A 139,185-nucleotide genomic window follows, 5' to 3' on the forward strand; every position below is an offset into this window, starting at 1 on the left:
CTAACAGTAACTACTATTGGTATTTGAAGATTACCAGAATCTTATATTATTTGAAAACCAAACATAATAATAAAGTAATATAAGATGACATAACTCAAGTAATTCCAGATAACCCCCAACCAAACGCCCCGTTAGAGTAATAATAGTATGTATTTGACATTAGTTTTCGGTATGAAATAAATGATTTAATCCCTTTTAATACTTAAAAATAAAATTTCATTTTACTTCTTACTATTCGTTAAAGATTACACTTTAACCCTAAAATCAATTTTCTGGTTTCGCCTATAGACCACGCCGCATTTTGATCGAACAAAAACAAAACACGTCGGTCACATATGAACGCTTTCTCGCAAAGTAACTTGCCTTTCTATTTTCTAACCCGTTTGCTGTGTTATTTTCTGATCCTGTACGCACTGACGTCAAGAATGATCGGAAGACGCGTTGATTTTGATTCAAAGTCTTCATAGTTTGAACCGTTTTTAGTCCCGTAATCAATGAACTTTACACTGTACACGCCATGGATCCCATGGCAGTTCAGCTAATTTATAAAGTTCCTCTTTAACAAAATTGTAAAGCTAAACCCAGAACAGTTCTTCTTCCATGGAATTCATCTCTACCAAATTCTACATCCTGTTTCTTCTCTATCTTTTTTTGTTTCAATCCTTTTCATTAATCCAAGCTCAACAGCCATACGTAAACAACTATCAACTCGACTGCTACGATGAGTCCACTGTTAACCTTACAAGAGNCATCCTACCTCAAGACAAACCCTTGGTCTTGCTGGTTTTCTTTGCTCTTCAGGTTGTGTTTGGTTCAAGGAGCGCTAGATTATTGAGAATGTTGGATTATTAGAATTTTATATTATCTTGAAGATTATTGAAAATCTTTAGGAAAATATGTTTGGTTAGTTGGAATAAATGGATAGGTATGTTATATTAGTATGTTTGGTTATGAGAAATAAATTGGTGGATATGTTATTTAAATTACTAAATTGCTCTTTTTTTAATATTAATACAATATTATTTTTATTATTAATTTTTAAATAATTTCTTTTAGAGAAATATTAGATGTACAAAAGATCTTTGTAAGAGTTTTTGTACAAAGTCATGTGACAGCTGCCACACCACCAATTTCACGTCAATCTTCTCTTTCTTTTCATAATCTGTTGGTGTGGCAGTTGCCACATCACTTTTTAGTCTTTTATACATCTAGCATTTCTCTTTCTTTTAACCTCCAATATTTCAAATGTAGCTAAAATACCCCCACTTATATAAAACTTTAATTTATAACAAAATCACCCTTACCACCCAGCTGTTGCCTGTCACCACCGAAAATCGTCGCTGTAAGTCGTCTAGAGTCGTTGTGAGCAACCCACCGTGATTGGGAGACCCTGATATGGCCGTGTCTGTCCATATTGATGGCCGAAAATGGCCATAATAGATCTAGCCATTAACGGCCATATCTCATTCAGATATGGCCGCTAAAGGCCAACAGTCAGACCCATCAATCTGATCGGAAATGACCATAATAGATCTGACCAGATCTGCTCCCGATATGGCTTTTTCGGCCATCAATATGTTAGAAACAACCATATCGAAGCCTCTTGATGATGGTGGGCTACTCCTGACAACTCCAAGTGACTCTCGGCGACTTCCCGTGGCCAGTAGTGGTTTGGCTGGTGGCAGGCGATGATAGGTGGGTGGGGGTGGTGGCTTGGGTAAGCTGAAATTTGTTTTGATTTCAAAGGTAATTTTGTCCAAAAAATTAATTAATTGAGGTGAAATTGTAAAAACAAGATTCATGTAGATAAATTAAAAAATAAGGGCATTATTGTCCTAAAATTTTATTAATAAGAGATAGAATTGTAACAGAAAAAATTACCTTATTAATCTTACAATACCTAAGAAAATGGAGGTAATTAGATTACATCCAATATTACCAACAATAACTACTATTGGTATTCAAAGATTATTGGATCTTATATTACTTGATAACTAAACGTGATAATTAAGTGATATAAGATGACATAACATCAGTAATCTCACATAACCCCTAACCAAACGTCCCCTCAAAGTAATAATAGTATGTATTTGACATAATTTTGGGTATGAAACAAATGACTTAGCCCCTTTTAAACTTAAAATAAAATTTCATTTTACTCCTTACTGTTCGCTAAAGATTACACTTTAACCCTAAAATCAATTTTCTGGTTTCGCCCATAGGCCACGCCGCATTGTGATCAAACAAAGACAAAAACGTCGGTCACATATGAACGCTTTCTCGCGCAGTAACTTGCCTTTCTATTTTCTAACCCGTTTGCTGTGTTATTTTCTGATCCTGTACGCACTGACGTCAAGAATGATCCGAAGATGCGTTGATTTTGATTCAAAGTCTTCATAGTTTGAACCGTTTTTAGTCCCGCAATCAATGAACTTTACACCGTACATGCCATGGATCCCATGGCAGTTCAGCTAATTTATAAAGTTCCTCTTTGACAAAATTGTAAAGCTAAACCCAGAACATTTCTTCTTCCATGGATTTCATCTCTACCAAATTCTACATCCTGTTTCTTCTCTATCTTTTTTTGTTTCAATCCTTTTCATTAATCCAAGCTCAACAGCCATACGTAAACAACTATCAACTCGACTGCTACGATGAGTCCACTGTTAACCTTACAAGAGGTTTCGTCTGCAATGGAGTTGAATCCTCATGCCAATCTTATCTCACCTTCAGATCAAATCCTCCCTACAACTCACCTCTCTTCATAGCTTATTTGTTAGCTTCCAAGCCCGCCCTCATCACCGCCCTCAACGGGCTCCCCTCCGACATCGCCACCGTGCCCACCAACACCATGGTGGTGGTGCCGGTGAACTGCTCTTGTTCTTCTTTACAACTCTACCAGCACAACGCCGCTTACACGATTCTTGACGACGCCGAGAACTACTACACCATTGCTAATGAAACTTACCAGGGGCTCACCACTTGCCGAGGCATGATGGAAGCGAATTCTATAGATTCCAGGAACCTGAGCGTGCGTGACAACTTGACGGTTCCACTTAGATGTGCTTGTCCGACGAGGAAACAGGTGGCGTCTGGTGTGAAGTTTTTGTTGAACTACTTGGTAACTTGGGGTGATTCCATTTCTCAAATTGCTGAGCTTTTTAATGCGACTAATCGAAGTGTTCTTGATGCTAATATGTTGAAGGAAGAAGACCTTATATATCCCTTCTCCCCAATTTTAGTTCCGCTCATAACCGAGCCCACCAAGATTGATCAAGCTGTGCCATCTCCTCCTCCGGTGAGATCTCCACAGACACCCGTCAACCCTGTTGTTCATTCCACCTCTTCTTCTAAGAAATGGGTGTTTGTGGGCGTTGGAACTGGAGCCGGTCTGTTGTTGTTATTGACCCTTTTGACATCTCTATTTTGTTTCTATAAGAAATCTAAGTCTAAGTCGAAGCTTGTTTCGATTTCAGAACCTATTAAGTCAGATGATTCCTTGGTAGAATCACAAAGGTTTCGAAATGCGGTTGAGTCTTTGAACATCTACAAGTTTGAAGATCTGCAATTTGCTACCAGCAATTTCTCGGAAGAAAATAATATCAAAGGCTCTGTTTACAAGGGATCTTTCAAGGGTGATGATGCTGCCATTAAGGTAATGAAAGGAGATGTCTCAAGCGAGATAAACATATTGAAGAAGATCAATCACAGCAACATAATTCGTCTCTCAGGTTTCTGTGTACACGAGGGCAACACTTACCTTGTCTACGAGTATGCACAAAATGGTTCTCTCAGAGATTGGCTCCATTCCACCAAGCACCAAACTTCCATTACTCTGGAATGGAAGCAACGAGTTCAGATTGCTTATGACATGGCTAATGCCTTCAATTATCTGCACAAATACACCAATCCACCTTACATCCACAAGAACTTGAACACCAGTAACATTCTTTTGGATTCAAACTTCAGAGCCAAGATTGCGAATTTCGGATTAGCACGAAGTATTCACAGCCATGACCAGGGAGGACTACTACAATTAACTAGACACGTGGTTGGAACTCATGGTTATATGGCTCCGGAGTACATAGAAAATGGAGTGATCACCACAAAACTAGATGTTTTCGCCTTCGGGGTCGTGATGTTGGAGCTTTTATCAGGAAGGGAAGCTTTAACTGAAGACAAAAACAAGGAAGAAGAACTGCTATATGCATCCATAAGTAGAGTGCTTGAAGGAGAAAATGTGAGGGAGAAACTCAGAGGATTCATTGATCCTTGTTTGAGAAATGAATACCCTTTAGAATTGGCCTTCTCCATGGCTCAACTGGCTAACCAGTGTGTAGCTCAGGATCTAAATTCTCGCCCATCCATGGCTGAAGTTTTCATGATTCTCTCCAAAGTACTATCATCTTTGTCAGATTGGGATCCATCTGATGAAATTGATCGCTCCAAGTCACTAAGCCGTAGCAGCCAAATGGGGTAACATGAATTCATTATCAAAGTATACTTTAGAATAAATAGTACATGCTAGTCTTTGATATTATTTTTGAAACCCAAATAAATGAGATAGTTATGTATAAATTGCTTCAAAAATCCATATTTTTGGACTAGAATAAAATGTATTTAGAAACAAAGTTTTGCAGGGCCATTTCTGCAGAAGATCAAACGTGTTATGCTTTGGTTCACAAGCCATTGTATAGTGCCATATACCTGTGAGCCAGCTCTAAACGGGGCATGTTACACACACTCACGCTGACATGACACCCACCATTAATGGAGGGTTGTCCTTGGTAGGGTAAATTTCTGGAAAAAAGTCTAGTGATGAAAAGACTTGTAGCAATAGAATGACTAAGCATTGAAAATGAAGAATAATATTTTAGAGAAATGTTGATGGAATGATACCAAAGTCTTGCGTAGGGTATGTTATGTTGCGCGTGAAATCCGGAGAGCATAGTTTCTTATTAGGAGAAAAGATATTTAGATTAGTTTAATTTGGTCGAAATATATTCAGATTGACTTAAATTCCAATTAAGGTAGTTAAAGATCATATAACTTTTTAGTCCTGTATATTTGAATCTTACTTTAACTCTATCATGTGAATGGATGCTATATAAACCCATCGCAACTTATTTTCATGGGCTGGGAAATTGTAAAATCTTTTTAAGAATTATACTGTTCTTTGTAAGCTTTCAAAAGCAATAAGATAACAGTAGACGTAAGCTCAAGTTCTAACTTGTAGAACCACTTTAAAAATTGTCTTGTGTTCTTATTTATGACTGTTTTTTTTTTTTTATTCATTGTTGATTTTCTTTAAATCAAACGCACATCCATTTCGGTTCCAACAAGGTCAATTGAAATTTTCTGGTTGATACAGATTTATGTATCAACAGGTTAGAAGACGAGTATCTTGGTCGTTTACATAGCACAAGAACACCTTCACCACTTAAATGAGTCTTTTCAAGATAAAATTGTACGGGTCTTAATATCTCTGGAAACCCACCTAGTATGTGTCTGGATCTAGTTTGTAGTGAATATGTTAAGAAATTAACAAGACTCCTACTCTTAAATCCTATATAATATATAAGTTGTTATTATATGTTCTTATGTGATTGATTAATTTGAAATACATCCATTTATATATACCTCTACAAAAAAGATTTTTTTAATACTTTAGGGATTTTCAATAATTTGATGGGTATAAAATACTTGTGATAATCGTATATGGGCATATCATAATAACATGACATAATAAGGTGTTAGTAAAAAAAAAAAAAAAAAAATTAATACAAATTACTCGGATTCATTAATTATTGGGCCTGACTAGGCCCATCCAATTCATGTTATTCTGGGCTTGAAGCCCATATGAGCCCGATGAATCAGATGGACATATATTCTAACCCACAGAAACTCATCTACAATTGGAGCTTAATAATGACGCCAACGCATAAAAGCGACGTCACTCTATGACATTGTTTTTCTCTGACACTGAACTTTCTTACAAGTTACAAGTCACTGTCGAGTTTCATAAGCTAGAGCTAGAATAGCTCAAATCGTCCACCGTCTCGCTTCACGGCGAACGTTCTCTTTCGCTTCCACAACCGCCGAAAACCGGTGAGGAGTTCGGGCCTTGAGGTGAAAGAATGGAAGGTGTGGGGTCAAGATTGGGCCGGGCCTCGGCCCGGTACGGCCCGACGCAAGCGGTGTTCAACGGGCCGGTGAGGAGGTGGAAGAAGAAGTGGGTACACGTGTCATCATCACCATCGTCGTCGTCGTCAGTGAGTCAGTCCAACGGCCACAGTAAGAACAGCACCAACAACGGTTCTCCTCTCCTGCTCTGTAAGTGGACGCCACTCTCCTCGAACCCCTCGGATAAGGGCGGAGCTCCGCCGGAAGAACCGCCGAAGCGACGGTTTCGGTACACTCCTGTAAGTGCATGCTTGTTTGTATTTGTTATGTATATGTACATATATAGTGTTTCTACAGCCATTTTAATCTGTTTTTTTTATGGGCTTTACAGGTTTAAGTAGGGTTTTGATTATTTTTGGGTTCTTCAAGTAAAGTTAATATTTTTTATTATTATTTTACTAATTTTAGGGCAAAATTTATTCCCCGTGTAAACTGATGAATATCACTTAATTTTTATGGTGTGATAATGGCATTTTTTAAGACTGTAAGTTGAAAGTATTCGTACAAGTTCTTTCTGGATTTGTGATATGCATTTCTGTTTAAAATATTTATTAATGAGTAGAATAATTTGATTAACTTGACTTTGAAGTTCCTTGCAAAAGTTAGAAGTTTTGGAGATTGTGATGATATCATAACTTCAGGATTTGTCATCTGGGAGGTTCTAAGTTTACTATTGTAGTGAGCGGTCCGGTTTGGTTAGGTTCAGGGAGAATTAATATCTGAAAGAATTAATAAGTTAAGTTGTTATGTATTGATGGTTGAAATTCTCTTCTTGAGTATTGTCTTTGTGCAGATTGCCGTTCTGGAGGAACGGAAGAAGGTGGTTGAAGAAAAGGATGAGGATGAAATGAAAGAAAGTGAGACAAATGTATTTACTCACTGGTCATCTTCGAAGAGCAATGAACTAACTGTTGATGAAGCTTTGAAGAAAGAAACTCAGGTAACTACCTCAAACTCCCCTTTAAGTGAACGGTCTTTTCTATGTTCATATGATTCAGTTTGTCAGTGATAAATTGTTGGTTCTGCGGCGTGAATCGCTATCTACCTCATTGTATCACTTGTTTGTGGATTTACCTCTTGATTAGCTTGGATGAAAATTTTGACGCTATGATGTTGTGGAATGTGCATAGCTTCAATTTTTTAAACATTTTTCTCTCTGAGGTTAAAACACTAATCCCCTTCTTGTGCAGGATTCCAACACAAGTCATTTGGATCTGGATTTGTGCTTGAAAGGTCATGGCGACGACCATGATTCTGCCAGCCAGGGCAAAGAAGTTCTGTTAATGAAACAAGCTTTTAGCGACCTATTTTAGTGCCAACAATATAACAGTGATGAAGTGATGCTTCATTTGTAATTAAGTAGCTTTTATCTGTCGTGATACATAATCTAGGTTAGCTAGTAGCAGTCTTAAATAAATGAAAACCATTTGATCTCGCTCCTATTTTACTGCCTGTATATATTATTACTTCACCTATGTAGCTTATATGACACCCCTGTTGTGCATGCTGATAGGATTCTTGATCTCCTTTTCTCTACTATCTGTTGTTGATTATGTTTTCAGAGTCCACTTTAGCAACTGTTGCAGTTAAATTTTACAAGTGAGGACTCATAATTTGATATTGCAGCCAAGAAAGCAGGGCATTCTTGGTTCACCAGATTACCTAAGGGTGAGTAGGTCTGGGTACGCGGCACAAATCCTGGGAATTGGAATCGGACCAACACAGTACCAGTTATTGGGATTTAGTAATCGGAGCCAGTACTCTGCAGTTCCTTAATCATAGGAACCGGAATTGGAATCGTCGGTTTCATTTTTGGTTTAGTTTACTTTGTATTTTTCACAAAATTACGAAAAGAAGGGGGGGAAAAAAAAACCCCAAAGGAAAAAAAAAAAAATAGCAACTCCAAATCGCTTGATCAACTTTCAAAACCCAAAAATCAAACCAAGTGGGCGAGATTCGAAGAAGAGAAAGAAAGTGAGAAAGTTTGAGGGTTGAGATCATATGATGCATGACACGGTAGCCATCAGAGCCAGAGGAAGCAACAGTAGTTGTAGTAAGTAGTAACAGTAGGTGATGAATCGATGAGTATTGCAAAAACAGAAGCAGAACTTGTGCCGTCTCAACCGAGCAAGGAGCAATGCAGTTGTATTGGAGAAGTGGTAGGTGATAGGGAGATGGTCGAGATGAAATAGACGTAGGAGGAGGAGGCGATGGAGTGAATGGAATGGCAACCGAAAGTTTGCCCCAATTCTTAAAACCTAATTTCTTATATGAAACGTAAAACTACAAAAAAGCCCCAATTTTTGCTAAAATTCTATCAAGTCCCAATTCTTAAAATGGTTCCCACCCGAGTACTCGACTCTAGTTCCTTGAACTAGTAGAACTAGTGCAGAAACTGCATAATGTTGGTTCCACATGGTTGGAAACCGAAACGGACCCTATGAGGGTCGATTTCAGTTAGGAACCGAAACCAAAACTCTAGGTACCCGTCGATTTCAGTTCTACCTAAAAATTTGGTACACCCTTAAGATTACCCATATCCTGATGGATTCATCAAGGGTAAATTGCCATACAAACTCAAAACTATATTGTAAGCTTAAAAGAATAGTTAATAATGCACAAAATGCAATCTTGCATCATTAAAATTTGTCAGCAACAAAAAATTTGTTCTTCAGCTTTCTCATAAGGGCAAAGGCAAAAATTTTTAGCTGATATGTTGTGTTACTACTCCAAGCCATATCTTCTTCAAGCGGTGAAGCCTTTGTCTTCAAGCCTATTTTAATTTTTAGCTAATCCTTCTCTGATAACAATTCAATTCCTTCTTGGAGGATCTCCTGCTGTAACCGTCCTTGTATTGTAATTTGAGATAAAAAGACTTTTTTACTGAAGGCACCTACTATTGCATTAGCTTTCCCTGAATGGTATCTAATATCGCAGTCTTAGTTTGTCACCAATTATAACAATCTCCTTTGTCTCATATTCAACTCTTTCTAGATGAAGACATACTTTAAACTCTTATGGTCAATGTATATGTTGCATTTCATTCCATACAGGTAGTGTCACCATATTTTCAGAGCAAAAACCACTGCTACCAATTCCAAGTCATAGGAAACCCAATTAGTACCATTCCACCCAATTGGAAACCGAAGCCGACCCTCTGAGGGTCGATTCCGGGTAGGAACCGAAACCAAAACCCTAGTACCTGTCGGTTCTGATTCTACCCAAAAATCTTACACACCCCTAAGATTACCCATATCCTGATGGATTCATCAAGGTTAAATTCCCATACAAGCTCAAAACTATATTATAAGCTTAAAAGTAGTTAATAATGCACAAAATGCAATCTTGCATCATTAAAATTTATGTATCAGCAACAAAAAATTGAAAAGGGAGCACAAAAATTTTGTTCTTCAGCTTTCTCATAAGGACAAAGGCAAAATTTTAGATGATATGTTGTGTGACTACTCCAAGCAATATCTTCTTCAAGCGGCGGAGCCTTCGTCTTCAAGCCTCTTTCTTCTCAGCAGCATTATCTTCCACAGCTTGAGTAACACCAACTTCAGCTGGCCTAATAACTCGTTCGTAGAGAGTGTATCCTAACTGCAATGTGGGAAAAGAACATCATTTTAGGCTTTCATTCGATCATATAGATTGATCCAAACTTGCATTCAACCAAATAAAACTTATTCAAGTTTCTTCAATCAAATAAGTTAATATATTTTAGTTGATTTAAAAGATCTTTTTTTTTTCTCCTCAAATGACAAACAAGAAGCCCATAATGCATTGAACATTTACATTGTTGATTGAAGAACAATTGATCAATTTGAATAAATACCTTTAGAACGTGAGCAACTGTCCCGGGTGGCTTAGAATTATCTGGTACTTGGAACACCGCATTATGCCGGTGTGGATCAAATGGCTCGTTCGTAGGATCAAATTTCTCCAATCCAAACTTTTTTAATACCTGAAGAGATGTCTGAAAACCTCAGTAAAAAGAAAATTGACTTCTAACTAGCTCTTTCTATTATATATATATATATATATATATAAATTATAGGAACAAGAAAATCTTACCTCTCCCAACTGTTTCTCAGTCATTTCAACACCTTCAAGAAGCGATTTTAGAAGTTGTGCTGACCCAGTAGCATCATTACGGGCATCAATCTTTGAGAAACTTTCTTTGGCAACTGAAGAAGCTCTTCCCAAATTGTCTGCAACATCCAGTAGACTCTTTGCAAAATTCTGCAGCATATTTTCAAATAAAAATCAATTAAGACCTCCAAATACAGAAAGAAAAATCGTATACAGTCTAGCATTAAAGCAGGCAATATTACAACGAAAAAACCTGAATGGCAAATTTTTTCGAATTCTCTGCTTCACGTCTTGTTCTCTCCTTGATATTCTCCATTTCAGCATAAGTACGAAGAACTTTATCTTTCATATCCTCCGTCTCTTTGTGCTTTGCCTTCAGAAGTTCCTCTCTCTCCTTCAAAAGTTCGACCAGATCCTCCCTCGATAGATCACTCTTACTCTCACTCTCCGAATCTGAATCAGAAAATGCAGTTCGTTTAGTACCTCTTCTCCTTCTTTTGATAGATTGAGACATGGTAGATAGGGGTTCAGAATCAAAACCTGATTCTTTTGTTTGATCATTAACTTCTGTTCTTCCTGTATCCTCCACATTATCAGAAGCTTTAGCATCTCCGCACTCGACACCATTATTTTCTGCAGCACTCCCTTGTTCCTTTTCTTTATGTTCAGGCGATGCAGATGAGAACCCAAAACGATGAAACGGGGATGAACTGAGTGCTGAGTGATGAAAAAGAGACACCTGACTTGCAACAAACTGGAAAAAAAAAAAATGCATGAATGACAAGCCAAATTTCAACTTAAAGTTAATCCAATAAATCTACGAACGGGAATAATCAAGCCTTAACAAAGCAATAAAAAATGAAAATGATTAACATGTAAGGAAGAGAAGGGGCACTTTTTTAACCAAAACAAAACTGAAAACACAAGTCTGAAAATCGGTCAAGTTTTGTGAAAGGGAAGTCAGTTCAATGAATGATCTAATCTAATAGTTCATTATATTGATTGTACCAACGGCCAACTGCTTAATAGCACGAAACACCAACAAAGACTCAAACTTCGTAGAATTCAGGCACTTTTTAAGCTTTCAAATCCATACTGAAACACCCAAAGAGGAGACAGAATGTCTTCTCTAAAACTACCGAAGCCCTGAAACCTGATTCAAATCAACCCAAAAATTGTGTTGTGGGGGGACCCAATCACAATAGTAAAAATAGAGAATTAACAAATATAAAACAATATTGTTTAAAGCTATTTCAATACATCAATAAAGACATGCCACTGAAACATTCCAAACCAAAACAACAGCAATACCAACAAAAAAAAAAAAAAAAAAAAAAAAAAATTCCAAACAAATTGATAGATTTCAAGTGTTCGTAATTTTTTAAAATCTAAACTTTAATCTCCAGCACACATAATAAAATCAATTTTTCAAAAACACACGAGGAAATATGATTCATGAGCAAATAATCACAAATTCATTAAAAAAATAAGGCAAATTTACAGAAAATTCTTAAACCCTAATTAAAACCCTTGTGAGAATTGAACACAAAAATTAAAATTTCACTTCATTACCTCGTTAGGAGTCTCATGAACAAGAGAGTTTAACTGATTGGAGATCATTGGTAACTGTTGCTCCTTCGCAGAAGACACAAGAAGCAAGGACCGTCGGCCCACACTCCTAGAGACGCGTGACAAAACCCTAGATGCCAACATCGCAGAAGATGAAGAAGAAGAGAATGCCTTGAAGGGGCAAAATAGGAATATAAATATAGTTAGGGTTTTAGAGAGAAAGATTGGATATTTGAGGAGTCCAGCGAACGAGAGGAAATAAGAGAGGGAAATAGAAGGCTTGGGGTTTTAGGGGTATTATTGATAGACAAAACTAGCCTTGGAGAATTGGTGTTAAGGCCTTCATTCTGGCGGTGATTAGGTGGAGAATTTGGTGATTTATGAAGGGCGTTAAGGTCAATGAGTTTGTTGAAGTTCGATTTTGTTTGGAAGAATCTAGAGGCTTTTTTTGGGTTTTAGAAGAAGACTTGGATTGCAAGTTGCATCTTCGGGGCACTTGGACGACACGTCTATTCCCTTGAGAAACGCAAGCTGTTGGAGCAAACATTAAGGGTGGGTTTGGTTTTTTATTTTGGATAAGATTTTAGAGATAATGTTAAATAATTGAATAGCAGAGTATTATAAGGTAATATTTAAAATTTTATAAAAAACCCTTACGGCCATATGTGGCCGTCGACGGTCGAAAAATGCCAAAGAAGTCCATCTTTGGCCGTCAACGACGGCTAAAGATATGACCGTCGTTTTTTGTCAACGATGGCTATTTCTTTGGCTGTCGCTGATGACTAGATCGGTGAACTACAGGTCAGTTCTGGTCGTGGTGTAGGCTGTTGTACAAATTCCGGTTACCACCGACTGTAGTTGCCGAAATCTGACAAGTATGAGTTGATACTTGATAGGGGTGTTTTTATTAATTTTTAAACCTTTTTTGGGGTATTTAATGAAATTAATAAACTTAAGGAGTCTAAAAATAATTAAAAAATATAGTAATATTTTTGGAATAATGTGCCAAACAATATTTGGAGAATAGGATTGAGAATATGGGTAGAAATAGAAAGCTAAACGTACCCTAAATGTCGTCGTTCAGGCCCTATTTGGGGATAGAGCGATTCCGGGTATCTTGTATTTTGTTAAATAATCAAAATCAGTATCAACCATTTCTTAAGATTCGGAACCGAAACCAAAATCAATCGATTTGGCTCCGGTTCCTAAAACCCTAGAACCAAAACTTGAAACATAAGTTCCGATTCTGAGTACTCGATTAATTTTAATTATCCCCTATTTTTAAAAAAATAACAAATACACTCTTAATAATTTACAAAAATTACAATTCAACCCCAATTTCTACCTAGGTACCCAAATCTCGGTTCCGATTCTAATTCTCGATTCCAGTACTGTAGGAACTGAAACCAGACCTAGAAATTCCTGATTCCAGTTTTTCATAATCGAAACCAAATCCTAATAGGACCAATTCCAGTTCCTACCCGGAACTGACGGGTGGGTACCTACCAATTCCAGTTCTACACTTTACCCATGCTCACCCCTAGTCACTAACACCTGCTTTCTACATCATGAATCTTCCAATATAACATGTTCGTTAATGAATGCTCCATGACACCAAACTGTATCGGCACCGGATCCATTTGTTAATATACATTCAACCATATGGCTTCTATAATAACGTTCCGACACAAATTGAATGCAAATTTTACATAAAGCTTGAAAGTACATAAGATTTATACTAGTGAAGGTTGATGGTTCAACTGCAGGAGCAGGAGCTATACAATCCAAGCGGACACTACTCAACACTCGGTTCAGAAACCCATCAGCTAGGAATTACTGTAAAAGTGCCGGTAGCAAATGTAACTTAGATGCCGAAACGATTTAGGTTCAAGAAATCTTCATAGTCGTTCTTTCGCCACAGCTGCTTCTGTCTCAGAGAGGTAGTCGTGCCTGAAAATTTACAAGAAGGTGATCAATGCATATTATATATCATTGGCATAGAGCTAAAGACGAAGCATTCATTCACATCATACGCAAATTCCGCCTGAAAATTGGAGAAGGGACATATGAATGCATAAATATAAATGAGAAGAGCAAGTCACCATTGAAAAAAAAACAAGAATGTCAAAGTACAAGAATAGTTCAGGGATGTGGCTAAGAATGAGACATGGCTTTATGATGATTTATAGTCCGGGGCCTCCAGGCTCAGGATTCACTCTAAAGAGAAATTGGAACGAGAGTACACGATCATGGTAAGTCGTGATCTCTGCCTCCTTTTGGTTGTTAAGAAAACTAAAGAGAACAGAACAAATATAATTTGAATGTGATTCTATCTCAGTTTTTTAAAACACAAGAACGTATACTTCAGCTAGGACACATGATTAAATTAGTTTCAGGAAGTAGAGGTCCTTGAGGATTTTTATCTCATGTTTCTTAGATATGTAATAATCCAAAAAAGATTCAATTCTTGTAATACAATAACATGTACAAGTTAACAGCAGGGAAAGTTATTTCTAAGTGAAATCGGATTCAATCAGATACTATTCATACAGAANAATAAATATAATTTGAATGTGATTCTATCTCAGTTTTAATAAAACACAAGAACGTATACTTCAGCTAGGACACATGATTACATTAGTTTCAGGAAGTAGAGGTCCTTGAGGATTTTTATCTAATGTTTCTTAGATATGTAAGAATCCAAAAAAGATTCAATTCTTGTAATACAATAACATGTACAAGTTAACAGCAGGGAAAGTTATTTCTAAGTGAAATCGGATTCAATCAGATACTATTCATACAGAAGGAATAACTTGAGAAATATAGCCAATATCATATATGATGTACAAGTATCAAATCTCCAACATACTTAATTTTGCGTGATAGTTGATATAATCCAGTCCCTGCCATCGCAACGTTGACACTGAAAAGATTCCAGTTTTTCTGCAATCTCATAATGTGGTCAAGAATTAGAATCAGCTGCAAGCCATATCTCAATAAAATACCATGATAATTGATAAGCAATTACGAAGGTGAAATTCTGAAGCAAGGTTGTCATAATGCAATCTCCCTCTTAACTCTAAACTCTTGGATATCAATGCCCATTAGAGTATAATTTCATCTCCAGGACGGCCTTAATATTGCCCTCTCACTAGAGTGTCTTCGGAATTCTTAAGCCTGTGACTTCTTTGTATATACAAGAAAAGCTTCATTCTAAACTTCCCCAGAAGGATCATCATACAATGATCACTCTGGAAACTAAGTTCAACAATTCATGTAAAAATCAACCTAGTCCTGAATAAGCATCAAACATTATCAGCTAATCAAGCGGCTATGAACCACTAACACCACAGAAAAAAAGAATCAGGATGGAGAAGACACTAACACCCCATCATGACGCAGAAAAACAGTGTGCAAGAAAGTTAAAACTCTTCCAATTTAGACCGCTAGAAATTAAACATACTGGAGTAATCACCAAGCTGTAGCGGGTCCAAATAAGTCCAGTGAATGTGACAGCTGCATCATCAAAACATTAGAAATGAGCATTTTCTAATCAATAATACTATGCTTACAAAGAAATCTTACAAAGATTTCCATACAAAGTGAGGTGGCAAAAAATGAATGGAAGAGTGAAACAAAAAGTCAAACTCATTAAATTCACTCTTCCATTCATTTTTTACCACATCACTTTGTATGGAGATCTTTGTAAAATTTCTTTGTAAATGTAGTATTACTCTTTTCTAATACAGACAGCTTGAGTTCTATAGAGGGCAAACCTAGTTGCTGAGGGTAAGAGAGCTTTTCAGGTGGCTTCGAGAAGTCAGCGATATTTGCTATGCTGATGCCCCATTTGAAAGTTGGGGCCCAAAAGTGAACTGCAATTGTTATGAAATACACTTAGACAAACACAAATTAAATAATCAATCAAATTTCACAAACTTTACTGCAAGTTAATTAGAAGTCACAAGTTTTAGAGTTGATGAATGGTGATCATCCTAAATGCATAAGGATTATTGACCTTAATTGAGTATGAACAAAAACACAATCAAAATAATGATCTGATCTGCCACTCAATTACCAATCACTTTCAGTGAACCTTTTAGCTTGTTTACACTCAGCAATCAGCTCTACATCAGAAAATCAAACACCCTTTACTTAAATTGCCATCTAGAATTCATTACACCGTAAAAAAACCCTTCTCGCCTCAATAAGCACGATCATCATCAAAAACCACACAAACCCTGAAACCCATATGCAAAAACACAATCTTCTTTGATTTTATATCAAAAGTAACTCAATATGGAACAATTAAGAATTGAAAATAGTAAAATGAAGCTCTATTTGTCACCAATTCTATTCATTTTGAAACAAGGCAGAAGCTAATTTAAAACAAAACAAAAACAAAAGAGTCTGCTAATAAACACAAGAAATAACAAAGAGATAGATGAAAAGAAGAAGACTAACTAGTTTTAGGCCCAGCTGGGTGGTTCCAAAAAGCTTGGAGCTTGTTCGCTACCATGAGATCGATGTCCTTCTTGCTGTTTCAGATAGTGCATGTGTGTATACGAGTATGATTCTAGCACAATTTAGAGAAACATAACCGCAAATAAAAGAGTTACACGTGGACAATATTGCCAGTTTGGACCGTTCCTCATCTAAGACTAATAAAAATAATTAGCAAATATTAGTAGAATCCAAATCTTTATCCTTAGTTGATAGAGGATGTTGAATTGTAAATCATTTTTTTTTTTAATTTTATGTTAAAATAAAACTGATAATTTAAAAATCAAGTGTAAACTTTTGGATCGGTGAATTTTATCATCAACATGATTTCAATAATGTTATTGAATCAATTCATTTGTATATCTATTTTTATTCTTGATTTTTTTTTCGATGGGCATCTATTTTGCTTTTTTACATTGGAGATATCCAGACCAGCTATATATACTTCAACTAATCTTTTAGAACCTTAAAAATAGGGGTGTTCAAAAGAACCGGTTGGAACCAGAATCGACGGGTACCCTGGTTGGTTCCGGTTCCTACCTAGAACCAGTCGTCAATGGGTAGGTTCCAGTTCCAAATTTTTAGAACCGTTACTGTGCAGTTCTGGTTCCGGTTCCTATAGTAGGAACCAGAAACGGAACCAGGAACCAGAAACCGAGACTAATATAAAATAAAATTAAGATTAGGAGAGTTTAATAAACTTTTATAGAAAAAGTAATGTGAATACATTATATTTATATTTCATAATATTTAAAGTAAGTTGGTTTGACTTTTGAGAATCTACTTTACAAAGTAATGGAGTTTGTATTTTGAATTTATAATTTGTAATTTATTTTGTTAACAAGTGCTAGGTGGGGGGGTATTTGAGTTTTTAAAGGTTTTTTGCCATTTTAAAAAACTTTTGGGGGGTAATGAATTTTATCATCAACATGATTTCAATAATGTTATTGAATCAATTCATTTGTATATCTATTTTTATTCTTGATTTTTTTTTTTTTTTTAATGGGCATCTATTTTGCTTTTTTTATCATCGGATATATCCAGACCAACTTACATATACTTCAACTAATCTTTTAGAACCCTAAAACTATCGACCGAATAAAAGCTTCAATGACCACTCCTATTAACAACCGAAGAAGGACTTAAGCTCATAATCTTTTAAACAATACACCCAATAATCTTTATTAAATCACTTGACCACCCGAAGATAGTTAGGACATCTATTTTTTTATCTTAGTTCAACCAAATTTTGACCCTTATATTTGGGAATCTTTTACATATCGTCAGCGTCAATTTTAATTTTCCAAGAAAAATTAAAGCATGGTCAAATACCAATTTCTTGTTGATTGTACAAAACTTACACTTTGCACCGAAACATTAAAGCGCAGGACGCGCCTACATTGCATGTGGGTAGAATCAGGATATACATTCGCAGCCCACGAGCAAATGAACTGGTGTGTCACATTTTAGTCATGAATACACATCATATTCCACGCGAACCTTCTGCGCGTGAATTCAGTGCTAAAGAAAAATTAAAGTGCAGCTCTTTTGCCTGCTGTTATAACTGCCTGAATTCACCCTCAAGCTCAGGCCAATACCAACTTTTGATCCTGGAAAGTTTTAGCTGTCAAACTCAAACCCAGAAAACACATATAATATATATAAGACATGTCGATAATTATGTTTACATCAAGTGTTAACTTACTATGCTCTTACATGACACGAATATAACACGAACATAACTAGATATTATTGTTTATTATTTGATAACAATGTCGATGCTGTCATAGGAAATTAATAAGGTATTCAGGTAGGTGAATTTAGTCTAACAAAAAATAAAACAGGCAGGAAAATGCAAACACAAGAGGAAATGCTTCAAGTAATAACACTACCAAAATATAATGTAAAGTAGTTAATGAGTTACCATTTAAAGCATCTGGAAGATTGTTATATATAAAATTCAATACACTATTTAAGAAAAAGACCTACTAGAAGCAGAAAGCAAGTAGAAAAGTCTCAACAACCTTCATCCACCATATTTTTCATATTCTTTTTCCTTTTCATGCCTGCATAGAAGAGAATTCAAACCAACTTCACCAACCACCTGCAACATTGTTATATATAAGCTGGTCAGTAAAAGAAAATAATAAAAATGGCTAGTGGGGTTACCTTTTGGTTTTTCTTTGCTCATCTCCTGCTGCAAATATTTAAACTGAATGCAAAAGTTCCAGCAATCATTGTGTTTGGAGATTCTTCTGTTGATTCGGGGAATAACAATGAGATTTCTACTGTTTTAAAGAGTAATTTTGAGCCATATGGCCGTGATTTCATTGGTAAGCAACCCACCGGTCGGTTTTCCAATGGTCGGATCCCAACAGACTTCATTTCAGAAGCTTTCATGATCAAGCCAATAATTCCTGCATACCTGGACCCAACATATAACATATCAGAGTTTGCAACTGGAGTTTGCTTTGCTTCTGCTGGAACTGGTTATGACAATGCTACCTCTGATGTGCTAGTAAGTCCAGTAATGCCTTAAAGATTCTATAACACTTTCAGACAAAATTCGGCCAGTCAGTTGTAAATTTGTTCTGCATCAGTTTTCTGAATATTTAGTCACATCCTTATGCATCCTTTTTTGCATTGGGGGAAAAAATGATAACTCTCCAAAATGCATTTTATTGAACAGTTAAGCTAATATTACTCAGACTAACTGCAATGCAGGTAGGTCACCTATGTTTTCTAACAAGCTGATTTTCTCTATGCCTTGTGGACTTGCAGTCTGTAATACCTCTTTGGCAGGAAATGGATTACTACAAAGAATACCAGGAGAAGTTAAGAGGTTATCTAGGCAAGGAGAAAGCTAATGGGATTCTAGGGGAAGCATTGTACCTTATTAGCATAGGAACAAATGATTTCTTGGAAAACTACTATATCTTTCCCAGCAGATCAAAACAGTACTCTGTTGAGGAGTACAGGGATTTCCTTTTAGGAATTGCTAAAGATTTCATCTCAGAGCTTTACCAGCTGGGAGGTCGTAAAATAGCTATCAGTGGACTTCCTCCGATGGGGTGTTTACCACTGGAAAGAACCACGAAAATCTTCTCAGGGACTGACTGCGTGGAGAAGTACAACAGTGTGGCTCTGGATTTCAATGGGAAGTTGCAGGAAATGATCAAGAGGTTGAACAAGGAGCTCCCTGGCATCCGCCTAGTGCTTGCAAACCCCTACGATATTCTTTTAGACATCATTCACAATCCACTGAAATATGGTAAGTTTTCTACAGTACTTTCACCATAAGCAAGGTTAGTTTTACATAAAGTAAATGAACCTCAAAGTTCTCTAATAATTTTCTAATCACAGGATTTGTAGATGCAGCAAAAGCATGCTGTGGTACTGGAATGTTTGAGATGAGTTACTTGTGTAATAAAAGGATTCCATTTACATGTCCGGATGCAAGTAAATATGTATTTTGGGATGCCTTTCATCTAACAGAGAAGACAAACTGGATTATAGCTGATCATTTGGTCAAAACTAGCCTAGCTGAGTTCTTGTGAACACTACAAGTACAATGTAGCATGTAACTTATTACAGTAGTAGTGTTAATATCCATGGTATCATTCACATTGTCATTTATCTTTGTTATTATTAAATAATCCTCTACAAAAGAAGTACCAAACAAATTCTTCCAAAAGAGAATTATACTTGCTTCAAATAACGAACTCAAAATAATTCTTGAAACATGTTCTCTCCGAATCTACATGATAGATGGCAACACATTTGATTAAATATCAGAGAGGTACAAAAATATAACTCCCAGAACCACAAGTTCAGCTGGGTATCTCTCAAACAAGTAAATAAAAATTCGTTCTGGTATCCCCATGAAAGGCAGACAATACAGGCATCTTCTTTATGAACTGCATCAATCATGATGGTCACATAATTCAAAAAAAAAAAAATATTATCAACTAAACTTATCACTGAGAAACGAAACATTATAATGCTCATCAAAACAGGTTCAACAAGAAAAAATCACCCTAAAAATAACAAGCTCATCTGTATAGATGCTCACATACGGAATAATTACAAAATGATTCAAATGGAAATTTAGAGGTGAACATGAAGAAGAGAATGATTTTTGGGGGAACATAGACGCTTATCCAAAATCATCTATTTCGGCTCTTTCGGAAATGCAGTTTGATCAGGGCAGGAAGTTCATCTGTTCAACTGCGGTTTGCCCATCAAAATACTCTTCAACTTTTATCACAATTAACCACGTTCTTATTATTTGGATCCTGACAATAACAAAAAGCATCATAAAAGTTAGTTAACTACGTTCAACTAACATTTTTGAAAGATACTCTATATAATTGGACATTAGCCCATTGACATGAGGTGATCTAATGGTAAATCCACTGCTCCTCATACGAAAAAAAATGAAGTATCATCCATTATGTAATACACATGACTGCTATAGATTTAATATTACATTTTGAAATTACAAAAAGACAAAATTAAAAAAAAAAAAAAAAAAATGAACTGAAATTCTTAGGTGGGGACTTGAATTAGTAAGAGCTCGAATTTGTTGCTGAGAAAATTAATTTCGAAAATCTTATTAAATCTGACTGAGAAAGACAGTATTCCCATTGATAAGGACTAAATGAATAAATACTAAAAATTCTAGACAACATACAATGTAATAAGAAAATACAGAAAGTTAAAAAGAAAGTTTGTTAACCTGAAGATGTTGGTCTTGATGTAAGACCAGACGCGCATGAAACAGCCCAAACGAGAAATCTGAGACTGACCCACAAACTCTCTAAGCGTGGAAGGAAGATTTACAAGGTCAATCAAGTTGGCAAGCTTCTTTGGATTATCAGTGATCGTCTTCTTCACCCCTGTGGCAACATTATCACAATCTCCCTTTCTACAACTCAACCATTAAAAAAAACACATCAACAAAGTCTATGGTAAACTATTCTTCCACTTAAATTGCTATGAGCATTAACTGCAGAGGGTTTACTATGTTACTGGCCCCCTAATGTTCCCATCTTGCCGTAACAATTTTAATCATATGACAAAATTCCATTTTCAGTCTAGTTCAGGAACAGTGCTTTTTCATATTGTAATTGTCACAAATTTTATATTAGAGTTACTAAAATCACAAAATGTTAAAATATCAATTCGGCAACTTTACTGGGCAGAGTGAGCCAACTGAATTGATTGTAAGGGAAATTTAATCGAACACTGGGATGCTATGCAAATTATGCTGAAGACATAAGGTATTGATGTTTATGAAAAAGAGTAAAAAAACAAAAGAAAAAATTAGAAAGGGTTTCATGGATTCAACTACAAAGAGCAAATAGAGTTGAGAGTTGAACTGAATTTATACCTGGAAAGAGATGGGCGGCAGGAGCAGTGTAGAGAAAATTTCCGAGTTTTGACAAGGAGCAATCGACGCTTGTGTTTTAAAAAGGAGATGAATATATTATGGGCGCAAGGGCCCAAACGATAAAGCCAATTATATTAGACTCGCGCAATTATACACAATCATCCAATATAAAATACGTGTATCATAAAATATTATTATAAGAAAATAAATAAAGATGAGTTGACAAACACTTACAAATTTTCTTACAAATGCTAGTACGACAGTTATAATGATCAATTTATTTTAGTCAAGTGGGATTTGTAGATACAAAATTGCACCAATCGCGTGATCCGATCGACCTTGTCAGGATCGGAACCGATGTGTGCTAATAATGAAAATCAGCAATGAATATGAATGAAAGAATTAAAACAAAGAGTTTTTAAAGTGGTTTTACGAGGTTAACAGCCTGCGTTCACTGTGTTTGTGAGAGATAATCAAGAGAAAGGGTTTGCGAGTGTAATATTACTGCATAAACATATACATTATATGTTAAATCCCAAAAATATAATACATTACATAAAGTTAATGCTTAAACGACGTTAAAAAGCAGCACTGATGTATAGTAGTATGACATGAATTTCCTCCTTTAATAATTAAAAAGGATACATTATCCTATACCGTACCAATTATGTTTCCTGTAACATTGCACATTTATATTTGAAAATTTTCTGAATGTTTGCACCAAAAAGTATTATAATACGATATCACAATCTTGGCTAATAACCCTAAGGATTTCTGAATTTCTTCAATAGATGAGGGATGTCATAGCTAAGCATATCATCGACAGCTCGTATCATTCTCGGCTTCAGCTTCTTGAATTTGTCGAACCTGTAACCACTCAAAATCTCTTGAAATGTTCGACATTTGGAAAATCCCGGGAGGTAGATGGAACTCTTTTGGACCTGCACGAACAAAAATGGTATGAATATAACGATATCAGAGTGTCATCGAAAAGTCAAGGATTGGGTAGAGGGTTTGCCTAGAAAGAGAGAAAGTTCAAACCTTTCCAAATTCACTTCCAAATTATCAATGAGTTCCGTGAGTCTTGGCTTTGCCCACATACAGGCATCTCCTTTCTAAGATGACTATGATATAAGCATGTATCTTGGCAGCTCTGCTCGTTTCACGAATTCATGACCTTGAGGAAAAATGCAGTCAGAATCCCCTTCAAGAAGCATCTTTGAGGAAATATTTTGAAATAAAGATTATATGAAAATGGAGTGGATGGGAACGACTGCTTTCTGTACACCTTTACTAATATGCAGAAAGAATGAAACTAACTCACTCGCGATCACAAGCCTTTTTCGGAATTCTTTCAGATCAGCTAGAAGGTCTTCCTGTTCTTTTTAAAAAGTCTTTCCCAATTGGACCAGTTGCAGCTTCAGTTACAAGTTCTCATTGAATGAGCTGCAAAAAGCAGCGGGAGATTAACTTTGCATATTCAGATAATTTGAACTTAAATCATCAGACAGAAATGTATCAACATTTATACACATAAAAAGATAAAGAATCTACCCAATATAGACGCGGACAACTTCAGGAGTTTAAGTACTTTTCCTAGTGACCACATCAAAGCTCCATAAACCCTCATCAGCTGAAAAAAGAGACCAGTAAGCAGGTTCTATTGATATGAAAAAAGACATGCATCTCCAAATTTACATGTCAGAACCAGAAAAACAAATTTACTTGTTGAGTATCAATTGGTCTGCCTTGTTCAAAACCACACGGATTTTGTCATCATGACCACGTAATGCTGAAATCACACGCTTAAATTCATCACTAACATCAAGTTTGTGTGGATCAAACAGAAGTAGAATGAGGTCACACTTCGCAGCAAACCACGATGTACACCAGTAAAATCATAGGATCGCTGTGTTCGTTGCTTCTCTCCTGACAAAACTCCAGGAGTATCTACCAACGTAATGTGGTCAAGAAGCTTCAAATACAAACAAAGAATGTTTTAGGTTGTGGCATTTGAGAGCACTAAAACTTTTAGGAGAACACAGTATGTGATTCAAAATTTTTGTTACACTACTCTACTCACAGGATTGGCATTTGAGAGCACTCGAACTTTGACAAAAATGCAGATCAAAAGTTGCAGACCACTGAATGGCATGTCAGCTCGGACAGCAACAGTGTTCCCTGGTATACATCGTTCATTAGCTCCAGACTGTAAAGTGCAATCAGCTTATAAATCTATGGGCATAGAAGACTACTGATGCGAGTCTGCTAAAAAGGCTATACTGGATACTATAGAAAAAGTACTTCAACAAATAAACTAAACAAGAAATTTTTTGAATATATTATACAAGATTATACTAAAGATTTCAAAATTCGAACTAGAAGTACCATAACAACAACAAATCTGTCAGTGTCGGTTCGGTCCAATGTGAGCTCCTGTAAGTATGAAGAAATGACTAAATAAACCAACAAGAAAAAACTTTATGCTCAAAGGGAAGTGAGAGAGAACAGGAGTGAAAAGGATAACTTGCCAGGATAGTCTCTTTTAAGCAAATGTTATGAATGTTGTTTTTCCAGTGGAGTACTGACCCAAAAAGACCATTGGTTTGGCATCAAAATCAATATCTGTCTGCATTACACAAGAAGATAACAAGGATTAATAAGTTCCCTGTGACTAACAGAAGTGACTAACTCTCTGTGATCACAATGTAGGACCAAGAGTACTAAAAAAAAAAAAAAAAGTTGTGCATATGCCATAAAATTACATCTGAATTAAGAGGAATCATGACACCCGAAATAGAAATATTTAGGCATAAATTATTCTTCACTGCCAATAATGGGGACACAAAATCATTAAAACGATAGGTAACTTCCAATGGCTTTAGCTTCTGAATATACAATCTCTTTAAGCCATCAACTATTGATGTACAGCGGACTGAGAATCTGTGAAAAAACCGAACGAGGCATAAGGTAGACATAAAAAAAATCATATTTACAAAAGAGGAAAATTAAAAGTTAAATTGTTGCCAGAGAAGCACTAGCTGCGAGCTAAAAAATCTTATTATCATCTCGAAACACATCAAGCATAAGAGTATGTGACATTTTGTTTCTCTTTAGATTATGAATGGTGAAACGTAAAATCGCATTAAAAAAATAAATAATAAGAAGGGGAGAGTTCTATAACAACATATACATATGGAGAAGGAGGAAAAATTTTAAAAGCAGTCATAGAAATATAAAATGCATTGAACTCTACAAACTCCTTAGATGGCATAACTTTAGCAGCATTGGTAACTAAAAAGATCTCCAAATACTTTCACACAGTAGAAATAACTGGAGCAAAGTGGGCTTTGTTTAACGCATCAAATTTAAATAAGAAAAATCATGAGCTCACATACATCCCCAGTTATAACTATGCTAAATTGTGATTGGTAAATTAAACCTTTTTTCAGTTTACTCACACATAATCGACAACTTCTATATGCTTATATCAGTATTAGTGTAGAGATGTCAAATGTGTCTCTTCTAGTATTGATAAAAACATTAATTTACGCTGAGTATATTTTGTGAGCTAAATGAATAAACGCTACACTTGATCACAACATATACTTCTAATAAGAAAACACACTAAGATAGAAGAGAGATTATGAACCTGAAGTTTGTCGGTCCTGATGTATGACCAGAAACGCCTGAAACCGCCCAAACGAGAAATCTGAGGCTGCCCCAAAAACTCTCTAAGTGTGGAAGGAAGGTTTACATGGTCAAACAAGTTGGCAAGCTTCTTTGGATTATCTGTGATCGTCTTCTTCACTCCCCGTGGCAACATTAACGCAATCTCCCTTTGTACAACTCAAAACCTCTTAAAAACACGTTAGAAAATTCTCTATGTTAAACTATTCTTCCTTCACTGAACTTGCTATGAACATCAACTGCAGAGGATTTACCATAGTACTGGCCCCTGCAACGACACTATCTTACCCTAACAATATTTAAGTTATATAAATAAATTTTATATATTATAGTTACCAAAACATTTAGCATCTGAATATCAATTCCGATAACGTTTCCGGGCAGTGTGAGCCAACTGAATTGATTTAAAGTGAAATTTAATCGAACACCTGGGATGCATATGCAAATTATGCTGAAGATTTTTGAGTATTAATTATCAATGAAAAAAAACAGTAAAACTAACATAAAAGTAAATACGGGTTTCAAACATTCAATTACAAAGAGGAAATAGAGCCTGATAGTTGACAGAGTTTAACTAGATTTGTACCTCGAATGAATGAGATGATCAAAAGCAAAGAACAAGAGAGAAATTCTTGAGCTTTGATCAGGAGCGAGGGAACGGCACGTTAAGGAATTTGTTGGGGCTTAAGCTTAATAAAACTACTCACTGTTTAAACGGAGATTAATATATAGAGGCCCACTAGGCCCAAAAGATATGATATGGGCTCATTTGTAAGGCCCAAATTTTACTTCTTTACAGTAGTTTCTTGTATCGTATTCAAAACTGTTTTCGAAAACATTTTGACTTATTACTACTAAGGACATAACAATTATATTTATATCAAACAGACCCCTAATTGACATTGTTATGTATGAGAGAGACTCGCATACATGCACGCTAATGTATCTCTGTCGTCCCTGTCTTATAGAGTTTTACCGTGTTTATGTATATAATACCTTTAAAATGAAATCCGTTAAGATTTTCATAATGTTGTATAAATTTTTTGTAATCATATACCTAATCGTCTACTCCCTATATAAAGAGTGTAACTCTTTAGTAATAAATCAATGAATTGAAAACTCAATTCTTCAAAAAAACAAAATCATCTTTGTGATATTTCTCATATTCTTATATAAAGAATTACTATTTTTATATCAAATCAAATCTATGATTTTTGTATAAAATTATGGTGTGGTTCTAAGAAATGGGTCGTTTGATTAATTATTTCTTATAAGAATGATATATTGCGATCCACGATAAATATTGCATTTGTATGTCGATTATTGATACTAAAAATCTACGATAAAATCATTTAAAAGGGTATTTTTTTTCCCCTTCAAAATTGAACTTACATAAAATAAAGTTACAAGAATTAATATTTCAATCTTTTAATATAATGTTTTTGCTCTAAACAAAAATCATATCTATATACAAGTGATTAATCATGCAATATAATTAAAAAAATATATACATAAATATNACCAAAAAAAAAAAGTTGTGCATATGCCATAAAATTACATCTGAATTAAGAGGAATCATGAACACCCTTGAAATAGAAATATTATAGGCATAAATTATTCTTCACTTGCCAATAATGGGGACACAAAATCATTAAAACGATAGGTAACTTCCAATGGCTTTAGCTTCTGAATATACAATCTCTTTAAGCCATCAACTATTGATGTACCAGAGGACTGAGATATCTGTGAAAAAACCAGAACAAGGGCATAAGGTAGACATAAAAAAAATCATATTTTACAAAAGAGGAAAATTAAAAGTTAAATTGTTGCCAGAGAAGCACTAGCTGCGAGCTATAAAAAATTCTTATTATCATCTCTGAAACACATCAATGCATAAGAGTATGTTGACATTTTGCTTTCTCTTTAGATTATGAATGGTGAAACGTAAAATCGCATTAGAAAAAATAAATAATAAAGAAGGGGAGAGTTCTATTACACAACATATACATATGGAGAAGGAGGATAAAATTTTAAAAGCAGTCATAGAGAATATTAAATGCATTGAACTCTACAAACTCCTTAGATGGCATAACTTTAGCAGCATTGGTAACTAAAAAGATCTCCAAATACTTTCACACAGTAGAAATAACTGGAGCAAAGTGGGCTTTGTTTAACGCATCAAATTTAAATAAGAAAAATCATGAGCTCACATACATCCCTAGTTATAACTATGCTAAATTGTGATTGGTAAATTAAACCTTTTTTCAGTTTACTCACACATAATCGACAACTTCTATATGCTTATATCAGTATTAGTGTAGAGATGCCAAATGTGTCTCTTCTAGTATTGATAAAAACATTAATTTATGCTAAGTATATTTTGTGAGCTAAATGAATAAACGCTACACTTGAGCACAACATATACTTCTAATAAGAAAACACACTAAGATAGAAGAGAGATTATGAACCTGAAGTTTGTCGGTCCTGATGTATGACCAGAAACGCCTGAAACCGCCCAAACGAGAAATCTGAGGCTGCCCCAAAAACTCTCTAAGTGTGGAAGGAAGGTTTACATGGTCAATCAAGTTGGCAAGCTTCTTTGGATTATCTGTGATCGTCTTCTTCACTCCCCGTGGCAACATTAACGCAATCTCCCTTTGTACAACTCAAAACCTCTTAAAAACACGTTAGAAAATTCTCTATGTTAAACTATTCTTCCTTCACTGAACTTGCTATGAACATCAACTGCAGAGGATTTACCATAGTACTGGCCCCTGCAACGACACTATCTTACCCTAACAATATTTAAGTTATATAAATAAATTTTATATATTATAGTTACCAAAACATTTAGCATCTGAATATCAATTCCGATAACGTTTCCAGGCAGTGTGAGCCAACTGAATTGATTTAAAGTGAGATTCAATCGAACACCTGGGATGCATATGCAAATTATGCTGAAGATTTTTGAGTATTAATTGTCAATGAAAAAAAACAGTAAAAATAACACAAAAGTAAATACGGGTTTCAAACATTCAATTACAAAGAGGAAATAGAGCCTGATAGTTGACAGAGTTTAACTAGATTTGTACCTCGAATGAATGAGATGAGCAAAAGCAAAGAACAAGAGAGAAATTCTTGAGCTTTGATCAGGAGCGAGGGAACGGCACGTTAAGGAATTTGTTGGGGCTTAAGCTTAATAAAACTACTCACTGTTTAGACGGAGATTAATATATAGAGGCCCACTAGGCCCAAAAGATATGATATGGGCTCATTTGTAAGGCCCAAATTTTACTTCTTTACAGTAGTTTCTAGTATCGTATTCAAAACTGTTTTCGAAAACATTTTGACTTATCACTACTAAGGACATAACAATTATATTTATATCAAACAGACCCCTAATTGACATCGTTATGTATGAGAGAGACTCGCATACATGCACGCTAATGTATCTCTTTCGTCCCTCTCTTATAGAGTTTTACCGTGTTTATGTATATAATACCTTTAAAATGAAATCCGTTAAGATTTTCATAATGTTGTATAAATTTTTTGTAATCATATACCTAATCGTCTACTCCCTATATAAAGAGTGTAACTCTTTAGTAATAAATCAATGAATTGAAAACTCAATTCTTCAAAAAAACAAAATCATCTTTGTGATATTTCTCATATTCTTATATAAAGAATTACTATTTTTATATCAAATCAAATCTATGATTTTTGTATAAAATTATGGTGTGGTTCTAAGAAATGGGTCGTTTGATTAATTATTTCTTATAAGAATGATATATTGCGATCCACGATAAATATTGCATTTGTATGTCGATTATTGATACTAAAAATCTACGATAAAATCATTTAAAAGGGTATTTTTTTTCCCCTTCAAAATTGAACTTACATAAAATAAAGTTACAAGAATTAATATTTCAATCTTTTAATATAATGTTTTTGCTCTAAACAAAAATCATATCTATATACAAGTGATTAATCATGCAATATAATTAAAAAAATATATACATAAATATTTATAATAAGTGATCAATAGAGCACAATTAATTAATCACAAATGTTCATCAAAAGATCTTGATGATCGAGAACATTTTTACGTACAAACTATAATAATAGATCTTCCAAAAGGTGAAATGAACAAGATTTATTCAAAACCCCTTCCATGATTTATAATAATAATAATAATAATAATAATAATTTTTGATATTCATGTCCCACGAGCCAACATGGCAAAAAAATCTTCAACAGATTTCTGTTTTTCGATCATCCATGTTTCCTTTCTTCGTCTAATGAATTCTTCAGCTGCAGCATCAACTCCATGCAGTTGCAGTGACGCATAATTAGTCGATTCCATTAACAAACCAACTGTTTGATCTTCATCTTCGAGTTCATAATCTTGACGCTCGATATTATAATCAGTGGAAGCGCGAAAACAATTATATTTTTTATGAAAATGATCTATTGGTGAAGATGATGATTCTATGTAAAGCTTGCCCATGTATTGTGATCGTGAAAACCCCTTTTGAGTAAGTTGTTTTTGGTGGCAATATGGATTTTTCAAGGAATTGAGTTTGATCAAATGGGGGAATTTCAGACGTTGAAGTTTGTATATCAAGTGCTTGAATGCTTTTCTAGGGTTTAAAAGCTTCTTCTCCATTGAAGAAGAAGAAGAAGAAGAAGAGATCTTAAACGGGGTTTTATTTCTTTCTTGCCAAATTAAAGAGCATGTTAGGGTTTTGGGTTTTAGGATTAGCTAACAATGCATGCTGTTAATATATATGTATAAACTTATATATAAAGATAAGAAAATATATCAGAATATTCTTAGGAATAATGGAACATATAATTAATATTTGTTTTTTATTATTATGTCAAAGATTCATTAAAGAATCCATGAAGATTTATTTGTTTATTTATTTGGTTCTTAATATGAATTTCAATAGTCATGGAGGACGTAGCCAAGATTTTTATCGAGTGAGTTCAAAACCTTTAAGTTAATAAAATTTTGTGGGATCAATATAAATTTAAGTGAAATTAAAATTGTAAATACTATAAAATATAAAACATTTTTTTTATTTTTTTTAGAAGTTTGAGTGGGTTTAATTGATCTCATATATTATAGTGTGGCTAATTCCTTTGTTGAAGCGAGTTGATTTGATTTTTTAAAATAAACTTATAATGTGCTTAAAGATATACTTAATTAATGCAATATTACTTTTTAATATAAGGTAAAAACTAATATATATTTTAATATATACAATTATTTGATGAGCCTTTGATAAGGCAAGTCAATAAACTTGGTTTAGAAGAAAGGAAAGTGATATTGAAAAGGTATTATTAAATCTTAATCGTTCAATATTCTATCTAAGGGTTGAGAACGATATGATAGTAATAAAAGGCCTAAATGATTTCAAAAAATAAGTGAAGTAATTACCTTATATTAATTTGATTATAATCTAAAGCCCAACCACTAAGGCAACTAGTAAATCATAGTGGTAGAAGAAATATTTTTAAATCTCCAAGGCTTCATTTGGTTCATTATTGGATGATTTTTAGAATAGTATTTTGAAAAAAAAATTAAAATTGGGTTATCTTCACGAGAAATATAATTATTAATATTTTGTGAAATGAATAAAATAGAATAAGATTTTGAGAATATTGAAACAAATGTATTTTTAGGTTTAACTTTATTGGAAAAACTATAATAGCATTTTAAAGAGTACACCAAACGGAGCCCAAATCTTTGGCTTCGTTTGGTTGGATTTTGGGAATACTACTTTTAGTATTCCCAAAAAAGTTAAACAGTAAAATACCCAAAAACTCACAATATTATTCAACTTTATTCAACATTTTTTAAACCCTCTAAATTTATTAATTCAATTAAATACCCCTAAATATTTTTAATGTTTTTGTTACGGCGACTCCGGCCACTCTCAGGCGGTGGTGGCCGGCTGTCCGTATTTGAGGGTGGATTAGGGGTGTTTTTGTTAACTTTTAATGTTTTATTATAGGGGGTGTTTTGTAAGAAAACAAACATAGGGGGTATTTTAAATTTGTAAATCTTACATCGTAATACCCGTCCAATTCAACTTTTTTTTTAACTTTTTTCAAAAAACTTTTCCCAAAAACACAAAATTGTGAACCAAACGGAGCCTTTGATTTTCATCTTTGCATTGACATTCATTTTTGAGATATCCGGTTACCATATATAATTCCCGCTTTATTTGGTAACTTGGCGTTTAGATTTTTGGCCAACACATAATCGATTTGCTAATATAGTCAAACAATATTACTACTCTTCCTAACATTTATTCTAAATTTCGTCTCTCAAATGATGTATCAACATCAGTGTTTTAAAACTTTGCTTAGCCCGAGCGGTTTGACCAATTGAACTAGGAACCGAGGGCTTAGCCGAACCAATTACAGCTAAAAACCTTTTTTAGTAGCTAACCCACTTTGACCCGCTGTTGAACGGACAGAACAATAGTAAACCTCTGGTCCAACCAGCCCAATGACAAAACCGAGTCACCAAAAATTGACGATTCTAGCAGCTTCCTCCCTGATTCCGATAGATTCCGATGCCAATTGGGTCAATTTTTTTTAGATTATTTCAGAATACTAATCTCTTCTTACATTTTTCGTAATTAAATGTACATAAAATACATAAGATATGTCATACATTACATAACAATCGATGCTTAAAACTTCAATGACCCAAAAAAGGGTACACGAAAGACACACCTTCGTGAAGTTAAAAAAAAAAAAAAAAAGTAAATTTTAAAAATATATAATAGTGATTTGGATTTCTTCCACCTTTAATAATAAAAAAGGAAATAATTCCTAGAATACAGCTTCCAAATTTAGGGGGTTTAAAGGAAATTGAATAATTTTGAAAATAGGTGAATCAAACACAAATTTTGTGTTAACTGTTTTGAGAAAACTAGAATACTTTTCCCAATATGTGAACCAAACGGATCCCCAATTACCGTGTATAATTCCCGCTTTATTTGGTAACTTGGCGTTTAGATTTTTGGCCAACACATAATTGATTTTCTAATATAGTCGAACAATATTACTACTCTTTAACATTTATTCTAAATTTCGTCTCTCAAATGATGTATCAACATCAGTGTTTTAAAACTCTGCTTAACGGCTTAGCCTGATTGGTTTGACCAATCGAACTAGGAACCGGGGGCTTAGCCGAACCAATTACAACTAAAAACCCTTTTTAGCAGCTAACCCACTTTGACCCGCGGTTGAACCGGCAGAACAATGGCAAACCTCCGGTCCAACCAACCCAATGACAAAACCGGGTCACCAAAAATTGACGATTCTGGCACAAGTTAGGTCAATTTTTTTTAGATTATTTCATAATACTAATCTCTTCTTGCATTTTTCGTAATTAAATGTACATAAAATGCATAAGATATGTCATACATTACATAACAATCAATGCTTAAAACTTCAATGACCGAAAAAAGGGTGCAAGAAAGACATCACATCTTAATGAAGTTAAAAAAAAAAAAATGTAAATTTAAAAATAGCTCTGATATATAATAGTGATATGGATTTCTTCCACCTCTAATAATCAAAAAGGAAATAATTCCTATACCGAGTAGCCAATTTATGTTTCCTGTAAAATTTCCAAATGTTTTCACAAATAGGTATTAAATACAGATATAAATTATTATGCCCTTCAACATTTCAGTCTTGGTCTATCTAATCATAGGGATTTCTGAAATTCTTCAATAGATCAGGTATGTCGTAACCTAGCATGTCGTCGACATTTTGTATCATTTTCGGCTTCAACTTCTCGAATTTGTCGAAGCTGTAACCACTCAAAACCTCTTTGAAGTGCTCAACATTTGGAAAATCCCCAGGAGGTAGATGGAACTCCCTTTGGACCTGTACTAACAATAACAGAATGAATATATTTGATAGGAGAGTGTCATTGAAAAGTTCCGAGGATGTGAGTGGAGAAGTTTGCAAAGACAGGAAGAAAGTTCAAACCTTTCCAAATTCAGCTTCCAAATTATCGATGAGTCTCTGCTGAGTCTTGGCTTTGCCCATCATAGCAGGCATCTCCTTTCTAAGATGACTGATGATATAAGCATGTATCTTGGCAGCTCTGGCTCGCTTCACGAATTCATTGATCTGTGAGTAAAATTGCAGTCAGGATTTCATTTAATAAGCATTTTGAGGAAGATCTAGAACTAAACATTAAAAGGAATATGGAGTTGAACTGGGAGACACTTGCAACAGATACTCGCTTTAACACGTGATTATTAATATGCAGAAAAGAATGTAATTACTCACCCGGCGATCGCAAGCCTTTTTCGGAATGTCTTTTAGATCAGCTAGAAGGTCTTCTTGTTCTTTTTCAAAAAGTTCTTTCCCAATTGGACCAGTTACAGCTTCACTTACTGGTTTATCATTAAATGAGCTGCAAAAAGCAAGAGGGAGTTTAACTTTGCATACTCAGAATAACATGAAACTTAATCATCAGAGAGAAATGTATCAAAATTTATGAATATAAAAAGATAAAGAACCTACCCAATATAGACACGTGCAACTTCAGGAGTATTAAGTACTTTTCCTAGTGACCACATCAAAGCTCCATAAACCCTCATCAGCTGAAAAAGGAGGCTGATAAGGAGGTTTTATTGATATGATAAAAGACCTGCATCTCCAAATTTACATGCTCAAAACCAGAAAAATAAAGCACTTGGATAACAAAATTTACTTGTTGAGTATCAACTTGGTCTGCCTTGTTCAAAACCACACGAATTTTGTCATCATGACCACGTAATGATGAAATCACACGCTTAAATTCATCACTAACATCAAGTTTGTGAGGATCAAACAGAAGTAGAATGAGGTCACACTTTGCAGCAAACCACGATGTTACACCAGTAAAATCATAGGATCGCTGCGTACGTTGCTTCTCTCCTGACAAAACTCCAGGAGTATCTACCAATGTAATGTGGTCAAGAAGCTTCAAATGCAGAAGAAAATGATTCAGGTCTTATGAAAGGAGAACACAGTATGTGATTCAAAATTTAAAATTTACTACTCTACTCACAGGATGTGGCATTTGAGAGCACTCAAACTTTGACAAAAATGCAGTTCCAAAAGTTGTGAGACCATGGAATGGCATGTCAGCTTGGACAGCAACAGTGTTCCCTGGTATACTTCTTTCGTCAGGTCCAGACTGTAAAGTGCAATAAGCTTATAAATCCTATGAAAATATTTCAGCAAAGTAGACAACTGAATGTCAAGTCTGCTAAAGAGGGTACAGTGGTACACTATATAAAAATAACTTTAAATGAGAACTCATAAATACCATAACAACAACAAATCTGTCAGTCGTCGGCTCGGGTCCAATGTGAGCTCCTGTAAGTACGAAGAAATGAACTAATTAAAACCTAAAAAAAAAAAAAAAAAAAAAAGAAAAAACTTTATGCTCAAAGGGAAATGACAGAGAACAAGAGACAAAAAGGACAACTTGCCCGGATAGCCTCTTCTAAGCATATGTTTTATGAATGTTGTTTTTCCAGTGGAGTACTGGCCCAAAAGCATGACCATTGGTTTGGCATCAAAATCACTATTATTCTACATCACACAAGAAGATATCAAGGATTAATAACTTCCCTATGACTCACTCTCTGTGATCTACAATGTAGGACAGGAGCACTACCCAGAAAAGGTTGTGCATATGCCATAAAATTAGATCTGAATTAAGAGTAATAATAAACACACTTGGAATGTAACTATTGTAACCAGAGGTTATTCCTCACTTACCAATAATGGGGATACAAAATCATTAAAACGATAGGTAACTTCCAATGGCTTTAGCTTTTGAATATACAATGTCTTTAAGCCATCCACTATCGATGTAACAGAGGACAGAGATAACTGTGAATAAACCAGAACAAGGCCATAAGGTAGACATAGCAAAATCATATTTAATTAAAGAAGAAAAATTGATGTTATATTGTTGCCAGAGAAGCACCAGCTGCAAGCCATAAAAAATTTCTGTTATCATCTCTGAAACACATCAAGGCATGATTCTGTTGACATATAATCCCATTGAAAAAATAAATAAATAAATAAAGAAGGGAAGAGTTCCCTTACACAACATAAACATATGTAGAAAGAGGATAAAATTTTAAAAGCAATCACAAAGAATATTAAATGCATTGAACTCAACAAACTCTTAGATGAAATAACTAATGTGAGAAAGGGTAAAGAACCGAATTGCAAAACTGGCAGCATCGCTAACTAAAAAGATCTCCAAATACTTTCACACAATAGAAATAACTGGAGTAGAGTGGGCTCTGTGTGGTGTATCAAATACAAATCAGAAAAATCATGAGCTCACATACATCCTCAAATATACATAAGCTAAATTATGATCAGTAAGTTAAACCTTTTTTCTTTGTTCACTCATGTATAACCAACAACTTTTAGATGCTTGTATATCGATGTTTTAATTATCACAGTCTTCTAATTCATGGATAGTGTGATTCAAAGCATGACTAAATCTAGTAAAAAAAATTAACCATTTAAAAAATGCATGCAAACTTTACATTTAGAAGCTAAAACACAAACCTTTTTTGATGATTTCGTAGAAAACCAACTAGCTGAAGGTGAGGGTTGAGGTTGGGAACTACCTGTGTCACTGCCAATTAGTAATAAATCTATAACAGAAGACCAAATTAGAAATGACCATCATGAACATAACAAGAAACTTCTTACCATTCACATCAGGATCACTTGTCTTTGATGAACGCTTTTGCTTCTGAATAGATTAAATAAAAGAGTAAGAACTAGCATAAAACGTAAATGAAAAATTGAAATTAAGAAAATAGGGTACATACTGCAATTAAAGCATCCAAACCTTCCATTACAGGAAGTTTCAAACTTTGGAAGTCAACTGTAATACACAAAAATGATTTACTTTAAATTATAGATTACCAAACAAAATGCAAATTAAAGGAGAGCAACAAAAAATAATGCTTCTGAAAACGGTTTACCATTGCTATTCAAGAGATCATGTGTTATCGCATGTCCATCTTGCGCTAGCGAAACTAGCTGCAGATTAAAAGTAGAATAGAGATGTCAGATAGATAATTTTATCAAATATTTTTTGATAAATAAAAACACTAAATTTTGGTATGAACATTCCATGCATAGCTCGTGCACATTTGATGCTACTATGAAAAATTATATTTTTTTATTCAAAACATATTCAGACATATAACTTCACAATATATGGCCCTACTCGACCCATTTAACTTAACAAAAATTAACAAGTAATACAAATTTACAATGCATGAAATACACTAATTATAATCTGCATAGCACTAATGCATGAAATACAGTAATTATAACCTGCATAGCAGTTATGAACTCTCTGAGACCAAGATATCCCTGTCTCTTGGAATCTGCAATTGCCCAAACCTTCAAAGAGAAAAAACAGTGAAAAAAATATCGTCAACATAACTAAATAAGAAGAACCCAACTAAAAGTACAAAGTCAAAAACTTATATGAAGGAAGGAAATACATCAAACAGTGTAATACTGAGATTTCCAAACGATAATTCTAAATTTGGTATCAAACTACATAAGTCCAAAATCAGGGTTTAAGAGACTAAAAAAGAAAAGTCCAGTTTTAGTTTTTGGTACACAAGAAAGGGTGAATCCTTCACACACAAGAAACATTGTTCTCTCACAAAAGTTAAGGTTCTTTCTTTACTTGTAATGTCTCATGAATTTCAATCCTGAAATATATAACATCAATCCAGCTTTTGGAGTTGTTTTCACATCAAATTACCATGTGAAATTCTACTTTTGCAACTCACAATGTACTCATATATGAATCCACAGATAAACAACAGAAAAGCACGTCAAATGTGATTTCGAGCAAAAACAACTCCAAATGACCTTCACTTCATCACAAAAAGATACATTCGGACACACATACACACATATTCCGAAAAGACAATTACAAGGGAGTTGTAGAAAAAATCAAGACTCAAATCTGTAAAGCAAGAACAAATAATGGTCAACAAGCAACACATTGAATCAACCACAAAAAATTAAATAAAAATGGTACCTGCTTGAGATCTTGTCGTGGTAAATTCGACAAAGAGAAGAACTTAATTGCATCAGTACCCGTAATTCGACCATCACCATCTAAAAAAACACATGTATCTCTTAAGATTAAAGTTGAAGTCACATTTCATAACATGGCTAAACATAAGAAAAAAGAGGGTACAGTGGTACACTATATAAAAATAACTTTAAATGAGAACTCATAAATACCATAACAACAACAAATCTGTCAGTCGTCGGCTCGGGTCCAATGTGAGCTCCTGTAAGTACGAAGAAATGAACTAATTAAAACCTAAAAAAAAAAAAAAAAAAAAAAGAAAAAACTTTATGCTCAAAGGGAAATGACAGAGAACAAGAGACAAAAAGGACAACTTGCCCGGATAGCCTCTTCTAAGCATATGTTTTATGAATGTTGTTTTTCCAGTGGAGTACTGGCCCAAAAGCATGACCATTGGTTTGGCATCAAAATCACTATTATTCTACATCACACAAGAAGATATCAAGGATTAATAACTTCCCTATGACTCACTCTCTGTGATCTACAATGTAGGACAGGAGCACTACCCAGAAAAGGTTGTGCATATGCCATAAAATTAGATCTGAATTAAGAGTAATAATAAACACACTTGGAATTTAACTATTGTAACCAGAGGTTATTCCTCACTTACCAATAATGGGGATACAAAATCATTAAAACGATAGGTAACTTCCAATGGCTTTAGCTTTTGAATATACAATGTCTTTAAGCCATCCACTATCGATGTAACAGAGGACAGAGATAACTGTGAATAAACCAGAACAAGGCCATAAGGTAGACATAGCAAAATCATATTTAATTAAAGAAGAAAAATTGATGTTATATTGTTGCCAGAGAAGCACCAGCTGCAAGCCATAAAAAATTTCTGTTATCATCTCTGAAACACATCAAGGCATGATTCTGTTGACATATAATCCCATTGAAAAAATAAATAAATAAAGAAGGGAAGAGTTCCCTTACACAACATAAACATATGTAGAAAGAGGATAAAATTTTAAAAGCAATCACAAAGAATATTAAATGCATTGAACTCAACAAACTCTTAGATGAAATAACTAATGTGAGAAAGGGTAAAGAACCGAATTGCAAAACTGGCAGCATCGCTAACTAAAAAGATCTCCAAATACTTTCACACAATAGAAATAACTGGAGTAGAGTGGGCTCTGTGTGGTGTATCAAATACAAATCAGAAAAATCATGAGCTCACATACATCCTCAAATATACATAAGCTAAATTATGATCAGTAAGTTAAACCTTTTTTCTTTGTTCACTCATGTATAACCAACAACTTTTAGATGCTTGTATATCGATGTTTTAATTATCACAGTCTTCTAATTCATGGATAGTGTGATTCAAAGCATGACTAAATCTAGTAAAAAAAATTAACCATTTAAAAAATGCATGCAAACTTTACATTTAGAAGCTAAAACACAAACCTTTTTTGATGATTTCGTAGAAAACCAACTAGCTGAAGGTGAGGGTTGAGGTTGGGAACTACCTGTGTCACTGCCAATTAGTAATAAATCTATAACAGAAGACCAAATTAGAAATGACCATCATGAACATAACAAGAAACTTCTTACCATTCACATCAGGATCACTTGTCTTTGATGAACGCTTTTGCTTCTGAATAGATTAAATAAAAGAGTAAGAACTAGCATAAAACGTAAATGAAAAATTGAAATTAAGAAAATAGGGTACATACTGCAATTAAAGCATCCAAACCTTCCATTACAGGAAGTTTCAAACTTTGGAAGTCAACTGTAATACACAAAAATGATTTACTTTAAATTATAGATTACCAAACAAAATGCAAATTAAAGGAGAGCAACAAAAAATAATGCTTCTGAAAACGGTTTACCATTGCTATTCAAGAGATCATGTGTTATCGCATGTCCATCTTGCGCTAGCGAAACTAGCTGCAGATTAAAAGTAGAATAGAGATGTCAGATAGATAATTTTATCAAATATTTTTTGATAAATAAAAACACTAAATTTTGGTATGAACATTCCATGCATAGCTCGTGCACATTTGATGCTACTATGAAAAATTATATTTTTTTATTCAAAACATATTCAGACATATAACTTCACAATATATGGCCCTACTCGACCCATTTAACTTAACAAAAATTAACAAGTACTACAAATTTACAATGCATGAAATACACTAATTATAATCTGCATAGCACTAATGAATGAAATACAGTAATTATAACCTGCATAGCACTTATGAACTCTCTGAGACCAAGATATCCCTGTCTCTTGGAATCTGCAATTGCCCAAACCTTCAAAGAGAAAAAACGGTGAAAAAAATATCGTCAACATAACTAAATAAGAAGAACCCAACTGAAAGTACAAAGTCAAAAACTTATATGAAGGAAGGAAATACATCAAACAGTGTAATACTGAGATTTCCAAACGATAATTCTAAATTTGGTATCAAACTACATAAGTCCAAAATCAGGGTTTAAGAGACTAAAAAAGAAAAGTCCAGTTTTAGTTTTTGGTACGCAAGAAAGGGTGAATCCTTCACACACAAGAAACATTGTTCTCTCACAAAGTTAAGGTTCTTTCTTTACTTGTAATGTCTCATGAATTTCAGTCCTGAAATATATAACATCAATCCAGCTTTTGGAGTTGTTTTCACATCAAATTACCATGTGAAATTCTACTTTTGCAACTCACAATGTACTCATATATGAATCCACAGATAAACAACAGAAAAGCACGTCAAATGTGATTTCGAGCAAAAACAACTCCAAATGACCTTCACTTCATCACAAAAAGATACATTCGGACACACATACACACATATTCCGAAAAGACAATTACAAGGGAGTTGTAGAAAAAATCAAGACTCAAATCTGTAAAGCAAGAACAAATAATGGTCAACAAGCAACATATTGAATCAACCACAAAAAATTAAATAAAAATGGTACCTGCTTGAGATCTTGTCGTGGTAAATTCGACAAAGAGAAGAACTTAATTGCATCAGTACCCGTAATTCGACCATCACCATCTAAAAAAACACATGTATCTCTTAAAATTAAAGTTGAAGTCACATTTCATAACATGGCTAAACATAAGAATTTGAAAAAAAAAAAAAAACAATATAAACTTCATTCCTATCTCAAGCATCTCAACAAATCCAACAAAACAAAATAGAAGCACGAAAAAAAGGGGAAAAAAAAAAATCCAAACAAACTTGTTTTCTCTCCGTTTTCTCATTCACCAAACACAACATAAAGAACCAAATCCTGTGCTCATAACCAAACAGAATTTACACATTCCAAACGAAACACTTTCAACTACAGAAACTAAATTATAATAATAGTTTACGATTTCTTCCAGCGAACTCCCATCAGCATAATTCTTAGATCGCGCCTAAAGGTTTTTATATCGAAGTACAATATAAATATTGAATGAAATTAAATGAAGTTACGCGCGCATTTGAAAGAAGAGATTAATATGTACCTGAATCGGCGTGATTAAACCATTCCTGGTAGATCTTCTGGTGCTCTTTGGAACACGAACCAATCGGACTCGTTATGTCCATCACTACAGTAAATGATCAAGCAAAACCGAAGCCGGATTGTGTATTTTTATGTTTCTGCTTTTGATTTATTTTGTTTTCGATGTTTTCAGTTCATACAGAAGAGAATGTAAAAAAGGTAACAAAAACCAGAAAACAGTTACTATCGCCACTTGGTTTGTTGAATGTTAGGACGTAGGACGTTAGGTCTCTTCTTGCCGGCGGAACGCGAATGTGAAACTCCCCCTAATTAGTTCATACGGCGTCGTTGCTTCGAGTCTACGGTAATTTAATCGCTTTTCGCAGTGAGAATGTTAAAAGAGCGTTATAATAAACGACGTCGTTTTGTTTGTGGAACTTCGTGTGTGGAAGCCAACTCAGCACGTGTTTATTTTTTATTTCAAATGGGTTTATTACTTTATTTATCAAGAAGGGTAAATTTTTATCGGAACAGCGCTCAATCAATATATAAAGAGTAAAACTACAGTTATTGAAATGAGCACACCAAATTTATGCATCGAATGATGTGATATAATCTTAACCATTAATTAATATTAATTTATAATTAATCGACGATCAAGATTTTATCACGTTATTCAGTGCATAAATTTGGTACATTCCTTTCCATAACTGTATTATTTTCCATATATAAATATAAACCATTAAAGCTTTGGTCGGAGGACAAAATTTTGACAGGAAATCTGGTGTTTTAGTTCTACAAATAAGCCACCTTATATATATATGACTACATGAGTATTATCAAGTTAAATGAAGAAGCTCTATAATTCATCTGAAATTTAGGCAAAGAGTTTTCCAAAAAGAAGACAAAGAACAATGGTATTGATCGCTAATAACAACTCCAAATATACAAGAAACCGATGGAATGTTACACAAAACAAGGCTTAAAAAGAATAAACAAAAGAAGAAAGGAGACAGAAAAAAAAATGATAAAAGAACAGAAAAATTGAATGGATATGAAGCCTTTACAAGATCGCTCTCCAACCTTCTCTCTTTTTGACTCTACATATAATATGGTCTAAAGCAATCAATCCTAAAGACCAAGAATGATATCAAACAAGAAATGGATTGGAAAAAAAAAAAATTCTCAAGAAATACCAACAGTCTTTCCAAGCAACCATAGAACAAGAGACATTTCGATACCGAAAATGGTGTGAAGTGTGCTCCTATCTAACATGAACCCGTATAGCGTAATCCCTGCTCTGTTGTTTTCAAAGTAATTCACTGCCAATACAGGAAGAAAATCATCAAACTAAAGTAAATTATAAATATAATGTGTATGCATTGACAGGTCGTCGTGAGATTTACCTAGAGCTTGTCTCTTCTGGAATGAAATGGTGCTATATGCATAAGATGGGATGAGGTTTGTGTTGTCCAAGTCATCTTCTTCATCACCAAGATCATCAGCATCTGATCCCCCATGGCCACTCCCATGATCGGCTTGGCCCGCACCAGCACCCATAAGAGTTTCACTGTCATTTAAATCAAATGAATCTAGCGTGGCACAAACATGCCACTTAGCAGCAAGACATGTGATAGCCTGTGCCTTGTGTGTAATTTTTGATGCACTTCGCAATAATATAAGGAGTGCAGTGACAAGGGTTATGGAGCACAGCTGCAGACAAATAATTGGATAACACATCGTTAGTGCATTTTCCATGTGAAATCTGAATCATGTCACTTAGCAGCAACATGCTGATCCACATCATGAATTAATAGTTCTGCATAATTCAATTTCAAGTAACATTGCAGGGTATAATCAAGCCATAACCTTTATCATTATAAGAAGTTCATAATTCTGTCAGAAGGATCAACCTTTATCATTATAAGAAGTTCATAATTCTGTCAGAAGGATCATACAGTAGGGACACTTCATGGAATTATACACTTTCATGTAAGACAGTTACATTAACATGATGAAAAATATACTTCCGTATTACTGAAAGCAAACTTATTTCACAGAATGCTGATCTTTTAATGGATGGTTTTATAGGTCACTAGTAGATTGATTTGAACTTCCCTACTATATACATATATATGTGTGTGTGGGTGTGTGATAAATGGGGAAGGATACATACCGCAAGTTCTCCAGCCCTGTACATGTCCACAGTAGAACTTGACTTTGTTGTGATAAGCAATGAGGCAAACTGGCTCCCTGTGACTAAGATCAAGGACCACAATATGAACACACGATATCGATGGCTAATGATCCTCAAATGCCTCCTGATCCTAAGATGCTCAGACAGTACAGACCCCACATCAGACTCCGTCTGGAAAACTTGAGCAAAATCCTGGAGCCGTAGGATCTGAAGGTGGCATATCAAACGGAAGAGAACACATACGAGGAATATGACAGTAGTACGATAGAGCCAAGAGCAGAGCTCCATTATGCATGCAATGCTATCGCTGAGGTAAACATTGCCCAAAAAGGGAATCTGTGAGGCACCGGAAGCATACCACCATATCTTGTATGCAGTCTCCACAACAAAGCAAGGGAGGACAAAATAGGAGAGGATCTTCAATGATCTCTGCATAAATCATAGGAATAAAAACTTCTAAGCCCACCAAAAGAGAAACATATCCATAATAGAAAGAAAAGAAATCTTGTATCAGATAAGACATTCTCTCAAATGTCTATCCTGTAAAGCAAGTCCATTAGCCAAAAGTGTACAATGAACAACTAATGGACAACTAGAATCTATAATCTTTACATTGTTCTAGGGCTTTTGGTGACTTCTACATTATTGTAGTTAAGTTCCTACTAAGCAAGAGTTACAACAATGCACAATCTGGATAATGCCAGAGAATCAGCCATCACAATTTTGGTAGGTGGTTCAGGTATAGAACTGTTCAATATAGTGAAGTTTTCACTTTTTATTTATGCCCCACCAGAAAGGTTCTCAATTTATTATTACTAGTTCTTTCAAAAAAAAAACTTTTTATGTGGCTGAGCAGTAAGAGACTTTGCGTATAGAAATTTTATTTTCTTCCTTCCACCTGGTTTACAGCTCAAAACTCTCGAGTCTCAATACAGCTGATCAAAGTCAAACTTCACTTGATTACCGGCCTAGTTTTTGGACACTTTGATCTTCAATCATACACATTTGATAGACAAAAAAGGAAAGATATTCTTAAAAGAATTAAATATTTAATATTCAATTGGAAAAAAACCACAAAATTCATATATTTAAAAAAAAAAAAAAAAAAAAAATTGAATCATAAAACAGGTTTTAAACAATATTAACATTTCTAACCCAGAAAATCAACACTAACATTCTACACAGAACTCACATAATAGGGTCTAAAATCATGTAATTTCATCCAAAAATATGAAATTAATAATAAGTTCTATAAATCCATAATAGAATAAATAAAAAGACAAAGAGTCAGAACCATATAAATACATAAAATGAATTAAACAATTAAAATTCAATGACTTCAACTCAAAAGTGATCAATAAATTCAACCGGAAAGAGACCACAAAATTCATCTTTTTCAAAGAAATTAATCATCAAAGAGCTTATAAACAAAAATAGCATTTCTAACCCAGAAATCAAAACCATTCTCTGACTCTCTCAAGATGATCAAATCAAAATTTTCACAAAAAACTTAGGCTAAAATCGCACCATTTCAATAAAAAAACAAAAAAACCAAAAAACAAAATAAAAAATGAAACAAATAAACACAAAGAGAGATGAATTATATACATACATTGAGCTGTTCTGTGTATCCTCTCCTTACAGTCTCGCTTTCATCACATAGCTTATCAAAGAACAAGAACCGTCTGAGCCCAAACTTCTTAACAAACCCAGATAAACAAATGAACGAGAGCGCGGCCACGCTGCTCAGTGACACCTGAACCACCCCGTCAAAGGGCCGGTCGTGGTGGGCGTCACACGTCCCACAAGCCAAGAAAAAATGCGAAAACGCGGGAACAACAATGGCGAAAAGCAGAAACACGAACCACGAAAGACACGCCCTCCACAAATTCGATTGGTCCACGCACATCCATCGGAGATATGATCTGAAACTGTGCAACTCGTCCTGCGCATGCGAGATGCTCCTCGTGAACTTGTTGTTGGGCGGTATCAAAACTTCACGCGTTGAGTTTTCGTACTCGTCCCCCATGCCGACGATGATGAAGGCAGAAAACTTTTTGTTCGAAGAGGAAGAAGGAGAGTGCTTGAATTTAAATAAGCTCGTTATGTTTTAATTTTATTTGAGTGGTACTTTTGTTAATGTATTTTCGAACCAATGAAAGTGAGCCACGTGGACAATTGAATAAACTATATAAAGTGTTCATATTTTGGGGTCCAAATCAAACATAGTACAATTTGAATTTCATTATATTTGTAGTAAATTTTGCTTGAAATTGAACCATTTTCTTAGGGATTAAGACTCCAATTTTAGTGGGTGGTACACAATTAAGGTAATTGAGGTTTATAACTTAAAATCAGGGGCTCTAATACTATATTAAGATAACAATTTGATCCGAAAAGTTAAAGTTTAAGATGAATTAAAAAGACCACTTAACTTAAAAGTTTTAATTAACGTTTAGATTTATCATAATTAGTGTACGAACGAGAGTTGATTATCTTTTAAGGTTAAATTTTTAGGTGTGAATATATTTTCTTCTTCATTAATATGTTAAACATCTAAATGGAAATCACGTCGCACTCGTTGATTGAGATAGTGGTGAATAATCTTTAAAGTGTTCATCTTAAGGATCATGACGATGGGATGATGTAGTCACGAGAAAGAATTAGTCGAAGTGTATACAAACTCATCCAGACACTCTGTTTAATAAAAAGTATTCATCTTAAGGTATAATGAGTACAAAAATAACATTAAAGTTAGAAATTCTCACGAGAATCTTTAAAAAAATAATAAATAAAAAATTTGATTGTTCAATCTCTCTCTATATTCAACATATACCCTTAATTTAAAAGGTAAGAATCATCTTGCTTAAAAAGAGAAGTAGAAACTTCTTAATATAATACCAACCCCATTTGTTTTAATTTAAATTAAAAAAAAAAACAGACAATTTAGATTTATTAATATATTAACTATTTTAGTTGTAAGTTATAAGACTAATACAATTATACTTTAGTATATGTTTCATGGTCCAAATGTTACATAAACATTAATCTTTGGCCAAAATTCATGATATGTTTCCCACTAAATCTTCTAAACCCTATTCTAATCATAGCTTTCTTAGCTACTTGTGCTGCTCACACTATTATCAATCATAAAATCTTTCCATTGCCCCGATGTAAACCTCACAAAAAGGGAAAATAATACAGTTATAGAAGGATGCACATCGAATTCGTGCACCAAATGACGTAACATAATCCTAACCGTCGATTAATATTAATTCATAATTAATCGACAGTTAGGATTGTGCCACGTCATTCGGTGCACGAATTCGGTGCGCATCCTTCAATAACTATAGTTACTATAGCATTACTCCACAAAGAATTATGTGTTGAGCGATAGCAGCAATATGACAGATATCAAAACAATTATTTTTTTCTTGTGATTGTGGAGTCCGAAGCCAACTTATGCCCACCTCGACTAATCCTCCAGTGGTTTGAAGTTAACAATCGAATAAAATCTCTAATAACCACTAGTTTGTGCACACCTCGACTAATTCTCTAAGACCCTTAGTTAACGACCAAGTAAACCCTCAAGTGGCCATCAGCTTGCGTACATCTCAACTAATTCTCTGAAACCTTAAAGTTAACAACCATGTAAACTCTTCAATGACTACCTCTATTAGCAACTGAGGGGAATCAAATTCAAGACCTTCAGAGTAATATACCTTAGAGTCCTTATTATCTCACCCGACCAACCAAGGATGGTTATCTGTACCTATTCATTAACAGGCTTTTTGGATGGCTTAACAAGGTTTTTAAAAGTTATAGATACATAAATAGATTGTTTTATACAAACTGTCGTGTCATCATGTTAACTTAAAAAGATGACAAAATGATCCATCCTTCAAAGTATTTATTAAATTTTTTTTAGTTTTCCTCTTTCTCTTTCACATGTACACTTCACCAACTTTCCTACATCACTCTACTCATACAGCTGGTGGTGGGGCACCATAACATGCAACGTGGACACGCGGGCCACCATTCACGGCGGAATCTGCCACATGGGAGGCCGAAGATGGGATCATTAGCATCATTATTCAACTTTTGCCTTTAGTGTATATTGTATTTGCGCAGACAAAATGATGGTGAAACTTGTTCAAAATCTATTGCAGATTGCAGAGTTTAGGGTTTAAATTAAGAGGGTTTTGTTGGGGTTAAGAGTGTTCGCGTGTGAGATCCTTGTTGGTTGCATATTCACGAGGATCAACTGATCCGCTGGCAATTTGGCTTTACTTCGTGGGCAGTTTCTGTAAAGGTTCTTGTGAAATATGGCAGAAAGTTATCAAATGATAGGCTATCATTCATTTCCAATGTTTATGGGGAATGTGATCCAATGGTGAAGATTAAAGGGTTTATGTTGTGCGAGAGTTTACAACAAGCTCAGAATCAGTGATAGTTCGAAGAAAGTGAAGCTCGGTGCAACGAGCTAGGTGGATAGTTATTTATATGTCACAGATAAGTTTTATCTAATCGTATAATTTGGATGTAACGTGATTGAGCTAATCATGTTATTAACTTCTTATGATTAAGCCACAATCTTTATAATCTCTCAATCAACCATTATCATATTCTTGTATAAATACCCCTAGAAAACTCACTGTAAGGGTTTAGCAATTCTAAAGAGACTAGACTTATTTTTACACTCAAACCATTAATAAGATAACAGTAGACATAAGCTTAAGTTTAAACTTGCCGAACCTTTTTAAAGTTGTTTGCATTATTTATCTGTTCTTTATTTTTGATTTTGATTAATCATGCACACATCTAATCTGATTCTGTCAATGTCAATTGGGTTCCGTTAGTTGCGTAAAATCGTAACAACAGTTAACATTGCCACAAATAAGATAAGCAACCCCTTTAAGATCATTGAAAATTTGTGGGTATGATGGTTTAGATAAATATAACCAATGTCCATCATGTAGGGGTGTTCAATTCTGAGTACCCTGTATTTTTTTAAAGGAATCGAAACCAGAACTGGAACCGACGGTTTCTTGAAATTTGGAACTGAAACTTGTAACAACAGTTTCGATCTTGATTTTATATTACCCTCCAAAAGTTTTTAAAATGGCAAAAAAAAATAAAATTACAAATTATAAATTCAAAATTACAAACTCTATTACTTTGTAAAAGGTAAATTCTCAAAAGTCAAACCAACTTACTTTAAATGTTATGAAATATAAATATAAATGTATTCATATTACTTTTTCTACAAAAGTTTTTACTAACCTCCATACTCTTTAATTTTATTTTATATTAGTCTCGGTTCCCGGTTCCGATTCCGGTTCCTAACTATAGGAATCAAAACCGTACAGTAACGAGCTCAGATTTCCATTTCATGTAGAAGCATAAGTTGAGTCCATCTCAAGTAAGCCCAATTGATTGCACCATCTCATCACAATTTAAACCATTAGGCCCATTACTTTTGTTCATATTCTGCAGAATGTTCTAAGTTCTAACCATCATATGTTAGGCTATGTTTGGGAGATGGGTTAAAGGGTTAGATTGGACTAAATTGGTCTTGGCTATCCATGGGATTTCTTATCCACAGGTTGGGCAAATTTTTTTTTTTTTTTTCTGTATTTTATGTTATGTTTATTAAATGAATTAATAATTAAATTAATATCATAAATATTGTTTTATTTTATAATTAATATTAAATAAATTATATTTGAAAATATTAATATCAGTATTTATTTATTAATTTAAAATATTATTGATACAAATTTAAATATCAATGTTTTTAAATATATTATTAATTTGATTTAACATATATATTTTAATTTTATTACCTTAATTACTAATATTATATTGAATAAATAAAATTATTTTTATCCGCATTATGAAATAGTAATTTAAAATATTAAATCATTAATTAAAAACAATTATTAATAAATATATAATATTGTTAATTCATTTAAATATAAATATTCTTATCCAGTGTCAGTAAACGTGAGACAGCATTATTCTAATCCAATCATACTCTATTCTCAATCCAATCCTATGGCAAAGCCTAATGCAATTTGATCTAATCTTGTCTCCCAAACGCAACCTTTGTTTAAATCCTCATGATTACACAATCAATTTTTTTGGGGGGGAAGAAGAATGAACTAATTTAAATGAATACAAACACTTTGCCGCAAACTTAACATCAGCCTCTGTAACATAGTGGTTAATGTAGTCGCCTTTTAAGCGAAAAGTCGTGAGTTCGAATCTCACCAGGGGCATCATAAATTCTTTTTTCTGTTTTTGAAACCCTATTTACTTTAATCTGTTTGAAGGACAGTTTTTGGAAAACTTCGTATTGAGCAGTGTGTCCAATATGGTCCCAATATGTTTTAAGTTTACTCCATCAGAGGCTACACATAGTCTCAACCATGCCCAATTTGACTAAAAAGAGTCCATGGCCACAACCACAAAACAACAAAACAAATAGTTATATAGCTATGGAGAGTTATTGCTCTCCGATAAGAGATTAGTTGGACTGCCTCCAACGCAAATTTGACTTCAAATCAAATACTCAAATACAAAACGCAGATCACTTTATATTTTAGTGCACATTATTGTCACTAAAACATGTTTGTTTTAGTGACAAACATGTTTTAGTGACACTAATGTGCACTAAAATACACTACCCTATTCTTATTTTTTCCAAAATACACATTTAATTTTCTATTCTGAAAATCTTATTTTATTTTATTTAATTATTTTAAAACCTCTAGGTTTGTTAATTTAACCAAACATAAAAAAAAAAGTTTAAAAATTAATAAAAACACCTCCACTCACCCACATTTGCCAGATTCTGGCCACCACCACCACCAACAGGTGACCAAAATCTGGTATAATAGCACATTACCGACTAGATCTGACTAGTAGTACGCTGATCTAGCATTTTTCAGCCAAATCTACTGTAGATCTGGTTAGAAAAGACCAAATATATAACCAAGAATCTGACTGTTGACGGCCAGATCCACGATGGATCTGACTGAAAAATGTCATATCAACACACAAACGATCAAATCTAATCGATCGTACGTTATTACGATGACTCCGACCACCCTCTGACAGTGATTGACGACTATCGGTATTTAATGGATAAGTAAGAATGTTTTTGTTAATTTTTAATGTTTTATTACAGAAGTGCTTAGTAAATTAACAAACCTAAAAATGTATTTTTATTAATTTTCAAATCTCAACTCCTAATCACCAAATTTTTACTTTTTCAAAAATCCTATAAATCCTATCCAAAATACCCTTATCATCTAAAGCAAATGGGTCACTCTTACAACTGTTTGATGAAATGCCTGAAGCATCGCAACGTCAGAGTCACACTCACCACAGTGCAAACACCCAAGGAAATTGCTGTGAAAGTCCACTGGATTTCCAGGTTCCTTCACATTCAAATTCAATTCAAAAGATGGGCAACAAGATTGCACTTTGTGGGCTCCAATCATACACCATATCCATCAACATCCAATCAAACTTTAAAGGATTTGTAAATTGGTTTTGTTATAGAACAGAACATAACAATCCCTAATTGGCCCCCAAATTTAGGAATTCAACATTCATATAATAGAGAGAAAGTTAGAACTGGGAATGACCAAAGGCATTGTTTAGCTCAAGCCTGCAATCTTTTATTCCTAAACCATTGTATTACAAACAATCTGCAGAACCATGCTTTACACTAATAGGATTATCTTATATAACATCATCAAAGATTCAAGACATCATTACATTAATAAAGCTCTGAAAGGATAATGCCACATTTACAATGTTAATATATCAAGATATCGTATTAAATTTAGGATCCCAAATTCCCAACTGATTTGGCACAAATTATACTACTTATCTCATCAACCCAAGGATCCAAAATTCCCAACTGATTTGGCACAAATCATACTACTTATCTCATCAACCCATATAAAAGGCATTGCCAAAGAACAATTCTTCCGTGCACCGATGCACGGTACAACCTTCCTAAGAGGGAGTATGTGTCATACACTCGCCGATTCGACACACCCTCATTGGACGGTTATACGTACATCGGATGCATGGACGTTGCGAAATCAAATGTCACAACAGTTGGGAATTTAGTTTCTAAAAATGCAACCTTCAATCAAGGAGTTTAGGATAATGTAAGTAACAGAGATTTCATTTCATGTATATATATTTTTAAGAAAATCCAAAGAACAATATTCAATGTCAGTAGATGATGCAAACAAGTGGCAACCGTAATAACAGAATTGAACACAAAAATACAAAAAATCAGCAGAAAAATAGGAAAATTCTAAATTTAATTTCAGATAAATAAGGATCTTATATCAATAACAAACCCTAACCCATCATAATATTTCTATTAACAACAACAAGAAGACTCATCATCATCATCATCATCATATATTAAATTTTTTTAAGACATCATGCCATCATCATCATCATCATCATACTCAGAATTAAGACCATTTCATCTTAATCTCTCTCTTTTTTTTTTTTTTTTTTTGCACTCCATTTTTTTTTCCGCATAATAGAGAAAAAGAAATACAAAAAAATAATAATAATAATAATAGAGATCAGACAAACACCACCATCAGAGACATAAAGCGGTGCACTGCAGATCGTCACCGTTGAAATCAACATCATCCAACGGTGGATAGTTTAGATCAAATGGCAACGGCTTCCTGCACGAAGACAGCGCAATATCTCCATCATCGTCAATCACCGATGAAGACGAATCACAGTCGCTATGACAATCCTCCGGCACCACGGGCGGCGTCCGTGGATATCTCCGTGAACTTGCCGCCGCTGTCAGATTCGTCGATCTCGACTGCTGCGGTGGCCGTGGTCCACTAAACGACTCGACAGTACTGCTCATACTGCTTGTCGTCGGTCTCTGCGGATTTACAATCTGCTGATCCTGAAAATCTTGGAATCCATTTACGGTGCCGTATAATCTCTGATCCAAAAACGGATCATTGCTAGGATAAAATGAAGGTATGTTTGTTGACGTAATCGGAAAGTTTGTCTTGGCTTTAGGTCCACGGAGAGTACGCGCCGCCGCATCATAGGCACGTGCAGCGTCCTCAGCGGAGTCGAAGGTACCGAGCCAGACACGTGTCTTCTTCCACGGGTCTCTGATCTCGGCGGCGAATCTTCCCCATGGTCTCTTGCGAACTCCTCTATATCTGGGCTCTTTCGTCACGTTTCTTGACGCAGATCCATTAGCTTCTATCAGTTTACTTGCGGGCGCTGCTGCTGCTGTCACTACTCCTCTCCCTCTCCTCATAGGTGAAAACACCTTCAAATCCACACCAACAAAATAAGATATCAGATATCAAGATTATATATATTCGTGATATATTTGTTTGTGGTATAATATTTGGATCGATGAATATGATATTTGAGTTTCTGGAGGAGAAGGGAGAGATGAGTTGGGTGTTTGTAAAGAGATGAAGAGAAGAGAGGTGGAAGGGGAGGAAGAAAGGAAGGATAGGTGGGTGAGGTGGGAACTGGATGGAACAAGCAGGCAGGCACCTTCTCTTCTACACAAAAATGATTTTTTTTTTTAATTTTGATTTTTTTAATTTAAATTTTTATTGATTTATTTGCTTTTGGGTTTCTCTGGCTGAAATGGCTTTTCTTTTTTCTTTTTTTTTTTCTTTCTTTTCCTTTCTCGATTTCTCTCGCCCCCACAAGCCGACCCGGACTCACTCGATTTCTTCCTTCTTTTTTCCATTTTGATTTTGTGTTGTTGACTATTATCCTCTGAGCAAAATTACTCAAACTGACCTTGCCTTTCTTCTTTATGTCAACTGCTGTACACAGCCAGCCTCTTTCGTTATCTCTGCTTTATTCCCTTTTTTTTTTTAATAAAAAAATTATTGTCTTTAAATATCTCTTATTTTTATTTTTATTTTTTTTAGTTTTCCTCCTTTTTATTAAATGAGTAAAAATATGATGTTGAATTTAGATGTGACTTCACTAATTTTTAGACACTTTTTATTGCTACCAATCTGTTTTTTCAAATCAATGTTTTATCTTTTTATTCTTTTAATAAAATAAAAAAATGGGTAAAGACATTTGGCCCCTCATTTTGTTTGCTAATTTGTTGGCAAACTCAATCTTTTTCTTTTTCTATTTTTTCCTCTTTCCCTTCTCTCACTCATTTTCTTGGATTCTCAAATGGGATGTTCAAAAAAGTACTAATTTTTATTCATAATATTAGTTGAAATTTTAAAAAAAATAAAAAAAAAATTGCAAAAGATATGGAAAAATACCCACTTTAGTATATGATTTACATTTTAATATTGACTTTGATTACACCATCAAAGAAAAACAAATTTCTTGGAGCAATCTACACTTTCTATGTTAAATCCTTTCTTTTTTTGAGATATTCAATATTGGATCTTGGAAATAATCTACCTTTTAAATCACAATTGATTCAATAATTAAAAAAAAATAATAATAATAATGGCAATGAATTATAGTGAATTATTGTAACATTTATTGCCATGATTATTCATCAATGACTATAACTATTATAACGCATGGGATGGTCATTTTTTTCTTTCACTTTTACTTAAACCCCAAAAAGAAAAAATCATTAAAACTGTAATTTCAAATTTATTATTTCAATCTAATTATTTTTAAATAACCATTTTGTTTTTGAATTGTAGACAGCATTTAAAACAAAGTGGGTGAATAATTCAAAGAGAAAATAAATTAATAAGAGAGAGAGTTTAGCTAAAATGGGTGATTGGAGGACCACAAGAATGTGGCGTGGCGTCCAATTGGGTAGAAAATGAAGGATAGGAAAGGAGAGTTAGCTCAATTGTACCTTTCAATTTCAGAGAAGAAGTAATTGCTCATTTTAGGTCACAAAATATTCATAATAATAAAATTAAATTACTAATTCAAGAGTTAAAAGTAAAATATAAAAAATAAATTATAAATTATAAATGTTTATAATAATACATACCCATTAGACTTTTTCAACAAAATTTATATTTGAGATAGAAAATAAATTCTCTAAAAATTGACAAATACTGGGGGAAGTAGACACCACGTAAGTTGAGATTGTGGGATATTGGATATGCTTTCCCATTGTTCTCCACAAACAACAAATTTATAATATTATAATACATACCCACTTGCTAAATCCTAAATCTAATAAAAATTAAAATTGAATTGAAGCTTTTTAGGGTTCTTCTTGGATTTGATTTTCGTTTCTTCCTCTTAATTTTGTCATAAAATACCAACCTATTGGTATAACCACCCTCCATCATGCCTCATAATTTACTCACTTTCCGCAGAGCAAAAATCCAATTATTTGATTCAAACAAAAGAAAGAAAAAAAATTTATGATTTAACCCACTACACAGCTGTCTCATACCTAGCAAATTTGTTCATCAACCATATTATTAACTTTGCTATTAAAATAAAATCAAAACATTCTTAAGACCAACCATAATTATGATTAGAACTTAAACCATCTTGGAATAAAAAATTATTTAAAAAAGAAAAGGGGGACTTTGAGTCTAAGACAACATTATAACGATGAGAAATATGAACTGGAATTGGGGTTGGGAAGATTATGATTTATGACCCAAGATAATTAAGTGGCACCTTACTTTTAAGTACGTGACAAAAAAAAAAAAAAAAAAAAAATTAATCACCTAATCCCACGATTATGTCTTAACCCAAAACCACAAAGGCATTAAATTCCTGTAATGAATGTGTACAAATTTTAGGTCTCTTATGTGTCACATTCAATTCACCAAAACCCAATTTGGAAGTGAGAAGAAGAAGAAGAAGTATTCAAGGTCAACTTTTCCTATTGCCTTTCCAACATTCAAAGTTTGGTTATAGTCTACTACCGATTTGTGAGTAAGCCTACAATCATATAATATAATATATATATTTGTTTTTTATGTAAATATTAATAAGATGGTATTATTCAACCTCTAAGGGCCGATTGGTTGAGGGTTATCTTGCATTGCTCAAATAATTTCATTTTATATTACTAATATTATCGTGTTTGATTGTGAAGTAATATAAGATTATAGTAATCCTTCAATACCAGCTGTAATTACTGTTGGTTATATAAGTAGTAATCTGAATACTATTTTTTTTTTAGGTATTATGAGATTACTTAGTAATCTTATTTTGTTAAAATTTTACTATTTATTAATTAAATTTTAGGATAATAATACTCTTGTTATCTAAACAATTTACAAGAATGTTCATGGACAATTTTAGCCTCGTTTTAATATTTTTAAGACATTATTACCCTTGTACTTCAACCAAATTACCTAAGACCACACATAGTAATACAAATACAACATTCCCTAAACTAAAAAAACCTTTAATGGTATTATAAAAAATGATATTAAAAAATGTTAAATATTCAAGAATAATGATTTAAGGGGGTGTTTGGTTGGGGGTTATATAAGATTAATAGGGTTATGTCATTTTTTTATGACCATGTTTAGTCGTCAAGTAATATAAGATTTCGGTAATCATAAAATACGAATAGTAGTTACTATTGATAATATTGGAGGTAATTTGATTACCTTTATTTTCTTAGGTATTGTAAGATTATGAAGATAATCTTTTTTTAGTTACAATTGTATCCCTTATTAATAAAATTTTAGGATAATAATACCCTTATTTTTAAATTAATTTACATGAATATGACTTTCACTATTTCACCACAATTAATTAACTTTTTGGATAAAATTACCCTTGAATTCAAAACAAATTACAACTCACCCAAACTTTCACCCCCACCCACCTATCGCCGCCAGAACAGGCACACAGAAGGTTGGAAATGGACGTTGTGTGCCAATATGGTTGAAAAACGGCCAGACGATATATGGCCAGAAATGACCAAATTAGATTTGGTCGTTTTCCAGCTAGATCTATCACGATCTGGCCATTTCCGGCAAGATCTCTGGCCCGAAATGGTCATATGGCATACAAAGACCATTTCCTGCCTTATGTGCATCGTTAGGTTGTCGGTTGCCGACGGTGATTGCCGGCTACCGGTAGTAACTGGGTTGGTGGGGGTGCATTGTTGATTTTCCAAACCTTTATTATGGGGTTGTTTTTGCTAAGTTTTTAAATGTAGGGGGTTATTATAGTCCAAATAATAATATTTAATTAGAGGACAATTCAGTAATTTAAATAACATACCCCCAATTTATTCCTCCCAACCAACCATATTAATAAAACATACCCACCAATTCATTCCAACTAAGCAAATATATTTTCCTAAAGATTTTTAATAATCTTCGAGGTAATTTAATTTTCCAGTAATCTAACATTCCTTGAACCAAACATACCCTAAGGATAATTATAATTAAATAGTAAAAATATATTAAATTATGGGTGTACCAAATATTTGGTATAATATTTAATAATTAATAATTATGTACAGAAGAAAAGAGGACACAAATGCCACAAATCAAATTCCACGTACCCCTGAAAACATGCCCAGATCTCCTTCACCGTGCTGGGCGGGCCACCACCTCACCAGAAACTCACTGAGCCCATCAATACCCGACCCCACTTACACCTCTCAAATTCTTCTTTTAATTCTCTTCTAAATTATTTTCACCTATTAAAGTCAATGATTTTTATTTAATTATTTAAATTACTAAAATTTAAAACTTCAAAATATTAATATGTGAGAAAATGCATTAAATTTTTATCTTGTAAATAAGTGCGTCGATATTATTGATATTTTAAATAAATTAAATCAAACTTTTTAGAAAAATAAAAATCTTATTCCATGTACAATTTTGATTAATAATATGCAATAATTTTGTACTTTTCATTTAGGTATCTTTCATTATATATCTATTAATTGAGAAATAAACAAAAAACTCTAATAAAAAGGTAAAAAAGAATTAGATATTTGAAATTCGTTAAATCAATTGGAATTTAAATTTTTTGAGTTAAGAGCTAAATTTAAAACTATTATTACTAAAAATAGAATAAAATAATACATCAACAAAAATATCCATAATTTATATATATACCTAGAGTTTCAAACCATCAAAAAAATATTTATTTTATTTATTAATTAAAAACCTAATCCCTTAGAAGTTAGAATTTCAATATTCAAATAAAACCCACTCCCTCTCGCCTCTCTTAAAACGTGCAGGTGGACCCCACACAAAAGGACACGTGATCAACCTGGCATCCCCCAGACCCAAAGCTGCTGGTGTGTGTGCGTGCTTGCTGTGATGAAAATCCAAAAGGATTTTTCAAATTTTTTTTTTTTTTACTGGCCGTAGCAGGTTATCCGGTCGCCTCTAACCAGCTCTGGGTGAGTCGACAAGATGCAGGATCTATGGCGGGTGAGTCTGAACCTTCTCGTGACTCGTGATCACGCTAACCGACAGCTGTGCTGCCTTTGAGACGGCGTCAGTTTATGAGAAAGTGACAAGTGTTCATCTTTGATATGGTTGGTCCGTCATTTATAATATTTTAAAATCAGATTTGACCAGTTTGGTTTTCCTTTTTTGGGATAAATATGAAAGCGAACTCTCCGCGTTTCTTCAAGTTTAATTAAAAATACGTGTAAATTTGTCTCGTCCCAAACCTATTTTGCAAATTCTTTTATTATGAAATTTCCTATGTAATAAAATAAAATTAAAATTTGTACCCTTAAATATTGAAAATTGATTAATCATGGTTAAATATCTAACGGTTAATTAGAATTCTAGAATGTATTACTTTAAAAGTTCTAAATTTAATTCATTAAATTTTTAATAAGAGTAATTACTAAAGGGATTTATTTGGTTGTTAACTTTAAAACTTCGAGAGATTGATTGAGATACGTACAAGTTAACCCAATCATTATCGATGAAAAAAAAATCGAAAATCAATTCTAAAAATAATATTAATAAGATCTTTAAACTATATTTTATGTAATAAGATATAATTTTTCTTTAACCAAATGGAAGTAAATAATAAATATAGTTAAATTAGTATTAATATTTTAAAAAATATACCCTTTTTTTTATTGTGGAGTAAAATACATTAATGTAAAAAATAACACGAAATTTTGTGTAGTAAATAAGGGTGGGGTCGGGTCATTAAATCTGAAGGGGTTTTGTTAGAGTCCGGTGAGAGTCAGGACAAGCTGATAGTGTAACCAGTAAGGCCATGCCATGTCACCATCAGAACAGTCAGCGTAACCCTAACTTTCCTTTTGTATTTATTTATCGAAGAACAATTGAGAGAGAAGGTAAGAGTTCTGTGTGAACGGTATTTAATATTTATTATTGAAAATAATTAAGAGGCAATAAAAGAAAAAAAAAAATTATATACTGGTGAGAACCGGGACGGGCGGCAACAATTGAGTGCGCACTGCGAAGGTGCCAAAAATATCTTCAATCAAGTTGGGTAATTAAGTTTGACGTTTCTTCAAGAATACGCCTTGGTGCGCGTAACGCAGAAACGCACCACCATCGCCACGACGCCATCTCCACCTCCACCACCAACTACTCTTTTCTTTCTTTTTATTTCGACATAGACCACACGTTTCGTTTTTGTAACATTGCTTGCCCACCACCTGTTTGTTTTATTGTTTAAATCGAGAGGCAAAAGTGATTAATCAAATCGCGTGTTTACGCAACACGAATTGATGCAATAATGCCCACTCTTTGTCAGCCCGGATGGAGAAACAACGTTACGACACGTCGTTTCGTATGTGTGTGCCATGGAATTGGAATATGAATGGAATCGAGTATCAAAACTGGAGGGTATTTTTTTTTTTTTTTTTTAAAACGAGAGTGATGAGACAGGAGGGCATTATTGCCATAATGGAGAAATGGTCCCCGTCACGTTAATTTTGGATGTTTCTTTACATGGTTGTGTCACAGGAGTCCACGACATTCGTTGGTTAAACTAACGGACCAATGATCGTTTGTAACGGACGTGATAAGGTGTCACGTTATTAGGTGGCGAAAATGTCGCAACCTAGCCTTAAGATTTTAGTTTATTACGGTGGGTACATAAAATCACTTAATAAGTAGGTATTTTAGGTGTGTAACAAACGCCCAATAATAGATATGTAGGTGATTTGTTATTATAAAATACAGAGTAAACGACTTTTTTTTTTTTAACCCAAATAATAATTTAATGACATATTTTTATCCATAAATTTTAAAAATATTACTTTATTATCCAAATTTATATTTAATTTCCGATTCCAACATTGTTACGACCCCATATCACTATCATTTTTTTCTCTGGTCATCACTCATCAAAATCTATCAAATCTTACTTTTATCGACTTTGTCAATCTCCGGCAATCGAGTGATTAAGGTTTTGGTAACCGCCCCTCCCACAGTCAAAATCTAATCAATCTCAATCACCAAAATTCAACCGTATACAATCAAAAGACGCATTAGTCTCCCCCTTCAAAAGCCCCTATTGTCTAGTCCGAATTTGCTCTCTATTCGTGATCGGAATATAAATTTAGATAATCAAATAGTATTTTAAAAGCCTGTGAATAAGAAAATATTGTTAAGCTGTTATTTGACTAGAAAAAATCTTTAGCTCATATTAAGGTTTTAATCCTCTTTTTCTACTTTCATGAGGGCATTAAAGGTTGGACGAAGATTCTATTTTCGAATTTGAGGCTCCATTTTCAATTTCTTTCTTGGAATATCGAGATCCAAACATACAACAAAGACACCGATATAAAATTAAAATGTAAAGATCCACACTTGAATCCTTATCCCCTCCCCCTAATAATGTTGATAGGGAGTAATTATCTTGAATCCCGATCAGCCGTTGGATTAAAATCTAAGGGTTACTAAGCCTCCATTAAAATTATTAGCTTGATAAAGAAGAACCCACCACAAAATTATTAGAGAAATGCTACAGTTATCGACGGATGTGCACCGAATTTGTATACTTAATGACGTGACAAAATCCTAACCGTTGATTTATTATCAGTTAATATTAATCAATGATCAGGATTTTGTTACGTTATTCGGTGCACAAATTCAGTGTAAACTTTTTCGTAACTCTATCATTTTCTAAATTATTAAGTGTTAATATTTATTTGAATAAAATATTAGTGTTATAGCATATCCCTTGACATAATGCTAGGTCAGACATTGGGAATCGTTATCCACATTACTCTGCATTTCTTTGATTTTCATAAACTTTTGATAAACAGAAATAGCCCATGGGCCCTATTTTTGGGCTTTTAGAAAATTAAAATGGGCCTTAATAGATATGAAATCAGCCCACCAAAGATTGTATTGGGCTTCACGGGCTCAAATTATTGTGGATTTAAGGACTAAGTCTTTGTTGAACAATTGGAAAAGGGAGAACGACTTATACATACCCAATATTTTTCGAAACGATAAATTGATACCCAAAAGGTTTTAAAATGACAAATGGATACCTTCCGTCATGTTCTGTTAGTGATTTTGGTTAGATAATAGTGAAAAGACTAAAATACCCTTGAAAGTTTAATTTTTAGTTTTTTATAAATTTAAAAATTTCTAAAAAAACCCCTAGGTTTGCTAATTTGACTAAACACCCCAATATATAAAAATAACAAAAACACCCCCGCCACCCCTGCAGTGCCAGATTCCGGCCACCACCGCGGGAATCTGGCCGAAAAATTGTGTTACGACACAGACCCGTTGGATCTGTGTCGTAACACATCGATCTGGCCTTTTTCGGCCTCGACGGCCAGATCTGGCCTTTTCCGGCCAGATCATCCACGGATCTGGCCGAAAAACGCCAGATCGACATGTTACGACACAGATCCGATGGGTCTGTGTCGTAACACAATTTTCCGGCAAGTTTTCGGTCTCGACGGCCAGATCTGGCCGTAGATCTGGTCTTTTCCGGCCAGATCAGCCACGGATCTTGTCGGAAAATGAAAGATCTAAGCGTTACGACACAGATCCGATGGGTCTGTGTCGTAACGCATTTTTTCGGCCAGATTCCGGCGGTGGTGGCCGGATCTGGCACTGCGAGGGTGGCGGGGGTGTTTTGTTATTTTATAAATTTTTATATTGGGGTGTTTAGTCAAATTAGCAAACCTATGGGGTTTTTTAGAAATTTTTAAATTTATAAAAAACTAAAAATTAAACTTTCAAGGGTATTTTAGTCTTTTTACTATTATCTAACCAAAATCACTAACAGAACATGACAAGGGTATCCATTTATCGTTTTCAAAACCTTTTGGATATCAACTTATCATTCAACAAACCTTGAGTATGCATAAGTCGTTCGGCCATTGGAAATCCTAATCCTGGATTTGAATTAAATTATTCAATTTTAAAATAAAAATTATTAAATTTGTATAAAAATTAACAAAACAAACGGCAACGGGTTTTATTCTAACATATAAACGAATCAAATGATTTGATAGATCCCATTTGGATCACCTCAAAGTTTATGCTGCTCTGAATCGGGACAAGTTTCTGAACGGCATGTCGTACAACTCCGTGTTTATCAGGGTAAAGCAATCCATAGTTCCTCTCTGAACGGAGACCAGGTTTCTGATTCTCATTAAACAAAGCGAAGATGTAAACTGTAATGGAATCTTGAGGTCTTTTCGGGGTGCCAACGCCGCCCTTGAATCTCTTCCACAAATTTCCATTAAACGCCGCCGCATTCTTCTTGTTGGCCCCAATCTCTTTCTTGCCCCCGGCGGAAGGCCACCCGCTTTCCGTAACAACCAGCTTCACATCATTGAATCCGATGGCTGCTAGGGCGGCGTACGTTGCGTCGATCTGTGCCTCGATCATGTTAGGATATTTTATTTGGGAGACATTATCAAAAACTCCGTCGTTGGGGTTCATCAATGCGTAGTCCAAGTTGATTTCTTTGGGGTTGGCCTTGTATGCGAAAAACGGGTACAAGTTAATCGAAAAGTATGACCCAGATTTTCTGATTAGATCCAACATGGGTTTGAGCACGGTTTCGATGAGTTCTGGTTTGAACTTGCCCGCGGATGGCGGGTAAGAGGCGTTAAAACAACTTGAAGAGACGGGAGAGGAAACTTTGACTGTTGAGTCGAGTTTGGATTTAACCAATGCGTCGTAAACGTTCTTCATTGCCTCGACGAGAAACGGCAACGTTTTTGGATCGTCGATGATTTCGTTACCGACGGCGATGCCTTCGATTTTGGTTTTGGGGAGATTTTTAACGATGTTGTCGGAGACCCATTTGTCAACGAATCGTTGGTCGCGGGAGGCTTGCTGGAGGAGCTCGTTGCGCATGCAGACGATGAGGCTGATGCCGGAGGAGGCGAAGGCCTTGAGGACTTGGCGGTCGACATCGTAGATTTTGACTTTGTTGATGCCTTTGGATTTGAGGAGCTGCACGACTTCCTCTGGCGGTGGTAAGTTATTGGCGATTCTACCATAGTTTACTCCGACGTCGGATAAGGCCAGCGTTAGGAGAAGTAAAAGGAAATAGGAGAATGTAATGATCGCCATGGTCATGATCAAGAAAAAAAGGAGAAGAGAACAGTAACTGTTTTTGTTGAGGGATGAAATGGTGGATTTATGGAGGGAAAATTTAGTGTTAATTTAAGTAAAGCCCTACTTTTAATGGATATTTGTGGGTTAAACATGGTTTAATTAAGGTAATTTTGGATAATTAATGGTGGTAATTAATATGAAAAAGTCAAAATCTATATTCAATTTTTTCATAAGTCTTTTAGCCGAAATACTGGGTAATTAAATTTCGCGCCAAAATTATTAAGATTATTCTATATTTAGTTTAGGGAATATTTCGTTTTAATATATGATCACAACAAATTAGACATATAATTTTTATTTTAAGGTATAGGATATTCTATTTGTTTTGATTCCTTATGTGCAGGATTCTTGTATATTTTATTAATTAGTTTATAATTTTTTTGTTAGTATTACGAATATAAGATTACCTATGATAATTATAGAGGATACAAAATTTAATAAATTAAACCTGTTCATTAATTTTGTTGTATTTTTGTTATTTTGTGTTACTCATCAACCCCTTGTGAGAATTTAAGAGCTGGGCAAAAAGCCTGGCCCCAGGATCAACATAGGCCCTGGGGAGGGTGATTGGGCCCAGGCCGATCCCTCCTCCACGGCCCGGACCCAGGCCCAGGCTTGGGCTTGGTTAATTTTGGAATACTCCTTACAAATAGCCAAAAACCCTTGGTAAATAACCAAAACCCTCTTATAATATATGAAATACATAATAAATTTTAGAATACTTTTAATAAATTAAAAAAAACCCTTCATATAATTATTATTACCCTAAAATATGTAAAAAATTAGCGGTCTAAATGTATATTTACCAGGCCTGCATAGGATCGGTCCTGGTCGAACCTAGAATTGGTTCGATCCCTCACAAAAATAACGGGCCTAGGACCAATCCCAACCAATTTGGGCTCAGTCATTGAGGACTCGGGGACCCAACTTTGCTTTAGAAAATAGAAAAGAAATTAAAGAGAAAATATATTCGACAGAAAATCGTTGAAAAATCTATTGGAACTAAATTAGATTAATAAGATTTACAGCACCTTATTGGGGTTCCAACAAGGCAAAAGACATGTATTATTCTTATATAAATTTTTTCCCATCTCCTTCTGGATTCTCGTTTGGCAGGAAGAAACGTTCGAGAAAGCTGGAAAAAAAAATCTAAATCATATTATATGTTTTTCATTCATGATCAAAGCCCCTCCATATTCAATTGATTTATTTATTTTTAAACCTATTAAAATCCCACTTGTACAATTATTAAACCATTAAATTAATTAGAGTGTTTAATTGTTAATAGTAAACCTTTAAAATAATCCATAGAGCCAAGAAGAGAAGACAAAAAGAAACAATATAATAAATGACATTAATATATATATAAATGTAAGTAAAATTGTACATTACTATTTTACTATCTATTAAAGAAAGAATTATAATCGTAATCCGTAAAATAAACACGAATAAGGCTCAATATCCTGTTGGGTACTCGCAATTCCCACCAAATCCTGCAATATTAAAATAAAAAATTAATTAGAAATTAATATTTTTTATTAATTAATTAATTAAAAAAATAAATGTGGGACGTTTGATATTGTACTACTACTTACCAGGATGTTCATTCACCATGCGGGCGGTTCCACCAAAATTACACGATCCAGCTTTACGACCCTGCTTCTGGTAATAGCTGTTGAAGGCGTATGATGCATGCGCCTCCAACGTATTGGGATCGTAACACGTGGCACCTTCTTGAATCGGACGGCAATCAGCCCCTCCTTCTCCGCATGCGTAATCTAGTCCGTTTTGTAGCTTGCTCACCTCCACGTTAGCATTTGCCACACACCAACTCTGCCCCTGGGTGGAGGTTGGGGTCGAGGTCGGAGTTGGGGTCACGTCCGGACCCGTTGAATTCGTTGTCACTCTGGGATTTGGGCTACTCGCCGGACTCGGCACCTGATCGCGAATCGTTGTTGAATTACCAGATTGGCCTTGCCCTTGTGTAAACGGCATGTCGTATACTTGCTCTTGGGTGGGATAAAACAGACCGTAGTTCCTTTCCGAAGTGGGACCCGGTTTGAGATTTTCGTTAAACAAAGCAAACAAATAAACGTTGAGTGGGTCCTTTGGTCTTACAGGGGTCCCCCTGCCGGACTGAACTGTGACCATTAGATTTCCGTTGTACGCCGCCGCATTCTCCTTGCTCGCGCCAATCTCATTCTCGTCGCCGAGCGAAGGCCACCCCGTTTCAGACACGGTCAACTTCACGTCATTGAAACCGATTGCTGACATGGCAGCGTAAACTGCGTCCACTTGGGCTTCCAACATGTTGGAATATTTCAACCCGTTACCGGAATCCACCACACCCGGGTTGGTTTTAAACAAAGCATAGTCTAAAGATATATCTTTTGAGTTCGCTGAGTAAGCGAAAAAGGGGTAAATATTAACCATAACATATGACCCTGATTTACGTAACAATTCCAACATGGGTTTCACAACCGAGACCAATTCGGGTTTGAAAATACCCGCAGAAGCCGGGTACGAGTTATTCAACGCGCTTAAAGCTATGGGAGAAGACACTTTAATAGCAGAATCAAGCTTATACTTAACCAAAGAGTTGTAAATTTTTGTCATAGCGGGTACGAGAAATGGCGTATTCTTCTGGTCGACGAACACCTCATTACCTACAGCAATGGCTTCGATTTTGGTGGCGGGGTAGTATTTTGTGATGTTGGCTTGAACCCAGTTGTCGGCAAATGATTGATCGTTCGCGGCGTTGGAGAGAACCTCGTTGGGAAGTGTGACGACGAGGCTTATGCCGGAGTTGGCGAATGCAGTGAGTACGGCTGAGTCAGTATCGTAGAGCTTAACTTTGATTATGCCTTTTGACTTCAAAAGCTCCACCACTTTCGGCGGCGTCGGTAAATTGTTCGCTACTCTTCCGTAGTTTATTCCCACAAAGCCAGTATCTGCAAAATGAAAAAACAAAATTTAAAAAAAAAAAAAAAAAAAAAGACCTTTTTTCATGCAAATTAATGAAGAAAGTTACAGTTACGTACCAGCGAAAGCGAAGGTTGAGAGAAGCAAGAAGAAGAAGGAGAACGTTAGGGTCACCATCGCCATTGCCATTAGCTCTGGTTTCAAAGAGATTTAATTGAATTTTTTGATTTTGTTGTTGAATACTTGAATTTATAGAGAAATTTTCGTGGATTGATGTGAGAGTGGGGTAAGTGGGAGAGAAATGGAGAGGATGGTGGGAGGGCCCACGTGACAGAATAACTGGAAATTGCAAGAGTTAATGTCGGAGATTTCAATGGGTTAAAATATACAGTGTGGTTCGAGCCGTTGACGTGGCTCGATCAATGGGGGTTTGTTCCATCAACGGTTGGTTGCCTAATTGGGGTTTTAGATTAATTACGATAATGATTATTTAGGTGAAATTGGAATTTGAACGTTGGGTTGGCCTGGACCCGAAAAACAAAAAACAAATGACCGTTGGGGCTGGATTAGCCAGCTTCCCTCTTTTGATTGCTTTTAATTATTATTAGATGCTAAATAGTTAAATTAGTTGGCCAATTTTGTTGTATTTTTTTATTATTTATGGTAGTAATTAGTATCAAAAGTCAAATCTACGATAATTTAGAAAAATTACATTATTTCAAGAATTATCTTCATAAATTAAGCTTTTGTCAATGAGCAGTTGTAACTAATAATATGATAGGGTGATGAATATTTACTTAATTTTTTTTTTTTTATAGTTTATTTAAGAGTAAACCGCTTTTTCCCACCCACGGTTTGCCTTAATGACATTTTTCCACCCAAAAAATTTTAAAATACCACTTTTTCACCCAAAGTTTATATTATGTTAATACTCAAAATACACTTCACTTTTTCAACCGGCGTTCGGTGAGTTACTAAAAGTCAGGGTGAGAGGGGTTTTGTAGAGTGAAGACTGGTGAATTGAATGTTGGTAATCGATTGAATATTAGCTACCGAAAATTAGTTAAGAATCTTAGAGTGAAGGCTGATGAATTAAATGGTGGTGATCGATTGAATATTCATTGCTAAAAATCAGTTAAGATTAGAAAATCCTAACTTTGCGGTGGATAACAATCAGCAAAAAATCAGATGCCGGAGTAAGACATGTATTGTAGAGGGGAAACTAGAGGTTCAAATCGTGGTGACGAAAAAAAATTTCACTGTCAGAATCGGCTTTAGGTATTAACAAAATGTTAACTTTGGGTGAAAAAGTGGTATTTTAAATTTTTTTTTGGGTGGAAAAATGTCATTAAGGCAACTCTTGCGTGAGAAAAAGTTGTCTACTTTTTATTTTAACGCTAAAATCTTAACAGTGGATGAAACTTTTGTTATTTAATTATAATTAGAGTATTATGTTTATTAATCCTAGAGTAATGCTACATTTATACTATCCTTTACACCATTTTTATTACATCATGACAATTTTACTAATAATAATTCTATTATAATATTAAAAATTAAAAATTTGTATGGTTATGACATATATCATATCATGATGTAATGAAAATGATGTGAATGAAAATGATATGATCCTTATAATTAAATGTAATTTATTTTATTTTATTTAATTTATGGTAAGGTTCACACAAGAACCCTTAGCAACGAAGTATAAACCAAAATTTGTTGACAAATTTGTGTGCGTATTAATGAAGGGAACAAATTCAATATAATCGTCTTATACTTTCAATACGACATGATTTGTGTTTGTCCTTTTTCGAAACATAAACGTTGAGAAAAGTATTAATAATAATATGAGAGGGATTTAATTAATAAATTAATTGATTAAGATTATGACATGAACAAGATGCTATTGTCGTTATCGACTGTTACAAGCAAAGCTTTCCCTTGTACGATTGGTCTGTCGTAAACGATATTGCGTTTGCATGCATGTCTGAACCCTTATTGGGTTCAAGACTCTTGAGTTCAGCTTGAGATTTTAATAGTGTGGTGGAGAAATAAGAGGAATCAATGGCATCATCGTGGATCAACCATTCAACAACTTCGACAGCTGCTTTGAAGTTTTGAGTGTCGGTCTGTTTAATTAAGTTTCTCAAAGTCAGCATGTTTTTTCATGTTTGTTTTTCGATTTTGACGTTTTATCTGTTATTATCAGAGAATATTATGGCAATCGAGAGGGTTAGTTTATCTGTGTGTCAGTTAACCTAAATATATTACCAAATACCAACTCCATTTTATCCCTAAACAAGGCAAGGATAAGTTTTTTAATCCCTACAAGCAGGACGGATTCAGAAATTTATGTTAGGGTGGGTAAAAATCCAGAAATTATATATATTAATATTTTTTTAAAAATTTTGCGGGTGGGTCCTCAACTAGAGTAGCATCCGCCCTTGCGTACAAGTATATAACCTGGATCTCGCTTTGCAAAGTCGGATTCGAAACTAGAGCTTATAATTTTAGAAGTAAGAAATGCGAGTGTTATGAGGTGACTTAAACCCTAAACCTTGTATAAACAAACCTAAGACTTGATCGCTTAGTTATCCTAAACTATGATATATGTGAAAGCTTTCATGCTGCCCTCTCATAATAAACTATGACAAGTGGTTTTAATCAAGACGTAATGTTATGTATTTTATATTATTAGTTATTTAATTAATTGATATTCCTTTTAGTGTTTATCGAAAACAGTCAACTAACAACCTCTAGGTGGTCAAATGGTTTTAAGGGATTTTTGGGTGTATTACTCAAGAGGTTCTGAATTCGAGTCTCTTTTTGGTTGCTAATAGGGGTAATACTTACATTTCTCATAATTTTAGAAGTAAGAAATGTGAGTGTTATGAGGACACGTAAACCCTAAACCTTGTAGAAACAAACCTAAGATGTGATCGCTCAGTTAAGCTAAACTATGATAAATGTGAAAACTTTCATGCCGCCCTCTCATAATAAACTATGACAAATGGTCTTAATCAAGATGTAATGTTGCGTATTTTATATTATTAATTGATATTCCTTTTAGTGTTTATCGAAAACATTCAACTAAAAACCTCTAGGTGGTCACATGGTTTCAATAGACTTTTGGGTGTATTACTTAAGAAGTTATGAATTCGAGTTTTTTTTCGATTGCTAATAGGGGTAACACTCACATTTCTTATAATTTTAGAAGTAAGAAATGTGAGTACTATGAGGACACTTAAACCCTAAACCTTGTAGAAACAAACCTAAGACTTGTGATTGCTCAGTAAACCTAAACTATGATACATGTGAAAGCATGCGGCCCTCTCATAATAAACTATGACAAATGGTCTTAATCAAGATGTAATGTCGTGTATTTTATATTATTAATTGATATTCCTTTTAGTGTTTATCGAAAACAGCCAACTAACTACCTTTCGACGGCTAAGTGGTTCTAAAGGACTCTTAGGTGTATTACTTAAGAGGTTCTGAGGGACTCTTGAGTGTATTACTTAAGAGGTTCTGAGTTTGAATCACTCCACGATTGCTAATAGGGGTAGCCACTGAAGTTTTTACCCGATCGGTAGTTTTAGGGTCATGGGAGATTAATTGAGTCGCACGTAAGTTGGTCCGAACACCTTCGATCGTAAAAAAAAAAAAAAAAAAAAAAACCACTGGAGCTTTTACCCGACCAGTAGTTTCAGGGTCCTGGGAGATTAATTAAGGCGCACGTAAGTTGGTCTAGACACCTCCGGTCGTCAAAAAATAAAAATAAATAAATAAATAAAAAAGGAAAAAACGAACTTAAAAAAAACGTGGAAATGGGGTTGGCTTGAATTCCACTCAAAGAAAATGAGCAAGAAGTGGAACTTCTCATGAGCAGTCAAGGGTTAAGATAATATTATTAATTACGGCTTAGTTGGGAAGGACTTGGAGGTTAGAACTGTTGAAAAGGTGTACTACATTATAAAACTTCCTCTTCTTCACAAATACGTCAAATAGTAGGTAAAGTTCAGTTGAGAAATTTGAAGAAGTGGCTCAGAATTATAATAAAATTTTATTTTCTGAAATTAATTAATTTGTTCACGGGAACATGTCAATAAATCCAACTCAGTTTTGACTTCGTTGCTCAAGCGTGTTCTTTGGGCTACCTTCTCTTTGGTTATTATCATGGCCTTATCAGTCTACTTCAATATCTTCTTTTGTAATAAAGGAAGGACAATTTTTGCCTTATAATGGAAGATACTTCCTTTTCAATTTAAACTATCACTAATCTATTCTTTAATGATAAGGTACATCTCACGTGATTTTTTGGGTGAACCAGGAGGTGTTCCCGTATCTAAAGGTATGAGACTAATCCTCGTTTCGAGATTTTGATACTACCCCTGGTCACGAGATGCTTCAAATGAGATTCGAACTCCGTCATTGCAATTAAACAACAAAAAAGTGTGTGTGTGTGTGTGTTTTTTTTTAATTTTTTTATTCTATAGACAAGTTTAACCAAACAAGGATTAACACAAGAAAATTAGAAGATGAACAAATATCACCCATAAAAGACAGGTGGGCGGGCGGCTAACTATTTTAGTCCCATTATGCAATTTGGAGGATTATTTAACCTTTATGAATTTGTGGGTTTTGGATTTGAAAAGAGTGACAAACAATAAATGTCAAATAAAAGAACAGAGGTCGGCAGATTTCTGTTCAACCAAAAGTGTGGCGAAGGAGGAGGTGGTTCACTTATGTTGCTTAGATTGGTCGACTTCTTTTGGGTAGTTTTCAAATTGGAGTTATGAATGCATTGATTGATACTTCAACTAATTTATGAACCCCTTTTTGTATTTTGTAATTGGAAGGCTGCTGCATGTTATAAGTGAATTCATTTTGTTTCTTTATAGAGTTTCAACTATTCCCACTATGTGAAAATGGGATTTTTTTAACCCTTTCATGGATCCTTATAACGGCCATGAGAGGCTTTGTAGAGTGGAGATTGGTAGATCAAATGGTGGTGACCAATTAGATATCTACCATCAAAATCAGTCAAAAATCAACTAAGAATAAAAAACTCTAGATTTGTAATGACCGCCAATTGGTGAGAAATTAGGTATTGGAGTCAGAGGAGTTTTATAGATATGAGAACGGAGTTCAAATAGTGGTGACAGAGAGAATTTTCACCGCCAGAATCGGCTTTGGGTAGCAACAGAATATTAACTTTGGGTGAAAAAATGGTATTTTGAAACTTTTTGGATAGAAAAGTGTCATTAGGGCAAACCTTGGGTGGGAAAAAGTTGTTTACTCTTTGGGGGCGTTTGGTTCGGTAATGTCAGATTATTGAAATAATGTCATCTGATATTACTTGATTACCACGTTTGGTTGTCAAGTAATATAAGATTTTGGTAATCTTCAAATATCAATAATAGATATTATTGGTAATATTAGAGGTAATCTGATTATCTCTATTTTCTTAGGTATTCTGAGATTATCAGGGTTATCCTTTTTTGTTACAATTGTATCCCTTATTAATGAAAATTTTGGACAATAATGCCCTCATTTTAAAATAAATTTACATCAATATCCTATTTCAATTTTACCCTTGTTTAACTAAAATTTTGGACAATAATGTCCTTGTATTTAAAACAATTTACAGACCACTGCCACTCAGCCACCACCACCACCACCACTGCCACCCAGCCACCACCGCCTACAGCGGCCAACCACCACGGACCACCTCGGAAAACTCGTCGGAGTCCCTAAAAAAGAACGAGCTTCGGTGGGAGGCTCCGGGAGTCATCGATATGGCCGTTTTCGGTAATATTGATGGCCGAAAATGGCCAGATCTAGGTTAGATCTGGTCGTTAACGGCCACGGACCTGGCTGTTAACGGCCAGATCTATTCCGGCCAAAATAGATCTGGTCGTTAACGGCCAGGTCCGTGGCTGTTAACGGCCAGATCCCTCAGATATGGCCGATAATGGCCAGGGATTTGGCCGAAAATGGCCATAATAGATCTGGTCATTTTCGGCCTGATATGGCCGTTTTCGGCCATCAATAAGGCTGGAAACGGCTATATCGAAGCCTCTTAGTCACGGTGAGTTGCTGATAGGGACTTTCGGAGACTTTCGGCTGTGGTTTGCGGTGGCGGCAGGAGGTGGGGGTGATTTCATAATAAATTAAAGTTTTATATAAGCAGGAGTGTTTTAACTAAATATGAAATATTGGTGGTTAAAAGAAATTATTCAAAAATTAATAATCAAAATAATATTATATTAATATTTGTAAAGGGGACAATTTGGTAATTTAAATAACATACCCACCAATTTATTCCCTATAACCAACCATATTAATATAACATACACACCAACTAACAAAACACATTTTCTTAAAGATTTTCAGTAATCTTTCAAGATAATCTATCTTTTCAGTAATCCAATATTTATAGTAATCTAATATTTCTGAACCAAACGCCCCCTTTAAGTTAAACGAAGATCACTTAGTGGGCAGGTGAATGCATGAAGGAATGCTTTTGAGGAAAGCAAAGTTGGAAGATTGAGAAAATCTCGTGATAGCAAGACCATGGATTTTTTAGAGGCCCAAATTGATATTTTGGGCCAAACTAAGAAACTGTTGGGGCTATCCAGATATTGGGCTTTCTCTGCTATAGGGTTGGGAGAATATAAAACTTGGGCTTGGGCTACCCCGACTGTACACTAGTATCTATTAACCAAAGATAGCAAAGCTACATTAAACAGGTATCCATATTTGGTATCCATCCATTAATGACATACCTATTATACTTGCCCATTTGAACAGTGATTATCATTAGCATACCATGTAATTAATTAATTATGTTAATTGGATTCTCCATTCAATATATATATGTACTTATATAGGGGGTCAATAGAGAGAGAGAGTTGGTGTGAAATACAGAGAGAAATTAATGGAAGAGAAGAAAGAAAAACAAAAGCAATGCATGGTTTTGTTTTCAAAACAACAAAAACATTTCCAACGTAATTGCTTTGCTTTATTACTTTGCATGTTTTTGGCTATCTTACCTTTAAATCAATCTCACTCTTTCAACTACACCCAAACCCTCTCCAAAAGCCTCCTCTACTTTGAATCACAACGCTCCGGCCGGTTGCCCCACAATCAAAGAGTCACCTGGCGCTACCACTCCGCCCTCACCGACGGCCTCGAACAAGGAGTAAGCTCTATGTTCATTTCTCTACTCTACTACTAGCAATTCATGTTAATGGTGATAGAAAATTGTGTTTAAATTAATTTGTAGGTGGACTTGGTGGGAGGGTATTATGATGCAGGTGACAATGTGAAGTTTGGTTTGCCAATGGCATTCACTATAACAATGCTCTCTTGGGGAGTTCTTGAGTACGGCGGAGATATGGCCGGCGCCGGCGAGTATGATCACGCCCTGGAGGCCATCAAGTGGGGGACGGATTATTTCATCAAAGCTCATACTCACCCCAATGAATTATGGGTTGAGGTACCGTACAAGCTATTACTTAAGCGTGTCTTAAACTTTTGTGCAAATATTATTATTGCTAATGTTTAATTAATTAGGTGGGTGATGGAGACACCGATCACTACTGTTGGCAGCGGCCGGAGGACATGACGACGTCAAGGCGAGCGTACAAGGTGGACGAGAAAAACCCTGGATCGGATGTGGCGGGGGAGACGGCGGCGGCAATGGCGGCAGCATCAATTGTGTTTAGGAAACTAAACCCACATTACTCTAACCTACTATTGCGCCATGCAAAACAGGTATGTTAGTTAAGACTAACGAGGTAGTTAACTTGTAACAGTAACACTAAAACACAGAATAATCAAATTAAATTAGAGTTAAGTACAATAGTCAGCAAAACTTGAGTGTTTAAGTAAGCATTATTAATACCAAAATTAGAGGGAATGGTTTAACTAATTGTAACACAAAGTTTTATAAAGTATTTGATTTTTCATGCAGTTGTTTGAGTTTGGTGACAAGTACAGAGGGAAATATGATAATAGCATTGAGATTGTGAAGGGTTACTATCCGTCGGTGAGTGGGTTCATGGATGAGTTGTTGTGGGCTGCTTTGTGGCTCTACAAGGCCACAGACATGGAGGTTTATTTGAAGTATGTGCTGGAAAATGGGCATGGTTTTGGTGGGATCACTTGGGCCATTACTGAGTTTAGCTGGGATGTCAAGTATGCCGGTATTCAGATCATCGCTTCCATGGTAAAAACAACACTCTCTTTTTCGCTCTCTTAATATGTTTTTATGGTTTCATGATTTTATTCTGTGTGTTTCAGTTGAGGGAAGAGAAATACAAGGAGCACAAGCATGTACTAGAACAATACCGTTCAAAAGCAGAGTATTATCTTTGTGCATGCCTCAGCAAGAACAATGAGACCAATGTGCGTCGCACCCCAGGGGGTTTATTGTTCATCCGCCAATGGAACAACATGCAGTATGTATCTACGGCGTCGTTTCTGCTCACAGTTTACAGTGATTATCTTCAGTCCACAAATCAGACGCTCAAATGTGACCGTGGCAGCTTGAACCCACAAGAAATTTTTGTCTTTGCTAAATCACAGGTTGATTACATCTTGGGTGCTAATCCAATGAGTATAAGTTACTTGGTTGGCTATGGCTTAAATTTCCCTCAAAGGGTGCACCACAGAGGAGCCTCTATTGAATCATACAAAGGGAATAAGGGTTTCATTGGGTGCACTCAAGGTTATGATAATTGGTTTAAACGGCTTGATCCTAACCCTAATGTTGTTGTTGGGGCCCTGGTTGGAGGGCCAGATGAGAATGATCTATTTATAGATCAACGGTCAGATTTTGCACAGACAGAGGCCTGCACATATAATACGGCAACACTTGCTGGTGTTTTAGCTAGATTACATAGATTAATCAGTCATGATTCACATATTAGTCCTTTAATTGCTTCTAGCTAATAGAGTTTTATCTTCATCTATCGTTTTGGTCAAATACATGGCATGAAACCACAAGGTCATTAATAAAGTTTTGACAACTTAAAATCAGAACACAAAATGTACTCCTAGTTATGATGCATAAAAGATCTTCAGAGTTCGCAAACTGAAATGAGTTATCAGTACACTTTATCCATAATAAAAGATGCCCTGAATCTATTAGAACTCTTATGACATAAAAGAAATCATGAGTCGCAGAACACTGTATTCAAGTCTATTCATACCTCATCAACTAGCAAATTGTTTCGGCAAGTGGGAGTTCAATTCAATTGATCTCTACAACACGAGTCATGATGCCTAAATGTCAGTTGTAGCTGCCCATTCTCTTATTTTGGGATTTGCCAATAAGAACAAAGAATGATCAACACAGAACAGAGTGTGAAATCACTAATACAAACAACATATAAACATATTTTAAACTATTGAGAATTGCATTACAAGATATTGATCTTAGAAACAGTCAAATACACTACTAGTTATTCGTAAAGAGCTTGCATCTAAAATAGCCTTTAGCAAAGTTTATGAAAGTACTATGAAGCAGAAATTTGAACAGAAACAGAATTCCTTCAAAAACAAGAGGTGGAAGAGCAAGCCTGTGAAAAATTTCAAAGGTTGCTAAGTAGATTTAGTCGCAGAACTTGGGACATGACTAATGACCACAGGGGGACGTATAGCTTGGTGATTGGCCAACTTCTCTTTGCGAGCCTTGTACATCTCTTCTGTCTCAATTACAACCAACCTTTTTACCTGTGCAACGACATCAAAACTATACAAACTGAAAGTACCAAAAACAGATAAAAGAAAACAAGAGGATAGTGAAATCTTCTGGGAAAAAAAATGAATAAATTCAATCAAATTGTTCTATACCTGTTGAAGCATTCCCCTGACAGTAGGAGTGTTCCACCGCATAACAGTACGGTTGCATTTGCCAAGGCGTAATGCCTCTATGGTGCGCCGGTGAAGCCTCCTTGTGCCAGGCATCCCCCTCACAAGCGTTATATATAGGTTACGGCTCCATTCAATTGGAACGCAAGCTTTGTAAGCTTTAAAAGCATTCATTTCTTTCTTGCTCCACTGACACTCCTAGAGACATCAAATGCATTAACACTGCTGCAAATGAATGTCAAGTGAAAAAAGATAAACTACCAAGTGCATATAAACATACATACAAGTAATTAAACACTATCAGGAAACGAAAAAGAGAGTACAGCATTTGTAGTCCTAAAACCCAACTTTATTTTGCTGAAAATATGGAGGCAAATGCAACAAACTGAGCAATTATGTAATGGCCTATCATCACTTATGTTCCAATTACCACAGAACACATCAAACTGAAAAAAGAAATCATATAGAGCTATTCAAACTCAAAATATTTCGACAACCAGATGACAACTAAAACTAAATGGACCTACAAACTATGCACACAAAAATTATCAATAATGCCAGTGCATTGCAACATCGAACACAAAACCTGCAATAATAAGGTGCCACTTACAGAAAAATTAACCATATAAACTAGCCAAGGATGCAACAAAATCAAAATTACAACGAGAAAGGTCATTGTAACAATGAGCATAAAACTAATGATAATATGAATCGAAACAATAAAAACATTAGACTTGTACTGCTAAAGTAAAAGTTTCAATATTAGTACACAATATCTTATACAAAAACTGATGCGCCAAGTTAAAGTTTCAATCTTAGAAGCAATCTCTTATATAGAACTGATGCGCAAATAAATAAAATCGTAAAGAGTAGAATTTACAATTCGAACCAGTTACGATTGAAACTATTTTAATTACAGGATTGAGTTAGCGATTACTACTGAGCTATGTTGCGATCTTGCAGAAATTATCAAAATTTCAATTTTTTATATAAACGTAGAACCAAATGAAACTTAAATTATGAACTTTGAACTGAGTAATATAGAAGCTATAATAAAATTAAACTGTAACCATAGAAAGGTATTATCTAATATTATTTAAGACGAGGAAAGAGTATCGAAAAGGAAGGAAACAAACATCAACTTACTAGGAGAGTGATATTTTGGCCAGTTTTGACGGAAAATGTAGGGCTTCCCGGTGGCGACAGCGGCGGCTGGCGGTGGTTTGTGTTGGATGAGAAAGTGAACGAGAGGAAGACGGCGAAGAAGAGAAGAGTTGTTGTTGAGGAGAGAGGAGGGGTTTTACAGTTTTTGTTGGGCTATTGATGGACTGAGATGTTTTATTTATTGGGCCACAGTTTGTCTAAAACAGGCCCATTTTTTACCCGAAGAAATTATTTCTGATTTCTGAACTTTTTAGATAATAGTTGAATGGGAAATTTCCTGAGAAGAAAGGGGTATTGTTTTTACCTTTTATTTTTTATTTTTTATTTTCTGGTCTTATAGGATGTGTAAATAAAATCCATTGAAGAATTTTCGGGTTTAGGGTTTAGAATCGAGAAGGTGGAGAACATTATTCTGCCTCATATATTCTCAATATGATACATAAGAAGATACATATATCAAGTTTTCCAGGATGTGGAAGAAAGTACTTTCTTATCTATTCATCTTATTACTGTTTTCAGGTTGGAAATGAAGTTGACGCAAATTAGAATACTGAATCAGATACACACAAAATATTCAGTACGTTTTGAGGCAGAAGTGCACTTTCCACAAGAACAATTAGGCCGGTAATTACTCTGTTCTTCCCATATAGTTTTTAGCTTTGTGAAGTAAATGCTAACAGAACTCTGTTCTTGACGCAGATTCATCAATTCACGTTTAAGCTGAAAAATTCTAGGTCCGTTCATCTGTTGAAAACGATCCCTAAGGTCTAACCAAATCCCTCGGGCAGAAGAAGCAAAAATAATCCTGGCAGAAATTTCCTTTGAAACCGAATTTAAGATCCAAGATATAACAATATTATTATTTCGAATCCAGGAATTGAGTAGATTATTGTCAGTACCTTTAGGTTCAGAAATAGAACCATCAACAAATCCCAATTTTGTTCTTCACAGACAGGGCAATTAACATCGCGCGACTCCAGCTGGTGTAATTTTCATCAGTGAGCTGTTGCGAGACAAGCACTTGCCCAGGGCTGTCAGAATGATGAAGATAGTAAGGATTCGAAGGTTCATCAATGGCAGAATGATTCGAATTGGTACGCTCTTCAGAATTGGAATCATCAGCGTTCGAGGACAGAGTGGCCATATTGAAGAAGACAAGAACAATCAACATAGGAAGAAAAAGAAACAAGCAAATTTGCAGCGGATCAAATACGCTCTGATACCATATTAAGCTCGAGAAGAAGAAGAAGAGCTGTGACGAAGAGAGAGAAGGAAGAATAAACTGATTTCTTTATCTTCAGAGTTCAGAATAACAAAATAGAAGCAGACTATATATATATAGCTACTATTACAATGAATTAATTATAACATAAAGTGTAATTAGTGAAGCTAACTAACTAACTAATCTGAAGATTAACAACTAATCAGTATTTACAATATTTACACATCCTAATAGAGTTCATCAAATATGTGCATCTTTTATTAAACAGCATCACAAACCCACTTTATTGATCAATACAACAAAGCAATTTTCACGGCAACAACAATCAGCAATCCAAACAACCATAATTTAGCATCAAGATCATGGAGCTTCTTCAAATGTTTTGAATTTATTAAACATAATCACAAACCCACTCATCTAATTAACTAAAGAAAATTTAAGATATATAGATATATAATCTTTGAGATCGCAAAACTTTAAGCCTCATCGCCCGTCCTGCGGTAATCAGCTCCTTCTTCAGGCTCTTCGAATTTCTTCTTCACTGGTTCAACTTTAGACTTACCAATGGTGGCCTCTTCCGCTCCATCATATAACTTATCACTCGTCTGACTCGCCACCCCTTGCTCCGCCGCTCGAAGCTTTTGCTTCTCCTCCGCAACCCTTTCGAATACTTCCGCTATTGACGGCGCTCTTTTCTCATCCATTTCGTGCCTATCATCACGCAGTCGGCTCCCTTGGCCATACCTCTGCAGCATTCAAATCAGTGACAAATAAACATGAAATTTTAATTAACCAACCAAGAAATTAGTTGAAGGTAATTACCCTGAAGGGCTTGTAGAGGCAGGCGGTGAAGGGCTTGATGGTAGATGGTCGAGCAGATTTGCAGAAGAGGAAGATGAAGCCTCTCACTTTTGGTAGCAAAGACATGGATGAAATGCTTTCAATATCAGTAACAAAAGATCTAGAAGGAGACGAAAATGAATTATTTCAAGTATCAAAAGTGGATAAAATGAGATGCACGTGTCTCCTCAAGTCGGCAGTTGATGGACACGTGGTGCTTTCTACATTTGCCACTTCATCTTAATTATACTAGATGTTCGGACAACATGAATTTATGTCTCCAATCCTCATCCGCTTATCCATTTTCAATAGTTTAAAGGATGACGTAAATGTGTAAAAACAAAATTAATGGATAATTAGTTATTTTTTAGTAATATAGGGGTTTATATGATATTGTTCTGTAAGATTTATTTACTAAATACTGTAAAGTCAAACAGTTGACCCAGCTATCAACTCGTCTTCTTTCTGAAATTAGGGTTTCTGTGAGCTGAACTTCACTGTCGTCTGCAACAACTGTTTAGCTCTTCGCGATATGGAGACAAACGGAGATGTTGCTGACGTGTCTCGAATCCTCAGCGAACTCGAAACCTTAAAGTCTGCTAAGAGCGACATTGAGCATCGAATTTCCGTCCTCGAAGCTCAGCTTCGTGAGAAACATGACGCCGTTACTAACGGTTCTTGTCCTTCTATCTTTACCGTTGATTCCAATGGCTTATCCCCGGACATGATCTACCGTTACAGTCGACACCTCTTGCTTCCTTCCTTCGGAGTTCAAGGTCTTAATTTTCAATTTACAACTTCATTTTTTTTTTTTTTTTTTTTTTAATAATTGTATTGCTTGAATTTGAATTTTTTTTTTTTTTTTTAAAATTTTGGGTACAGGGCAGTCAAATTTATTAAAGTCTTCAATTCTGGTCATCGGTGCTGGTGGGTTGGGCTCACCAGCTCTGCTCTATCTTGCAGCTTGTGGGGTTGGTAAGAAGAAAATTTTATTGGGGAGTTATAGAGTTTGTTGACGTTCGATTTTTCGTGAAATGCAAAAGACCGCAGCAGAGAACAACTATTGTTATGTATATTCGTTTTGAAAGTATATCTTTGCAATTTGAACCTTTGAGGTTCTTGAAACTATTTTATTGGGTTTGTTTCTCAGGGCGCTTGGGTATTGTGGATCATGATGTAGTTGAGCTTAACAACATGCACAGGCAGGTATAAGATTTAATGTTTAATATCTACGTGCTCGTAAGCAATGGCTTTGATAACGTGCCTGCTTGTGATTCTAGTAAAATTTTGTCTTAAAAAAACGTGGATATATATTGGTTGGTGGTCTGCACATTTAAGAAAAATAGAATTTATGATTGCTTAAGGTTATTGATAACCTTCATGAGTTTGAATCTTTTCCATTTGATGCGTTTACTTTTATAACTGTGTTTCTGATTAGTCATGTTGATTTTTTTTTTTTTTCCAATTATTGTTTGGAATTTTGATTTAATCCCTTTTTTAATTAATGTCTCTGTAATTTCCTGATTTCAGGTTATCCACACTGAAGCATATATTGGTCAGCCAAAAGTGAGATCAGCTGCTGCTGCTTGTCGCTTGTATGATACACTTTTCTGAATATTTGTGTACTTCTGACAGAATTCTTTGCTGAATTTCACTGCTTTGAAAAGGCCAAACTCACCTTTGCTTTTTCCGTAGAAGTTTTATAGAAATTTCTGTAGAAATTGGTTTTTCTTGGTTTTGTCTTACATGGAGCTGTCTTCCAGGATCAACTCCACCATTCAGATTGTTGAACACCAGGAAGCATTACGCACATCGAATGCTTTGGAGATTTTGAGCAAGTATCCTTGATAAAATAACTTTTAACTGAATCTCATCTTTTTTTTTTTTTTTCTTCCTTTATTTTTTAATGCTGTGTTGTGAAATGTTAAGGATTCCATGACCGCTATCACTTTTTAGATACGACGTAGTAGTAGATGCAACTGATAATGCACCAAGCAGATACATGATCAGTGATTGTTGTGTGGTGTTGGGGAAGGTAAGCTTCTGTAAAGTGCACATTCTTTTGAATGATTGTCCACAGATGTATAAATTGACTTCCAAACATGGTAGCTGTTTTCCAAAGTTACCTTCTATTTAGATCAACCTAGTTTCTTTCCCTCTAAATTGTTTCAACTTTTAAATTATTGAATTTTAGTTCCAAACAACAGGGTGATGAAGCCACCAAAGGTTCTGTCCTAAATTTACTTCATTTTCAGTCAAATGAGGCATGATAATGCCTTAGTATTTATAAGATTGTCTCCAGTTAACATTTACATGCATGAAGCTTTGAGGCATGGTTGTTTTTTGATAAGATAGAAAAGGAGAGTCAATTATGGGCCATCATTTCTAAGAGTATTAATTATCATTTGCATGTTGTCACATGCAGCCTCTTGTATCTGGTGCTGCACTGGGATTGGAAGGGCAGGTATGCATGCCACAGTTTGACTTTTATTGGTTGAAGCATATAAATTTCTGCATATATGCAAAATTAATTTAGCTTCTGTATTTGCATGCAAATTCTTAGCATGACCATTGTTGGAGTTTACCTTGCAGCTTACAGTTTACAACTACAATGGAGGTCCTTGCTATCGATGCCTATTTCCAACTCCACCTCCTACAACAGCGTGCCAAAGATGTGCTGATAGCGGAGTCTTAGGAGTAGGTATGTTGATTCCTTTTTGACATGACTAGTGCTAATTTTAAACGACAAGTTGACCACCATAACATCCATTTACGAAGTTATGAAGCGTGTTCGCTGGAGAAGTTCTTGTGAATAATATTAAGAAATTATCACTTCTGTCCATGTTTACTGAGTCGTAGTTAAAGATGTTATCTTTGATCTTGGTAGTTGCTTTGCATGTTAAAAGGTTTTTCCTCATAGGAATTCTCCATCCCTCAAAATATAATGCAAATCGAAATCAGAATCATGTATAGAAATGTACATAATGTATTGGTTTTAAACATGTGAAAAATCAATGTTGATCCTTGCTGTCAATTTGCTATTAAATTCAATATCCATATCAATTAATTAAAATTAGTCCTCATATTAGATGGAAATGCTTTAATAATTTATCCACGAAAAACTAATTCCTTTAATTATTTATTTCAGTTCCTGGAATCATCGGCTGTCTCCAAGCTTTAGAGGCCATTAAAATTGCAAGTGCTATTGGTGAACCACTCTCAGGAAGGATGCTTCTATTTGATGCTTTGTCAGGACGAATTCGTGTTGTAAGTTTCATTTTCCTCCTTTTGTTGTGTCTATTTAGTTCAATTTTAGTATGAATTGCATGGTTCGTTTGGTCTGCTCATAGAGGTTATCCCTTCTATTCTCCAATTAGTGCTTAATGTTATCAGCCTTAGCAAGTTTGAGTGGCTGGTAATTATCACCTTTGATACTTGTTGAAGCTGTATATATATTTGTCAGGGTTCTGATCTGAATAACTTTTGTTTAGCTTTTGCATGACCAGATTGTTTTCTATCTGGAGTTCAAAATTGACCCATCTTTTAATAGTTTGTCTTTGTTGGAGAGGTATTAGTTTCTGTTCTGATATATGATTTACCTTTTGCTTAGGTCAAGATTAGAGGCAGATCATCACAGTGCGAAGTTTGTGGAGAAAATTCAGCATTTACCAAAGATGTATTTAGAAATTTTGATTACGAGAAGTTCACTCAATCTCCTCTATCTACGGTATTACTTCTCGTTTCAGTTGCATATGTGTTTGATTGTATTTATTTCATTATTTAGCCTAATACAATGACTTAATGTTAGCTAAATCAAATGCCTGATGAACCAATTATATGCAGCTTCCCTTGAAGTTGAATTTGCTTCCAGCAGATTCCAGAATAAGTAGCAAGGAATATAAAGAAAAAGTTGTTAATGGGGAAGCACATGTATTAGTGGATGTACGGCCAGCACATCACTTTAAGATTGTCTCTTTACCAGATTCCATAAACATCCCACTTGCAAGTCTGGAGGCGAGGTTACCTGAGATTTCTTCAGCGTTGAAAGAAAAAGAAGAGCAGAACGGAACTAATCCTGGTTCGGGTGCTAGCCTATATGTAGTATGTAGAAGAGGCAATGATTCGCAGAGAGCTGTGCAGCGCCTCCAGACAATGGGTTTCACTTCAGCTAGGGATATTGTCGGGGGTATTGAGTCTTGGGCGCGTGATGTAGATCCAAACTTCCCTACCTATTAGTGGGCATTGTCGAGAGAGGCATGTTTTTACCATTATTAATTTATCACTGTACTTATTCCTTCCATATTCTATTTCTTGCTGCATAAATTACATGAAACCATAAGAGTCAGAGAGAGTTCCTCTATAGGCTATAGCTAACCTTGAAGTAGCGTATAATTTTGACCTAGAACCATTTTTGTAATATTGTTATCCCTTTGTGTTGGTGAATTGGTGTAATAGAACTGAATGACTGATGTTTTGGATATAAGCATTGTTTTAAAAACCGAACCGGAGGGCAACCCGATCTGATGGCCAGGTCACGGTTCAATCGGTCCAACCGGTTGGACCGTCAGTTGGACCGATGATATCATCACACATCATACTGACGTTAGCACATTTAAAAAAAAAAAAAAATTTTTTTTTTTTTTAGATTTCTATTTTTTAATAAGATAATAACAACTTAATTACTGTTCAACATGACTCAAAGTTTAAATTCAACAATAATTCTAACATAATTTAAGTATTTAACAACAATTCAAAGTTTAAATCTAAATATGATGTTGTATTTACATATCAAATGTCAAAATACATAATAATTAATAACAAAACATTTGATGCAAGTGTTTTTTCTTTGATCCGTCTCCAGGTTGATTGAGTTTCACACACTAGCATCAAAATTCATTACCATCATCACCATCATCATCATCAAAACCATCACCACCATCTACGCAAATTTCAGTAAAAAATAAAAATCATAAGTTAAAACTTGTAATCTCAAGATAAATGCAACCAACAATTTTTAATCTTTTTCAAGATCATCTGTGAGTAAACTTTTTGGTATAATCAAAAGAATTAAATACAAAATACATTGTTAATTGTTTTTATATGGCATATAAATGTAACATAAAACAAAACTTGTCGTCACTCACAACCACAGCCATGAAAGAATGTGATTACTACAGTGCTAGTACCAACTATTAGGTTTGAATGTGATAGAAAGTTATGCTCACAACCACAGCCACGAAAGAATGACTTAAAATGGAGTATGCCAGCCCAATCTGCAGATATCCTATCTTGTTTAACCAGGTTTTGCAAAACTATATATGAATGGAGCTCACCATCAAATTTTAACTCTGAAATCTGAACAAATAAGAAAATTAGATAATTACATCTCAGTGCCCCACCAAAACCTGCTGATTGAAAAGACACTAATGCAGATTCACAGGCAAGGTCTAGTCAGAAGTTAGGCTCCTAATGCTTCTTCCTTCAAGTTACTTTTTGATAGTCTTTCATGAGCTTATGCTAACAGGAGCAAGCCTCAGAATGCAAAAAAAACTATCATAACAACTATCAACTAAGGGAAGCTTTTTATGACCTGAAAATCTATACTAGCTAAGCCAATTACTTAATCATCTACAGTCTCTCAACAAAAGTAATTTTCATCTTTGTTTAAACTCTTGGTCATGTATCAGCATTTTCAAAAAAATGTTGCAAACTCTACATCCAATCAATGGTAGAGCATTGAACTTTCTATAGTGGAATCAATCAAGGACTGATTTTTAACATCAATATCTGGTTCTACAGAAATTAAAAGATCCCAACACCTAAAATAACATCGTAAAACTACAATAAGTCAAGCTTGCAATTACGTTCTACTTTTTAATTTTTTGAGAATATTTGTTAATTTTCACTTAATTCTATTACTCCCATCATTTACGTTTAAAAGATTTGAAGTTGTAGTAGTCAAACTACAAAAGTATACATAAAGGTTTTAAAACTTACATAGACCTCATAATTTTTTACCATATATAAATTGGAATAAATTCCCTGCACTTTTTTTGTGCAAATATACTTGAATCAAAGCACAACCATCATCAAGATCATGTTAATACAACCACAACAGCTCTATAGATTGAAAAATGTAAAGGGTGTTAACTTAAATGTAAAGGGAGCGAGGAATGGCATTACCTGGATCGACGAATGGAGCTGTCGTCGTCGATTTCCAGCGAGGGAGGAAAATGTTGTTGATTTCCGACGAGTTCAGATGCGATTTGGGTGGGATTTCAGAGAGAACAGAAGACAGAGCCGAAACCGTGAGAATTTTCGCAAAGATCAGAGTATTTGCTGAGAAATTTTCATGAGAAAAACTGAGAAAGACTGAAGAGAAAAAGATGAGAAAGGGCTGCGTGACAGAGAAGAAGAGAAGAAAGGGTTGCGTGAAAGAGAAGAAGATTATCGCGTATTAGGGATTTAAATTGTGGACTGGTTTTTACCGGACCGGCGGTTCACTCATATTATCCGGTTTTTAACCGGTTTAAAACTGCTCAATGTATATTAGCGGGTTTGAGGGTGACTCGAACCGAACACGTGACCGGTTCACGGTCCAGTCGGTTGGACCGGTCAGTCCGGTCCGGTTTTTAAAACAGTGGATATGAGCTTACCCTTTGTTTCTTATCTTTATCTCTCAATTGGCAGAAAATTATCACCAATGGCCAAGCGCATATTCAAATAATATGAATACTGCATAATAAATATGTACCTGTTTTTAATGTATGTTCAATTTTCCCATTATTTCTATTGGACCCACGCATTTTTTTGAGATTGATTCATAAAAGAAAATTAAAAAATATGAAGGGATTAAAATAAAAATAACAAAAAAAATACATATTTCCACTTCCCAGTTTCTTTTACAGCATGCATGCATAACAAAGCCAAAGGTGGTTCATTTACTTTATAAGCATTGCTCTTTTTGAAGGACAACAAATAGATATTGACAAAGCAAACTTGCATACGTTATGATTTATAAGTAGAACAATATCACTAAACAAACCATGAATACATCAAACTGCTGAAATATCAAATATGGAGCTTCCACAATCCACACACTATTGAAAGACACATGCATAAACATTACAGCATAATGAGAACATATATTATATGTAGCCAGACCAATGACTAAGAGAAATTGTTCAAGAAAATTAACATCTTCAACCCCATAAATAGAAATGACAAGAAAATATAATGATCACTAGAACTTTAACTTCAATTCATAGAAGGTGGCTGACCACCCCACAGAGGTTGTTGTCTGCCACCACCACCACCGCCACCTGGTGGAGGGCGGGGCCATGGAGGGCGCGGTCGTGGCTTTGGCCAAGGCTGAGCATATCCACACATACCATAGTAGCAACGTACTCCCCGAGCGCATCTATTGCCACATTTGCCACAATTAAAGCGGCTGACATTTGTATTGCTACAAAAGCCACGGCAACATTGCCAAGTAAATGGGCATCTAGTCCCACACAAACCACAGTGATTAACATCAGAGCTCACATCAACACAACGGTTCCTACAACATCTCATCCGGCTTCCTGGTGGCTCCCCCTGTCTACATATCCATGGCCTGTTCCAGCACCCTGGTGGCCTCGGATCTCGCCCGCGCCCTCCATTGGTTACTTTGTTAAGCCACGGCGATGATGCTAATGAGCCATTGGTGGTACTTTGGAGCACCCTTTTGGGCACAAATTTGCTTTCAACTATTACAAAGGGTAAAAGAATTAGTATTAAGGAGGTGATTAGAGCATAATTGGCCAACCGGGTCATTTGGAGATCCATTAGAGAAAATTATGGAGGTTACATATATTTATATAAGAAAAAAGTTTGATTCAGTTACTATTATGAGGCTTGATGTTCAGGCTTTTCTTATAGGTTACTATCAAATTCTCGTGTTGTGGTAGGTGGTGATTACTAATTACGTGATAGACAGGAGAATTATGCTTTGCTTGAGTTGTGCTTGGAGGTGGTTTACCTTTAACAAATCTTTTTGTCACAACTTTTAACAATTCTCAAATTAAAAAATTTGTGCCTAATCCTTGATTTTAGATGGGTTTTTTTTCTTCTTATTGTTGAACTGTTTGTCATAAGGTACGCCTGAGGTCAGTCACTTTTCATTAATAGCTACCCACTCTCTAGCATTGCCAAATCTCAGAAGGGTGGTTGTAATTTGTGACCCTCAAGCATATCACATGGTTTGCACATTCCAATCTGCATTACAAAAATACCAATTTGCATTACAACATGAGTTAGCAAACAAAATGCAGCTGAATATTCTGAAAATGTTTTACATGAGCTAGAAGGAAATTAAGAGGAAGAGGATGTTAAGGAACACATCAAAGCCAAGAGCTCCTACTTCTGAGTTCTTCTCATGGCTCTGTTTCCAGCAGACAAGTTACAGAGACCTACTCATTCATGAATATGAACATAAAAGAGCGTGTCAAATGAACATATTGAACCATATCCAGAAGCAATAATCAGAACAAACAGTTCACGAATCATAGTGCGATTTACTCATGGTTTAGGGTACAATAAAAATTTGTGAATTAAAGCACTTCTTTGAACTGTAAAATCTGCTAGTAGTCAAAACATTTGATTGAATTACTCAAAATAACTTCCAAATTGTGTTGCCTCACTACTATAATCAAAATGGAAATTTGTTTAAAATCTAAACACACATGGAGCAGCAAATTGATGTGCTTCAGAGCACCAGGTTTTGGTTTATTTCTGAAAATAGAAATTTAAGTCTAGCTGCAAATATCTAACTTCTTTGCGCATTTTTGCTTCATTTTTCATTGTTTTCAGTATTCTCCTGCTGCTCATAACGACGCTTAAACTTAGCAAGCTGTCCAATACTCTTTTTAACCGTTAAATTTTGTTGATGCTTAATTTTGACACCAACTAATCGCACGTGTGAAATGTTGAGCTGACTCAGAAGACACACATGTATATGAGGATATTAGATTAAGTAATAGATGACGAACAATGTTTTAAGTGGTTCGGATGTTTAAACAAGCGAATCCTATGTCCACTGATATTGTATTAATATATAAGATCGGGTTGCATTCAACGAGCTGATTTATAGCTTGAATAATACAAATGAATACAAGAGAGAGAGAGAGAGAGAGAGAGAGAGAGAGAGAATGCTATTTCAGAGAAAAATTAGCTAATCTCACAAACGGGAGATGAGCCCTCTATTTATAGTGGGATGAATTGAAGTAATGATTACTGAATCTATGAGTGTGTCAGATTGCCGTGCAAATCCTTCTTTGCATCTTGTTGCTCATCGGCTCGAGTGATTTCTTCGACTTCTGCAAGGATTGGGCACGTGGACATTTTCTAGCCTTTCGCCAATTTGGCGTACACCCACTGTACTGGCAGGAGCATGCCGCTCACTTCAACATGCGACGTGACTGCGTTTGAATGGCTGCAGAACCTACCTAAACTCTGACCACCCATACTGACAAGGTTCGACATTAACCCTATTTTTTCAGGTATAACAAATTTAATGCTTGAAATTTAAAATTGGATGGGAATTTGAAATTTATGAAACTATAGATTCGTAAAACTTTGGTTGGGTAAATGTCTTTTACTCCTTCTAGAATTATAGGGTTGCACTGCAAATGATATTATAATTAAGTCAGAGGATAGATTTAAAACATTCATATTTCGACGGCCAATTATAGTATGGGTTATTTTGATATTTCGTCAATCACAAGGGAATTAATGATTTATCACATAATTACAGAGTTAATTATGATATATATATATATAGGTTTAGTAAATTTCCTTAAAAATAAATAATATAGGCGTTACCGAAACCTACTCATTCATGAACATGTACACAAAAGAGAGGACAACCGTGTCCAATTAAATCATATCCAGAAGCAATAATCAGATGAATAACTTTATTTCACGGTTAACGAAACAAACTGCTCATGAATCATGGTGTGATTTACTCATAGTTTAGGGTACAATAAAAATTGTGAACTGAAGCAACTGTAAATATGCAAGCAGTCAAAATACTTGATTGAATTACTCAAAATAACTTCCAAATTGTGTTGCCTCACTACTATAATCAAAATGGAAATTTATTTAAAATCTAAGCACACATGGAGCAGCAAAATGATGTGCTTCAAAGCACCAGGTTTTGGTTTATTTCTGAAAATAGAAATTTAAGTCTAGCTGCAAATATCTAACTTCTCCGCGCATTTTTGCTTCATTTTTCATTGTTTTCAGTATTCTCCTGCTGCCCATAACGACGTTTAAACTTAGCAACCTGTCCAATACTTTCAGCCATTTGGCGTTTTGCCCTAAGATGGTACACTTTGCCGACATGGTGTATTTTTGTCATCGTAGCATGCATCAATCTGCCGCACGGGGTCACATAGGAAACCCATTGCAGCTGAGGGTGCAGTCCCTTCTTCATTTCTTTAAATCTGCAATCCGGATTCGAGACAGAAGCTTATGATATAGAACTTTATGCACAAAGAATATCAAAATAACTAGTCTTGCCCATACAGAACAACGATAGCAACGTGATAAAAAACAATTATCAGATGAATGCAAAACTCACCGAATACCTAAAAGCCTAATGATACTTTTTAATATAATGCTGATAACAGGAATTCACTTGATTAAAACAGCTTCCTAGGCAAATTTTGCAAGTAAATCAAGTTTTTAAAAAATGAAGAGCTGAAGACCTTACTTGGTTACCTGTTTCCCAACAGGGAGCAAAAACGTGTAGAAATTTATAGAAACCATGAGTTCGTTATCATAATTACTCAACATTTAACATATCATAACCTATGAATATAAATGATGATAGACATGTATGGATAAGTGACAAGGTCATAAACGTGTAAACATTAAACAAACAAACATCTTGTTTCACCTTTAGACAAACAAATTATAAGATATTTTAAGTACTATTAGTTGAGTTTTTGCTTAATAAAATTCTCCATTCCTTCAATTCCCATTCTTTCGAAGAGCATGGATTCCGCCCAAGTTATGTTCAAACACCCTTAGAAAATTAGCTAGCTCGGCTCATTAAGAAAAAATTTAAACATTTTTATCATAATACATAACACCATCAACCATTAGTTGGACCTAATTTGACAAAAAAATAAAATAAAATAAAAATGTATGATAGAAACCCAACCCTTCTTCCACACAATATACACTCTTATGCATAAACATTACTCACGAGTCCAATGCGATTGATAATGCGACGAATTGTTTACATTATCAATTAAACAAAAAGTGTATAAGAAACAACAGCTAATTTCTGAGAGTCATTTCATCGAACACCTTGCAATACAACAATACGCGAAACCCATTTGCATAAAAATCATATTCAAAAAAATAATTCCCTTAATCTACCAGACTGACATACAAAACCCACTTCTTGTTTTCTTTGAATTAATCAAATCCCATAGTGCGATTCATACTTCATACTCAAGCCCTAACGCCAATACATATAGAACGAATAATGCTTTATAAGAATTCCATTTTCTTCTAAAATAACACTAAATCAAAAGGAGAATAACAAACTGTTGAAGAGATATTAAGTGAATGTTTAATGAGGTGAAGTTCGGAACTTACAGTGACGGGGAGAACTTACAGTGACGGAGAGAGCTTACAGTCACAGACCTCGGTTAAGCGATTCAGGTAACTTAATTCTTATTTGTTCTGTTTGTGTAATTATATTATATTTCTAGAAGGGTAAAGGATATTTACATTTACCCACCCAAGGTTTGGCTAATATATTTCCCACCCTTAGTTTCAGAAATTGCAAATCCCGCCCAATTTTAAACTCTGTTAAGATAAATTTTGCTTTGATCAGGTTTGACTAGTTAAATACCATTTTTACCCCCTTATTATAATAATAAGTAAATTAATAAATTACTTTCTAGCCCTCAAATTAATAAAATTAGCAAAATAATCATCTTTCTTTCAAATTTATTATAATAACATCTTCATCCTCAACATTCCTCTTCTCTGCAGCAACTAGATCTGGTTGTGGGGATCTTCTCCCCCTCTTTCTCTCTCTCTTTCTCCATATCTTTTCTCCACCTCTTTCTCTCCTCTTTTCTCTCTCTTTCTTCATTTCTCCTCTCCGCAATTACCAGATCTAGCTGCACATGGTGGTGGTGGTAGTGGTGGTGGAGTACCAAAGTTGGAGGTTGAGAGGAAGGGTTGGGTTATGAGAAAATTTTGAGATGTGGAGGGTTATATTAAAATTTTACTAATTTGGGGGAGTGAGAGACATTAGGGTATACTATTTTTTGGATAAAAAGACTTAAATATCCTTTTAACTATTAAATTTAATGTTTGAAATTTAAAATTTGGTGGGAATTTGCAATTTATAAAACCACAGGTGGGAACTATAGATTCGTCAAACCTTGAGCGGAAAAACATTTTTTACTCTTTCTAGAATTATAAGGGTACATTGTAAATAATATTATAATTAACTTCGAGGCTAAATTTAAAACATTGATTTTTTTTTTTTTTTTGATAAAAAAAACATTGATATTTCAACAACCTATTATAGTATGGGTTATTTTAATAATTTATCCACAATAAAGGGTTTTGTAATATTTCACATATTGGCTATGTGTAATCATGGGGGTTATATTGATATTTTGTCAAGCACAAAAGGTTTAATGATTCATCACATAATTGCGGAGTTAATTATGATTTATGTATATATAAATAAATAAAAGCTTTGGGGTTTAGTAAAATTTCCTTAAAAATAAATTATATAAGTGTTATTTTGAATTTTGATAAGCATAAGGGTGTTTAAATAATTAAATAATTTAACAAATAATTGACACTTCTTAATTTTGGATAATTTTGAAAATTTAAATGATATAATATTTGTATTTGTATTTATTATTTTAGAAAATGGAGGGGTTATTTTAATATTATAAGAAAGCTCAATGATTAAAGAAAATGACATTAGTTTAAGAGAAACAATTAAATACTAATGTAAGAATCTAATTTGTTAACCATTTGAATGATAGCTGGGTTGCACCAAACCTCAGATTGCTTACATAAATTAATCACGTTATAATGATGGATTAAATTATTGTAAATTATCAATGAAAAGGGTTTTCTTCTTCCTCTTAAGAGGGAAATTGGGTCAAAAGTTGGTAGGTTTAGAGGGACCAATGCTGTAAAAATCAACCCTACCTCATTGCTTACGCAAATTTTGCAATATTTGAATATGTCATCTTGATTTGATCGTGCCTTAATTTTATTATAGTTAAAACTTAAAAGGAATCACCTCAACTTTCACAGCACATTTATGAGAGGAGGCTATACTCAAATGTCAGCAAAAGGGTTCAACCTCTGCTACAAAATATGAAGTATCCGAATGTCGTAAAAGGTTTTGATCTCCGCAACAAAGTATGACTTCTGCTACAAAAGCATGAAGTATTCGAATCTTGTAAAAAGTTTTGAACTCCGCTATGACGAGTGAAGTTATGCGGACGACTATTCAAAAGGTTATGATCTCTTTCCTAAGGACATTGACAATGGAAACATTAAGTTTATATAAACAGTGATAGAGTTAACTTTTTTTTTTTTTCCACCTAAATAATTGTTTAATGACATTTTTTTACTTACAGGCTTTTAAAATACCATTTAACTATTCAAATTTATATTGCGGTGACAAACATAGAACAAACTCGATCAAAGATGTTGGAACTTTTGAAGAGGAGAAATCAATGAGTCTTTTAATAGTAAAATATTAGATTTTAGTGATTGAAATTGATCATAATTTGACTTGAGATGGACGATTACGCAAACCCTAATCACTCGATTATCGACGATATCAATGGGAGAAGGGTTTTAAAGAGTGATAATTGAAAAAGAGAAAAATAATGGGTCAATATCAATGGGAGAAGGGTTTTAAAGAGTGATAATTGAAAAAGAGAACAATAATGGTACGAAACCATAACGAGATTCTAGAATCAGAAATAAAATATAAATATAAATAATAAAATGATATTTTAAAAATTTATAAATAAAAAAAGGCATCACTAAACCATAATTTGAATGGAAAATAAAGTTGTTTACGCAAGAGTAATACGAAGAATCAATCATTTGAAGGGCACATGGGCATCGGGCCCAGAGAGAGAGAGAGAGCAATAATTGATTAAGTGGTTCCCTAATCCCCAGAATGTGTGCAATTATAAAGCAACTAAAAATAATTATAAAGATATTAATCATGATTGCATATAAGAGAGGCAAATAATAAAGATCTCACACAGCAAACACTGTATCTTACATAACACTGAAAGCATGTATAAACACATCATGAGTCTGATGATAAGTTTCAACACAAACACAAATTACAGCAACCACTGCAAACACAGTTTGCTTATTCGGGCAACAGCCTCAATCAATCAATCTCATATGCTAGACACCAACATAAATGAGCCAGACCCAAATCCACAGATGGTCTGGTCTTCAGGCCCAGATCTTACTGGCGAACTAGGCATTCCTGAGTCCCCGGCACCATGGTGCAGCGGGAGCTTGTGTTAATGGCACCAACTTCTTCAAGAGCTGGAGGTTCAACATCTGCCTCCTCAAGCAAGCCCTTGGCAACATCGCCATTGGTAGTATCACCGGAGGAAATGGCTTCAAAGATGAGAGCATTCACTTCCTGGAACCTCTCTTCAGAGAGAGAGACTTCAGCTAGCAGCCTCCAAGCATTTTCCTCGGATGCCTCCTCATAGTCCTCCTTCCTCTTTAACACCATATGCCCACTGATTTCCCACACAGCTGGGTTGACTTGGGTGTCAAGAATCTCGGCACTCACTTCCCCAAGAGCTTGTTTCTCAGCATAGCACTGTGTTTCGCCAGTAAAGCAAAACAAATAAGGAATATAGTTCACACACATACCATGGATAATGAAATTACCCCAATTATGGTTCTAACTTTATTACCTGTGGTAAGAGGAATATGCGCTTTCCACAATCAGAAATGAGCACATTGTAAGGTATGTTGTTTTCCTGAAGGCAAATACAAGCATCCGAGACAGTGTTGGATAAATCTACTACAGCATTTCCACCCTCAAAGACAAGACCTCTGACTGGGTAATTCAAAAGCTCGGAAATCTGCACCCCATTATCCATAGAAGTCATCTTCTTAGTAGGGGCCTTCTCAATTGGGAAGGGCACGGCCAAGTAGTAAGCCTGTAACACAGAACCGTTGAATTTGATTGTAATAACCAGCAGTGATACTAGTACTTCTTAAAAATCATGAGCCAAAACCTGAATTTTTAGTTCAGGTCGAGGTAAAGTTAAATAAATATAAACCTGGAAGTGAAGGTGATTGATGGTAGCAAATGCACCCAGGCTATTGTAACCCAAGCGGAAGTACTGATTCCCAGCTTCAGCAGCCATGTGAAGTGCAAGCAAGAAGCTATCACGGTCAATCCTCTGTGGTAAGCACTCAAGAACCCGTGGGATCAGCAGCACATGCCCATATTCAATAGGACTAACCTGTTCAATAGCACGTGATAAAAAACATTATTTAGTAGGTTGTTCATCTTAAATTAACTAAATCTCAAAATTTCTATTCTAAATCAAGAACAAAGACTTACATTGATGGCAACAACACTTGGAGAATTCTCAACATCAATGGGCGCATTTGGGAAGAACTGAACTTCACCATCTTCGCTTGCTTCAAACTGGAAGAGCACCTCTTCCTGCCCAACTTTCGTGAAGTTGAATTTATTCCCATCAAAAGGCTGGAGGACCTTGTCAACACGGAATTCAGTTGGCCTCTTCTTCAGGTGGCGGCCCTCGTTCAGCTGGGCAATGAAACCATACTCGCCTGGAATCACCTAAACCAAGATAAAATAACAAAAATAAATAAATAACCAAAAGATCTCGATGAAACCCCTTATCTAAATTCATAAACATCAAAGTAAAATATAAGTAGAAACCAGAAAGAGACCTTGGTTTCACAGGCAGTGACATCATAGCGAAAGAGTCCTCTCTGCATGCGGTCTTCCCACTACAATGATATATAAAACTAATTTAACCTTAAATCCGAAAATTAAAACCATAAGACCAACATAAATTTGAAATTCAATTTTCTTTTCATCATTTGCTAAACAAAATTTACCTCCCCAAGAAGAAGCGAGTCGAGAAATGCAACCGGAGGCTCGCTATTCTCATTTTCAAACACTCCCTTTCCAGTCTCAGACTTGTTCACGCTCTTGAACAAATATAAGGGAAGATTTGCCCCTATCGAACAAAAACATACATCAATTAATTCCTAATTTGAACTAAAAGAAAGAAAAGGAAAAAATCACAGAGGCATTTAGAGAAGCACCTTCGATGCAGCACTTGTTAAGGCAATTCCGACCGCACCCGCCTCCGCGACGAGTAACCTCTTCGGCCTCCTCTTTCTGGTAATTTGAAACAACGGTTGGCACTCTCTTGATCCTCAACATCTTTTCTATCTTTCTTTCTCTTAACAAAACAAGTATAAACACAACAAGAAGAAGAACAGGAACAACGACGACGACGACGAGAGGGCTTTTGGGCTTTTCTTAAATTTAAGATCTAAAAACTTCTAAAAACAAACTTACTCTTAAAAATAATCTAATCTACTAGCAAAACCTAAAAAACACCACCGCCAGCAAGAAAGAGAAGGTCGGAAGGGCTACCGCCTTCAGACGGCAAAGCGCCACGCCCGCCGTGCGGCGAAGGGTTGCTCTCGATCACACAACCCTTGCGTCGTACTGACCGGACATGAATTAGAGGCCGAATTGCTCTGTGTATAGCCGTGATGTCAACAACTTGCTTGCCCGGGTTTTACCCCAAAACACCAGCTCCAAAACAATTGATGTTAGAGATTATTATAACCTGATATGAAGCTTTCTCTCTCAACTTCCTTTGCAGGAAGAAAAGAATAGAAAAGAAATGGATTGAATTTCTAGAGAGATTTTGGGTGTTGCAGGTGAAAATGGGATTTGGGTATAGCGTGAATAAATAGAAGGGGATAAGAGGGGAGAGAGGGTGTGGCTCAGGTTGAGGCGCGCGAGTACGTTTCAGTTAGTGGTGGTGGTGGTGCTGAATTATTGGGGGAGAGAGAGAGAGAGAGCGTGACCACACGGCTATGTACGAATGGGTAAAAAGGGGAACATGAACTTTGTGTGTGGGGCTGCGTGTGATTCACATGCTAAAGTTAACTTAAACAAACCACTAATACCCACTTAGTTGGAAAGCTCTACTCCCACGCGCTAATTTTTGCAGTGTAATCAAGTGATGTGTTTTCAATCATATGAGAGATAGATTTTTTATTTTATTGTTATATGATATAAAAACAGGGGAAAAAAAAATCGCTTTACTTGTGCCGGGATGGCAAGACTTTGGGTTACCGGATATCTTCGTGATTTGGGACTTACGACACTCAAAATTTTAGTTAACCTTCAATTTCAAACTTCGAAAAAATTTAAATAAAATTTATATTTAGTATAATAATTTGACCCACACAAATTTATATTGTCCTTACAATATTTAATTAATTAATAATTTTTTACTTTTCATTTTTTCTATTTTCTCTTGTGCTGTTCTTTGATTGATATTCAAGAAAATCTACTCTTTGGAGTTTACAAGATAAGATAATTTTTTTTTTTTCTTAAAAAAATTTCTTTTAATTTTTAATGATTAAAATCATAATATGAATTTTTATTGAATTTAATATATGAGTTTGAAATTGAAAAATTAAATTCTAAGATTTTGATGAGATTTTGATTTAATTTTTTATGTTGAGGTATAAGTTAATTAATTGTTTTTAAGTTGGATTTGTTTAAAGAATTGACAAAACTCTTTAGGATATTAGGATTTCTTTATATTTTATATATTGGTTAATTGTTTGATATTTAAAGTTGGATTTCGTGAGTTTTCATGTGTTATGAGGTTGAATTTCAATTATTAGCAAAATTGTTTAAAAAACCTAGTTATAAATTTGGAAACGCATTAGTTGATGTTTTGGCCCATTGACTACAAATCTTGTCTATGTTATGCTAACACATTGGACTCAAGCTAGACTAAACAACTGTTTACTTAAAAAAAAAAAGAGTAGACATATTTATAATCGATATAGTTATTTTATTCTACGGCATTTGCATGCGTTCTAATATATTATATATATATAGGTAAAGATATTTTAAGGAATAATCTAAAAATAAAAAAAATAAAGAGAATCTAAGGGTGCGTTTGGTTTATTATTTTGGATAGGATTGTGGGATAGTATTAGGTTGTTGGATATGGGAGTATTACGAGATAAATTTAAAAATTTCTGTAAAAGCCTTAGGTTACAATTTAATTAAAGACCCTAATATGTAAAATGATAAAAACACCCCCAGAATTTTTCGTGCCAGATTCGGCCACCACCGTCGGAATCTGGGCGGAAAAATTCGTTACGGCACAGACCGGTCGGATCTGTGCCGTAACACGTCGTTATGGCTTTTTCGGCCAGATCTACGGTCTGTTAGGCCGTCGACGGCCGGAAAAGGCCAAACGACGGCACATTGGCCGTCAGCGACGTCATTTTCGACAACGACGGCTTTCTTGATCGTGGCTGACGGCCAGATCTGGCCTTTTCTGGCCAGATCCGTGGTGGATCTGGCCGGAAAAGGCACATCGGTGAACTTCCGACCATTTCTGGTCGGAAGTTAGGCGTTGTAAGATTCCGGTATCACCGACGGTGGTTGCCGGAATCTGGCAAGTTGGGTTGATGGGGTGTTTTTGTAATTTTTAAACTTTTTTTAGGGGGTATTTATGTGAAATTAATAATCTTATGGGGTCTAAAAGTAATTATAAAAAATAGGGTAATTTTCTGGAATAATGTGTCAAACATTATTTGAGAATAGCATCCAGAATATGGTATAAAAATACTAAGCCAACATAACCTAAATGTTACTGTAAAAAAGGATTGATCCTAATATTTTATATAACCCACTAAATTAAACTAATTAAACGTGTTAATATGGACAGGTCACTTATTTTAATTATATGGTTGAATATAAATGTAATATTCCCTCTTGTCCAAATATAAATATGAATATTTAGTTTATCATTAAGCTTCCAACGAATTTACTTTATAATCAAATGAAAGATTCCGAATCTATTCAAATCTTGACAAGTTTAGTTTAATTTTATAATTAAAACATTGTATTAGTTGAACTTAATATGTAAACTTGTATTAATATTTTTATGCATCGAATTTTTTAATTCAATCTTAAATAAATGAATCATGGTATGCTACAAAAGTTGAAACAATTAATTAAAAAAATATGGAAGTTGACATTAAAATAATGCGTGCACTTTCCTACCAATTTCTTGACCTGAAAGTGGGGCCGGTAGCGAAGAAAATTCCACGATGGGAAATTTCTTATATACAAGCAGCTAGAAATATCCGTAATAACTAATAAGTAGTTGAGTTGGGTTGGGTTGGGTTGGGTTGGGCTGCGATGGGCCACGTCTCTAGAGGACCGCTAGGGTACACACGTTTCATCGTGATTTGTGAACTACACATTTTTCACATGGGGACCACCACATGATATCATAGTACTACATTTTTTTTTTTTTTTCCTATTTTGAATTGTATTTTAGTCCGTAAATTAACACGTGGGTTGTTGGTTAATTTTGTATTTTGTCAGCGTAAGGACAGTGAATTATAATTATTATATTATTTAAATGTTCAATTATATGTTGTTAGGTTTAGATTCGATTCACACTAATTTGATTATTAGCTTTCGCTTTTACGTAAATGTCTTTCATATATTATATTTGTACGTTAATGAAAGGATTTATATTTTATTTCATTAGAAATGTGAAATGTAACATACTTCGCACCATATATAATGAAATTATCATATTACATTATCGATCGTTAATCTTATATCATTATAACATCATCAGACGATAAATTTGATAAACTTATTATAACGATTCATATCCAAACTAAAGTTTATACTTATTTTGAATGAATTTGTTTTAGATTTTTGTCGGAAAATCATATTTAATTAAGATACTAATAGGTACACGCATATTGGATATTCCGGTTATAAGAAAAAAAAAAAAAAAATTTGTCGGAGCCCGTTCTTTAATGAATTTAGTGTTTTCATTTGGCGTTTTCTTACCTTAGAATATGCACAGTTTGCGTTGGTGGGAAGAAAAAATACAGAGGCCCACTTGTTATATAAAAAATTGATATTTTAAATAAATAATTATATTTTTCTTTTCTACTTATATATATATATTTTTTCCCTCTCTCTTTCAAAACAATTTTTTGACATCGAATAAAGTTTTTTAACGTCAAATTACAAACAGAAAGGTAACGGTTAATATATTTGAGATAAACTCTTCAAAATTAACAATATAAATAGATTTAATTGATTGTGAAAGTGATTAATTTTATATTTTTCATTATCTTTTTGTTGTTGGTGTTTTCATACATATATATTGAATGTGTTTTTATTTTTCATTTTTTTTAATTAATTTGAATACTTAAAATTCCTAAAAGAATATACCGTTATTTATTATTTATATCTTGAGATTATGCAAATATTACATGACCAAATTACTGCATATAAATTTATTGGTTCTTTACGATGTTTGAATTTTTTAAAACGTTTTATCTCATAAAACAATTATTTAATCTATTTAAATTAAGAGAAAATCAATAATATCATAGAGATACAACATCAATCTAATTATCAATTATCTATACATGTATATGTATTTTATAATCTATGTTGTGTATATGCGTTTATCCCATTGTAATATGTCGTATCAATACATACGCCGAGCTATTGTGATCGGATGTACACCACTAATTTCATAGATTTTCTCTTAATCTTGATGAGTGCGTTTGCTTGAATATTTAGAGTAATATTTTTGAAATATTTATATTTTTTTTGTGATTTTGTTTCGTTTCGGATCCATCCAACAAATAAGCACGTGGGTGGGAGATTTATAATAAACAAATGGAGGGCTGAGGGCACTGTTAGTGGTGGCTTCAGATTCAATCTCTTGCCGGTAAATTACAATACCGTACAAGGGGATAATGTTACCGTATGTCCACAATTTTTTATTTTATTTACTTGTGAGAAGTTGAAAACGGGTGGTTGATTTAGATTCGGAATCTTTTGACTGGATTATTCCCTAATTACCACTCCTTATTTAAAGGAAATCAAACCACTCGTGACTTGACTTGTTGCTGCCTCCTAAATTGTGGTTCACATTCTGTTCAATTCCTCTCTTTTCACTAGAGGTTCTTGTTGGTCCAATTGCTTTTTGTGTTTCATAATTTTCTAACAAAATATTTTACAATTATATATATAATATTAATATATAGCATCTGGACAAAACTCGACCTTAAAGTTCAATCCAGAACGAGAGGATATCCCACTATTAATAATAAACATTGGATAGAATTCGCTCTTAAAAGTAATCCGAAACGAGAGGGTATCCAGCTATTTATCAACCTAGTTACGAAACCTTAACTTAGAGACTACAATGGGTGGTTAAAAAATTTGATATCTTTTCAATATTTTTTATTTTTTATTTAAATACCTGTTAGCTATGTGTGAATTTTTAGGTTACTTAACCACTTCAATGGGAAGTCAAATGGTTCACATTTGCTAATTATTTTTGGACCTTCTCAAAGGAGAGAAAAAACAGTAGCTCTTATGGGATGGTAGATTATAATCAGTACAAAATTTTGTCAATTCAATGGCTATTTTGAAGGGAGGAAAGTTACAAAAGCTTATCAACATTGAAATGAAATGAAATTTATCTTCATCCAAATTTTCACATGAAAGAATCTATAGAATCCAATATAGGACAAAATAGACTGACGAGGAACTTCATAAAAAGTATTGATCCCAAAAAAAAAAAAAAAAAAAAAAAAAAAAGAACCCATACAATAAATTGAAACCATACACAAGCAATTATAAAAAGTGGGATTCTAAAATTTATAAAGGGAAGGTTAAAATATGAAGGTGTCAGCTTTCATTGCCCCTTTGTACTCAACAGGGCAAGAGAAATAGATATACCACATGTTTTATATAGCATTATCACAATAATAATATATTTTTTCTACATTTTATTTTATTTTTAAAAAATTTACATCTTCGAGAGGAGGACGTAACTAAACTTTTAGTGCTCGGTTTAAAACATTTAAGTTAATATTTATAATAAATTTTATGGGATCAATATAATTTAGGTGGAGTTAAATTGTAAAACTAATAATTAAATTTTTTTTTTCACAGTTTGAGTGAGTTCAATTGAACCCATAGTTATAGTGTGGCTACTTCCCTATTTAAGAGGTCTGTGTTCGAGCCCTCGCAGGTTATGTACCACAATTTTGACATATCAAATTATTGGATTTGTAAGTGTTAAGTAGGTCGGGGATTAAACCGCAGTAAAAAAAAAAAAAAATTACATCACAAATCATGAGATACCCATAAAAAATTCTCATTGAATGAAAATAAAATAGTTTGTAAATTTGCTACAAATAATGAAACAGTGATGTTACAAAATCCAATTATAAACAAAATACTTAATTGGTGTAATTTCTTGAGATAAATGAAATTTTGGCCAAAAATCTTGAAGTATATGTTTTATTTTTATTTTTATTTTTACATTTTGTACAAACATAGTCTAATCTTATCCATGGTACGTTGAATCAAATCGGTACAAATGTCTTTGAGCATGCATAATATGGCAGCTTTTTTCACATCCCATTCAATGAAACATCAATTTTAGTTTTAATTTAGACAGAGGACATGTACCCACCACATGTGTGGACACCCTTCGAAGGGGTGAGGCCGTTTTATCTCGGAATATTATAATTTGCAATGATATTATAATGAGTTTTATCTATCAGTTTTTAAGTTTTGATAACTCAGTAAACGTGTTTTTAATGAAGGATGGTTATAATAAACATCAAATCAAATTTATATAAATTTATTCAAAATGATAATATTCAATCAGTTTAACAAAAAATTATAATTGGTGTCAAAATGAGCTAACAACTCAACCGTGTGTTGTGAAATGACCTCACGACCACACAAGGCCCAATGGATAGGAAGTGCTAGCTCAACGGTGTGGGTTGACATAACCTCATGAGTACGTGAGATCCATTAATTGAGTTTATAACATCCCTTGTCGCTAATGATAGAGTTTAACCGGATCCAACTAAGTAGATATATTATTTGAACTCAATTCATACGAGATTCGCACAAAACGTGAAAATTAGGGGTATCATACCTCTCCCACCCAAATAGGAGTATGTTACCTTGTTAAAATTAATCTAAATGTAAATTTCTTCCCTTGTGTAGGGTCCATTCTTTTTGGATTAATTGCCTTTCATACTTGAAAAAGCCCACGTAAATAATCTCAAGGTTTGGTCCCAAAAACTTAAAATAAGCATATCAAATTATCAATGGGCTCATCCAAAAAAAATTCTAAGTTAATTGCGGTCCACAAGTTCTTGACCCACTAGCCCAAAGGATGCAGTCAAGAAATTCTTCAAGCCCAAGTAGAGGCAACATTTACCTTTGAAATATGGATGACTTGCAATGTAAGAGAAGTATCTAAACCAATGACTTCCAATTCTTAAAAACCTAAATTCTTTGCCAATAATTCATTCCAATTTGTCAATTTTTTGAAAGTAGATTATTCTTGATTTTGAGTTAATATGTGTTAGGGCCAAAAATCGTCTTGAGCTTGACGATGCCTAATAACGAAATAAACATGTCACAGCCCAAGGCCTCAACCCAATCCCGATTGGGTCTACGCTTAAAATCACCTTGCGACCTACCTACTCTATGAGTTAGGTTATCTTATAAATTAAGCTAAACTGGGTTTCAGTTCATTAGCCTACAGCAGTCTATAAATAGGAAATCAGAGTCCTATTCTATTTCCTCTTCTACTAAGAGTCCAAATCTTACTCAAACTATTAAACTTGATTTGATAAGGTCAAGAAATCATATATCTTTCATGATAGGGATTATCTCCCAAAATAGGACTTTGTGTCCTACTAAGATTCTAAACCTTATTTAAATTAGTAAGCTTAATCTGATAAGGTCAAGAAATCATAATTCTTTTTTAACAGGGCTATCTCCCAAAAAAGAGGACTCAATTTCCTACTAGGATTCCAATCCCTTGGGTTCACTATAAAAACAGAGGTTTGCCCTCTCATTAGGCATGCAATCTCCCATAGTCAATCTACACTACTCAAAATCATCTATTTGCTCCTAAAGTTCTTGCTCCCAAGAACCCAACACCTCCGTTGTAGTCCTAGCTTCTTACAAGACTCCTGGTAATTCTTCATCTTCTTAATTCTTATCAAATAATCTCTTTCAGCTTTGCTGACTTGAGCGTCGGAGTGCCTACGGTAAACACCACCTCGGTATTTTCCGGAAGCTTTACGCTTGCCCTTTCATGTGTGCAGGTCTAGCGGATTGTCAGTGGCCTCAACCTCACGGGATCAGGCCCTATTTTCATTACGGTAGATTTTTTGCATCTACAATATGTCATTAAACCTGATTTATTAGGGATGATAATTTAGCTAACGAGACAAGCCCAAGTATTAACATTTTCACGGTTATGATACAAGTCGATCATTTTTACATGTAGATTAGTCTATATTTATTGTTTGAGCTACATAGATTTGTGCTAAATTTAAAAAAACAATTATAATTGGTGTCAAAATGAGCAACAACTCAACCGTGTAGTGTGAAATGACCTCACGACCACACAAGGCCCAATGGATAGGAAGTGCTAGCTCAACGGTTTGGGGTTGACATAACATGCATGAGTACTGGATCCATTAGATGGAAGTTTATAACATCCCTTGTCGCAATGAATAGAGTTAACCCGGATCCAATAAGTAGATATTATTTATTTTTTGACTCAATTCATACGGGATTGAACAAACTGAAAATTAGGGGTATCATTACCTCTCCCACCAAAATAGGAGTTGTTACTTGTTAAATGAATCAAATTAGTAAATTTCTTCCCAGATAATATGAAATTTTGGCCAAAAAATCTTGAAGTATATGGTTTTATTTTTTATTTTTTATTTTTACATTTTTGTACAAACATAGTCTAATCTTATCCATGGTACGTTGAATCAAATCGGTACAAATGTCTTTGAGGACATGGCACTAATATGGCAGCTTTTTTCACATCCCATTCAATGAAACATCAATTTTAGTTTTAATTTAGACAGAGGACATGTACCCACCACATGTGTGGACACCCTTCGAAGGTGAGGCCGTTTTATCTTCGGAATATTATAATTTGCAATGATATTATAAATGAGTTTTATCTATCAGTTTTTAAGTTTTGATAACTCAGTAAACGTGTTTTTAATGAAGGATGGTTATATAAAACATCAAATCAAATTTATATAAATTATATTCAAAATTGATAATATTCAATCAGTTTAACAAAACAATTATAATTGGTGTCAAAATGAGTTAACAACTCAATCGTGTAGTGTGAAATAACCTCATGACCACACAAGGCCCATTGGATAGGAAGTGCTAGCTCAACGGTGTGGTGTGACATAGTTAGATCCATCAGATGGGAAGTGCTCGCTCAACAGTGTGGGTTGACATAACCTCATGAGTACATGAGATCTCTGTTTTAAAAACCGGACCAGACCGGTCGGTAGGACCGGTTGGACCGGGAACCGGTAGCTTCTCCGGTCCGGTTTAGGTCTCAGGGGGGTTTTTGAAATATTTTAAAATTATGAGGGTTACTTTGTAATTTTATAGGGGTATTTTGAAGATATATCAAAAGTTTAGGGATTACTTGGTGATTTTATTGGGGTATTTTTGGAATAAATAAAAATTTTAGGGACCAATTAAACTTTTTAGGAGAATTTTTGGAATATATTGAAATTTAAGGGGTTAATGTATAATTTTTTAAAAATAAAATATTGCTGACTTCATCGGTCCAACCGACCGGTCCAACCGGTTGGACCGATTGAACCGTGACCCGGACAGCAAAACGGTTTGCCCTCCGGTCCGGGTTTTAAAACAATGCATGAGATCCATTAGATTGGAAGTTTATAACATCCCTTGTCGCCAATGAATAAGAGTCTAACCCGGATCCAATTAAGTAGATATTATTTATTTTGGACTCAATTCATACGGGATTGAAACATGAAAATTAGGGGTATCATTACCCCTCTCACCCAAAATAGGAGTTCTGTTACGTTGTTAAAATTAATCTAAATTTCTTCCGTTGTGTATGGTCCATTCTTTTTGGGTTAATTGCCTTTCATACTTGAAATAGCCCAAGTATATAAGTCTCAAAGTTGGGCCCAAAAACTTAAAATAAGCATATCAAATTATCAATGGGCTCATCCAAAAAAATTTCTAAGTTAATTGCGGTCCACAAGTTCTTGACCCACTAGCCCAAAGGATGCAGTCAAGAAATTTTTCAAGCCCAAGTAGAGGCAACATTTAAACCTTTGAAATATGGATGACTTGCAATGTAAGAGAAGTATCTAAACCAATGACTTCCAATTCTTAAAAACCTACATTTTTTGCCAATAATTCATTCCAATTTGTCAATTTTTTTGGGATTCAAAAGTAGATTATTCTTGGTTTTGAGTTAATATGTCATTAAACCTAATTTATCGGGGATGATAACTTAGCTAATGAGACAAGCCTAGGTATTAACATTTTCACGGTTATGATACAAGTCGATCATTTTTACATGTAGATTAGTCTATATTTATTGTTTGAGCTACATAGATTTGTGCTAAATCTAAACCCTTGGCTGATGTTTATTTTGTGAATGAAGAAGGAATAAAAATTAGAAGGAGGATATAAATTTCAAAGGAATAAAAATTCATGAGTATTTATTGTACTTGTGATTGATGTTGGTTAAACCCATATGTGGATAGTCCAGATGGTTAAGGCGAATTGAAGATAGTATGAATAGACGTATGATCTTATGTTCGATTTCCCATTTGAGGGGTCTATTGAAAATTTATTACAAATTAACAGAAAAATAGCAAGAAAAATCCAACAGTAAAACAGTGGAAGAACAACAACAAAACAGCAAGAAACCACCAGCAAAACCGCAATGATACAATAGTGAAACAGCAACAAAACAACAACGTCAAGGCATGTAAAAGCACTATCCTTAAAATTAGAATTCCGCCCCTACAGGAAAAATCTTGGTTGTGTAAAAAGGCTCAACAGCAGAATGACCTCCAGGATACAGTGACGAACCTCCTTTTAGAGTGCATACTCTAACAGAGGTTTGGAACATCATAAGGAAATGTAATAGTGGCGAAGGAGAGTTGGAAAGTTAATAAAATCAGAAGAAATAAGGATTATTTCAAGTGCAAATTGTATATCTCTAATGAGAAACACACCCCTTTTTTATACTTGAATTCAATTTACTCTTTTAATAACATAACAGTCCAAGAATTCTATCACTTTTAGAACATAATAGTTCAAAAAACAATTAAAATTTGTATTTTGAAATACCATAATTACCAGCTATTATCACAAGGCCGTGTAGTTAGGTTATTGAGTTAATTTTTCTAAAAAATTAGTCAAGATATGCGTAAAACTGACCCATGCCTTGGTTTAAAAAAAGAAAAAGATGTTCAATAATGTCATGTTTGATTTGAAACCACTACTAAATAAATTATAAAAAATTTAACTTTACCATAATCTTTTAATGAAAAAACAAAAAATAAAATAAAACATAATACGTCACGAATCTAAATCCCAGTTGGGTATCACGCTATCCTTTGGCTTTACCTATAATAAACAAACTCTATTTCGTTATAAGAAACACTTTTTAAATGATTAGTTCAATGTAAGCATAAACCAAACAAGTCCTTACCCCGACACGAAAACTAATTATTGTTTTTGTTTCGTTTCCTGATTCTGTGTTGGCGCATTTTGGCTCTGGATTTCAATGGATGAAGGGTTCACAACGATTGACGGGTCGTCAAGCGATGGATTGGGCTCATTACAGCCGTCCATTATCCCCTCAAACGTCCCTTTACTGTCCGCTTTTCTCGCCTTTTCTCTCGCCCAGTTCCTCAAGCTCTTCACCACCTGGTATATGTATTTTGTTCTCTGCTCTCCCTTCTTTACTCTTCTGTTTGGTTGCCAAGAAAACGCAGGGAAGGATTTTTCTCTTTGGAATTGGTTATTATTTTTTTTTTTCCAATGGTATTGTGTTATTGGGAGTTGAATATTCCTAAATATTATGATTTTACATGTTACAAATATGACATTATTGTAGCTAAAAGCTGTTTATGAGAGGAATTGTGCTGGAATTTAACTTCAACTTTCCCTGAACGCATACATGGTGAACTGTAAACAAATGCTGACTTTGGTTAAGTTCTATTTGTGTCAGGCAAATCCTAAACTTAAATGGTATTTATGTTGTGGGGTCTGCATATTTAGCACGAGTTTGACTCTTAAGGTGTGGAATCCGAAGTCATGGGAGATAGGCTAAGGGGAATTTTATTGGTTATAAAAAGAGGAAAAAGAGTCTCAAAATTTTGTCTACTTAAGGATTTCCTTTATGGGAGTATGCACATTAATTTGTATGTTGTAGCTTTGTGTGAGTAGTTTTGTTTTGGTATGCTAATTAATGGTTTTTGGTGAATTTTTTTTTGAGGTGCGTGTGTGTGTTGGGTGGTAGTGTTTAATGTTTTTTTGATTGATTTTGAACCTTATGTATGTCATGTTTGCAATTGCGATTTGAACAGCCACTTGAGTAGTACTAAAAGAAAGCTCCNATAATTTTTTTTTTTCTTAAAAATATTTTCTTTTAATTTTCTTAATTGATTAAAAATCATAAATTATGAATTTTTATTGGATTTAATATATGAGTTTGAAATTGAAAAATTAAATTCTAAGATTTTAATGTAGATTTTGATTTAATATTATTTATGTTGAGGTATAAGTTAATTAATTGTTATTTTAAGTTGGATTTGATTTTAAAGAATTGAAAAAACTCTAGAGATTTAAGGATTTCTTTAATTTTAATATATTGGTTAATTGTTTGATATTTAAAGTTGGATTTCGTGAGTTTTCATGTGTTAATGAGTTGAATTTCAATTAATCAGCAAAATTGTTTAAAAAACCTAAGTTATAATATTTGGAACCGCAGTTTATAGTTGATGTTTTGGTCCCATTGACTACAAATCTTGTCTATGTTTATGCCTAACACATTGGACTCAAGCTAGACTAAACACGCCGTTTACTTAAAAAAAAAAAGAGTAGACATTATTTTATAATCGATATAGTTATTTTATTTCATCGGCATTTGACATGCTGTTCTAATATATATATATATATAGGCTAAAGATTATTTTAATGGAATAATCTAAAAATAAAAAAAATAAAGAGAATCTAAGGGTGCGTTTGGTTTATTATTTTGGATAGGATTTTGGGGATAGTATTAGGTTGTTGGATATGGGAGTATTACGAGATAAATTTTAAAAATTTCTGTAAAAGCCCTTAGGTTTACTAATTTAATTAAAGACCCTAATATGTAAAATGATAAAAACACCCCCAGAATTTTTCGTGCCAGATTCCGGCCACCACCGTCGGAATCTGGGCGGAAAATTTCGTTACGGCACAGACCGGTCGGATCTGTGCCGTAACACGTCGTTATGGCCTTTTTCGGCCAGATCTACGGTCTGTTATGGCCGTCGACGGCCGGAAAAGGCCAAACGACGGCCATCTTTGGCCGTCAGCGACGTCATTTTCGACCAACGACGGCCTTTTCTTTGATCGTGGCTGACGGCCAGATCTGGCCTTTTCTGGCCAGATCCGTGGTGGATCTGGCCGGAAAAGGCCACATCGGTGAACTTCCGACCATTTCTGGTCGGAAGTTAGGCCGTTGTACAGATTCCGGCTATCACCGACGGTGGTTGCCGGAATCTGGCAAGTTGGGTTGATGGGGGTGTTTTTGTTAATTTTTAAACTTTTTTTAGGGGGTATTTAGTGAAATTAATAATCTTATGGGGTCTAAAAGTAATTATAAAAAATAGGGTAATATTTCTGGAATAATGTGTCAAACATTATTTGGAGAATAGCATCCAGAATATGGATAAAAATACTAAGCCAAACATAACCTAAATGTTACTGTAAAAAAGATTTGATCCTAATATTTTATATAACCCACTAAATTAAATAATAACTGTTATATGGACAGGTCAATTATTTTAATTAGAGGTGAATATAATGTAATATTCGCTCTTATCCAATATAAATATGAATTTTAGTTTATCATTAAGCTTCCAACGAATTACTTTATAATCAAATGAAAGATTCCGAACCTATTCAAATCTCGACAACTTTAGTTTAATTTTATAATTAAAACATTGATTAGTGAACTATATATAACTTGTTTAATATTTTTATACATCTTTAATGCATCGAATTTTTTAATTCAATCTTAAATAAATGAATCATGGTATGCTACAAAAGTTGAAAACAATTAATTAAAAAATATGGAAGTTGACATTAAAATATGCGTGCACTTTCCTACAATTTCTTGACCTGAAAGTGGGGCCGGTAGGGTAGAAAATTCCACGATGGGAAATTTCTTAATACAAGCAGCTAGAAATATCCGTAATAACTAATAAGTAGTTGGGTTGGGTTGGGTTGGGTTGGGTTGGGCTGCGATGCCCACGTCTCTAGAAAACGGCTAGGGTACACAGTTTCATCGTGATTTGTGAACTCACATTATTACATGGGGACCACCACATGATATCATATAACTTCATTTTTTTTTTTCCTATTTTGAATAGTATTTTAGTCCGTAAATTAACACGTGGGTTGTTGTGGTTAATTTTGTATTTTGTCAGCGTAAGGACAGTGAATTATAATTATTATTATTTAAATGTTCAATTATATGTTGTTAGGTTTAGATTCGATCCACTAATTTGATATTAGCTTTCGCTTTTACGTAAATGTCTTCATATTTATATATGTACGTTAATGAAAGGATTTATATTTTATCATTAGAAATGTGAAATGTAACATACTTCGCACTACATATGATTAAATGTCATATTATTATATTTTTGATCGTTGATCTTAGTCCACTCATTAGAAAGCTAAAATTGATTATATATATACGATATATCCAAACTAGAGTTTATACCTATTAAATGAATTTGTTTTGGATTTTGTCAGAAACATTATTTAATTAGATACTATAGGTACGCGGATATTGGATATTCCGGTTATAAGAAAAAAAAAAAAAAAAAAAAAAAAAAAGTTGTCGGAGCCGTTCTTTAATGATTAGTGTTTTCATTTGGCGTTTTCTACCTAGAATATGCACAGTTTGCGTTAGTGGGAAGAAAAAATACAGAGGCCACTTGTTATATAAAAAATTGATATTTTAAATAAATAATTATATTTTTCTTTCTACTATATATATATATTTTTTCCCTCTCTCTTTCAAAACAATTTTTGACCTCGAAAAAGTTTTTTAACGTCAAATTACAAACAGAAGGTAACGGTTAATATATTTGAGATAAACCTTCAAAATAACAATATAAATAGATTTAATTGATTGTGAAAGTGATTATTTTATATTTTTCATTATCTTTTTGTTGTTGGTGTTTCATACAAATATATTGAATGTTTTTTATTTTTCATTTTTTTTAATTAATTTGAAAAATACTTAAAATTCCAAAAGAATATACCGGTATTATTTATTTATCTCTTGAGATATGCAATATTACATGACCAATTACTGCATATAAATTTATTGGTTCTTTACGATGTTTGAATTTTTTAAAACGTTTTATCTCATAAAACAATTATTTAATCTATTTAAATAAAGAGAAAATCAATAATATCATAGAGATACAACATCAATCTAATATCAATTATTATACATGTATATGTATTTTATAATTATGTTGTGTATATGCTTTATCCCATTGTAATATGTCGTATCAATACATACGCCGAGCTATTGTGATCGGAAGTACACCATAATTTCATAGATTTTCTCTTAATCTTGATGAGTGCGTTTGCTTGAATATTTAGAGTAATTTTTGAAATATTTATATTTTTTTTGTGATTTTGTTCGTTTCGGATCCATCCAACAAATAGCACGTGGGTGGGAGATTTATAATAAACAAATGGAGGGCTGAGGGCACTGTTAGTGGTGGCTTCAGATTCAATCTCTTGCCGGTAAATTACAATACCGTACAAGGGGATAATGTTACCGTATGTCCACAATTTTTATTTATTTACTTGTGAGAAGTTGAAAAGGGTGGTTGATTTAGATTCGGATCTTTGACTGGATTATTCCCATTACCACTCCTATTTAAAGGAAATCAAACCACTCGTGACTTGACTTGTTGCTGCCTCCTAAATTGTGGTCACATTCTGTTCAATCCTCTTCTTTTCACTAGAGGTTCTTGTTGGTCCAATTGCTTTTTGTGTTTCATAATTTCTAACAAAATATTTTACAATATATATATATATATATATATATATAACGATCTGGACAAAACTCGACCTTAAAGTTCAATCCAGAACGAGAGGATATCCCACTTTATATAAATAAACATTGGACAGAATTCGCTCTTAAAAGTTATCCGAAAGAACGAGAGGGTTAGCCTATTTATCAACCTAGTTACGAAACCTTAACTTAGAGACTACAAGGGTGGTTATAAAAATTTGATCTTTTCAAATTTTTATATTATTATTTAAATACCATGTAGCTAATTGTGTGAATTTTAGGTTACTTAACCACTAATCAATGGGAAAGTCAAAGGTTCACATTGCTCAATTATTTTTGGACCTTCTCCAAGGAGGAGAAAAAACAGTAGCTCTATGGGAGGGTAGATTATAATCAGTACAAAATTTTGTCAATTCAATTGCTATTTTGAAGGGAGGAAAGTTACAAAAGCTATCAACATTGAAATGAAATGATTTATCTTCATCCAAATTTTCACATGAAAGAATTATATGAAATCCAATATAGGACAAAATAGACAATGACAGAGGAACTTTCATAAAAAAGGTATTGATCCCAAACAAAAAAAAAAAAAAAAAAAAAAGAAAAGAACACCCATACAATAAAATTGAAACCATACAATACAAGCAATTATAAAAAAGTGGGATTCTAAAATTTATATAAAGGGAATGTTAAAAATATGAAGGTGTCAAGCTTTCATTGCCCTTTGTACTCCAAAGGGGGCAAGAGAGATAGATATACCACATGTTTTATATAGCATATCACAATAATAATAATTATTTTCTACCTTTTATTTTAGTTTTTAAAAAATTTACATCTTCAAGAGGAGGGACGTAACTAGAACTTTTAGTGACTCGGTTTAAAACATTTAAGTTAATAAAATTATAATAAAATTTTATGGGATCAATATGAATTTAGGTGGAGTAAAATTGTAAATACTATAAAATATAATTTTTTTTTCACAGTTTGAGTGAGTTCAATTGAACCAATATGTTATAGTGTGGCTACGTCCCTATTAAGAGGTCTTGTGTTCGAGCCCTGCAATGGTATGTACCACAATTTTGACATATAAATCTATTGGATTTGTAAAGGTGTTAAGTAGGTTCGGGGATAAACCGCAGTAAAAAAAAAAAAAAATTACATCACAAATCATGAGAGAACCCATAAAAAAATTCATGTCAATGATAAAAAAATAGTTGTAAATTTGCTACAAAATAATAGAACAGTGATGTTACAAATATCCAATTATAAACAAATACTTAATTGGTGGTAATTTCTTGAGATAATAGAAATTTTGGCCAAAAATCTTGAAGTATATGGTTTATTTTTATTTTTTATTTTACATTTTTGTACAAACATAGTAATCTTATCCATGGTACGTTGAATCAAATGGTACAAATGTCTTTGAGGACATGGCACATATGGCAGCTTTTTTCACATCCATTCAATGAAACATCAATTTTAGTTTTAATTTAGACAGAGGACATGTACCCACCACATGTGTGGACACCCTTCGAAGGTGAGGCCGTTTATCTTCGGAATATTATAATTTGCAATGATATTATAAATGAGTTTTATCTATCAGTTTTTAAGTTTGATAACTCAGTAAACGTGTTTAATGAAGGATGGTATATAAAACATCAAATCAAATTTATATAATTATATTCAAAATTGATAATATTCAATCAGTTTAACAAAACAATATAATTGGTGTCAAAATGAGCTAACAACTCAACCGTGTAGTGTGAAGACCTCACGACCACACAAGGCCCAATGGATAGGAAGTGCTAGCTCAACGGTGTGGGTTGACATAACCTATGAGTACGTGAGATCCATTAGATTGGAAGTTTATAAACATCCCTTGTCGCTAATGAATAAGAGTTTAACCCGGATCCAACTAAGTAGATATATTATTTTGAACTCAATTCATACGAGATTCGCAAAAAAACGTGGAAATTAGGGGTATCATTACCTCTCCCACCAAAATAGGAGTAATGTTCCTTGGTAAAATTAATCTAAATTAGTAAATTTCTCCCTTGGTATGGTCCATTCTTTTTGGATTAATGCCTTCATACTTGAAAAGCCACGTATATAAGTCTCAAAGTTGGGCCCAAAAACTTAAAATAAGCATATCAAATTATCATGGGCTCATCCAAAAAAATTCTAAGTTAATTGCGGTCCACAGTTCTTGACCCCTAGCCAAAGGATGCAGTCAAGAAATTCTTCAAGCCCAAGTAGAGGAACATTTACCTTTGAATATGGATGACTTGCAATGTAAGAGAAGTATCTAACCAATGACTTCCAATTCTTAAAAACCTAAATCTTTGCCAAATAATCATTCCAATTGTCAATTTTTTGAAAGAGATTATTCTTGATTTTGAGTTAATATGTAGGGCCAAAAATCGTCTTGAGCTTGACGATGCTAATAACGAAATAAACATGTCACAGCCCAAGGCCTCAACCCAATCCCGATGTTGGGTCTCGCTTAAAATCACCTTGCGACCTACCTACTCTATGAGTTAGGTTATCTTATAAATTAAGCTAAACTGGGTTTCAGTTTCTGCCTACAGCAGTCTTAAATAGGAAATCAGAGTCCTATTCTATTTCCTCTTCTACTAGAGTCCAAATCTTACTCAAACTATTAAACTGATTTGATAAGGTCAAGAAATCATAATCTTTCATGATAGGGATTATCTCCCAAAATAGGACTTTGTGTCCTACTAAGATTCTAAACCTTATTTAAATTAGTAAGCTTAATCTGATAAGGTCAAGAAATCATAATTCTTTTTTAACAGGCTATTCCCAAAAAAGAGGACTCAATTCTACTAGGATTCCAATCCCTTGGGTTCACTATAAAAAAAGAGGTTTGCCCTCTCATTAGGCATGCAATCTCCCTAGTCAATACACTACTCAAAATCATATATTGCTCCTAAAGTTCTTGCTCCCAAGAACCCAACACTGTTGTAGTCCTAGCTTCTTACAAGACTCTGGTAATTCTTTCATCTTCTTAATTCTTATCAATAATCTTCTTCAGCTTTGCTGACTTGAGCGTCGAGTGCCTACGTAAACACCACCTCGGTATTTTCCGGAAGCTTTACGCTTGCCCTTTCATGTGTGCAGGTCTAGCGGTATGTCAGTGGCCTCAACCTCACGGGATCAGGCCCTATTTTCATTACGGTAGATTTTTTGCCTACAATATGTCATTAAACCTGATTTATTAGGGATGATAATTTAGCTAACGAGACAAGCCCAAGTATTAACATTTTCAGGTTATGATACAAGTCGATCATTTTTACATGTAGATTAGTCTATTTATTGTTTGAGCTAATAGATTTGTGCTAAATCTAAACCCTTGGCTGATGTTTATTTTGTTAACGAAGAAGGAATAAAAATAGAGAATGAGGATATAAATTTGAAGGAATACAAATTCATGAGTATATATTGTACTTGTGATTGATGTTGGTTAAACCCATGTGGATAGCCTAGATGGTTAAGGCGAATTGAAGATAATACGAATAGACGCATGATCTCATGTTCGATTTCCCATATGAGGGGTATTGAAAATTTATTATAAATTAACAGAAAAACAGCAAGAAAAATTCAGCAGCAAAACAGTGGAAGAACAACAACAAAACAACAAAAGAAAAGCAGGAAACCACAGCAAAACAACAACGTCAAGGTGTGCAAAAGCACTGTCCTTAAGATTAGAATTTCGTCTCTACTGGAAAAATCTTAGTGGTGCAAAAAGGCTCAACAGAGATTGACCTCAGGATACAATGATGAACCTTCTTTTAGAGTGCACACTCTAACAGAGGTTTAGAACATTAAGGAATGTAATAGTGACAAAGGAAAGTTAATAAAAACAGAAGAAATAAGGATTCTTTCAAGTGCAATTGTATATCTCAATGGAAAACACACCTCTTTTTATACTTGAAAATTTGTCCGTTTCCCTTAATTCATTCTTGCAGTAACCAAAGTAATTTAATTGCTTTATAGCATATAGTCCAAGAATTCAATTACTCTTTTAAAACATAACAGTCCAAAAATTCTATTTTTTAGAACATAAGTTCAAAAAACATTAAAATTGTATTTTGACCTACTAATTACCAGCTATTATCACAAGGCCGTGGTGTTAGGTTATTGAGTTAATTTTTCTAAAAAATTAGTCAGATATGCGTAAAACTGACCCATGCCTGGTTTAAAAAAAGAAAAAGATGTTCAATAATGTCATGTTTGATTTGAAACCACTACTAATAAATTATAAAAAATTTAACTTTACCATAATCTTTTAATGAAAAAACAAAAAATAAAATAAAACATATACGTCACGAATCTAAATCCCAGTTGGGTATCACGCTATCTTGGCTTTACCTATAATAAACACTTATTTCGTTATAAGAAACACTTTTTAAAGATTAGTTCAATGTAAGCATAAACCAAACAAGTCCTTACCCCGACACGAAAACTAATATGTTTTTGTTTCGTTTCCTGATTCGTGTTGGCGCATTTTGGCTCTGGATTTCAATGGATGAAGGGTTCACAACGATTGACGGGTCGTCAAGCGATGGATTGGGCTCATTACAGCCGTCAATCCCCTCAAACGTCCCTTTACTGTCCGCTTTTCTCGCTTTCTCTCGCCCAGTTCTCAAGCTCTTCACCACCTGGTATGTATTTTGTTCCTGCTTTCCTTCTTTACTCTTTGTTTGGGCAGAAAACGCAGGGAAGGATTTTTCCCTTGGAATTGGTTTTTTTTTTTTTTTTTTTTTTTTTTTTTTTTTTTTCCAATGGTATTGTGTTATTGGGAGTTGATATTCCTAAATATATGATTTTACATGTTACAATATGACATTATTGTAGCTGAAAGCTGTTTATGATAGGAATTGTGCTGGAATTAACTATAACTTTCCTGAACGCATACATGGTGAACTGTAAACAAATGCAGACTTTGGTTAAGTTCTATTTGTGTCAGGCAAATCCTAAAAATTAAATGGTATTTATGTGTGGGGGTCTGTATATTTAGTACGAGTTTGACTCTTAAGGTGTGGAATCCGAAGTCATGGGAGATAGGCTGGCTAAGGAGAATTTATGGTTATAAAAAGAGGAAAAAGAGTCTCCAAATTTTGTCTACTAAGGATTTCTTATGGGAGTATGCACGTAATTGTATGTGTAGCTCTCAAGCTCTGTGTGACTAGTTTTGTTTTGGTATGCTAATTAATGGTTTTTGGGAATTTTTTTTTTTTTTTTGAGGTGCGTGTGTGTGTTGGGTGGTAGTGTTTATGTTTTTTGATTGATTTTGAACCTTATGTATGTCATGTTTACAATTGCGATTTGAACAGCCACTTGAGTGTGACTACAAGAAAGGTCCTTTTGAATTATGAACTCTGTGGTAAATTTCAATGAATTGATGTGGGGGGAAAATTATTTGAATTTGAAAGCTTTACACACAGGGTGTGTTTCATTTTTGGTTTTTTTTTTTTTTTTTTTTTTTGTATATTCTGTTATGGTGAATAACTGAATATAGTTCTTCAAATAGTTGCATTGCATTAATATGTTATATATAAGTGGATAGCTTTCAAGATTTGACTTTGAAGTGGATGGCTCCAATGTGAAGGAAATTCATTTTGTTTTAGTCCCTTGTTTCTTTTTATAACCATGAATTATCTGTGATTAGTTCTTAATGTATCCTCCTAGACGAGCAGGTACAAGGAGAAGAGATGGGACCCGAGAAGATTGGTTAGATCAGGTGGAATGCCGTCATCCCATTCAGCAACTGTGAGTGCTCTTGCTGTTGCTATAGGTTTTCAAGAAGGGAGTGGAGGATCAGCATTTGCTGTTGCTGTGGTTTTGGCATTTATAGTACGTACTTATAAACCAGGTCTTGTTCATTGTTTTGTGATTGTATGCATATTAATATTTACTTTAATGAATTAATTATAAACAAAGTGCTAAAAGTAAGCTAATATTGTATTTCTGCTAGAGTTAAATTGTAGTTTGGTTCAATTGGAGATCATAGTTGACTTCTCATCACATATGTTTCATCTCTATTTGGTCTTATGAACATTTTACTTCTCATTTAATATTTTAGCCAAGTATGGAACATATAGAATCATTTTCATGGCATTGATACATTTAGTTTTTTGGGGGATTACATTGTTTTTTGTATCATTGAAATGCCATCTATGATTGTCAAAACTCCATATTGTATCATAATAGTTTTAACTTAGTTTATAAAAAGCCATAGTTAGCCGCTAGTTGGAGCAGGTAGATAGAAAGTTCTGATTTCATTTGTGTGTTTTGGGTTCAAATAAATTCTCTTGTTGAACAGGTTAATTCAGAAAATATCCGTGCTCTCAGTTTCCTATCATTTTCACTCGTTCAAATAATTTATGCTAAAGACAATTTATTTTGCTGGTTAGATAAAGCACCTGGGTAATTATTGTCATTTCTAGTAACCCACTTCTCATTTTAGTCTTTGTGCTTATTTGCGTTGGAAAGCTATGGGGATTGATAATATTTCGTGGTCTCTTGTAGGTAATGTTTGATGCTTCTGGTGTACGGCTTCATGCTGGTCGTCAAGCTGAAGTAAGCTCATTGCTCTAATGTAATTTCATTTCTTGAACCATACATATTAATAATTCGGTTCCCCTAAACCCTGATAGAAGTTTCCTAGCGAAATAAAGGAAGAAATAAAAGAACAGAAATGCCTGTCATGGCTTTTGTTACCTCTATATCCTCGGGTTCTTTTTATGATATGTGTGATGGTGCTGTATTAGTTTTGTATCTAAGCTTTATTTCCCATAATTACTACAATAGTTTTATCGTATATTTTATTTATTGCAGTTACTAAATCAAATTGTATGCGAGTTACCTCCTGAACACCCTGTCTCCAGTGTTAGACCTCTACGAGATTCGCTTGGTCATACTCCAGTTCAGGTCTGTGACATTTTCTTACTTTGTATGCTTTCATACAACTGAAATCATGCTATATTCACTTGCCATACTCTGTGTTAGGATCTCACATTGGAAAGGAAGAGGGTGGGCATGTGTGATGTGGGTTATAAAGGGCTTGGGCACCCTCCCTTGGCAAGCCGGTTTTCCAAGGAGAGTTTTACCCAAGCCCATGAAAGATCCATGGTTTAGCCCAATTGTTTGAGTTGTTGGACTGAGTTCCTATCAATTGGTATCAAAGCATGATCCTGCGTCCATGGGACGTCGCTTACGTGGCAGGTTGACCTTGGGCTCGGGCTGCTACCCCGAGAAAAGGCATGGAGGCCCGAGGGAAAAAGGATCTGCGTAGTCACCCAAGGGGTAAAGAGGCCGACGGAGACGTCGGCTGCGGAAGCGTGGTGGTGTGTCAGGATCCCACATTAGAAAGAAAGACGGTGGGTATGTGGGTTATAAAGGGCTTGGACACTCTCCCTTGGCAAACCGGTTTTCTAATGAGAGTTTTACCTAAGCCTATGAAAGACTCATAGCTTAGCCCAATTGCTTGAGTTGTGGGAGTGGGTTCCTATCACTCTCAATTAGCAATTTAAAGCTATTGCTTACGCAATTTACGATCAAATGACTTTGAGAATGATCACTTCATCTCATGCAACTTTTGATCACCAGTCCCTGTTCTTGACTAATTGTAACTTTTTGTTTCATTAATGTTGCTGCAGGTTGCTGGTGGTGCTATTCTGGGATGTTTAGTAGCATACCTAATGAGAACTTAGAAGGGATGATGTAGATGTGTAGTCAAGAGCAATTCTTTAACAACTGTAATCATTAATTAACATGTACTACATTTGATGTTGTTGCAAGCTTTCCTGCTCATGTAACGCAGCAAACTAAATCGAGAATATCCACGTTCCTGGAGGGCTGTTGCTAATGTAAATTGCCTGTGATATTCATCAGAAGTCAGGATACTTCAGTAAATAATATATTTAACCATTGCTTGTACTTGTGATTGTTCTTTGTCTCATTTTTTTTTTTTTTTCCGTTCTACATTAAGAATGCATCTGAAAGCTCTTTCTAGATTAATAATCAAAGTATCATTAATCATTACCTAGTTTCTCTATGTAATCTAAGTCTATAGTTATCTCAAAGAACTTCCCATTTGAGTATGAAGTTTTACTGATAGATTTCTTGTATTCAGTTTGTCTCAAGTGTAAATGAAAGGTTCTCTGTTTGGCGAATGGAGTGAAGTAGTGATGCCATGCCAAAAATTACCAATTCAAAGCTTGCTTAACATCACAAGCAACTTCGCTAACTTTGTTTTGTGGGTAAGTAAGCCAAATTTGTGTTGCAATGTTGAAAGAAGATCATTTCGTATAGGTGAAGTGAAATCTAATTGTGAGGTGTCTTGTATTGACATCTTGATTACCTTAAATAAACCTAAATTTCGAGATGTTGTTTGCGGATTGAGGATTGTTGTGGGCCTAATATGACAGAGGCATCTTCGTATGTGTGAGATTCATGATTCATTATAGGTGAGGTAATGTTACTTGTCACAATGATGGATGACAATTTATGGATAAGAGATTCAGGATTCATTATAGGTGAGGTAATGTTACTTGTCACAATGATGGATGACAATTTATGGATAAGGTTGACGAGGAAGATTAGTGCATATCATATGTTAACCTTCTTTTATTATATGTTTGCTATATTGAGGAAGAGATGATAATAGTGAATAATCTAGGTAGAAAAGAAAGGATAGCCAATATCCATAAAGATAAAGATAAATAACTTGCTGAAATGGAAAAAGATTTGGTTGAGAAAGATTAGAGGAATCTCTTGGCTAATGTATCAAGTCTTGTTCTTCGTCTTCTTCTTCCTGTTGATTTCGTCTCCATTATAAAGTATGACATCTAATTGGGACCCAAATGGGCCGGTGTGCATTGTCACCATATTTGACTCAAAATAATGTTAATCTATTTCTAAATTAATTAAAGTGGGAGAGGTTGCTTTTTGGGACAATATGGATAAACTCAAAGCAAAAAATGGCCAAAAGGGTTTTGATAATATTTGCAATTTGGAAAGGGGTAAAGAGGCTTATTGCCTATATATATTTTTTCCACTTTCTTGATCCACTTTTAATCAATAATCTCCTAGGAATATGAAAAGAAAAGCAATATGAGATTACCCTTTTTCCTTTCTTTCTCTCTTTCTTTCTTTCTTTGTGAAATAATACCTAAGATACATGAATGAATCCCTTTAAGCGAAATACTCTTAAGATCTAGAAATTACTTTTGACACAAGTCAAAGTATTCATGAAAAAGTGTTGGATAACATAGATATACTATATCTTTCTTATGTTTATCCAATATAATTCTATATATGAATATAATTGTCTTGTAGGAAGACTCATATTTAAACTTATATTATTTATTTGCTCACTTTTCTCCTAGTCGGATTTAGGCTTTTAATGATATGAATTATCTAAATACATCACATTTTCACGTCAATTATCTTATATATATAATTACAAAAGAAAAGAATATTATAATTTTATAAAATTCATATAGATAATATACAGATGATATTATAAGTTCGTTTTGCTGCTTTTTTTTTTTTTTTTTTTTTAAACCGCTCTTCCGATTTTTATTTTACTTTAGTGGGCATATTAAGGATCGCCATAAAATACCAAAGGGATAATAATAGGCCCATTCAATGCCCATTAAGACTCAAAAGTGGGCCAGGAAAAGCAGTAGGGGGGACCACAAAACCATTACTACAAGTGGGACTAAGTGGGCCCGATCGAAGAACCAAAGATTCTATTAAAAGGCCGATGGGCCCACTCCTAGGTACTATGATGGGGCCCAATCATTTTCTGACAGCTTAGCGCCGGAACCCACACGATTAATTGATTGGGTTCTGAATAGGGCAAGAGGTGCCTTTAAAAAATATTGGAAACAAAAACACGAAAACAAGAAAACAAAATCATAAAAAGTGAAAACGAATAATGCTTTCACCGACCTTATCGACCTTTGCCCAATCATATTTATATCTTCTCATTCTTGCATGTTCTCTTGTCTCTTTACTTAATTTTACGTTTACTTTTCTAATTAAATTAATTAATTAAGATTAATTTTGATTAAAGTGACAGGGCTTTAATCTGTAATGCTGACTAGAGGATATGTCCAGCTAGTTATTTGAGGATGTGTGATAATGTATAAAATTAGTTTTGAAAAATTTACTTTTTTCTTTTTTTTTCTTTTTGTTTTTTAACAGTAATTATTATATAGTTAAACGAAAAACATCAAGACCTTATTCCGTAACATACTAACATTGTGACAAGAGTAACAAGTGTAGAGAGTATACGATGTTGAAGGGTTTCGCAAAACATTCACATGGGGTGTGACAGTTGAGACAATGCTTCATAAGATTCTTTAAGAGGAGGTGCTTCGTGAAAGGGGAGTATAAGAGCAGTTATGTGTCATTTTTTATAGTTGACGATGAAGAAGGGATTAAGCCATCCTTGCACAAATTGGTTGAGAGTTAGAGTCGCTTCCCTGATGAGTCCATGACAGGACAAAACCAATAGACCTCGAGCTAATGAATGACGTATATATGTGTAGGCTTAACCCCTCACAAGTGTGATGTTGGGGTACGACACGGGTCATTCCGTTGTGTTGATACTCTAGGTCCATAACAAATGGTATCAGAGTAGGAAATAAAATATTAACACTATAGTGTTCATTTCTATGGTGAATCAACTTGTAATAGTCTATTAATGAAGTTAATTAATTAAAATAATTATGTCATTATCATTAATAATATTTGTTAGTGTCGCGATCATTATTAAAATATGATTAAGGCACCTCTCATGACACCAAAACTTTTCATACTCTTGTCATATTCCTATGATAATTTCTTTTCTACTTTCTCTTTTCCTTTTTTTTGACTAAAAATATAATAAATTTTATATTATCATTATCCATGCAGCCGTTATATAATTATCTTCCTTAATAATAATAATTAAAAAAACTATTTTAATTCATTGTTCTCCTCTATAAATGTTCCCACGACCCTACACTTGATCTTTACTACCACAAATTCTCTCCTCAATCTCTCCAAATATCACCATTTCTTTAAGCTCAATTCAAGCTCCACCATGATGAACCACAAGTTCAACAAGTCTCAAATCCTGATGCTGTCTCTCTTGGCTGCACTTCTCTTCATTACTCCTCTCTTGTCTTCCTCTTTGAGGCCTACTTACCTCTACATCATCACCAATCTTCTCATTGTAGCTCTTGGAGCTGAGGCCGGTCTTCTCTCTGTGTTCTTCTCTAAGCCTCCATTAGAAGATAAAAAACCTGCAATTACTGTTGCATCAAAGTCTGGAGTTGTGGTAACAACTCCAGAGGCTTCTTCTCATAATAATAATTCTGAGGGTAAGGAAAAGAAGGGTAGAGTTGTTGAGAAATCTGCTTCTGAGAAAATCCCAAGAGGGGTTAAGGTCGAAAGGGTGAGGAAATGTCCCTCTACTCCGAGTCTTTTCTTCATTGGAAATGGGGAGACTGATCATCAAGCAGAAGAGCAGGTGGGTTATGAGAAGTTTTATGAAGAAGAAGAAGAGGAAGCTGGTGGTGGGCTCAGTGGGCAAGAGTTGTATAATAAAGCTGAGAATTTTATAGGCAACTTTCACAAGCAGTTGAAGATGCAAAGAGAAGAGTCATGGAAGAGGATTCATGGGTTCTATCAGAAAGCCTTTTAAAATTTAGTCAGTTTATCAATCAAATGAGATAAACAGTAATTAAAGTCAGTCTGGGACATCATTGGTTCTGGGGTTAATTAAGTTATTGGCAGCTAGAGAGAGGGGAATGATCATACAATTTCATTCATGATTCTTCCCTTTATTGGGGTTTAATTATTAATATTGTAGAGAGATAATCATGTTATGGTTGTTTGATTTTCTCTTATATTACTGCTTTTGTAGCAGCTAGTAATTAAGACACTTCATACAATATACTTAATTTGATATGGGGTGTCATGAAAAACAAGAACCGTTGTAGAGCTGCTTCTTGTATCTCAGTTTCTCTATGAATATACATATTATATCTTTATAGTTTTCTGCCTCATTATATATCATCATCTTCAATTTACTCTTGCCTGGCAGTTTTACACCTGTTCTATCTATGCAGTACGCATGGCTAATAGTTACATAATAGAACAATCTTGCTGACATTTTCTATATAAATGCCACAAATATTGGGAGCTGAAATTGTCAAAAATGTCACAAGAACAGTAACTGATGGATCTTGATTGTATGACCACAAAATGATACGTAATTACACAAGTAAACATTGACAGAAGAATAACTTTTCATTGGTTATAAGCTAGAAAATGGTAGCCAGCTAGATATCAGTATTCGATCCTTATATGGGATTGGTTGTCTGGTTCATCCTGCTGCTTTTATTAAGCTGATAGACCGGTTTGATAAGGATAGTTTACAACATTCCATTTTTGCATGGAGCCAGGTCAGTTTTGATTCTTCATTATCTGGAAGAAGAAAGGCACTGATGATCAGCATATTTAGGTATCATGATTCATTTAACACTGCCAAAAACTTGAGAGGGAGCTTGCTGATGAACAAGAAGAAGAAGGTAATTAATGAAGTTAATTATTTTAGACAATAAAATGCAGGTACTGAGAAAAAAGAAATATATAAACCAAAAAAGAAATAGAGAAACGAATATGCTTAGATTCTGCTTTTCATAAAAGTATCAGGAGAATTATTGAAGACAAAGGAACTTTTGGACCTCTCTCCTTATGGCCGAATAACAAGCTCTTTAGTCACTAGGGTTAGTTATACTCAGAGGTTTTGTGTTCGAGTAGCAGGAGAGACATTTATTACATTTGTGTAATTACTTTAGTTCATTAGGTTTATAAGATGTTTAATGACCTTGAAAATTAGACAAGCTCGACTAGTGCTTGTGCCTAGTACCTTAGTTATTAAAAGAAAAAAACAGAACTTTTGGCTTGTTAAGATACCATATTCTCTGTCTATTATAAGAACAGTAGAAGATACATTGAACACACACATAAATCTCTCACAAGCAACATATCTATGCTTGACACTAAATTTGGAGTATTAAATCTTGATATCTAGCTGGCATTTTATCCTATGATTCTTTGCCTCCTCCCTTTTCTTTTAAGTTTTGGCTTATTTATCATTGATGGTAACTTATATACATTGTATCAACAGAGCTTTCACCTAACAGAATTTTTACTAACCACTCCGGTTATACTAGACATCACTATGCTAATAAAATTATCTCCTTCAAAGGTTTTGCCATCAGCTAGTTTCAGTGATGTGCTGGAAAGTAGTATTTGCATCAACTAGTCTTGTTGGTGTGCTTGGAATAGTTGCATACATTGTGCTTGTTGCAGATACAGGTTTATCTTAGATTTTGTCCTCTTTTCTTCTTTTTCTTTTGTTGACAAAAAGTTGATACCCTTTTTCTCATTTCTATGTATGGTGGTAATTGACTGCATACAAATAGCACATTCTTTCTTTGAAGTTAGAAAATTCCAATTTGTGTCTTACGGCTTGTGCTTGTGGGGGTCCATGAGGCCCTGCAAGCTTGCATTTACAGAATACAGTGATCCTTATCTTGCTTTTTAATTATTGTCCCATCAATATTCTTGTGGCATTTTCATATAGAGACCACCATTTTAACCCCCAACCTAAACAACAGATTGGTTCTTGTTTCTGCTTTAACATATGTGGCCACCCATTACATCACTTATTTCTTTCTTAATTTCTTTTCCTTTGAAAAGCTTGCCATTTTCTGATGTCTGTCAATGCCTTTCACTGGTTTGTCTTCTATCTAACTTAAGAGTATTTATCGTTGTTTATACCGTCGTTTTGACTCAATTCTTTCTTATATATTTTTAGAGTTAATTAAAAATATGGATAAGTACAAGTCTCATGTGAGCCCAAGTCATTTGAATTGGCCCCAATGAGCCTTTTATATTGGTTTGCAGGTCCTCTAGTCATTCAGTAATGGGCTGTAAGTCTATCTCGGAGAAGCCAGTATTGATGGGTGATCTATTAAAAAATATCATTGACCAAAAAAAAAAAAAAAAAAAAATTATAATTAAAAAATTAATGAGAAATTTTAAAATATGTCATAAATTAGCGTTTGAAATCTTTTAAAAATATAAAATTCAATTTGTTCATTTCATTTTACAAAAAAATATCATTGATTGGCTCCTCAAATCAAGTATTCATATTATTATTATTATGTAAAAGCCAAAAACCAACTACTGTCTCTACATAAATGAACATAAAGAAAAGGTTGTGTTTTGACTCCTTAACAGCCAAATAATATAATCAAATAATACTATAAGGTCATATGGGCAAAATAAAGTCCAAATAAAAGAAGTCTCAAACAGCTTATAGTAAGGCCGGCAGAAGGCAGATGAAGCTGTAGAAGAAGGCTGCTGAATAAGTTTGAATTGAATTGTTAAGCAATTAAGAATCAAATCCCAACAACCAAAAAGAGATAAATAATTCATACAAATGATTTCTCATGAAAACTCACCAGAAAATGACTTCATCAATACAGCTGGGATGTCCATGTCAAAATCTTGAATAAATTTTAAAGAATAATTTACAAATGTTCACGCAAACAAGAGCTAATCAATTTAATCTTGCTTAATAAACGCTACCAAAGTTGATTAATTTGGATTAGTTTTACATCAATCAATAATGGGTAAGGAGCAAAATAGGTTTGTGCTTTGTGCAAGCTCTTCAATGGCTTTCCTTCTTCTTCTTGCTTGGCTTTATGCTTCAGTTTTCTCTTCAGATGTTACCCCTTTTGAGGCCTGTAAGTGTTTCATTCATTTTCATTGCTGAGCATATTGTTTGTTAACTAATGGCTGATTTTAGAGTCATTTAATTTGTGAAGGGAAGCTACCAGGTTTTGGAAGTAGTCTCAGCAGCAAAATGTCTGATCATGAAGCCATTTTAGCAAATTACTCTTTGGATTTTCCATTAAGAAGACTTGTTAGAGGTACTTCATTTCTTCATCTGACTGAAATGTTTTTTTCTTTGGCTAAGTGTTTGAATCTGCATACAGGCGACGACCGGATTCAGCTTGATACAACAGGATTTGCTTGCCACTCTGACCTTTACTCTGAATTATGTATTGCAAACAAAGAAGTTCGGATTGACAACAAGAACTTGACAGTTTACATTCCCTCTTCGCAATCTCAAATTAGCCGAAAGAATATCAAGCCATATCCAACTACAAATCCATTGCACCTTGTTACATCAATGCAGATAGTCAATGAAGAAACTAATTTACCTGCTTGTGATTTTAATCACAATGTCCCAGTTTTAGTTTTCTCCTCTGGAGGCTATACAGGAAACTTGTTTCATGAAATGGATGAACTTATCATTCCTTTGTTCATCACTTCGCGCCATTTTCGATCCAACCTAAAGTTTGTCATCACCGATTATAAGGCCTGGTGGGTGAACAAATACAGCAGAATTTTAAGCCGTTTGTCGCGGTATGAGTTCATAAATCCAGCAGTAAATGGTAGTGTTCATTGCTTTCCTGGAGCTGTGATAGGCCTCAAATTCCATGGCCTTTTAGCCCTTAATAGAACTGATATTCCAGGCGGGTACTCAATGTTTGACTTCAAGCACTTTCTAGCACAAACATACAATCTGAAACACAGAAATGTTTTTGAAATAAAGAGAGAAAAGCCAGTTCTGATTTTGATATCCAGGGCAAAGACAAGAAGGTTTGTAAATGAAGATGAAATGGTAGTTATGATGGAGGAATTGGGATTTGAAGTTGTGGTGACAAGGCCTAACAGGATGTCAAATTTGAACAAGTTTTCTGAGCTACTGAACTCATGTAGTGTCCTGGTGGGAGCTCATGGTGCTGGCATGACAAATGAAGTGTTTTTACCAGTGGGTGCGGTCGCCGTGCAGGTGGTGCCACTTGGGTTGGACTGGGCTTCAACTAACTACTTTGGTGAACCAGCAAGAGAAATGGGTGTGAAATACTTGGAGTACAAGATTGAACCAGAAGAAAGCACTCTTTTTCAGACTTATGGGAAAGATCATGTAGTTGTTACTGATCCTCAATCTATATTTGCCAAGGGTTACCAAGCTGGCAGGGCTGTGTATATTGATGAACAGAATTTGAAGATTAATGTAGAGAGGTTTAGAGGGACTCTTGTTCAAGCAAAACAACTTATTGAAGACTAAAGTGACTGGAGTTCTTTGAATTGAATGATTGCTTGTATGAAGATGAAGATGATGTTTTGTAATTTCATTTGGCAGAAAAAGAATTTGTTGTAGAGCAATTTATTAAATAGGGATTAGAAACAACTTATTGTTATTGTTGAAGATGATGATATGCTGGAAATGATGAAGTCAACAGACGGTGGGAGATGCAAGATTTTGGCGCCACGGTTTGAAATGGTGCTGTGCGTGAAGCTGCAGTTTTTTGGTCACTGTTTGAAAGACTTTTGTGATGTTCATTAGTAATGTGTTTAGGTGAATTCAGCTTTGATTAAGGAATGTCTTTGAAATGCTTGTACTTGTATTAGTTGTATGTGTTTAGTTTAAATTCAAACTTGTAAAATATCTACTGCATTGGGTGATAAGTGGACTGACTTTGTGTATAAATTACCCCTGTTTTTTTAATGCAAAACTGAGCAAAATTTCAGTTCAGATTTTCTCTCTCTCACGTCTGTTTTGGCCCTCTTTCCTTACTATTCTCCAGCTCTAAAAACCAACAGTTATCTCATCGTTGCTGTTATTTCATCCATTCCAGGCCACTGTATCTGTATACAAACTCTGTAACTTTCCGGTTTTCAGAACATTACTTCTATATATTTTATAAGAGTGATAACTATGTATACAAACTCTGTAGTCTGTACACTGACTCTTCATGTACAAACTCATGCGTCATAAAAAATATATGTAGTATTATTCCTTCTGTATCTGTTGGGAAAGTTCAATAATAATCTTTGCAAAACTTGTAATCTAATAAGAATATGTGTGACATGCAATGTAGAAAATTCTCACTGGTATTTCTTGGAATTAAAGAAAGACCGGGACTTGGTAGTAAATTATTGCAGTCCTCCTCATTGAATGTGACAGAAAGCAATATTTAACTATTTCATAATTAATGCACAAATCCATTCTGAAGCATAAGAAATTGTGAATGATATCAATAAATCTTATCATCCTAGCATATATCACAATCCTAAATCAATTTCCACGTCCCTTAATCCTTATCTTATTCAATTCAAGGCCCCATGTGGGTAGGATTTAGAATCTTTCCGAGCAAAATAAGTTATGTCCTGCATACTAATGTTCTAGGCTCCGTTTGACTTATTATTTCTACCCATATTCCTAATCCTATTCCCAAAATACTTGTTTGTTTTGTTATTTGAGAAATATTAGTATATTTTTTTAATTATTTTTAAATCCCTTAAGTTTATTAATTTCATTAAATACCCTCAAAAAAAAGTTTGAAAATTAATAAAAACACCCCCACCCACCCATACTTGCAAGATTTCGGCAACCACAGTCGGTGGTAGCTAGAATCTGTCACAACGGCCTACAAACGATCGGAACTGGCTGATAATTCACCGATCTTGCTGTCGTTGACGGTCAACGACAGCCATATCTGGACTTTTGTGGCTGTCGACAACCAGATCTGGCCGTAGATCTGGATCCGTAGTGGATCTGGCCCGAAAAGGCCATATCGACGTCCTACCCGTCAGATCCGATCGGTCTGTGTTGTAACACCATTTTCCGGCGGTGGTGGACAGAATCTGGCATTGTGGGTGGGTGGGGGTGTTTTTGTCATTTTACAAAAAATTTATATATTAGGGTGTTTAGTTAAATTAGCAAACCTAGGGGGTTTTTTTTTATAAATTTTTAAATTTTACCTCGTAATACTCCCTATTCAACTGCACAATATTATTCTCAAAATCTTATCCAAAATAAAAAAACAAACAGACCCCCAGTGAATTAAATGTGGGAAAATTAATATTTAGGTTGAGAAACTCTGAAATCAGTAAAAAATTGTTAGCCAGGATAGTTGAGTATCGTAATTATAGATATAACCAATCTTTAAATTTCAGTTAATTCTCCTTAAATGTAGGTAGTTGTTGATATATTAATTTCACACTTAGTTTTTCTCCACTTAAGGCCACATGTTAGTTGGATGATAAAAATCTCTATCTGAGTAAACTTAATATGCCAGTCCCGTGCCACTGCTGCTTGCTAATTCACTTGTGAATTGATTAACGCTAGATCTGAGTAGAATTCTTTTGTCACGTTAATTTTTGGAGTCAAATGTAGTTAGATGGGAACGGGCCAATTTTTGTCAGGATTCGTTTCTATTTATATCATATCTGTTCTTGTGATTTCATCAGAAAATATGGGTTATCTATCAGGGTCTTTTCAACTTCTCTTCCTCAAATCATTGCTCTTCCATTCTCAAACTAGTGCAACACTCTGCTCTTATAATGAGTTCTGCATTACTTCACTTCAAGCAACTCTTTTCCTTCAAAAACACTTCTTCTGTAATGCGGTGTGAATTTTATACAAATCCTTCTTATCCAAAAATGATGTCTTGGAAAGAGGATGATGATTGTTGCTTTTGGGATGAAGTCAAATGTGATTCAGTGACGGGTCATGTGATTGCCCTCGACCTTAGCAGTACCTGGCTTTCTGACAACATCCTTTCCAACATTACCCTCTTTTTCCCTCCTCAATTGTCAAAGGCTCAATCTAGCTTTCAATGATTTCCATCTCTCTCAAATTTCTTCTAATTTTGGTTTGTTTCCCAGTTTGACACACGTTAATCTTTCCGGCTCAAACTTTAATGGTCAAATTCCATCTGAAATCTCCCATTTGTCTAAATTGGTTTTACTTGACCTCTCATACAATTTTTACTAGCCGGAGGATGAGAATAGTCGCGTGAGAATTGAAACACCTGTTTTGAAGAGGCTAGTACAAAATCTGACCATGTTAACAGACCTTTCCCTTGATACAGTTGACATGTCCAGCATAGTACCCAGTTCCCTGATGAATCTATCTTCATCTCTGATTTCTCTGAGTCTCCAAATTGCAGATTGCAAGGGAGCTTCCCAGATCACATCTTTTGATTGCCAAATCTCGAGATATTTAATTTGACAAGTAACTATAACTTGACAGGTAATTTTCCAAAGTTAACTGGAGTAGCCCCCTTAAGTTTTTGTACGTCTTTGACATGAGTTTACCTGGAGAATTACCTAATTCATTCAGAAATCTCATCTCTTTGAACCATTTAATTCTTCATAATTGCAATCTTGTTGGATCAATTCCTGCATCATTTGGCAATCTTTCACATCCTACTCATTTGGACTTCTCGTTTAATGATTTTCACGGTCACATTCCATCATCTCTTTCACATCTTGACAAGCTTCGTGAGTTGCATCTTTTACTGGTAATATTCCAAGTTTTTTTGCCAACATTCTTCATTAGATATCTCAAGTCATCAATTGGTTGGTCCAATTCCTGATATTCTTTTCAACCTAAAACAAATTTCTTCATTAGATTTGTCAAATAATGGACTAGATGGTCCGATTCCTTGTCATGTAAGTGGGCCTCCAAGTTTAGAATTTATTGATTTATGTAGTAACTCTTTCAGTGGTACTATGCCATCTTGGTTATTCAGTCTGCCACTGTTGAAGTTCATGGACCTCAAATTTAATGAATTAAGCGGCTACATTGATGAGTTTCCGAGTCGTTCATTGGAGGTCAATTCATTTAGATTGTAATAGATTGCAAGGCACAATTCCAACCTCAATTTTTGAACCTGTGTATCTATGTTTTCTTTCACTTTCTTCAAACATTATAAGTGGCAGTGTAGATTTTCACACGTTTTCAAAGCTTAAAAACCTGAAGTATCTTTATCTTTCTCATAACAGTTTATCTGTGAGTACCAAATTCATAGCCAATTCATCCTTCCCACAACTTTATGTTTTGGGGTTATCCTCTTGCAACATAAGTGAATTCCCATGTATCTTAAGAAGCCTAGACCATCTCGTTATGCTGGATCTTTCTGAAAATAAATCTAGGGTCAAATTCCCAGCTGGATGTGGAACATTAGTCAGGATAGTTTGCACTGGTTAAATCTTTCCCACAACTACCTGACAAGCATAGAGCAACTTCCATGGGAAAATTTGGAATTTCTAGACCTTCATTCCAACTTGCTCCAAGAACCAATTCCAATTCCACCACCTTACTTAAGATTATTTTTGCTGTCAAATAACGAATTGACTGGGGAGATACCTCACATGACCTGTAATATGAGCATGGTAAAAATTTTAGATCTTTCAAATAATAGGTTAAGTGGTATAATTCCGGAGTGCATGAGACATTTTAGCAGTCTTCATGTGTTGAATTTTTGGAAGAATAGGCTGTATGGCTCAATTCCTAGAACATTTGCTAAGGGAAATCATTACAGGACCCTTAACATCAATGACAATGGGTTGGAAGGATCAGTTCCACGATCTTTGCTCAGTTGTTCAAAACTCGAAGTTCTATATCTTGAAAACAACAAGATAAATGATAGATTCCCATATTGGTTGGGAAATCTTCCAGAGCTATGAGTTTTGGTTCTTCGTTCCAATAAATTTTATGGTTCTATACAGGATTGTTTCAAGACAATCAACTGCTTTCCAAAGTTGAGAATCTTTGATCTCTCAAACAACAGCTTCATCGATTTTTTGTCTGCTCGATATTTCAAAAACCTTAAAGCCATGATGGATGTTGGTGAAGATGAAAGGAAATTGAAATACATGGGTGAAGATTATTGTCACAATTTCGTGATGGTGACACTAAAAGGGTTCAACTCATTATCTTCAAAAGTTACATTCATAAGCATTTTGTTGTCACAGGAATAGCACTTGGCCAAAAGCATACTACTCTACTGGGTGTGCCCCAGAACTCTTTGAGAAACAAGTTACCTTTTACTAAGAAACATAATAAGTTTTCATTATAGGTTGGACACCCAAATCTTCTAATAGCTTTTTTTTTTTAAGAATTTGATTTACAATTACTAGTGCATGACCAAGACTAATTTGATGCACTAGTCCTCGCTAGAGCATGACCAAGACTTTGGTGGACATTTTATTAAAACACCATTTTAACCTAAAATTTAATTAAAAGGCTATGGAGTTTGTAAAATTTAACTAAATGGCCTTGCTTTTGATTAAGCTTAATTAAACATAATTAGGGGGTTAATTAGGATTAATGAATAATTGTGTAATCTTTTAAAAATTATAATAAGTCTCCAAAGAGTAAAAAATCTTGCAAACAAACCCAAACACCTTCTTCTTCTTCCTCCCGCCATTAACGCATCCTTTCCTTGGTTGTTGTTGAAAGATGGATGCATGAAGAATCAAGCATATCATGCTATAACAAGTATAGTCATAGTTTAAAAAATAATTTCAATCAAATTGAAATAAGTAAGGTAGAACATGTTACCTTAAGTCCTTAGCAACCTTGGAGACTCTTAATTTCAAGAGAAACTAAGCAAAAGAGTATCCACACCAAGGGAAGAAGAGATTTGACCAAGAGGAAAATTTAGGGTTCTTAGAGATTTTTCTCTACACAAAAATTCATATATTATTTTCTTTATATAGGAATCCTTGTAAACAATTCAATAATTGTTTTGGACTTCCTTAAACAATTCCATAATTGTCATGAAGTTGTTAAACTTCTTTAAATTATAACATTGGATTAACATTTAATCACAATTAACAATTTAACTCTTAAATTGTTTACATAACAATTTAACCCTTAAATTGTTTACAATTACAACCCCTTGTAAAATCCAATTTAATATAAAGAAAATGATTAATATAAATAACTTTATTACCTTTGGTAGGTGCTAGCCAACCTTGGATAATCAACTCTCTTTGGCTATTTCTTCATTCTCCTTAGTTTTTATGTGTGACCTCTTAGGTTCACTGTGGCCTAGCCGTGGGCCCAATATCACAGACTATTTCGATATGTTTTGTCATAACTCTTTATGAACAAAACTCCCACTGATTATGGTAGGCATCTAGCAATGCTCCATAACCCCTAAGTCACAATGAAGATATACTCCAACGAACATTTTACAATCATACATGTTGTATAATCAAATCCTTCCGTTGTCTAATCCCAATTAAGAATGGATTCATGGTATGTCAAAATCCTTATCTTAATTTTAATTCAATACATATGGAATGTGTCACCATGAAACAACCTTTCATGTAACATTTTATATACCCCGGCCGGAGATTTCCCTTTTCCAATGTATCTTGACATTTGTCTAGGAACTTGATATCAATCTATACCAGGTCAACGGATCCCATCTTGACTATCACTTGTCCTCACACATAAACAACACATGGCCAAATCGGCTTATTAACACATGGCATGATTAGCCTCATGTTTATACACCATATGAACCATATGCGTTTATGCAGAATCCAACCGTGATATCTCAGGTCTAAGGATTAAAAATACCCTAGTATGATCTTATGATAAATCATTGACTAAATTTTAAATTTCCATGTGATTCATCATAAATGGCCATATTCAATAAACAGTTCACTAACCGCATATCCATGCTAATGCCCTAGTGATATAACTTTTATAATCACCCACACCAATACCATCACATGATATTCTACGGAGGCATTCATCATGCCTACTATGTAATATTATTGCCCAATTAATATTATCTATGTAGGGAATACTTTGATTATTTTGATCTTCTAAAGATTTGTATCATCCGGACATTTCACATGTAATACATATATATAAATGAAGCAATAAACCATATGTGAAATAAGAACACTTTCTTCTATTGATAAGATAAAATGTATATACAAACTATATACATTCACATATATATACAAAACTTAATGCCTTGGAACCGACGACACGATTGGTTCCTAGGGCATACACTAACAGTTGTTTCTTCTAAGCTTTGTCTACATCTTCTTCTTCGTCTACATCTTTTTTTTTCTTGTACACCTTCTTCTTCCTCACACCATTAACACTTTCTTCTTCCTCCACCATTAACATCTTCTTCGCCAAAGATCTGCCTCTTCCTACTCCTAACATTTCGTCCAGGGATGTATATCTCCTCTTTGCATTTTATATTTATATTTACAAAGATTTAATGATGGATTGGGTTTGTGTTATGATTTTGATTTAGTGGTTTAGGTTCTTGGGTTGTGTTTGATGTAATGCAAGTTAAAAGGAGTGAGATTTGTTGATGATTTTCTTGCATTGTACATAGCTGGGGGTTGTAGCACCGATTATAGGTGAAGACGACTGAAAATGTATTCTGGAGCTAATGGATTGCTTAAGCGATCTGGTATATCGCTTGGTATAAGTCTGGTATATAGCAGCAAATCGCTTAGGTGATACCAGATCACTTAAGCGATCTAGTATAACTCTAGCATATGACAGCAGATCGCTTAAGTAATTGGGTATATGGCAGTAGATCGCTTAAGCGATCAGACTTATTTATACCAGATCGCTTAAGCGATCCAGTAAGCGATACACCAGATCGCTTAAGCGACTCTGCAAATATTTTTTAAAATCTATCTAACCCTTAATAAATTGAACCCTTAATAAATCGGTTAATAACTTATTAGCGATCACTTAGCGAATCTTTTGATATTGTGAACGTTTGAGTAAGAAATTATATTCCGTAATGTTCATTTAATATTTAGTCATTTTTTATTAATTATTAATTATTATTAATTATCTTTTTCAATTCAATAGAATGTGAAAAGAACACTTCTGTCTTTGTTGATCAACACCGTACATAAAACTGAAAGATCTATTGTTATTCTATTATTTTTGTTAGTTCTTGGCAAGAAAGTAATATATAAAAAATATACTATTGATATAAAATTAAACTGTGCAACCATCTGCTATGCACTCTGTAGACCAAGACTAAATAGACGGGATCGCTTAAGCGATTAAGGGTAATTTACTTCAATATTTCTTNTTCAATCATAATAGTTTAATTAAAAGAATTAAAAAAATGGGAGAAACTTGAAAAAAATAATTAATTTTTTATTTTTTTTGTCCAACCCGACGGGTTGGCTATTGTAAACAAATAGCAACCTGCCGGGTTGGCGGGTTGCCATATAGCAACCCGGCCCGCCTGAGGGTTGCATGCGGGTTGGGTTTAACTCGGCCCGCCTATAAGACAATCCGAGTTGAACATTCTCTAATGCGGACCGGGTTAGGGTTGACCCGCTTAACCCAGCCTATTTGTTCCACCTCTAATGACTATACTGCGAGATGCTATACCTAACCTTGACTCCCTATTTGTCTTCTACTTATAACCGTATCTATCGGATCCCACATCGCCTGGTTGTGAAGCATAAGAAGTTATCAATGATATCCGTAAATCTTATCATCGTATCATATATCACAATCCCTCCTCTAGATACATTAACTTTATTTCTGTCATTAAGATAAAAAATATTTAAGTTGAGAAACTCTGAAATCAGTAAAACATTGTTAGCCAACTGCCATTAATACTCCACTGGGAATATCAGCTCACTACTTTACTTAAGCCATGCTTTAGTTTCTTCTGTTTATCTTCTTCCAAAATAATTGAATTCCCAATATGTATGTATTATTCTGAAAAGTTTATTCATCTAACCGTGTTCAACTATTGCAACAACTCTTAGTGCCCAAAAAAAAAAAAAAAAACAATTCTTTTATAAAGTAAAATTAATTTTCATTATTTCATTAAACATAGACATTATTTTTTTTTTCTTTTTCTTTTTTTGGTTATTGGGAAATAAAAAGGAGGCTTTGGTGGGTTGGTACATGATTGTTTTGAGTTATGAATGATATTTCCATGAATCATATATAGCGAAGACCAAGACTAAGACTGATCAATCATGAAATAGTATAAGACTGAGAAAAAGCATTTGCTTTTTGACGCGTATTAGCCACAGATTCAAGTCTCTCCGCCGCTTTGTGAGGCAGGAGCACCCCACTTATTGTTTCTTTTGATTCAATGAAGTTTAGTACGAAACTCAATGAAGTTTAGTAATAGGATTCTATATTCTAGTTGCTTTGGCACCACTAGGAAAATGACAATTCCAATCTTGGAAAATATTTAATTAAATTATTGGAGAAGTTTTGTAGCCCATTCCACACTGCAAGAGTTAAAGAACAAGTTATCATTCTTAACATATGTAAATGGTCATATTCTTAGTCAAGTAACTGACTTATACATCTAACCAGACTCACGTTTCTAAGAAATTTTCTAACAGGTTTTAAACATAATAAAAATTAGTGTATGCCTTACATGCTGATGGAACTAGCTCAATCTCCATTAAATTAGAGATATGTTATGATAGAATCCCCTTGCAAAGCAAATCAAAGCAGAATGCCCTTCTCTCGTGACAGATTGCACTGTTTTCTTGCAATGCAGGGGCCGTAGCCCGTAACAACCACTCAATCATTCCACTCTGCTTTCACATATAATCCAACATTGCGAATCCTTTAATTTCTAAATCTGTAATCATCAAATGTCATCCTTTAGATTCATATTTTGAAAAATTACAAGAACGTTTTCTTGGTGGGTTCACATTATGATGAAAGCATGNGGTTGGACTGGGCTTCAACTAACTACTTTGGTGAACCAGCAAGAGAAATGGGTGTGAAATACTTGGAGTACAAGATTGAACCAGAAGAAAGCACTCTTTTTCAGACTTATGGGAAAGATCATGTAGTTGTTACTGATCCTCAATCTATATTAGCCAAGGGCTACCAAGCTGCCAGGGCTGTGTATATTGATGAACAGAATTTGAAGATTAATGTAGAGAGGTTTAGAGAGACTCTTGTTCAAGCAAAACAACTCATTGAAGACTCAAGTGACTTGAGTTCTCTGAATTGAATGATTGCTTGTATGAAGATGGAGATGATGTTTTGTAATTTCATTTGGCAGATAAAGAATTTGTTGTAGAGCAATTTATTAATTGAATAATAAATAGGGATTAGAAACAACTTATTGTTATTGTTGAAGATGATGATATCTTGCTGGAAATGATGAAGTCAAACAGACGGTGGGAGTTGCAAGATTTTGGCGCCACGGCTTGAAATGTTGCTGTGCGTGAAGCTGCAGTTTTTTGGTCACTGTTTGAAAGACTTTTGTGATGTTCATTAGTGATGTGTTTAGGTGAATTCAGCTTTGATTAAGGAATGTATTTGAAATGCTTGTACTTGTATTAGTTGTATGTGTTTAGTTTAAATTCAAACTTGTAAAATATCCACTGCATTAGGTGATACAGTGGACCGACTTTGTGTATAAATTACCCCTATTTTTTGAATGCAAAACAGAGCAAAATTTCAATTCAGATTCTCTCTCTCTACAGCTCTCTCTCACGTCTGTTTTGGCCCTCTTTCCTTACTATTCTTCAGCTCTAAAAACCAACAGTTATCTCATCGTCGTTGTTATTTCACCCATTCCAGGCCTTGGAAACAGGACTATATATATGAAAAAGGGTTTGTAAAATTATTAAAGAGAATTAACTAAGGGTTTGATTATGATCAACAAATTTCTTCTCTAAAAGATATTGATTCCAAACTTCATATTAATAATCAAGAATCAATGGCATGATATCAAAACGAAGTCCTGAAAGGCAAGAGTACAGCCGACAATATGGAGCTATTATTATCTCATCAATCACAAACATCAACCTTAGGAAATTGGAATGCATAAAGCGTTGGTGCCTCCAAGTTTAAACAGATGTTAATATAGCAATTTTCTGGTTCAGATGGTCATTGATAAACATCTGTTTCTTTTGTTGGATTTTAAGTACCTTAGCTTGAACACTTAAGTTTAGACAAGAACTTGGAATATAGGAGATTTAACATTTTGATAGTTAGAATTTCTATAATATATAGAAAACTAAAAGTTAGCGATTGCAAGAGCTATGTCTTGTTTCCGGAAAAGTTTGAAGTTCTGAAAACCGGACCGGACCATCCAGTCGGACCGGTTCGAACGGAAGCCGATGGTATTTTCGATTCGGTATCTTCTAAAAATCTGCATTCGTAGTTAAACTGGATTGAGCTTCGGTTGGACCGCTGGAATAGTGTCGAGTCGCGGTCCAATCGCAGTCCAATCGTAACTCAATCTCGTCGAATTCCGACATCGTTTGACGGAGAAAACACAACCATTCGACTTGACGACATCTCCACGACAAAACCCATCAATTTTCAGTGGCCGTCATCCAGCCTTCATTACTCGTGGTCTACCTAAAGTTCACGCTACAGTCGAACTTCGTTTCTTGATTCCGGCAATTTCCAGCGTCGATGGAACTCCCTAACACCACCATCAAATTTTCCAGAACCTATACATCAAAAGCCCCATGATTCCAACTTCAATTGGCCGTCGATCATCGTTGCCATCACCACTCACCAGTCTCTTCACGCGACAGAGGTGTTTTAGACAGATTTCAAACCTTAAGGGAGTATTATAGGGGTGTTTTTGATAAATTTCAAACATTTAGGGACTAAATTTTTTTTATAGAATACGGTCCAATCGACCGATCCAACCGGTCAAACCGGAAACTAGACCCTTGAACGAGTCATAGTCTAGTCCGATTTTCGGAACATTACTTCTATAAATTTTATAAGAGTGATAACTATGTATACAAACTCTGTAGTCTGTGCACTGACTCTTCATGTACAAACTCATGC

The 139,185-nt window shown here is 34.5% G+C and overlaps 21 protein-coding genes, 1 non-coding gene and 1 pseudogene across 28 annotated transcripts; 9 read left to right on the forward strand and 14 right to left on the reverse strand.

The window, feature by feature from the left end:
• The first annotated feature begins 2,721 nt into the window (after nt 1–2,721).
• LOC116145216 (protein LYK5-like) lies at nt 2,722–5,131 on the forward strand. Its single transcript, XM_031430643.1, has 2 exons — nt 2,722–3,389; nt 3,477–5,131. Exons 1-2 carry the CDS (start codon nt 2,852–2,854, stop codon nt 4,478–4,480), a joined length of 1,542 nt encoding a protein of 513 aa, XP_031286503.1. The 5' UTR covers nt 2,722–2,851; the 3' UTR covers nt 4,481–5,131.
• A 778-nt stretch (nt 5,132–5,909) lies between these two features.
• Nucleotides 5,910–6,524, forward strand: LOC116145153. The gene is made up of 2 exons (XM_031430586.1): nt 5,910–6,436; nt 6,515–6,524. The coding sequence occupies exons 1-2, from the start codon at nt 6,138–6,140 to the stop codon at nt 6,522–6,524; spliced, it is 309 nt and encodes a 102-aa protein (XP_031286446.1). The 5' UTR covers nt 5,910–6,137.
• Nucleotides 6,525–6,578: 54 nt separating this feature from the next.
• On the forward strand, nt 6,579–7,687 carry LOC116145250. Its single transcript, XM_031430691.1, has 2 exons — nt 6,579–7,123; nt 7,374–7,687. The coding sequence occupies exons 1-2, from the start codon at nt 6,938–6,940 to the stop codon at nt 7,494–7,496; spliced, it is 309 nt and encodes a 102-aa protein (XP_031286551.1). The 5' UTR covers nt 6,579–6,937; the 3' UTR covers nt 7,497–7,687.
• A 1,815-nt stretch (nt 7,688–9,502) lies between these two features.
• LOC116145248 (grpE protein homolog 1, mitochondrial) lies at nt 9,503–12,067 on the reverse strand. Its single transcript, XM_031430688.1, has 6 exons — nt 11,848–12,067; nt 10,816–11,029; nt 10,529–10,728; nt 10,258–10,425; nt 10,019–10,147; nt 9,503–9,783 (listed from the first exon to the last, which is right to left on the reverse strand). Exons 1-6 carry the CDS (start codon nt 11,986–11,988, stop codon nt 9,688–9,690), a joined length of 948 nt encoding a protein of 315 aa, XP_031286548.1. The 5' UTR covers nt 11,989–12,067; the 3' UTR covers nt 9,503–9,687.
• A 1,186-nt stretch (nt 12,068–13,253) lies between these two features.
• On the reverse strand, nt 13,254–16,416 carry LOC116145270 (mitochondrial pyruvate carrier 4-like). Its single transcript, XM_031430710.1, has 5 exons — nt 16,309–16,416; nt 15,621–15,719; nt 15,308–15,360; nt 14,714–14,787; nt 13,254–13,794 (listed from the first exon to the last, which is right to left on the reverse strand). Exons 1-5 carry the CDS (start codon nt 16,361–16,363, stop codon nt 13,743–13,745), a joined length of 333 nt encoding a protein of 110 aa, XP_031286570.1. The 5' UTR covers nt 16,364–16,416; the 3' UTR covers nt 13,254–13,742.
• A 2,083-nt stretch (nt 16,417–18,499) lies between these two features.
• On the forward strand, nt 18,500–20,072 carry LOC116145154 (GDSL esterase/lipase At4g26790). The gene is made up of 3 exons (XM_031430587.1): nt 18,500–18,865; nt 19,129–19,618; nt 19,711–20,072. Exons 1-3 carry the CDS (start codon nt 18,500–18,502, stop codon nt 19,902–19,904), a joined length of 1,050 nt encoding a protein of 349 aa, XP_031286447.1. The 3' UTR covers nt 19,905–20,072.
• A 442-nt stretch (nt 20,073–20,514) lies between these two features.
• Nucleotides 20,515–22,429, reverse strand: LOC116145155. Its single transcript, XM_031430588.1, has 4 exons — nt 22,397–22,429; nt 21,740–21,807; nt 21,086–21,286; nt 20,515–20,642 (listed from the first exon to the last, which is right to left on the reverse strand). The coding sequence occupies exons 1-4, from the start codon at nt 22,427–22,429 to the stop codon at nt 20,549–20,551; spliced, it is 396 nt and encodes a 131-aa protein (XP_031286448.1). The 3' UTR covers nt 20,515–20,548.
• Nucleotides 22,407–28,608, reverse strand: LOC116145220 (annotated as a pseudogene).
• Nucleotides 28,609–33,005: 4,397 nt separating this feature from the next.
• Nucleotides 33,006–41,344, reverse strand: LOC116145219 (EH domain-containing protein 1). 2 transcript variants are annotated; one of them, XM_031430648.1, is made up of 16 exons: nt 41,071–41,344; nt 40,536–40,615; nt 36,833–36,901; nt 36,475–36,532; nt 36,319–36,374; nt 36,197–36,239; nt 36,050–36,111; nt 35,240–35,353; nt 34,948–35,050; nt 34,782–34,831; nt 34,521–34,649; nt 34,182–34,433; nt 33,992–34,071; nt 33,755–33,881; nt 33,449–33,592; nt 33,006–33,343 (listed from the first exon to the last, which is right to left on the reverse strand). In XM_031430648.1, exons 1-16 carry the CDS (start codon nt 41,150–41,152, stop codon nt 33,158–33,160), a joined length of 1,635 nt encoding a protein of 544 aa, XP_031286508.1. In that variant the 5' UTR covers nt 41,153–41,344; the 3' UTR covers nt 33,006–33,157. The 2 variants fall into 2 exon arrangements, with proteins under 2 accessions (XP_031286508.1, XP_031286507.1); XM_031430647.1 differs by lacking the exons at nt 34,782–34,831; nt 34,948–35,050; nt 35,240–35,353; ... (3 more) ...; nt 36,475–36,532; nt 36,833–36,901 and adding exons at nt 37,766–37,815; nt 37,932–38,034; nt 38,224–38,337; ... (3 more) ...; nt 39,455–39,512; nt 39,813–39,881 and having other exon boundaries at nt 41,071–41,343.
• Nucleotides 41,345–41,884: 540 nt separating this feature from the next.
• Nucleotides 41,885–45,342, reverse strand: LOC116145262. The gene is made up of 4 exons (XM_031430701.1): nt 44,858–45,342; nt 43,225–43,674; nt 42,455–42,761; nt 41,885–42,370 (listed from the first exon to the last, which is right to left on the reverse strand). The coding sequence occupies exons 1-4, from the start codon at nt 45,272–45,274 to the stop codon at nt 42,234–42,236; spliced, it is 1,311 nt and encodes a 436-aa protein (XP_031286561.1). The 5' UTR covers nt 45,275–45,342; the 3' UTR covers nt 41,885–42,233.
• Nucleotides 45,343–49,453: 4,111 nt separating this feature from the next.
• Nucleotides 49,454–49,526, forward strand: TRNAK-UUU. The gene has a single exon. It is a non-coding gene; the product is annotated as a tRNA-Lys (tRNA).
• A 2,038-nt stretch (nt 49,527–51,564) lies between these two features.
• Nucleotides 51,565–52,822, reverse strand: LOC116145234 (ethylene-responsive transcription factor 3-like). The gene has a single exon (XM_031430664.1). The coding sequence runs from the start codon at nt 52,580–52,582 to the stop codon at nt 51,887–51,889; it is 696 nt and encodes a 231-aa protein (XP_031286524.1). The 5' UTR covers nt 52,583–52,822; the 3' UTR covers nt 51,565–51,886.
• An 8,854-nt stretch (nt 52,823–61,676) lies between these two features.
• Nucleotides 61,677–62,841, reverse strand: LOC116145157 (glucan endo-1,3-beta-glucosidase 14-like). The gene has a single exon (XM_031430589.1). The coding sequence runs from the start codon at nt 62,784–62,786 to the stop codon at nt 61,677–61,679; it is 1,110 nt and encodes a 369-aa protein (XP_031286449.1). The 5' UTR covers nt 62,787–62,841.
• Nucleotides 62,842–64,159: 1,318 nt separating this feature from the next.
• On the reverse strand, nt 64,160–65,991 carry LOC116145280 (glucan endo-1,3-beta-glucosidase 14-like). The gene is made up of 3 exons (XM_031430719.1): nt 65,867–65,991; nt 64,421–65,776; nt 64,160–64,318 (listed from the first exon to the last, which is right to left on the reverse strand). The coding sequence occupies exons 1-3, from the start codon at nt 65,934–65,936 to the stop codon at nt 64,281–64,283; spliced, it is 1,464 nt and encodes a 487-aa protein (XP_031286579.1). The 5' UTR covers nt 65,937–65,991; the 3' UTR covers nt 64,160–64,280.
• A 6,765-nt stretch (nt 65,992–72,756) lies between these two features.
• LOC116145158 (endoglucanase 11-like) lies at nt 72,757–74,708 on the forward strand (the record flags this gene model as incomplete). Its single annotated transcript, XM_031430590.1, has 5 exons — nt 72,757–72,954; nt 73,039–73,251; nt 73,329–73,529; nt 73,729–73,983; nt 74,058–74,708. Coding segments are annotated over 5 exons (1,518 nt in total), but the record flags the coding sequence as incomplete, so codon positions are not given.
• Nucleotides 74,709–74,987: 279 nt separating this feature from the next.
• On the reverse strand, nt 74,988–76,938 carry LOC116145281 (50S ribosomal protein L30). 3 transcript variants are annotated; one of them, XM_031430723.1, is made up of 3 exons: nt 76,776–76,938; nt 75,612–75,851; nt 74,988–75,491 (listed from the first exon to the last, which is right to left on the reverse strand). In XM_031430723.1, the coding sequence occupies exons 2-3, from the start codon at nt 75,801–75,803 to the stop codon at nt 75,360–75,362; spliced, it is 324 nt and encodes a 107-aa protein (XP_031286583.1). In that variant the 5' UTR covers nt 75,804–75,851; nt 76,776–76,938; the 3' UTR covers nt 74,988–75,359. The 3 variants fall into 3 exon arrangements, with proteins under 3 accessions (XP_031286583.1, XP_031286581.1, XP_031286580.1); XM_031430721.1 differs by having other exon boundaries at nt 75,612–75,854; XM_031430720.1 differs by having other exon boundaries at nt 74,994–75,491; nt 75,612–75,827.
• A 1,308-nt stretch (nt 76,939–78,246) lies between these two features.
• On the reverse strand, nt 78,247–78,998 carry LOC116145276. The gene is made up of 2 exons (XM_031430716.1): nt 78,838–78,998; nt 78,247–78,761 (listed from the first exon to the last, which is right to left on the reverse strand). Exons 1-2 carry the CDS (start codon nt 78,940–78,942, stop codon nt 78,492–78,494), a joined length of 375 nt encoding a protein of 124 aa, XP_031286576.1. The 5' UTR covers nt 78,943–78,998; the 3' UTR covers nt 78,247–78,491.
• Nucleotides 78,999–79,278: 280 nt separating this feature from the next.
• LOC116145229 (adenylyltransferase and sulfurtransferase MOCS3) lies at nt 79,279–83,155 on the forward strand. The gene is made up of 11 exons (XM_031430659.1): nt 79,279–79,631; nt 79,738–79,830; nt 80,006–80,061; nt 80,386–80,450; nt 80,619–80,693; nt 80,812–80,890; nt 81,281–81,319; nt 81,448–81,556; nt 82,004–82,122; nt 82,466–82,582; nt 82,699–83,155. The coding sequence occupies exons 1-11, from the start codon at nt 79,388–79,390 to the stop codon at nt 83,089–83,091; spliced, it is 1,389 nt and encodes a 462-aa protein (XP_031286519.1). The 5' UTR covers nt 79,279–79,387; the 3' UTR covers nt 83,092–83,155.
• Nucleotides 83,156–86,112: 2,957 nt separating this feature from the next.
• On the reverse strand, nt 86,113–86,682 carry LOC116145159 (stigma-specific STIG1-like protein 4). Its single transcript, XM_031430591.1, has one exon. The coding sequence runs from the start codon at nt 86,680–86,682 to the stop codon at nt 86,113–86,115; it is 570 nt and encodes a 189-aa protein (XP_031286451.1).
• Nucleotides 86,683–88,791: 2,109 nt separating this feature from the next.
• On the reverse strand, nt 88,792–90,617 carry LOC116145269. Of its 2 annotated transcripts, none has more exons than XM_031430709.1 (2): nt 90,524–90,617; nt 88,792–89,339 (listed from the first exon to the last, which is right to left on the reverse strand). In XM_031430709.1, the coding sequence occupies exon 2, from the start codon at nt 89,327–89,329 to the stop codon at nt 89,120–89,122; it is 210 nt and encodes a 69-aa protein (XP_031286569.1). In that variant the 5' UTR covers nt 89,330–89,339; nt 90,524–90,617; the 3' UTR covers nt 88,792–89,119. The 2 variants fall into 2 exon arrangements, with proteins under 2 accessions (XP_031286569.1, XP_031286568.1); XM_031430708.1 differs by having other exon boundaries at nt 90,505–90,575.
• Nucleotides 90,618–93,144: 2,527 nt separating this feature from the next.
• Nucleotides 93,145–95,926, reverse strand: LOC116145226 (GDP-L-galactose phosphorylase 2). The gene is made up of 7 exons (XM_031430655.1): nt 95,251–95,926; nt 95,041–95,162; nt 94,870–94,929; nt 94,514–94,756; nt 94,227–94,412; nt 93,855–94,103; nt 93,145–93,757 (listed from the first exon to the last, which is right to left on the reverse strand). Exons 1-7 carry the CDS (start codon nt 95,369–95,371, stop codon nt 93,389–93,391), a joined length of 1,350 nt encoding a protein of 449 aa, XP_031286515.1. The 5' UTR covers nt 95,372–95,926; the 3' UTR covers nt 93,145–93,388.
• A 10,837-nt stretch (nt 95,927–106,763) lies between these two features.
• On the forward strand, nt 106,764–119,378 carry LOC116145296 (uncharacterized membrane protein YuiD-like). Of its 3 annotated transcripts, XM_031430747.1 has the most exons (6): nt 106,764–107,035; nt 117,137–117,293; nt 117,969–118,019; nt 118,278–118,370; nt 118,665–118,819; nt 119,099–119,378. In XM_031430747.1, the coding sequence occupies exons 1-5, from the start codon at nt 106,890–106,892 to the stop codon at nt 118,806–118,808; spliced, it is 591 nt and encodes a 196-aa protein (XP_031286607.1). In that variant the 5' UTR covers nt 106,764–106,889; the 3' UTR covers nt 118,809–118,819; nt 119,099–119,378. The 3 variants fall into 3 exon arrangements, with proteins under 3 accessions (XP_031286607.1, XP_031286608.1, XP_031286609.1); XM_031430748.1 differs by lacking the exon at nt 118,665–118,819; XM_031430749.1 differs by lacking the exons at nt 118,665–118,819; nt 119,099–119,378 and adding an exon at nt 117,763–117,866 and having other exon boundaries at nt 118,278–118,353.
• Nucleotides 119,379–126,134: 6,756 nt separating this feature from the next.
• LOC116145160 (alpha-1,3-arabinosyltransferase XAT3-like) lies at nt 126,135–127,650 on the forward strand. The gene is made up of 3 exons (XM_031430593.1): nt 126,135–126,256; nt 126,338–126,442; nt 126,509–127,650. The coding sequence occupies exons 1-3, from the start codon at nt 126,139–126,141 to the stop codon at nt 127,648–127,650; spliced, it is 1,365 nt and encodes a 454-aa protein (XP_031286453.1). The 5' UTR covers nt 126,135–126,138.
• The last annotated feature ends 11,535 nt before the right edge of the window (nt 127,651–139,185 follow it).

This window comes from Pistacia vera, unplaced genomic scaffold, assembly GCF_008641045.1.
Source record: "Pistacia vera cultivar Batoury unplaced genomic scaffold, PisVer_v2 Contig460, whole genome shotgun sequence".
Lineage (NCBI taxonomy): Eukaryota > Viridiplantae > Streptophyta > Magnoliopsida > Sapindales > Anacardiaceae > Pistacia > Pistacia vera.

Excerpts from the sequence above, each read along its gene's own strand:
- LOC116145262 (XM_031430701.1), bottom strand. The coding sequence starts at position 45,274 with ATGGGGGACGAGTACGAAAACTCAACGCGTGAAGTTTTGATACCGCCC. Across the intron at positions 42,762-43,224 it reads ACAGGGCTGGAGAACTTGCG|CTGTGCTCCATAACCCTTGT; the intron begins GTATGTATCCTT and ends ATTTGTCTGCAG. Across the intron at positions 42,371-42,454 it reads CCAGAAGAGACAAGCTCTAG|TGAATTACTTTGAAAACAAC; the intron begins GTAAATCTCACG and ends CTGTATTGGCAG.
- LOC116145269 (XM_031430709.1), bottom strand. The coding sequence starts at position 89,329 with ATGAAGAAGGGACTGCACCCTCAGCTGCAATGGGTTTCCTATGTGACC.
- LOC116145234 (XM_031430664.1), bottom strand. The coding sequence starts at position 52,582 with ATGAGGAGAGGGAGAGGAGTAGTGACAGCAGCAGCAGCGCCCGCAAGT.
- LOC116145155 (XM_031430588.1), bottom strand. The coding sequence starts at position 22,429 with ATGTGCAATGTTACAGGAAACATAATTGGTACG. Across the intron at positions 21,808-22,396 it reads CAGGAAACATAATTGGTACG|CGTCGATTGCTCCTTGTCAA; the intron begins GTATAGGATAAT and ends TTAAAACACAAG. Across the intron at positions 21,287-21,739 it reads TGCCGCCCATCTCTTTCCAG|GTTGAGTTGTAGAAAGGGAG; the intron begins GTATAAATTCAG and ends TTTTTTTTAATG.
- LOC116145248 (XM_031430688.1), bottom strand. The coding sequence starts at position 11,988 with ATGTTGGCATCTAGGGTTTTGTCACGCGTCTCTAGGAGTGTGGGCCGA. Across the intron at positions 11,030-11,847 it reads TTCATGAGACTCCTAACGAG|TTTGTTGCAAGTCAGGTGTC; the intron begins GTAATGAAGTGA and ends TTTTTTTTCCAG. Across the intron at positions 10,426-10,528 it reads CGAAAAAATTTGCCATTCAG|AATTTTGCAAAGAGTCTACT; the intron begins GTTTTTTCGTTG and ends AATATGCTGCAG.
- LOC116145280 (XM_031430719.1), bottom strand. The coding sequence starts at position 65,936 with ATGGCAATGGCGATGGTGACCCTAACGTTCTCCTTCTTCTTCTTGCTT. Across the intron at positions 65,777-65,866 it reads CTCAACCTTCGCTTTCGCTG|ATACTGGCTTTGTGGGAATA; the intron begins GTACGTAACTGT and ends TTCATTTTGCAG. Across the intron at positions 64,319-64,420 it reads CATGGTGAATGAACATCCTG|GATTTGGTGGGAATTGCGAG; the intron begins GTAAGTAGTAGT and ends TTAATATTGCAG.
- LOC116145250 (XM_031430691.1), top strand. The coding sequence starts at position 6,938 with ATGGTTGAAATTCTCTTCTTGAGTATTGTCTTTGTGCAGATTGCCGTT. Across the intron at positions 7,124-7,373 it reads CTTTGAAGAAAGAAACTCAG|GATTCCAACACAAGTCATTT; the intron begins GTAACTACCTCA and ends CTTCTTGTGCAG.
- LOC116145160 (XM_031430593.1), top strand. The coding sequence starts at position 126,139 with ATGGGTAAGGAGCAAAATAGGTTTGTGCTTTGTGCAAGCTCTTCAATG. Across the intron at positions 126,257-126,337 it reads TGTTACCCCTTTTGAGGCCT|GGAAGCTACCAGGTTTTGGA; the intron begins GTAAGTGTTTCA and ends TAATTTGTGAAG. Across the intron at positions 126,443-126,508 it reads ATTAAGAAGACTTGTTAGAG|GCGACGACCGGATTCAGCTT; the intron begins GTACTTCATTTC and ends ATCTGCATACAG.
- LOC116145229 (XM_031430659.1), top strand. The coding sequence starts at position 79,388 with ATGGAGACAAACGGAGATGTTGCTGACGTGTCTCGAATCCTCAGCGAA. Across the intron at positions 79,632-79,737 it reads TCCTTCCTTCGGAGTTCAAG|GGCAGTCAAATTTATTAAAG; the intron begins GTCTTAATTTTC and ends TTTTGGGTACAG. Across the intron at positions 80,891-81,280 it reads GTTGTGTGGTGTTGGGGAAG|CCTCTTGTATCTGGTGCTGC; the intron begins GTAAGCTTCTGT and ends TGTCACATGCAG.
- LOC116145154 (XM_031430587.1), top strand. The coding sequence starts at position 18,500 with ATGGCTAGTGGGGTTACCTTTTGGTTTTTCTTTGCTCATCTCCTGCTG. Across the intron at positions 18,866-19,128 it reads ATGCTACCTCTGATGTGCTA|TCTGTAATACCTCTTTGGCA; the intron begins GTAAGTCCAGTA and ends GTGGACTTGCAG. Across the intron at positions 19,619-19,710 it reads TCACAATCCACTGAAATATG|GATTTGTAGATGCAGCAAAA; the intron begins GTAAGTTTTCTA and ends TTCTAATCACAG.
- LOC116145270 (XM_031430710.1), bottom strand. The coding sequence starts at position 16,363 with ATGGTAGCGAACAAGCTCCAAGCTTTTTGGAACCACCCAGCTGGGCCT. Across the intron at positions 15,720-16,308 it reads CCCAGCTGGGCCTAAAACTA|TTCACTTTTGGGCCCCAACT; the intron begins GTTAGTCTTCTT and ends TAACAATTGCAG. Across the intron at positions 15,361-15,620 it reads CTCTTACCCTCAGCAACTAG|CTGTCACATTCACTGGACTT; the intron begins GTTTGCCCTCTA and ends TTGATGATGCAG.
- LOC116145276 (XM_031430716.1), bottom strand. The coding sequence starts at position 78,942 with ATGTCTTTGCTACCAAAAGTGAGAGGCTTCATCTTCCTCTTCTGCAAA. Across the intron at positions 78,762-78,837 it reads GCCTCTACAAGCCCTTCAGG|AGGTATGGCCAAGGGAGCCG; the intron begins GTAATTACCTTC and ends TGAATGCTGCAG.
- LOC116145281 (XM_031430723.1), bottom strand. The coding sequence starts at position 75,803 with ATGAATGCTTTTAAAGCTTACAAAGCTTGCGTTCCAATTGAATGGAGC. Across the intron at positions 75,492-75,611 it reads TCAGGGGAATGCTTCAACAG|GTAAAAAGGTTGGTTGTAAT; the intron begins GTATAGAACAAT and ends GTCGTTGCACAG.
- LOC116145226 (XM_031430655.1), bottom strand. The coding sequence starts at position 95,371 with ATGTTGAGGATCAAGAGAGTGCCAACCGTTGTTTCAAATTACCAGAAA. Across the intron at positions 95,163-95,250 it reads TAACAAGTGCTGCATCGAAG|GGGCAAATCTTCCCTTATAT; the intron begins GTGCTTCTCTAA and ends TTTGTTCGATAG. Across the intron at positions 94,930-95,040 it reads ACTCGCTTCTTCTTGGGGAG|TGGGAAGACCGCATGCAGAG; the intron begins GTAAATTTTGTT and ends ATATCATTGTAG.
- LOC116145219 (XM_031430648.1), bottom strand. The coding sequence starts at position 41,152 with ATGGACATAACGAGTCCGATTGGTTCGTGTTCCAAAGAGCACCAGAAG. Across the intron at positions 34,434-34,520 it reads GCTCTCAAATGCCACATCCT|CTTCTTGACCACATTACATT; the intron begins GTGAGTAGAGTA and ends CTGCATTTGAAG. Across the intron at positions 34,072-34,181 it reads ACCAAGTTGATACTCAACAA|CTGATGAGGGTTTATGGAGC; the intron begins GTAAATTTTGTT and ends CTCCTTTTTCAG.
- LOC116145153 (XM_031430586.1), top strand. The coding sequence starts at position 6,138 with ATGGAAGGTGTGGGGTCAAGATTGGGCCGGGCCTCGGCCCGGTACGGC.
- LOC116145296 (XM_031430747.1), top strand. The coding sequence starts at position 106,890 with ATGGATGAAGGGTTCACAACGATTGACGGGTCGTCAAGCGATGGATTG. Across the intron at positions 107,036-117,136 it reads CTCAAGCTCTTCACCACCTG|GTACAAGGAGAAGAGATGGG; the intron begins GTATATGTATTT and ends CTAGACGAGCAG. Across the intron at positions 118,020-118,277 it reads ATGCTGGTCGTCAAGCTGAA|TTACTAAATCAAATTGTATG; the intron begins GTAAGCTCATTG and ends TATTTATTGCAG.
- LOC116145157 (XM_031430589.1), bottom strand. The coding sequence starts at position 62,786 with ATGACCATGGCGATCATTACATTCTCCTATTTCCTTTTACTTCTCCTA.
- LOC116145216 (XM_031430643.1), top strand. The coding sequence starts at position 2,852 with ATGGTGGTGGTGCCGGTGAACTGCTCTTGTTCTTCTTTACAACTCTAC. Across the intron at positions 3,390-3,476 it reads GGGCGTTGGAACTGGAGCCG|AACCTATTAAGTCAGATGAT; the intron begins GTCTGTTGTTGT and ends TTTCGATTTCAG.
- LOC116145159 (XM_031430591.1), bottom strand. The coding sequence starts at position 86,682 with ATGGATCTCCAAATGACCCGGTTGGCCAATTATGCTCTAATCACCTCC.